The sequence below is a fragment of the Liolophura sinensis genome, chromosome 7, assembly GCF_032854445.1.
Source record: "Liolophura sinensis isolate JHLJ2023 chromosome 7, CUHK_Ljap_v2, whole genome shotgun sequence".
NCBI lineage: Eukaryota > Metazoa > Mollusca > Polyplacophora > Chitonida > Chitonidae > Liolophura > Liolophura sinensis.
The window spans coordinates 58554596-58698774 of NC_088301.1; the positions used below are offsets into that span (position 1 = coordinate 58554596).

Here is a 144179-nt window from a genome sequence, read left to right on the forward strand (position 1 = left end):
TCCGGTCGGTCAGACTTCATGACATCATATTTCTTCATTCGTATAAGCCCAAGAAATGTAAGAAGAGTTTTGCGGGATGTCATAGCTAAATTGCAGATTGACGCTTGTGTATAGTTACTTGAAGCCATATACACGAAGGACTCCTATGTCCGTCTATCTTATCTTAAAACTGTCTTTATCCTGACTGTTAATTCTTCTCTTTTCTGCAACAGGGGCGGTTTCCGTGGCTGGAGTGGTCATAGGCTGCATTATAGGGGTAGGGATTGTGATCGCGCTGATTGTGGCGTGCTGTGTTAAGGGTTGCTGCAGTACACAAAGCCCGGGCGTTGTGTTCACCCAACAACCGCAAGGCATGACGGTGTCCCATGTGTCAGGTATGTTACTTCTCTAAAGATTACTTTTATACAAAATAACAGATATGATCTTTTCTTTTCCCATTTGTTAAATTGCCCTGAACTGAAAGTGCTATATAAAAGCCTATACTCTAAACAAAAACAAAAAAAACAAAACAAAAACAATTGCTTCACAGAACAGGGTGTGGGTAGGCCTTTGTGTACCTTTTTTATGTATACGAGAAAATGTGTGCAAGGTTACATATTGATGTGCCTGTCAATATTTCAGTTTTACAATTAGTATGTATACGGGGTATGCCTTGAGAATACCATACAAAGGGCACATATGTTATCCACCTTTTTGACACTTGTCATTCTTGTCTGATTGTAATCTGCTTTAAAATTTGAATCAGTTTTGTTCATTATGGCAGAAGTTGGTCAGTTACGCATTATTTACTACATAGCTACCTTATAACATCACACCGGTATTATGTTACAGTTTTGTAACCACAGGAGGAATTGGAGTAAAAGTCACTTTGTGAACTCTGACCTAAACGTTAAGTAATGGAGCATGATTTACATGGAAAGAAGGGATATATGTCTATTAATTACACAATTCCTGCCATTCATCCATAGCTTCCCATATGAATCAAGGCTATGTCCATGGCTACGGACAGGGTCCTCCGCCGTACAGCACCGCGTCCGCCTATCCCGGTACATATCCTGCAGCAGGGCAGAAAGTTATGTATCAGCCTCCCTACACGGCTAATCCGCCGCCCATGCAGCAACACCCGCAAAATGCGCCCATGCACTCTCCGGTCAGCCAGGCCCCTCAAATTGCTTCAGACATGTCCTACCTGGCACCCGTTGGGAGTTCTGTGCCTTCTACCCCCAATGTCGAGATTGGAGACGATGACAGGACCTACGAAAGACTGCAAGTACAGAAGTGAATGAACTCTCTGTCTCTCCTCTCTCTCTTTCCACAGAAATGACCATACCTAATTTACATATATGTCTACCGTTAACGTCTCAAATTTTTGTTTGTATTGTCGAAAGTCTATCTCATTAACAAAATAATAGTATTATTATTCATAGATATTTACGTGCCACTAAAGCATCGCGAATAGACATATCGTGGAGTCGTTGATGGTTTCGAAGAATTTACTAAACGGAAAATTTAAGCTATATAATATTAATTAGTACTGATCAAAACTTGCTTGCTCATCAAAATATTTTTACTGAGCCAACTTATTATTCATTTAAAATGTTAAACCTTCAAACAACTTTCCTCCAGACATCAACTTAGGAACGAAACATTGGTGTCAGACCACTATTCTTGTCTGTTAGCAAACAGATATGTTTCCTTCCATAGGCACGCAGAACTAATCGCGGTTCTAAAAAACAATTTAAAACTCAAAGTTAAAATAAGATAAAAGATACTGAAGGATGAACTTTCCACACTATATTCTTTTTTATGATATACTGGTGAAATCTAGCTTTCCTTTACAATTTTGCAAAATGTGTAAATATTTTTCTTGATACTTATATATATATATTCTACATAGTTTTTGAATTTTTGGAGGAAAATAGACTTTTATAAGGAATATGTAACACATGGGTTTAGTGACAATATCTCTCACGTTCATTCGTGATGATATATATGCAATTTTGTTGTCCAGAAAAATATGTGTGGATTATAATGTACTGGATGAATGACTGAATAATAAAACATGAGTGAAATCCCCAGTTGTGTTAAGAGTTGTCTTCAGTCGTAATTTCCATGTCTCTTACTACAGAGCTGACATTTCCAGTAGCCTACCCATCCACATGCAAACATTTCCCAGTGGCCTATCCATCCACATGCAAACACTTCCCAGTAGCCTACCCATCCACATGCAAACATTTCCTAGTAGCATAACCATACACATGCAAACATTTCAAAGTAGCATAACCATACACATGCAAACATTTCCCAGTAGCCTACCCATCCACACGCAAACATTTCCCAGTAGCCTACCGATCCACATGCAAACATTTCCCAGTAGCCTATCCATCCACATGCAAACATTTCCCAGTAGCTTACCCATACACATGCAAACATTTCCCGTAGCCTACACATCCACATGCAAACATTTTCCAGTATCCTTCCCACCCACCTGCAAACATTTCCAATAGCCTACCCATCCACACGCAAACATTTCCCAGCAGCTTACCCATCCACATGTACCAGTAGCCTACCGATCCACATGCAAACATTTCCCAGTAGCCTACCCATCCACACGCAAACATTTCCCAGTAGCCTACCCGTCCACATGCAAACATTTCCCAGTAGCCTTCCCATCCACATGCAAACATTTCCCAGTAGCTTACCCATACACATGCAAACATTTCCAAGTAGCCTACCCATCCACATACAAACATTTTCCAGTAGCCTTTACACCCACCTGCAAACATTTCCAATAGCCTACCGATCCACATGTACAATATTCCCAGAAGCTTACCCATCCACATGCAAACATTCCCCAGTAGCATATCCATCCACATACAAACATTTCCCAGTAGCCCTCCCATCCAACATTTCTGAACAGTACCCTACCCACTCGCAAGCAAACATTTCCCAGTAGCCTTCCGATCCACATGCAAACATTTCTTAATAGCTACCCATCTACATGCAAACATTTCCCAGTAGTCTTCCCATACCCATGCAAAAATTTCTCAACAGTACCCTACCCACTCACATGCAAACATTTCCCAGTAGCCTTCCCACCTACATGCAAACTTTTCCCAGTAACTACCCATCCACATGCAAAAATTTCTCAGTAGCCTACCGATCCACATGCAAACATTTCTCAACAGTACCCTACCAACTCAGGAGCAAACATTTCTCCAGTAGCCTTTCGATCCACATGTAAACATTTCCTAACAGTAACCTACCCCACTGAGAAGCAAATATTTTTCCTCGTAGCCTACCAATCCACACGCAAACATTTCCTAGTAGCCTTTCGATCCACATGTAAACATTTCCCAGTAACCTACCCATCCACGTGCAAACATTCCCAATAGCTTTCCCATCCACATGCAAACATTTCCCCATGGCCTACCCATCCACATGCAAACATTTCCCAGTAGCGTACCTCACTCACATGCAAACATTCCCAAGTTACCTACTCATCGACATGCAAACATTTCCCAGTGGCCTGCCCAACCCACCCACATCCAAACATTTCCCAGTAGCCTAACATCCACCTGCAAGCATTTCCCAGAAGCGTACCTATCCACATGCAAACATTTCCCAGAAGCCTGTCCGCCCATATCCAAACATTTCCCAGTAGCCTGCCCATTCAAATGCAAACATTTCCCAGTAGCCTACATATCCACATGCAAACATTTCCCAACACCTACCCATCCACATGCAAACATTTCCCAACATCTACCCATCCACATGCAAACATTTCCTACTTAGTTACACATCCGCATGCAGACATTTCCCAGTAACCTAACTCACTCACAAGCAAACATTTCCCAGTAAACCTATAGAGGGAACAAGTCAGTGTTCGTAAAGGATGAGGGGGAAGGATGGGTGTTTTGGAAACAAACGTAAGAGAAGGGACTAAAGTGTGTCAAGAAGGGCAAAACGTGGCCTATGCAGCACCCTTATTTGTCTTTTGTACATCCGTTCTTTAAGCTATCATTTCAACCATTTCAGTGTGCGTCACAATCCAAGAAGCTACTTCTTCGATTTTAATTCCACGCGGAATAAGTTTCTTAGGTGTACACTCTTACATGCAGATATGGACAAAAGAGATCGAAATTAGACTTGTTTTCGTGACTGGAATACAACGCCTTTCTAATATCACTGAAAACTGATAACTGCGAGGTTTGCATGAAGCAGTGTAAATATATATTAATATAGGCCTATGTACACGTTTTTCATTGTCGAACTGCACCATATGTTTCTGAAGGTAACGGAACCGGTTTAACCGGTTTTACGGGACTTGGTATGAATCAAGGCTATAGGCCCTCCGCCGTACAGCACCGCGTCCGCCTATCCCGGTACATATCCTGCAGCAGGGCAGAAAGTTATGTATCAGCCTCCCTACACGGCTAATCCGCCGCCCATGCAGCAACACCCGCAAAATGCGCCCATGCACTCTCCTGTCAGCCAGGCCCCTCAAACTGCTTCAGACATGTCCTACCTGGCACCCGTTGGGAGTTCTGTGCCTTCTACCCCCAATGTCGAGATTGGAGATGATGACAGGGCCTACGAAAGACTGCAAGCACAGAAATGAATGAACTCTCTGTCTCTCCTTCTCTCTCTCTTTCCACAGAAATGACCATACCTAATTTACATATATGTCTACCGTTAACGTCTCAAATTTTTGTTTGTATTGTCGAAAGTCTATCTCATTAACAAAATAATAGTATTATTATTCATAGATATTTACGTGCCACTAAAGCATCGCGAATAGACATATCGTGGAGTCGTTGATGGTTTCGAAGAATTTACTAAACGGAAAATTTAAGCTATATAATATTAATTAGTACTGATCAAAACTTGCTTGCTCATCAAAATATTTTTACTGAGCCAACTTATTATTCATTTAAAATGTTAAACCTTCAAACAACTTTCCTCCAGACATCAACTTAGGAACGAAACATTGGCGTCAAACCACTATTCTTGTCTGTTAGCAAACAGATATGTTTCCTTCCATAGGCACGCAGAACTAATCGCGGTTCTAAAAAACAATTTAAAACTCAAAGTTAAAATAAGATAAAAGATACTGAAGGATGAACTTTCCACACTATATTCTTTTTTATGATATACTGGTGAAATCTAGCTTTCCTTTGCAATTTTGCAAAATGTGTAAATATTTTTCTTGATACTTACATATATATTCTACATAGTTTTGTAAATTTTTGGAGGAAAAAAGACTTTTATAAGGAATATGTAACCCATATTATGACAGGAAGTAAGTGTAACAGGACGCCTAATGGCCCAACCAAAACGTCTGACATCCATCTACCATGATTATCATTCGGTGGATAGCTGAATGTAACATACATGCATTCTCTAATCTGACGCCAACACAGCAGTCTGTCCATTTATAACAAGAATTCTGCTCCTATTGGTTTCAAACTGTAGAATGTGGAACTACACTGTGCAGTTATGATTTAGAAAGCTAAGCTATTCTGCACGGCCAGTAGAACGACGTAAATCCATCCACGTACGCACGAATGAGTCCTTACATAGGTTCATGTGACATTATTTACTAAAGCCTTGATACACATACTAAGCCTCCAGACGTCATTCACCCCTCGTACACTGAAAGTACAAAGAGGACGACAGTGCACAATTCTCATAAGCCTCTGGCGACCGATTATCACCACAAAATCATGCTCACAATCACAATGAACTCCCAATTCGTCTGGGTTTAAGAATGTCAAACCTGCACCGGCAAACCATTTTTCTTGTCATGTACAGTTACACGAAGACAGGAGTAGTTGACACAAGTAAGGTATATACACATATACAATACATGAGTGTAGATTAATGATAATAATTCCACGTCGGCTTAAAGAACGAATAGTTTGTTCCTCGATGAGGACGGTTCTATATATAAGAAAGCACCCAACAAATTCATAGTTGGGGATATATAGTGTTATGCAATAGGTCGAGAGCATGTATGTTGCACTATAGCTAATATAGCTATAGCTAATATGAATAGTTCACTCTGCCCATAATCCCCTACATAGATGGAAGAAACCAGAGCGTCCAGAGTAAATTAAACGATCGACCTTTAGCAAGTAACCGAAGAATTTTCTCTCATGTGACGCTCAGAAGGTTCTACATGTCATCTTGAAGGATCGTGAATGTATGTATGCATGAATATATGTATGTATGTATGTATGTATGTATGTATGTATGTATGTATGTATGTATGTATGTATGTATGTATGTATGTATGTATGTATGTATGTATGTATGTATGTATGTATGTATGTATGTATGTATGTATGTATGTATGTATGTATGTATGTATGTATGTATGTATGTATGTATGTATGTATGTATGTATGTATGTATGTATGTATGTATGTATGTATGTATGTATGTATGTATGTATGTATGTATGTATGTATTTATATGTTTATCTAAATATGTATGAGAGTATGTGAGGTGTGTACGGGTGCGTGTATGTATGTATGTACGTATGTATGTATATATGTATGTATGTATGTATGTATGGGGTTTAACGTCCAACCATTATTCAGACATATGACGACAAGCAGTCATCAGGTGTGTGTACCTATAATGTGTTTCTTGTGGCAGGGTGAGTCCATGCCGCTAATGATATCGGCATGATACTGAAGAGTCATGCCGAAGACACCAGATATATTATCACATTATACTGACACCGGCACAACCAGTCCTGTTTCTTTGCTCTAACCTCTCAGTGCTGATCTCCCTGCGAGGCAGTAGCAAGTATCATTTTTAAAGTCTTTGGCATGACCCCGATCCGGTTTTGGGAACGTGAATGACTATATAATGCTCAGCGGGCTCAAAATGCATGTCATTTGGTGGAACGTGGGTGACTAACCTGTGACGCTCAGCAAGCTAAAAAATGCGTGTCATATTGACGGAAGGTGAGTGACTAACATGTGACGCTCAGCAAGTTCAGAAAGCGTGCCATATTGACGGAAGGTGAGTGACTAACCTGTGACGCTCGGCAAGCTCTAAATGCTTGTCATATTGGCGGGAGATGAGTAAGGTGGCGCTCAGCAAGATCTGAATGCTTGTCATATTGACGGAAGGTGAGTGACTAACCTGTGATGCTCGGCAAGCTCTAAATGCTTGTCATAATGGCGGGAGGTGAGTGACTAACCTGTGATCCTCGGCAAGCTCTAAATGTTTGTCATAATGGCGGGAGGTGAGTGACTAACGTGGCGCTCGGCAAGCTTTAATTGCTTGTCATATTGGCAGAAGGTGAGTGACTAGCATGTGAAGCTCAGAAAGCTCTAAATGCTTGTCATATTGACGGAAGGTGAGTGACTAACCTGTGATGCTCGGCAAGCTCTAAATGCTTGTCATATTGACGGAAGGTGAGTGACTAACGTGACGCTCGGGAAGCTCTAAATGCTTGTCATACTGGCGGAAGGTGAGTGACTCACATATGACCCTCGGCAAGCTCTAAACGCTTGTCATATTGGCAGAAGGTGAGTGACTAGCGTGTGAAGCTCAGAAAGCTCTAAATGCTTGTCATATTGACGGAAGGTGAGTGACTAACGTGACGCTCGGGAAGCTCTAAATGCTTGTCATACTGGCGGAAGGTGAGTGACTCACATATGACCCTCGGCAAGCTCTAAACGCTTGTCATATTGGCAGAAGGTGAGTGACTAGCGTGTGAAGCTCAGAAAGCTCTAAATGCTTGTCATAGTGGTGGAGAGTGAATGACCGTTAACGAAGTTCGCGTAAATAGCTTTACAACCACTGTCGACGAATTATTATTACCATGATGCTGAGAACATTGGAGGCAGAGGAGAATCTCAGATACCCTATCCAAAAGCAGATAATGAAAGAACATTTCGTGTGGCTTAGAGATTGAAAGGCAAGGATGTTAATCTGACCTCGACTCGTTCACTCCCTCTGTCCGGTTGGAAGATGTTCAGGATGAATCCTAATACCATCCATTGGATTTGGACCAGCAGTTTTAAAGATGTTAACAAAATCTGAATTTTGATCTATTATTTTCTTACATATTAAAGCGACTAAACACTTCATTCGAAGATGCAGAAAATCTATAAAAAAAAAAAAGTAAACGTTATAGTCTGAAGAATCAGCAATATTCGAAAGTTTTACTTGACTTGATACTTTGTAACATTGTTTGGCTAAGCGTGTGGAAGACGTTAATAAAAAAAAATACCCCCGCCTCCAGTTTCCAAACACGTACATTATATAGGGACAGAAGTGTGATGGAGGAACTGACTTGTTATGGTGTCGTTTGTTTGGATTAGTGTATAGTGAATGTTCACGATTATTTCGGACCTTTTCCCACCTGAGTTAGGTTTAATCCGTTAGTCAGCTAATTTACCTGACCACATCTTTGTACAGATAACATCAATTCTGTATCAATACTTTTGATTGTATTCACATAAAGCTTTTATTTGTTTCAGCTTTTTACATTATTGTCAGATCCATATTTATGTACGTAACCAACCCAAAAGTTGTCTGTGTTCACAATGTTCGTATCCACAAATTACGACAAAGACTATGTCGAAGAAATTTTGGTTCAAAAGACGTAATACAGCCCCACCAATACAGATATATCGCAATATTAGGTATAGTGAACAAAATTTCCCAGGCTTGTCCAGAGCTCGTTTTCTCAATGCGCCCTTTTGTTAATATTCCACCCATCTCTAAACTTATGAAACAGTATCTAGGAGAAACCGAGAGGATGATAGATTTTTGAACTTTTCTCTAGTGTAGGCCTCAAGGCATATATAACTCAGCCGAAGGTGGAAAGTCACTTAGGCTGCACAAGGGTAGTCGTGTTTAAACAGAAACCATAGTGCACAATAAATCCAGGTGTTGCTCCAGAAGAAAAACTATTTTACATTCAGCATAGTTGACTTCTTCTATTCAGCGATTTGATGATCACTTTTGAAAATAGGCATAAACCAGTCGTGCACTGATAACTTATTGAAACCTGCCTTTCTATCAGTCGAATTATCCACCGTTGACTAAGTGCAGCGGCCTGCGTCAGTCAGAAGTATCTAAATGTAGTTTAACAGCAGATTGAGTTGCGATGTCCAGGGTCCAAGTTTCCTTCCACCAAAATTAAGAGTGCATTATGCCTTTAAGCATTTTTGCGACAGGTTTGCCACATTTTGTGGAGCGCGCTCAAAGTTCAGTATGTCATACATCAAATTTGATATGAGATTACCTTGCATTCCGATCAGCAATCGATATATAGGCCTACAGTAAGAAAAGCTAACCGCAAAAGTTTTGCAATTATTTTAATCTGCATGACAATCTGTATACATTAAACTTTGTTAAAATGTAAGAAACAGATTTGCAAATTTTATTAATAATACGTGATGTCCCAGTGGTTGCTTTCCCTGGCATACGTATTCCTGGATCCGTCTCTCCACTGCATGGCTCCGTCTGAGCGGTTGGATATTTGATTGAAATTTCTTCGGACGAAGTTCAACACACAATCATTGACCCCATAATAGCGGATGTCGACTTTATACCCCTTGGAATGGCTGTATTCGCCTGATGAGTGTCCCTGTAGTAAGAAAAGCAACCGTGAGAATATTACCTAGTGTTCATAACCAGGTAAGTAGATTTAACAGCTAATAACACGTTAGGTATATTTAAGTTGACGACACAGTAATTAAATTGGCATTCTTATAAGCTGCTGTTTTTGTTTTGTTTTGTTTTTTCTAAAGGGGGGGGGGGGGTGCGTGTTGGAGGTTATCAACATTCTATTTGAATTTACGAGTAGGCAAGCCTATGTGGAAAGAAGCCATGAAACTCAGACATTTCAGCCTGGAAATAGGTGACTTAAAAAAACGTTGGTTACATAGAAAATGATAAATTTATTTGGTCGTACATATTTATTTACTAGTATCAATAACAAAAGATATCGATATTTGTATCTGGAGCATGTGAAAGGGCAATGTAGCTAGTCTGCCGTAAAAACCTTCGTGCAAATAGTGTGCGGCGGAATGTTACCTCGGCAGTGAATATTCACACTGACCGCGATGGTGCGTCAAATGGCTGCAAAATTGTCCAAGGTCATCGCTGGAAAGGGTCTTCTGAGATACCATACATGCCAGCTTTATCATGTTTAAACCAGTTCTGGTCGAAATAATGGCGCCATTTTAGTGGCAGTACACCGGTTGTATTTCAGATCATGCTACTTAAAGCGAAAGGTAGAGAGCGACGCATGCGCTGTAAGGAGTATGATTCATACTATGACTAGAAAATGGTTTACCGTTTCGGTTCCTCCTGTGACCACGATGTTACACTTAGACGCATGCTTGAAGGCAACCAGGCCTACCAGAGTCGCTCGTCTCATGCCCGTGAAGGATGTACAGCTTCTTACGTTCCGGTCATTGCACCCACCGGTCGACGACCATGTCATCCCGTTGGCTCTGAGAATCTGAAGAGCTTCGGCATTTGTCAACCGTTCTGCGTTTTCTAAAAAAGGGTTAAACAAAAAGGTACATGTGAAACCCTTACAGTATCACAGAGCGTTGTATGTATTTGGTCTGGTGTCATACTATACAAATATAGCTCAAAAATTTCTTGAATCATCCAGCTTAGACGAAAAATCGATTGTTTGTCTTCGTTTTGCTTTTCTCTTCTTAAAACAACTCAACTATCTAATCACTTTAACAGTCTGCCAAAACAAAATTCTAGTTTTAACCCATCCCCTAAGACAACCGGGTAATGCAGGATGAGGGCGTCTGATCTTCCGCATTATAATTCTAAAAATATAGCATATGTTATCGATTTCAACTTCAGCACCGGTGTTAATATCTATTATGGGAATTACATGGTTGCCCGATGTGTGACATGCCTATGACTATTCTACGCTTACGTCATAGCATACATACTGGTTTTAATAATACAGAGAAATTCGCGACAAGGTCATTAATTGCAAACCAGTGAGACATTATGTTAATTGACAAAATGATTTCATGTACAACCGTTATAGTAACTGATTTTAATTCTTTTTAACCTAAAATCCACACTTTAATTTTCAACCAGGAAGGATGACATCTACGATGATATGACGGTCAGTTCTGTTGGTAGAGAAAACCGGACGCCGGGCCAGACTTTACCACCATGGCTTTTGGCATGTAACTGACAATTTTTTCCTATAGCTATGACGCACTAAGGCGGTAAAGAGGGCATTTGGTTCTTGTAGTTGATGCATCAAATCGTTTAAAAATAACACTTTCTTGCACTTGTTATTAAAATATATAACATGAGTGTAAGCTATATGCATATATTTGTAATCAAGTGCCATATAGAATCATTATAAATACTACACTGAAAAAATCATTGAGTTTTGGCCCTGATTTACGGATTTTAGAAGAATATTGTGTTTCCAGAACATATAATTTGCATTGGGATTGTGTCTTCTAACCTTCATGCAAAAGACCTTTTTGGGTCATTACTAAAACAACAACTTCATCTTTGATTTAGACGTGCTTCTGTTCACCTTGATATGGATGAAATAGATATCATCGTTTTACGTCACACAGAAGTAGTATATAGTGGACAGCAACAGCACGGATTTGTTAACATAATTTAAGGATAGCTCGAGGTTCGTGTCCGATTTTGGTATTTGTGTGTAAATTAAATTTTGTCTTGAATGCATAATTTTAATAACATACAGTATAAATTTAAAACTGTGAAGCTCTTTGTGAAGAATTCCAAAATTATACATTTAATGCTACAATGTATAAATGTATATGGCATCAACAGTACTTACGGAAGGCATGACCTCCATTATCGCCCTGCATAAGAATAGCTGGGTTAGTGCATAGCACTGAAGTGGTCATCTTGTCTATGATGATGACCCGGCGATTTCGCCTTTTACGATTTGCCAATCACTGGCAGTTGTCAGAGACATGCGTTGCGCTGTGTCCCACAAAAGTGGTTTTAGTGACTTGCCAAAAGCCTGCCTTATACTCTATGTGTTGCTCTTTTCGAACGCGAATCGAGCGCAATGGGGGCATATATCTATTCGTTTAGCTCCCTTGACCGCCTAAATAAACTAGTTATGTAGTGTTGTCGATCACACATTGCCACCCAGTACACTGGAAAACAGCGAGAAAAGAAATATATAGAAAATTCGGAAATGGAGCTAGCTATAACGGAATTCATGTGCATGCGTGTATGCATAGTGTCTTACTCGTTTTACTTGACGCTTTATGACAGTACGTACAACTGTAGCACACTCACCTTCTCGGCCAGCTGGTAGACAACAGCGCCTAGCGCTAGGGCCATTACACAGCCCTTCAGGACCCCTCCGGGACATTGCGCTTGGGCTCAGATCATATTGGCACTTCCCGCCGGCGCCCAAACACCGCCAATCTCCTACAAGTTGAAAAAAAAATTGAAAATCATAGATATATTATACGATTGAATTACAACGCTGAATGAGATGTCACAAGTCTACCTATATCTGCCCTTGATGATTTTTTCCTCAATTAAGATGACACATTCTTGAATGTTAGAGACAATGGCGTCCTGTATGATGCTGAAATCATCTCAACAATATGAAAAACTTGCCCAGAACATCTGCAACCAAACAAGCACCAATGAACAATACAGTCTGAAGTGTGGATCTCATCTTGTAAGACCAACTTCACCAGAGAGCAGGAAATTATCAAACATCTACAATGGCTTCTTATATATAGGCCTGTGTACCATAATCCTTCTAATTTTTGGGGGACAGGTATTAGTAGTGTTGAAAGTAGAATATTACATTTCTTTACCACCCTTTTGGAAAGGTCAAGATATGAGTATGTTGTGTAACCAGGTGAGAAAAAAGAAACTCAATACTCCTGCTAGAATTACATATATATTGGCTAAAATAAGCATACCTGGTGTCCCCAATTTTTAGAAGAAATAGCGTAGTCTAGCATAATATACATGACATTTAACCAGGCGCTACAGCCCAGTTTTCACCAGGGCCAGCCACCTTACAGGATGGTAAACATCAACCAATTTGAATTTCCCTTTCCGCGAAACAGGAAATTAATTCCCCAAGACAATCTCGTTCGGTGTTATTTTTGTTTGCTCTCTAGGTGCATCACAAGACTGAAATCCGGGTTGACAAATTACCCTTTTGTTTGATCAGGGTTGTAACCACTCTGTTCTAGACAAACAGAGAGTCACGCTTAAGGAAACACCTCCAATATCAGAACTGACAAAGTCTAGTGCCATGCATATTCGTAATTTAAAGCCAAACCACTTCTCTTCGTGTAACACTCGCTCAGGTGATTCTAATCGAAGCGTTCTCACTCAAAGACGACACTCTATAGGCCAAATATATGTATGCATCAGTGAAGTAACCCATATAAAGTTTTAAAAACCATAATTTTTCACTTTTGTAATGTAACATTATCGATATATCGCAGTTAAAGGTAAACAAAATCGTGCACATTGAGAAAGTCGAAATTGCAGAAATGTTATGAATTTTAACTAATCATGCGCAAGTAATTTCTATAGCGCTGTTTTGCATTTCTGCCATTTGTACAAATATATAGGTCAACCTATACCTGTTATGAAAATAAATTTGATTCCCTTTTAGGTGTTTTTAATGAATATATGAGGTATAGCCGAAGTTATAATTTGGGGATAAAGTATAGACCTATACCTGAAAATATACGGTCAAGTGTTTTACCTTTCAAAAACTGTTTCATTCTAGGAGCAATCATATCTTTTCTAATGTGTATAGATTCATACAAGAAGCAATGACAGTATACATAGAGTAATGGAGAACTTGTATATTTAGAATTAGGAGAGGAATAACACATAAGGTGTACTTAATATGAGTGTGTATTGTTAGATGGAACTATATATCCATATAAACAGCTGCATAAGCCTCTGGTGCCAGCCAGAGGGGCAAGGAGTGAACAAATGAACTTGAACAATTAACTAATTACATAGGTTATTCATTATACACTTACATACAGGAAACAATTTCATTGGTAACTTTTTTGTAATGACAGGCTTTTCAGGCTATAGGCCAATGTTTGCCACGTGTGATTTTATACTAATAACAAGGTAACTAGCCCCCCCCCACCCCCCACAAGCCAAGTGTCGGAAGTATCGAATCTTATCTGTAACACCAGGAACTTCCCCGTGGCGAATAGGTTTTAGTGTTACATCATCAATGTCTATTACGCAACAAATTTAAAAAAGCAGGAAAGGAAGAAAAAAAAACGCAATAGGCCTGAATGGGGTATCATGTAGGTCTATATAGGCCTACCGCGTATATCATCATGATTAAATTTATTTTATTTTATTCATAATGAAAAAAAATCATAATGAAAAAAAAAAAAGAAAAAATAGTGTAAAAACGGGGATGTGCTTAACCCTATCATTTGCACTGGATAGTAACTGTTACCGAGTTGAAATACATAAAAAACATGATACCGCATCGCTTAGTGAGACATCTGTGTACGAGTCAAAACAGCAAACGAATCATCAAGTCACGTGACATTCAAAATGGCGACGTCCTATCACACCTGATGGAGGATATTCTACATACATTGCTTTTGAAATTTATACAAGTGGTTGTGTGAAGAGCCCTTGTCAGAATGAAAGGGGGAGAGCTTATTGCAGGTGCGGCTAGGTCTGCATCGTATCAAATGATGCTACAGGTAAATATATATACCGTGCAGCTAAACCTGCCCACTAACCTAGGCTGGCAAAGTCCCACATGTAGCTGAGGCCTACATATGCCGGTACCACACAGTTACAGTATATGTACAGCAGATGGGTGGGGGGGGGGGGGGGGGGGCCCCCATTATCCGTCTATTTACAGCAGATTGATGATTAAGGACCTTGCTTTGCTCTTGTTTCGCAGTTCGTCCCGGTGTGATTTTAGTTAAACTGATCTTTATACATGTAGAAATGTACAGAAAGTGAACAGGCTGTAAAATGGATAGCTGGGCTGTGTGCTCAGCTGGGTCCATATACATGTATATTCTACTACTGTAAAGTAGTCTGTGCTAACACGTGATTTATTGATGGGTATAGGTTAATTGAAACATGGTACATACATTACAGATGACGTGGCACGGAAGCAGATCAGGCATCAAGAAATTTTCATGCATCAAAAAAATTTTAACTTCAGTAAAACATACAGGCATATATTATGCTTATATTTGTAGGTCTCATTGAGGATTTTAACTTTTGTCCTGAATGCATTCATCATCCGTCATCTCTCCAAGGACATGCTGGGTGTAGCTAATGTCAGGTACGTCTACTATTGCGTGAGGACTAGGAATATCTGTACCTGGAACTTGTTGTTTAAAAATGATTTCTAGCTATCATAATTTCAAGAGCATTACCAGGGGAGTGGGAGGATCACCATTTTCACCTTTTTTGAGCAAACAAAAGTAAAAAACAAAACAGAAAAAAAGACAGAGAAAAAGAGAAAAATAAAAAACGTGAGGTATCTTTGTTTCGAAAGAAAAAAATGTGGTATTTGAGATTCCAATCCTAGCTTTTCACTTCATGTGTCTGGTAAGCTCTGACAGCAGCCTGCAGATGGTCATGGGTTTCCCATTGGCTCTACAAAACTCCCTCCCACTATAATGCTGGGCGTCATTTTATAAGTGAAATATTCTTGAGTGTGGCATAAAACTCTAATGAAATAAATAAATAAATAAAATTAGGGGATGACTACAAAGTGACAGTTGCTGTAGTGCAGTAACAAAAAATGCTAAGCAAAACAAATCGATCTTGATGATTAAATAAAGTAATAATAAGAAAAGATAAATGTGCATTTTATTCCAGCTCTCTCATAGTTTGTCAACAGAAATTGCCTAAAATGCATCTCTGAACATCTGAGCAAACTGATCAAGTTTCTGGGCAACCTCTGAACCCTCACCTGGACGGCTGTTAAGAAAGTACATGTAGTTCAGCTGCTACAGCCCACATACATTATAAATCTGCACACTAAAAATCATCTTTAAAAAAACATCAAAAAGGACTAATACGTAATCTATATTCTTATTCTGTTAATTTTTCTCACCAGAAATGGTGGAAGATGCAGCTCTGCATCTATCAGAAATACCTTCACTTCTGGGGACTATAAGCAGCCCTTGAACCATCACTAATTACACTGGGATAGTAGTTCATCCTCCCTACCACAAAACATACGACTTTCAGCCACCTCAGAACATTTAACGTTTACAGCTCAGATATTGGCCGGGTTTCATGACAAACATGATGAAAAGCTGTGTGGACATATCTCCAGCTCTCTGTAGTCTGATCTTGTAGCTTCTGGGGCCTAGGCCGCCCCTGGGCCTTGGCATGTTGGACATGGATATTCAACCTCAGGAAAATTAGAAGCAATGGCTGTGAAAAGCAATACTTGTTTCCTTGAGTATTTAATATAAAGAATTTCAATTAGTGTAACCATTATCTGAATTTAAATCAGAATGTATCTTATAGATATCCATGTATTTGTAGGAATATAAAAGGTCACAGTATTTATATATGTAAACCGTATCGTTACACACATTAACTGTACAGAGGCTTCATTGCCATGCAAGTATTCTGAGGATTTTCTAATTTAATTAAGCTTGATTTCCCATTTCAGATTGGCATTGTTATACAGCACAATTTTGTTTTTATCAAGAGAAGGTTTTCGGCGTGCATGTCTGAACAAGGGCCCAGGAACAAGCTGGACCCAAGTTGTGAACCTAGTCTGGTGTGTGTAAGTATTGAAACTTGTTTGTGCGTAGGCATATCGTCATTTCCCATGAAATCATGAGAAAAAAATACCTTATTGTAGAGTAACTTTGTTTTGTAATGATCCATCCAAAAGTTCTTAATGGAACTATAGACTGTGCATATTACATATAATATGGTTTGTTTCACATGTCTTATATTTCTGTTGTCAGAATCCCTGTGACCTTTGTGTGGTCTGTATTATTTGCCTTTGTGTGGTTGTACCTTCTTGATCAGCCTGACCACGAAGCATTTCCTCAATACACAACCACAGTCATCTGCCTCTGTGTGATTATAATTATTGAGCTGTCCACAGAACCACTTGTTGTCATAAGCCAGTCATTTTTGTTTGTTCGATTAAAGGTAAGTAAAGGTATCAGTACATTTTTCTTCATTAAAGTGTAGTGTCCCTCTATCTTTTTCTATTGTTTTCTACCAGTGATGTCTTTCACAAAGCTCTGTATGAACATTTGCCTGTATACATGTATTTGTGAAAACGTTTTTCTGTGTGGAAAAAAAGGGTCTCTGACAGATAATTAACATTTTTACTTAGGTTATATTGGATGGACTGTACAACCTTGTGAGATGTGTGTGTATTATATGCATGGTCCTCGTCTTCCCAGATCACGGTTTACACATCTTTGCATGTGCACAGGTAAGATAATTTGGAATAATATCACATGTCACTACTGTTGAGACACAAGCACAGGTGAGTTAGTAAGTAACATTGGTCAATCCTGTATTCTCTACCCATAAAAATGACCACTGTGGTATAAGTGAAAAATACTCAAATAAGATGCCTTAAGAACAATCAGATAAATAAATACGTAAACAAATCACAATTCTGATAATCAACTCTAGGCACACCATGGACTTTCCCTGAATTAAATAACTTAATGTCATTCAGTGAAGAGTTAATGTTAACTTTACACAAATATCATCAGTATATCCATAGTTCAAAGTAAACCAAGGTGAGTAAAACAACAAATATTTGTTTGACATTGAAGGATGAATTACACTTGCATAAAACTACTGTGTTTAAAACTCCATTGTTTCTTGTTACAGATCACCTGTGTGGTTGTATATGTGGTCGCATTTTATGGATATTTCTATCATTATTTAAAGTACGCAAATAAGAAGACCAGTGCATTCCCATTTGCATCGTTTAGAAGCCTTTTCCCTCAACTAAAAGAAGGACAGGTACATTTGCTATTACTTAATTAAGCCTTGGTAAAAATAATTGAACTTTGCACCTGTTCATGTAAGTGTGACAACTGGTGGCACAGATGACCATAATCTGACTTAAGTTGTATTCATGACAAAACAAAACCTACATTTATCTATTTATCTATAAGTGATTTATCTGTATCAGGTAACCTACATAAGTATAATTTATGCAATGAAGTATGAGTGATTTGTTTCATCTGCCATCTTCATTATTTAAATAAAAATGATCCAAATACAAGTAAAAAATGTAATGTACTTGGCACCTGATGCTACAAAAAGCTAGTCAAAGAGACTTTGAAAACATCCATTGTCAATTTATAATATTGTTCAATTTTCTTTCCAGCCTGTTTTTGATTCATCTCTTGTCAAGCTTGTTTGGAGCTTTTCTAAACAGTCATTTTTAAAGCAGATTTTAACAGAAGGTAATATTATTTTCCAGAGGGTTAAGCTTAGTCAATACATCTCTGACAACGGAAGGCAGTTCTAATGCAAGTTTTCAGACAGATGCTCACCTTGTACTTTGGCTTTCTTTTCCTTCCTGTCAGATCAAGAACTAAACTATAATATACAGAAAACATTTTGTCACATAAGCTATGGTCATGCATCAAACCCTTTTACACCATTAAAAATAATGTATTGAGTTGTTTTGCCCTTGATGTAAAACTGAAGAAGCATGCCATGACTGCAGTATATTTTTTTATATGTTTTTATGTTTGCAGGTGAAAGATACGTCATGACAGTTTTTGATATACTTAGTTTTGCTGATCAAGGTGGGTGTCATTTTTTATGAGTATGCAGAAATATATAGGGCCTATGTTTTAATGTACATTTGTAGTAAAACATACAAGTAAAGCCATAAACAGTCAACAGAACTCGTTTGGCTGTTTGTGCATTCTACCATGTGTTGAAGAGTACTAGTCTTCCACCAATATTGTGTGCATATGATGTGTACCAGTATGATGTGTACCTCAAATGTGGTAAAGTTTGTCTGTAACTTCCTTAAGGTTGGTGGTTTACCCTACTGTAATATGAACAGTAAAATAAATAAATGTATATTCATCAAGCTGCAGTGTCACAGACATTTAACATTTTTAGGAACGTGAAGTAGCATGTGAAAATTAGTGTTATTTGACCAGGCCCTTCTACTGAAGAGTATACGGGGTGGATGCACAGTAGGTCATGATATTTAGATAAATAGATTCATGTGTACTGGCATGAAATTTTCAACAGTCTTTTTGGTAATAATAAGTTCATTATGTTAAACCATCTTTGGTATAAGAATACATATGTACAGAGTACTGTGTCATTGCCAGATTAATCTTATGGAATTTGTTTGTCTTCATATATTTATCAAGCTGTCCAGATAAAAGTGCATGTCATACCAGGTACTGTATAGGTATATATGTACATCCATCTTAACCTGAGGAGGATTTTTTAGTCAGCCATGATTGATCCAGTCTCATATTCTATCTTGTCTGTTCACACTTAAGAAGGGCTCATCATTGTAGAAAAATTCCCACACTGTATAACGATGACTGGTTATTGGGTTGTCCAACAAATGGCAGGTTGTTCACAGGCTAGCATTTGTCTTTTGCAGGTGTCTATGATGTTGTGAACAATCTAGGGTCCATAACAGCTCGATTTCTATTCCTTCCCATTGAGGACAGTGGCTATCTGTTCTTCTCTAAAGCATTGCAAAGAAGCCAAACTGCTCTTCAACAAAAAAAGGTTTTATATCCCATTCATATTTTACATTTTGTGGAAGAAGATTTGGAATTTTGTTTTTAGTTTGTTTCACTACCAGTATTACATGTATAGTCTACTTTGTTGACAATAGCTTCATTAGTTTGATGGAGCAAATGATGACCATGTGTTTAAGGTGCTTGTGTTTCACTTGCTATAACACATGAAATGTGCTCAGTCTCACTTTCAAACAGAGAATTGTAAAGGCTTCCATTGTTGTTGGTGCCATGGTGGCAGCACACGTCAGACTGTCTCCTAGCATGAAGTGCACTCAGCTTGGCTTGCTTTTCACCAGTTTGAATTATTTAAGAAAGTTCACCAATAACTTGTCAAAGGTTGGTGGTTTATTCTGGGCATTCCATTTTCCTCCACCTGTATAGTGCTTGTCATCCTATAAATGAAAAATTCTGAACCATATCAGAAAGCACCAGGATTATAAAACAAATATATAAATTTGCTATGTTTATTTAAACACAACTTCAAATTTTTAATACAGATTACAGTTGTTTTATTAAACTGTCAAAATTTTAATTTCCATTGATGTGAAAAATATACTGTGATTTTGTTGGTCTGCAGCAGTTTTGATTTTACGAGCCCACATTAGGCTATCATTTCACAGTTTAACCTTTGTGTAATAACTTTCTCATCCCAGGAATCCTTGGAGCTGGCCAGCAGAATGTTGGCCTTCCTCTTGAGAATGACTCTGCTTATTGGTATCACTGTTCTGGTGTTTGGATATTCCTATTCCTACCTGGCTTTGGATATCTATGGTGGAAATATGCTTAGTTCTGGACAAGGTGAGAAGTCATCTGCATTGTGGACTGACATCAAGTATTTCACAACCTTCCAATTTGAATTGAAGTGTGGATCTGTTTTTACTCATCCTTTCTTTTTAACATTTGTTGTACTTTTTTGGTATCATTTCTACCCTCTATATCCTGTTGTCTGTTGAAGGGCCCACATTACTTCGCTGGCATGCCATGTATGTTGCAATCATTGCCATCAATGGAGTTACAGAGTGCTTTGTGTTTGCAGTGATGAGCAAACAGGAAGTTGACAGGTATACACACTGTTGTCTAAAATCTCATATATCAAAGAAAAAATGACACTATAGGCTAAAAATAGCACATATTTTTTCTATCTTGTGGTTGCTATATAATTTTGCGATATTTCCTCACCATACCTGTAAAGCCTGAAAACGGCAAGGCTGGCATAAATAGCTGAGTCCATCACGTCCTCCATGTTTAACACCCTGTAATGTATGCATTACAGGGTGAACCTGTGTCCAACATTTCATTTCGCAATCATCTAGCGGAAACCGATCTGTACTGTTTGCTACCTTCTGGGAAGAAGAGTTCTACTGGAAAGGTATGAACTGGTGTAGAGTTATTTTAGGTGCTACCATGAAATTTAAATAAACAAGGTTTAGAACTCCATTTGGCAACAAAGCGCCTAATCTGATTCATAGAGTGTAGAACTTAGCCGTCTGTTTTCTTTTCACTTCAGGTATAACAGCAAGATGGTTGTGTTCTCTGCCTTGTTTCTCATCACATCCTGGTACTTTACCAAAATATTTGGTGCAGTTGGATTCACCCTTGCAAACTCTTTAAATATGGCTGCCAGAATTATTCACAGGTTGGTTCAATAGATTTTATTGGTATCAAACCCGGGATTTAATCCCTTTCATATTCCATCATGCTGTTTGAACATGCACAACAGAAAGGTTGCCCTAAGTGAATAAGTTGACAGAGTAATTTTCACCTGTCAATCAATCAATCTTCAGAACAATAAACACAACAATGGAATGAAAGCAGCAGTTCTGTAAGAGTTCCATACCAGTATGCCAGAATACTTCGTGATACAACAAGACGTCCACTCTGAATTTTCAGTTGTAATATAACCATCTTTTGTTCAAATGTGTTGTCCAAAACTTCTGAAGAAAATGATTGCAACATTTTGGCTTGATTAGCAAAACAATTTTTTGTACCTCCTGTTGAGGCAAGCCTTCCATTTGCACATTTACACATGTTCAAGGTTATTTAGCACCTTCTGATAGTATTGATGGAAGGGATGTGCCAGGCAATCATTATGCATAGCACAGCCTAACTGTTTAGAAGTCAGTTGTCATCAAAAGTTAGAACAATTGAACCTACATATAGTGATTGTGCTTTTATTTCCATAATTAAAAAAAAAAATCAAGATTAAAAGGCATTCAGAATTGCCATTTTTGAGTGAAAAGGTTGAGGAATTGTATTTGAACAGATTATTTATTGTCCATACACAATGAAGTCACTGAATTCCACTGCCCCTATTTTCTGTTTTACAGCATATACTTTATCAACAATTATTACAAAGGTACAAGCTTTCGGCCTCTTCAGAGTCTGGTACCTTCTGTTGGAATAACAGCTGTTCTGTTGCTATCCCTGGTTATGACCTCAGTCTCAGAGGTGAGTTCAGAGCTGCATCTTTTCTATCCATGTGGAGTATAATCCTTTCACTCTAAGAATTCAAACTGAACGCAATATTGTCTATTTTGGTTTCTAAGCTATAGATGTATAAAGTAATTCCAGGATCATAAAACAGGTAAAGAGTGAAACATACAGGCCTGTTAATATCTACGCATTGCTAAACTTGTTCCAATGTGCATGTAGGCCTTTAAGGGTCTGGGCAGTATTTCAGAATACATTGGGCTTAAACATATTTTATCCCAAGGGATAAGAAGTACTTGCACTAGCTGTTGCTGATATTTAAATGATCTTTCACTTTCCGCTTTGCAGGTTATGTTTTGTTGTGATAAAGGTTTCTCTGGGAAGTTGTTTCATATTGGAGTTGGAGGGATGTGTCTCCTAGCTGAACTTGCAGTTATATACTTCACTGAAAATGAAATGATTGGCTTTATCAGAGAACAGTTCACGCAGAAACATGCTGTCACAAAGAAAAAGGACTGAAATCTCTCAAATAAAATATATTTTTTTGTTGGATGACGTTGATGCATTTGTTATCTGTATTCTAAGGCCCCTTTGTGTAAATTGACCATCATCAGCAGTAACCATAGCAACATATCACCAAACCTACAGGGCCAAATATTTACATCATTTTCAATTTTTCTTTAAAGACGAAAGGATGGGATGTGTGTATGACGAGTGGAACCACATTTTGGTCCTCTATGTATACAATGACCTAATGATTAGAGGAGTGAGCTAGTGCTTGGGGTTTAACGTCTTGCTCAACAATTTGTCAGTCATGACGACGAAGGAATCCTCAGAGGGTATGTAATGTGCCTCCTTGTTGCAGGACGGATTTCCACCGCTCTTTTATCTAGTGCTGCTTCACTGAGACGACTTAGCGAAGGCAAGTAATCCGCCCCGCCCTAGACATTATACTGATATGGGTCAACCAGTCTTTGCACTATCCTCTTCATGCTGAACGCCAAGCAAGAAAGTTACAACTTCCTCTTTTAAAGTCTTAGGTGTGACTCGACCCAGGATTGATAGTGGATGTACCGCTTCTGGAGCAGATGCTTTACCAACTATGCTATCCAGACCGGTCCTAATGATTAGAGTGTCTGCCATAAAGTTGGGGGACTGCTTCGGTGGCCTAATGGTTAGAGCATCTGCCTCGAAGTCGGGAAACCCCGGGATCTAACACCTAAACCTGGTAATACCAAAGACTTTAAAAATGGTGCTACCACCTTGCTTGGTGCTCAGCAGTGAGAGGTTGGAGCCCAGTGTCAGTATAATGTAACTGTGTGGGATGTCATGTCTGGTGTCTTTGGCATGACATCTTCAGTGATGGCAACACTTTGGCAGCATGGACTCAAGACACAAAATATGTACGCGCACCAATTGAGTCCTCGTTGTCATATGACTGGAAAATTGCTTAGTAGGATGTTAAACTAGTCATTTGGTTAGCTGGGGTGTCAGTATGTTTTAACTGGGTGAACAACGGTCTCAGTGATCATCTAGCTTGGACACCAAAACCAATGGTTTATTTATTTATTTGATTGGTGTTTTACGCCGTACTCAAGACTATTTCACTTGTACGACGGCGGCCAGCATTATGGTGGGAGGAAACCAGGCAGAGCCCGGGGGAAACAGACTACCATCCGCAGGTTGCTGGCAGACCTTCCCACGTACGACCGGAGAGTGAGCCAGCAGTAGCTGGGCTTGCCAAAACCAGTCAGAAAAAAAGTCAGGTGGTAACTGACTTACACAATGGATTCATTGTTTAGCAAAAGCCTCTAAGGCTTCTAACATTCCAACAGTTACTGCTATGGTTCAAACTATGTTGATTTATTTCAAAGTGTTTGAGATTTTACTCAAGAATTTGTAACTGATATGACAGTGGTCAGGTTTATGTGTGAAGGAAAGCTGGGTGCCAGAGTAAATCGTCCCCTCCCCCAGCACATGTACCTGACACAACCCTCCTCTAACAGTGCAGTTCAAGCAAGCTGGGATTTTTTTTTTTCTTCATATTAATGTAGCAAGATAAATTTGATCAATAGTATTTAAGAGAAAATAATGCAAAACAAAACTGGCTTTGACATATTTTTTACTGTTCATTTCACCACAGAATATATTATGGCACTACATGACTAATGGTTTCATAAATTATTAAATCAATCAGCAGTTTTTTTTTTAATACATTAAGTTATATTCCTTTTTTTCAAGATAATGATTTTTGTCCCTGTAATAACTTTAAATGGCGGCACTGAAGTCCATGCCAGTTGAAGTTTGTTATAACCTTCAACCTTGGCAACAACCTCATGGGTAGCAGAATAAGGCAAGACAGACTTGCTCTTCTCAGAATTTGCACCAATGAGGAGCCAGGAAAACTGTTTCATGGCTTCTCCACCAGGGGGCAGATCTTCTGTCTTGTTGTACCTGCAAAACACAATGCATGTAGTTTGTTACATATTAGAACCACAAAAATTCCCTGATGAAAACTTAGGCTACACTATCCTGTTTGTAAAATTACAACGTGTGCTTTGGTTTACCTTCCTTTCAACATTAATACTTAAGTTGCATAAAATATTTACATGTACAATTTGACTGCTGTTTAAAGCCATGCCCAAGAGTTTTTCGCTTATACAATAAGTGTTCATGAGTCTTCATGAGAGGAGGAAACCAGAGTGTAAGGTGTAAACCACTGACCTTCGGCAGGTGCCTAACTAACCTCTTGACACTTGTACAATGGCAGTCAGACTTCATGAGTGGAGGAAACCAGAGTGTAAGGTGTAAACCACTGACCTTCGGCAGGTGCCTAACTAACCTCTTGACTCAAAGCAGCAGTTGCAACAACAAGAGCTGTGATGAAGTTGTCCTGTAGAGCTTTTCACACATATACAATGTCAACCTTTTTTGTGAGTGAAGGAAATCAGCATGCCTGAGTAAACCATCAATCCTTGGCAAGTTAATGATGGTATGAAGTGGTCAATAGCCAAAAAAGCATCCTTAAAATACTGAGTGTCACTATGACTAGCCCCACGAAGAGTTATTGTGGGGGAATATACAAATTCCTTGTCCAAGGCTGTGCACGAACAGGCTCTATCCCAGCATACTGCATCAAGTTAGTGACACACTGCACTAGAACAGTTCTTAGACTGCCAAATATGTATTGTACCTTCTCAGTGAATAATAAAATCTGTACACAATGTATGTGTGCATGCTTTTAATGTTTCTTGCTACACATTAGTTGACCTGTTTAACCAGGATTATTCAGGACTTACTGCCATAAAGATTCTAGCTGAGTAAATCGAGAGACGCCTGTCTGAGCCGTATATACATCAATGTGAACGGATATGTCTGAAAAGAAGACATGGAGGCACCATTTAACAATTATGTGTTCCTTTTTTCACCAAACAAACTCTAGAGTAAGGGAGGCCTCGGAGGGAAATGACAAAAAAATCCCGCACCCCCACTCCCACCATCAACCTCTTGTTTGCACAAAACATGTTTATTGTTTTCTGCCCAGTTAGAGGTTAACTTGAGTGAAGAAGAAAAAAACTTTTTTTCTTTTTTTACCATCCTGAAGTTTCCAAAAATTGTTAGTGTACCGATCAAGAGAGTGCCTGTTCCCCTGCTACTGATATTTTGGATCTGCTCAATTCAGAACTATGAGCTCGCAACATTTTCTGTTCACCTGTACACGTAAACCCCCCAATTTGGGTCATCTTAAACCACTTCATCAGCAATGACTAATCATTGGTACATTATATGGACATTTTATGTTAATCTCTTGGACAACAGAACAATAAGTTTAAGTTCCAATTTAAATCATCTGTAGATCAACATGAAAAAATGTATTCATAGAGATTTGTACCTACTTTCAGAGTTACTATGAGCGTTACTTTGAGCAAGCTCGTGTAGGCGATGCATGGCTACTCCTCCAGGATAGTTATGAGATGACACATACAGGAAGCACACACTAATAAATACATTAACAAACAGGTGGCATGCCACGAGATGAGCAGTCACCCACTGAAGAGGTGTCTTTGAGCGGTTCAGCCAACTGGAAAAAAAAAAAAAACAGAAGGGTTTATTTGCAAGTTTCTCACATTCCAACGCCACCTCACTTCCATGAAGATGTAAACAATACAACTTTTACACCTTTTCTTTTTCTTTGTGAACTTATTTCACCAAAGTGTCTCCTTATAATTTTTAATAAATAACTTATGTATTTTCATGTATTTGGTTGGTTTTTAAATCCATACCAAAGAATTCTTCACTTATACAGAAGTATGCAATTTTATGTGTGCAGGAAACCGGGGGTGCGCAGAATACACCTCAAGTCCTGACCAGGTACATGTACATCATGAATTTCCTGACTAAAAGCTACAGCCATGGATACCAGCCAGTGGACAGGGGCCAACTGGCTGCACTTATTTTCAAACAGTATATGTAGTAACTAAACTGTAGTTATATGTCCAGGTAATGAAAATTGCTAAAGCAATTACTGTAATTTCAAATTTTTACATGTTTGCAGGGTTTTTATTTAAGTATATTCTGAAGGCACTCTGATAAAATTATACTGTTTGTGAAACCCTGAAATGAGCTAGTCCAACCAATGTAATTCTTGTCTCAAAATTTAAATCAAAAATGTGCATAAATTGCACAAAGGTTTTTTACATACAAAAATGTTGAGAAATTAGGGTAAGGGCATATTTAAGCTAAGGATATGGAGGAATAATTGAATACATAAAAATACAGTGTTACAAATGCCATGGACTGCTACAAGGAGATGCAAATCATCTGAGTGTGATGTTAGATTGTTCCAACAGTCAACATACTCACGTCAAAATTAAAATATTCTGATTATTGGCACAAAAAAAAAAATCCAGAAATATTCTGGATGAGAATCTGTCATGGTACTTACATACGGGACATAGCACAAGATGCTGCAATGTTGAGCACTGGAAAGGTGTAAATGATGAACCTCAGCTCTTTATGTGGAAGAAAGGAATAGAGGAAAACAAACCCTAAGGCAGGGAATAGCAATGTCAACAGCCTTCTGTCGAAGTAAAACCCAACCGGAATGAGCAAGGTGCTACAGGACAGTGCACGGGGAATTGCCGAGTAAAAGTACCAGAGGAACGGAGATGTCTGTTTGCTCAAAGTCAAGGAAAATTCTGCGTCTGTTATCCCAGCAGTCCAATGTATTATCCTGAATATCATTTCATTTCTATGAAGGTAGTCTTGCCAATCGTTCCACTGATCTATATTGTGATTTGCTGGAATTTACGTTTATCATCAGACTAAATGATTTCTTCAATGGATTTCAACCTTGTACTGAAGGATATCTCACTAACTGGAAAAAGGTAAATGTCATGGTGGAGGAAGACAAAGTGCCAGGTATAAACAAAACAGTCTTTGGCAAGCACCTTAATTACATATATTTCCACATACACACCAGGATGTACATGCTATAATGGTGGCAGGAAAGTTTTCCTTCTACTGACCTTCATGGAAGAACACCTGAAAAGCTCTACAAGCACTTGTTCATTCATCGTGATTGAAGTGGACTGAAGGTGTGGTAATTTAAAAAACATTTGTCTTTTTAATGGCACCCCAATATTTTACTTATGCAATGGTGGCCAGCATTATGGTGGGAGGAAACCAGGCATAGCCTGGCAGAGACCCAGGAGCATCTGCGGGTTACTGGTCGACCTTCGACCTTCCAGCATACAATGGAAGCTGAAGGGTTAGGACTGACCCAGCATGTAAAGTACGCAATAATTCAATGACAAACACATCATACACTGTTATAGGACTCACCCTCCCAGAAATCATCTGGTAGTGGACATATACCTATGTCATTAATGGTATTAACTGCTATGTTTAAGTAGAAAATAATGTAAATACAGCACTAACACTGTGATGGAGTTAGTTTACTTGGGCCTGGTCGCTCAGAGAGAAGATTAGAAATCATGTCCTGGCCAACACTCTTAGTTCTACCCATCTGACAGAATAGTGATGCCAGGTCAAGTCCACTCAATCATCACAGCTCCACCCATTTCTCTACCTGACGATTCATTTCAATTTGTCTATTTTTTATGAAAAGAAAAGAAAATCTCTGCCAGATAACAGGAAAACCTCCTTCTCTGGTTGCAGCCCCCCGCCAGCAGTGGCTGGACTTACATGATCGGACAGGTTAAGTGTCATTTATTTAGCCATTTTTCTGATTTTTTTAGAACACCAGACTCAAGAGTTTTCCAGTGATGTAATGGTGCAAAATTTTACAGGTGAATGAAACAAAAGTGCCTGGGAGAAACCACCTACCCTAATCCTTCAACCGTTTCCACCTCCTCTGCAACCACTATTTTGAAACATTCTGAGAGAGCTTTGGCATTAACCGAAATAATGTTCACAGTTTTATGAAGCTTGAAAAAAAAAGTGCTTTAGAGGTCGAAAAGGTTGAAAATTTACAGTACCTTTTGGCAAGTCACTGACTAACTTTCCCACAGGTCATGTAGATATGCACACCATACTGGCAGCAGACAACTTGAGTTCAACAATTCTTAGATTGTGCAAAAGGCCACAGAAACTGTAAAAGTGGTGGAATTCACAAAGTCCTTGTCCAAGATTTGTCTCATTAATTATCTAATAAATTAATAAATCAATTATAAAGCATAACAAATTACCAAGGATACGCCATAGTCTGCACTTTTGTTGAGAACTACATTGAACCACAGCACCTCCCCTTCAGGCCACAACCAGCGCTTCCAGAAAATTGAATCCACCAAAAATGTTGTGACTAAGAACAAACATAAAAGACAAATCCTGATATTTTACTCCCCCTAAAAATACTACATTAACTGACATTCATAGATACATTGACGATCAAGCCTTACGGGTGATATCCGTCATAACAAGGTAATGTCAGTACATTTTTGTGAGCATTACACTGCATAACCTTTCACAATAAAGTCTACATCCGCACACGTCTATTCAATGAAAATAAATAGATGGGGCTTATACAGTTGTGTGTCTACCTGGCTGGTGCCCAAACATGCCACACAGGTTTTCTACAGACATACACTGCTTTAGCTTCATTTCTTACTGCACATGTAAAAGAAGTTCTGTAACAAGAACACAATGAGGTTTGTGATGTACACACAGGAAAAGCCTCACTGTATATACTTACTCAGTAATTCTAACCTACTGATGCAAACAGCTGGATCTGACAATTTACCCGTACGGATAAGTACTGATACTTTGTGTAACTCTCGACCATTTTTGTATTACGTAAAAAGAAGTTTATCAAAGGCTATACAGGGCTGCCTTTTGCACACAAAGGTCAAGGACTTGTAGAAACTTGTAAAATCTTCGTCTTGTAGATTTGAAAGTCAGCAAAAGTCTATTCTAAGTGTCCTAAAGATCAATCAAACTGTTATCGTCACATTTTCAATGGATTCCATAACTCTGAGGTTTACCTAGAACAACAGCACCAGCTGGAAATACGTTTCTCAGTAGTGTGAATATTGAAACCCGGTGGTACATCAGCTCCATGAACAGTATCAGGCCTAGAAACAGGGCTAGCTCTGCACGGAAAACGATGATGGCAATGCCTGACGTCCAAATAAATCGACCATATCTCTGCCTTAACCAGTAGCTCAGTGCCAGAAACACTGTAACATGAGGAAAAGCTGTTAAGCTACTAAATGCTTAACGAAGATAAAAATTTCCTTCAAAAAATCTTTATCATTCCAAAACTATCACTCACTGCTGCTTACATGCTGTTACTGTATTTCGCATAAAGTTTTGCATTTTTCAAGAGACAAAATTTGCTTGATTCATCTACGTATGGGGACCATTATGAATTCTGATTAATTATTTATCAGAAAAAATCAAGTGTTGGCATCAGAAGTATCACATTAGGGCCTTTATGTGCTTCTGGAATAGCATTTTACCACACCAAACTTTACTTGAAATACAGAATACAAAATCATACATGTACATGTACTGGGAAATGGTTTAATTAAAAATATATCACACAACAAAAGAAAGACAATTTAAGCACTTTTCAAAAACACTACATGTGACACTTTGAAGTTTGAACAGGGTGTTTAAAGGTTCGTGGTGCACAGCAAACATCTAAGTTTTATATGTGTAAATATAATACAAACACTCTGCAAGTGATCATGTGCCAAATACACTGCTGTTTCTCAACAGTACTGTGATACCATGACCCAAATGAGGACTAATCTACTTCATTGATGTAATTAAAGAAAACTATTAAAAACTTATTTTTCAAACTGCACTTTACATATCGATGTCTTTCCTCCACAGACATTTTATTTTCGTAGAAGTACATCTAACAACTTATATAGATCAAAATCAATTTTCAGAAATTTTTTTTTTAATCTTTGGCTTACCTAGCCCCAAAGCCATAACATTAGGTAGTGGTCGCGTCATGTAGAAGAGTAAGTGGAACTGAGTTACAGTCAAAAGCAGCATCCATCGTTTCACACTCCTTCCAAAATTAGACTGAATTGCTGTGCAGAATGCTCGAAACCCCATCAGGACATAAAAGCCAAGGCAAGCACGTACTGAAACATACACAAAATATGACCACTACTTCAGCAAAAGTCTGTAAATACCGTGTATATAGATATGCCAGTATCTAACAATACCAGTATTGTCAATGCATGTATATGTCAATGATGACATGGTGGGTACATGTGTTCAACAACTATGTACAGGTAGGTAGTAGTATGGTTAGTATTGTCTTGAAAAAGACTAAAAAAGGCGTCTTTAGACTAAAGCAAAGATGCCACTTAAAGTGAACATAAAGTCTGCTACTATATGCACACAGAAAAAATGATATAGGACAAGTTATGACAGAAAAATATGTAAAAAATTCGATAAAGTTTTGATAGCCAAGATGTAGTTCAGCATTGGGGATACAGCACTGACGGACAATTCACTCCGAGTAACCAGGTTGTAAAAGCACTTATGAACCTGTCAAATCACTGGCGTCACATGATTATTGACTGTCACGTCAAAAAACCTAGTAGCTCTCAGTGTGATTTCTTACACTGGATAGACAGATATCGATACAATAAATAGGATTTTGCGATTAGTTTATGTCTTAACCTGATGCATTTTGAACCACATATTTATGAGTAAGGAACTGAGAATGGCTGCCCGTGTTACAATGCGTACACATTGCGCAGGATACTGCAGTAACTTGTCAGGGTGAGCTGGCAAGAAAACTGCCTCCAGAGACTCACTGCTTGAAGAAAAATATTGTGGCTTTGCATTATTTTTCCTTAGCTAAATCAGACTTATTACAAAAATATCTTCCTAAAATCTGAATGAAAGGGTGTGTTATCAATCAGAAGGTCCTGCTGTGTTCGGTACATTCCCTGAAGTCAGTAGAGTCAGCTCCTGAGTAGAGCCACCTGTTCCTTACACCCATGCAGGACGACGACGAACAGGACCGCTAAAATACAACGCTTGTGTCCACGAACATCAACCTGACCCAGTGCCAAACTAAAGAAACATTGGCCCTTTGAACACGGAACAGAGCTGATACTCTTTGGTTGGGTATCAGGCATTTTTGTTTGTATTTTCTCATTGTCACATTGTTTAAAACGGATGGTCGGTAGCTCCTACGTTTTGTGACGTCACTCTAGATAGCTATAACATGGCAAAATGGTGCACCAAATGAGTGGCTAGGTACTGATGATTGTTTGCTATTCATTTTGTGGATGTAGAATGGTGTAGAATTTTAAAAATATTTTTAGAACATTTCCGGAATACTACTTTATTAATTAATTCAGCTTTAGTGGCTGACTTTATGTTCACTTTAATGATTAAAGTTCTGTGATTATGTAGCAAGACTACAGTGAGACTACAGCAAGGAGAAAAAGGCACAGTTTCAAGGCTTTTTAACAAACATAAATTTAATATTATGTAACACTGAACTGGAAGATGCCAACTTATTGACCATTTGATCGAGGTAGTAGTTCATTTCTTATAAAAATCTAAAAAAAATATACAACATTAGGGAGACCTACCAACGATTTGGCTGAAAAATTTGCTTGCACCAAAGAGCCTAGCAGTCCAGACCAGAGGAGCACTGACTGTCGATATGACAAAAGGCCCCAGAAAACTTCTTGGCACAACACCAGGGAACTCCAAGTGGTCATACTGTCAATATGCAAAAGACGCAACATATACATACTTGCACATTTAGCTTAAGAATGAAATAAGACAGAAAGAAAAAAGGATAATGCCTGTATCAGTCTGCATCTCTTCTGAAAGCTTTCAGAAATACCATTTTCAATCGACACAAATTCTGACTGTTTTATCTTCTTCAGTAAACCGTGATCATCCAAACTTGAAAGGATCTGGTCCTTTATCCAGATGCATCAAAAAAAGAAAGTCATTTACATTTATGAAAAAAACAATACTTTAACACTGAATGCCTACCTTTGACTACATAATAGGTTTTATGTATGTTTCAAAATAATCATCTTTCTCAAGATATTTAAGAAAATATTTGCTCTGACGGATTCTTTTTTGCAACATCAGATAATACAGGAGAGTTTTTAGCAAGACTTGCCACCTGAGGAATCCTATCATATGCACACGCCTTTGCACTTCTAAAACAAAATCTAGGTGAGCTAATAACATATCCTCATACACAAGTGTAGAGATGTATGAATCTTATTTACAGGGTTCGTACAGGTATATGAAAAAGAAATTCCTGGAGTTTTCAAGGCTAGTTTCAACATACCATGGTGCAAATTATAGACTATATTTTAAGTCTGAATTATAGATGCTTTAATTTACATGCATTTATACTGAATAGTATGCTTGCTTTTGCAAGAAATATCTGCCCTTCACTTCTGTAATGTGACACCTTCTTTGACCCAGCCTTGGCTCAGTAAAAAAAAAACGAACGCCATATATCATTATGCAGGGCTTCCTCTGGGTCAGTATTATTAGTATTTTTTTCAGCCAGTCACTTTAGCCACTGATCAGATTTTGTAGTAAATGCTATTTTTCTTTAGCCATACTTCCTTAGCGGCCATGACTCTTGTAGGTCTCCTTCTGTAATTCGCTTTTATCTGCCTTGGTGTAGCTGCTAGAATCAGTTTTGTCTCTTCCAGGTATATCTGGAGTTTATCAAACGTTACGTTTAGAACAATTGCCCTCAAATTAATGGAGCAATGCTTGGCAGCGTGTATATGTTTTTTGAAAAAAAAAAAATCAATCCTTTTTTCAACCTATCTGTAGCATCCCAGAAAATTGTAATTTCCTCTATCAGAAAAACATCTAATTTACTTCGGATCCAAAAAAAAAAATTTATTAAGAGGAAAAGTTTAAATTTTTCATGGGTGGTGACTTCAATTACCTGTGTAACTCTACCTTGATTTATTTCCCTTGATTATTATTTTTTTTTTTTTTACAATTGGCGATGAAAGGCACCCCCCAAAATGCCATGATTCTCATTCGTTATTTAACAAAAATGATTTCAAGTGTTATTTAATGTAAGTCAACTTGCAACAATGCTGAACCTGCTTTGTAGATTTCTGTCAAGTAATCGCCATACAACTGTGTTATTGTTGTTTTGCCGAGATGAGGCCATTTTAAATGAAAGTAAGTGGATTATTGTCATACCAAAAATTGCAAAAATATGCTGAAAACCCTTGAAAAATTCTCATTTTAGATTTGTATAACGTTTGTATTTTTTCTTAAGTAAATAAATTTATCACCAAAATCATTCATATTTCTTCAATTTTTAATCGCCATTTTAAAAGGTTGTTCTAAATTTGCAACAATGGCTAGTGCTAGCATAAGCCCTGATTATGGGAGAATTATTAGCGAGCTCCCGATTATCAGACTCGGTGGTCAGCAGACAATAAGTTTGGGACAAACTAAGACTTTCAAGGAGTTTCCTGGAGTATTTTTATAAGGACTTTCAAGTACTTGAAAATGAAATTGTATTTTTCAAGCACTTTCAAGAAGTTTCAAGGACTGTGCGCACCCTTATTTAGTTTACACAAAGTCGAGAGACCCCGAGATCAAGCCGGAATCATAAGACTTTTACTACAAGGGATAATAGAATGTTTTCAAAAACTTTTTTCTCTGCCAGTGACAATGCCTTGATAACAACTAAGTCCACCACATGTGACTAGGAAACGCTATATATGTATGTTTGACATACTGCTTCGGTTGTCTAATGGTTAGAGTGTCCGCCTCAAAGTCGGGACATCCCAGGATCAAACCTGGGTAGGGTCATCCCAAAGATTTTAAAAATGACAATGAGTCAGGATTGTTTGCCTGGTGTCAGTGTAATGTGACTGGGTGGGATGTCATGTCTGGTGTCTTCGGTATGATACTTCAGTGGCAGCAACACTTTGTCGACATAAACTCCATCAGGCACTATTTATCAGAGAATTTTAAATGGATTATTTCAAGAATATCATTTTTATCAAGCTTTTCCTACTTGGAAGCTGTTTCAATGCAAACTGGTCTACATGAAGAATTAGCCTGTTCTGCTGTAACATATCTGCCGCAAGGCAAAGTGTACCATGATAAGCCAAATACTTAGGGGATAATAAGTCTGAATGTTGTAACCAATTATACAGATAAGTGTATGTTTTAAGTATCTTCAGCAGACAACACGACCTAAAAGTGTTAAACAGAAATGAAAGCTTTATATATTGCAGTAGCATGTGCGACAAGCATAATTCTCAAGGTGTACACTGATCATTTACATGGTTTGTGTATCATATGTAATCACTCTCATAGGCAATTATGTTACACATAATAGAGTATCACTGTCAGCGTGTCTTACCTGACTGAGACTAAAGCCATGATAAAGGATGTCATGCATAGCCTGTAAGTTAAAGCTCTCCTCTACCTTTGTGTATGGACACACCAACAGGTGCAGCAGCATCACAACTAATACTGCAAAGTCCAGACCAGTGACCATCACCATGGTTCTCTATAAAAAAAAATGTATATGCTACACAAATGTAAAATGGATACTTAAAAGATAAATAACAATACAACCTGCTTATTTCACATACAGTTGATTATTTAAGAGAAATCCTGCTGATTTTAAAATTGTCCGATATGTTTTTACATATTTTCTAAAGAGCATTTGTCTACTGATGCTTGAAAACTCACGATGTCAAATATTATAAAGTGTCAGCAGCACTCATATTTTTCAGGTCAGATGACATTGACACCCAAAAAGGCTCTCTGTATATTCATACATGACTCCTTTGAATCAACTACAATGAGCTTGCTGCCAGACCATTAAAGACCAGACCAGACCATCAATTACTAGCCTTACACAAAACCGGCATTGTTCTTTGGACACTCATCAAAGTAAACAAACTGGAGGAGTGGGGTCCTGTTGCTCTCTACCAAAGTAAGTAAATCTTACAACTCATAAAGTGCTCGATGCCCTACATGAACAATAATATTAGTACCTTCAATAACAACGAATGTGATCATGAAAAATCATTGCTGGCATTGTAAATCAAGCAGATGGAGGGAGCCGCTCTTTTAAGAGCTGCAGGATTTGCTTTTCTTTTGTAAATGGCTGAAGATCCCTTTTGGAACAGTTCTATCCAAACACTGGGTTATCACAAGGTTTCTGTTTTGCTAGCTGAAATCCTGTTTCATTTGAGCAGCTCAGTCAATAAGGATACATTACGAGACAAGAAGCAACTTTTTCTGCGAGGTCTTAAAATAAAATGGACACCTTGATCAACACCTGTCACAGGTAGCTGCACAGTGTATTTGAGTATTTACTGCTCAGAACTCACTGAAAACCTTATTTCCTTTTACTGCACTTTGCATGCTCAAATGAACTGCGCAGCCTAATTAGAACAGAAGATTTTTTCTTAGTCAACCGCTTTTGCAATGGTGGTGCCCAGGAGTTCCTGGGATTAAAAAAAGCTTGTAATCTACATAAGAAGATAAGGCAAAAATGCAAAAGGCCCCCCACTTTGTCTCGTCCAAATCTGAGTGAATCAGCAAGAATCCTTCAATGCTGCCTCGGTAGTTATAAAAAGCATAAAATACCATTTAACCACAGACACACCTATGCAAGTCATAATGAACGGTATATACATCCGCAGTTTTGCAGAAAATTCTGTCTAAGGCTACAACATCAGCAGAATCCCTGCCTTATCGAGGCTCCACGGTGTGCGAAAACAACAACAACCCTGAACAACGCAAGTCTTGGCTTGGAAAAAAGTTAAATGTTGTAAATTTCCAAATACCATGAGTTACATGAGGCATGCTAACACAAACAAAAGACAGGTTTCGTGTGCAATTCATGAGTTAGGATCAATAAAAGGTGGAAATGCTTTCAGTTCCACTACATGTTCTCACCCCTGGCTAGCCGGTTTTAAAGTGTGGGTATTGACATGGGCGCCGCCATATATTAGCCTCGTTTTCACCCAATAACTTACGTCTGCATCAAAGATGGCGTCAGGCCTGTCAGAAGAGGAGTTTCATCGCATGCAGGTAATAGTATTTTGAATGTACATCCGATTTTGTGATGTTTAGAGATTGTCATGGCGATTATGACTGGAAGATATATCCGTGCCTACAACATACACAACTATGTTAGCAGACTTACGGATGTCTTCACTTAGTGCTGCAGATCAAAATGAAGCTGTCACTTGACAGTGCAATAGTGCAGTGGAACCGTCGCATATTACCTGGAATTATGTGTATCTAATCCGATACCTGGACCATTTCTTACACATCACAGCATTGTAAATGATTGTAATACCAATTGCATGTCTTACCAGTATGGAATTTATCTAACCACAGCGAATCTTTACGTTTACCGTTTCTGAAAATTAAAAAAAGTTTGGTCTACTTGCTAATACAGAAGTTGATCCTCACAACATGACTGTTTTATGGTTCTCACTTGACACAGAGTCCTATCTCCAGATGTGTCATTCATGGACAAAAACTACATACCTCTCAATAAGAACAACATATACTCAGAATATCGCCCAAACCATCATGAATTCGGTCCTGGGTAAAGCCAAATAGCCAATGCATCGATATCTATCTTAGCCTTTTTATTTGTTATGGTCATGGGTACCTGTTTCAAGCTGTAAAATCTTTGATTTTTACCTGATAGAAAACCAAAAATAATATAATATTGGAATACAGAAAGTTATCTAGCTGTCATAACAATTGTGAGCTATTAATGAGGTGTATTTCACACATTAGTTATTTAATTATAACCCACATTTACATTCAGTTATTTACGGTAATTGTAGACTGCACTAAAAATCAAAGTGTGATCATTGGGCAAAGTAATCCTAAGTAACAGATTTATGTATCTTAGGTGCACATTACAAAAATCTTAGGTGAATAAAATTTAACATTGTGGTCTATTTTCAGCAATTTCTGATACTTACATGTGAGAAGTTATTGAAATTAGACCTACTTTCGTCAAATTTTGGTTTCATTAAATGTTTAATTTAATTGCATTACCGTTATGAAAACCTTAACCAGTGTCCTCAGTGTGGAAGCATGAGAAAACCTTGACAGTGATAGCACACTTTTTGGGCTAGCATTCAAAGTCTAGCCTACCAACTCGCTTTGCCTTAACTTGGCAGAAGGTGAGGTCACACTGAAACGCTTACAGCATTCCATTAAAGTTGTACTCTGAGTGTTCCTAGGTGTGTTCTTGGTAAACCCAACATATTGGCTGAGCATTTTCCTCCACGGCCACATTTGGCCTTGTTTGGACGTCACTACGTCTACTCATGGAAAACGTCAAATCATGTACCCCTTGGAAAATGTTTCAAATATGGGGCACAACTACCTGTGGTGAGTTACTCTGTCCATCTTGATTTTCCATCGCGACAGGGCATATGACGGCCCGGTACAGAGCAGTTGACAATTGGTGGGGTATATATTTTGACTGTTTCTGAAAGTAGACCTACAGATGTCAAAAAGAGGCCAAAACATGGCCATGGCGGGAAACGTCTAGCCGAAGTTTTGATATTTATATTCAAGTTTCTTTCTTGCAATGTGGGACAGCCACCAAATGTGGGTATATTAAAAATACATGTACATGTAGGAACACCCAGACCATTACTGAAATGGAGCACTGCAAGCACTTCAATCCAATCTCACCTTCCGCCAGGTTAAAGCATAACAAGTTGGTAAGGCTAATTTGTAAATATTCCCATAAAAGTGACAGTGCTAACCAGGTTTTATATCTTTTAGTTGTGATTGATATACAAAGGTAAATTAGTGAATGATTTATGCATAACGTAAATTAATGTTTCATCATGGGTAAAAGTGATACTTCTTGTTAACACTCCATGCAGGTCCCATAAGTACAAGTGGTATTAAGATGACACATCTGCTGTAGTATATAGAAGGTTGGGTATATTTATCTTTGATCCAAACCATATTACGTAATATTCAGATGAAAGTATTAAATGAAAACTTCATTGAAACAAATAATATGCATATCTAATATAAAATTCTTGCTGAATTGTAAACATGTTACATATGTTGTGCATGGCTGAACTTTATGGCCAGGCTTGCTTGCAAGACTCAGCTATCAACAGTATCTTGTATGAAGTGCCTGCAGTCAAACACTGTGGTTGTAACACCTAAACAGATAAATGCATGAATGCATATTATGCGAATTCTTGTTGTGTCATGTGATTATGTGAGGCATCTGTAGTGACATGGCTTTGAGGTAATGACTGCTCCCTCATGGCAACATTACCTGCAACCAGTATCACATGTCAGCCATCCACATGTACCAATACAAAAGTTGTCTGCATCTTGAAGTTGAGTTAGCTCTATCTTGTGTTAAAAACAAAAACATACATGTAATAGAATCAAGTTATCATTTAGGTAGGATGTAAGATTTAGGACAACGCCATAAAATAAGAATGTTCTTGAAGTCTTTATTTGATCACTGTAACTAAGACTTCAGACTTCCCCCATGTTTGCGTGTGGTCACTCAAGGGTATTCTTAGAGAATTATTTTGTGTAGACTGACAAAAGTATACCTTTTGTGAAACCCTGAAATTGGCGAACCCAACCATTGCAGTTTTACTCTAAAATCAAATGAAAAAGGGCATAAATCACACTGAGTGATTTATACCGTTCATGCTCATTCATGTGTGAAAAGGTTGAGGAACTAGGGTACACGGATACAAAGCTCTTGATTACAAATGAAATGAACGGGTATCGAAAAGTTTCTCTCATGGCTGTCAGGGCCTTACCTGGGTTTGAGCATGGAGATAGAATATCTCACCTAATCATGTCAGCATACTTTAGTCAATATTAGGAGGTTCGAAAGACCCCAAAATAGTTCTGAATTGTCCATTAAAGTGTAACTTATTTAATAATCTCTCCTGCTGTATGTGGGAAGGTCTGACAGCCACCTGCAGATGGCCATGGGTTCCCTCCCGGGCATAACGCTGGCGGCCGTTGTGTAAGTGAAATATTCTTGAGAATGGCATAAAACGCCAATCAACTAAGTAAATAAAGATTTAAAAATCTCATTACATGTGACATAACTCACTTCAATGCTCAAGGTTATGAATATATTTATAGTTTATATTGTTCATGATAGATTCATTTTTATACTGTTTTGTACTGCCTTATTCAGCTCTTACTATAATATCAAAATTAACACGTCAGCTGAATGTGTCTTTGATTTGGGTGTGATTATCTTTAAATCAAACAACGTCTTTTTATTGTAGCTCCAGCTGCTTGAGTTGAGGACGGCAAATTATGAGCTAGAAGGGAAACAAAAGCAGAAAGAGAGAGGTAAGTCTTTATCATGAATTATTTATTTATTTGATTTGTGTTCAGTGTGCTTCTCACTTGTACAATGGTTGTTAGGATCATGGGTGGAAGAAATATTGGTGCCCGGAGAAAACAACTGTCATTAATACCAGGTACAAGTATCTTTGTCCAGCACCTGTATCTGTACCTGGTATGTGTTGAATAGCTGCCAGAAGAATAACACTTTGAATGAGGCATTGAGGACCCATTTATTTGCCATCCATAAAAAGTCCTTCATTTGGGGAAGCCAACCCAATCAGAAAAAAATATAGTATGTTTTATAGTAAGCATGTTCTTGTTTTTATTCTGCGGTCGCTGTGAGTTCAAGTCCAGCTCATGCTGGCTTCCTCTTCGGCCGTAAGTGGGAAGGTCTGCCAGCAACCTGCAGATGGTTGTGGGTTTCCCCCGCGCTCTGCCCGGTTTCCTCCCACCATAATGCTGGCCGCCTTCACATAAGTGAAATATCCTTGAGTAACACCAATCAAATAAATAAATACTTAAATCTTTTTTATTCTGAACTGATGCCAGTGGTTTACAAAAGCCCGCTCTTTGATTAACAAGAACATATGATTAAGTTCTGTAACAAAAATAATTGTGTTTTTATGTATGAGATTGGTCAGTTACGTATTCACAAATTATGATCTGATTTTAAAATTATTGTTTGTTTCTAAAATGGAATATGAGTGGAAAAAACCCTTATATAACTATGATTTTTAAGTTTAAATTTGTACATGTGAAAGTAAATTGAGATATTTTTCTTCAAGATTTGTTGTCATGGAAAGAAAAGTCAGAAGCACTAGAGAAAGATTTACAGAAGGCTCAGAAGGTAGGTACATGTTCACGCTGGGTTATCATGATTTTACTACAAGGAATTACAACTGAATGCTGTTCCCTTTAACATGTTTAAATAGATTCTTAATGAGAATCAGAAATCCGCAGATGCACATTGAAATTATTGAACATTACCCTGTAGGTGAGAACACGTGGTTTTTGAGCAAATATACTGTACATAATAGCACTGAGATGGTAGAGCAAGGAATCAAAACTGGATGGCCCGGTGTCAGTATAATGTGACCAGGTGGGGTGTCATGTTGGGTCCCTTCGACGGAAACACTTCAGGGGTGGAAACTCTTTGGCGGCATGGACTTTCCCTTGCCACTAGGTACAATATGTGTACACACACCTAGTGACTCCTCGTTGTCATATGACAATAATGCTTGTCATAATTAGTCATTAACCCCCAAGCATACATACATAGGGTTTGACCAGATAAGCTCACATTGAAATAAAATTCCAGTATATACATCTACATTGAATCTCTATGTGCAGGATCTAATTATTTTTTGTAATTCTGTTTTGTTATTTGTTATTTAATTTTTTTGCAGGCAATCAACAAGAGCAAGAAGATCAAGGTGAGATACATGTATCTTAAAATCTCATTTCCAATAAAGTGAATCATAGAACATGGTTGTCCAGTTAAACAAAGCCATGTATGCTGCATCTACAGTAAATTTGTATAAAACAAGGCTTGCATGTGTGCATGGACACAAAACGTATCATGGGTTGATGGTGCTGAGTATTCATGTATATGCAACACATATATTGTGGATGCTTTTTTTGTTGTTTTTTTCTAAAGCATCCTCAATTATTGACTTGGTTTCAATGTCATTATTGACCAACATTAGTATGTAAATTTAAAGATTTATAATTTATTTCTGCTGGCTGATTGCCTGTTTTTTTAGGAGGTGGAACTTCTACTGCAGGAGAATGACACATTGCAGTTAAAACTACAGAGTCAAGATGAAGATTTCAGGCTCCAGAATCAGGCGCTCATGGAGCAGCTTTCCCTGGTATGTTCTCATGTCATGCTTTGTTAAATGTTACATTAAGTGGCCCCTGTGGCATTCCTTTTCCACTTTGTAAATGTGACTTGTTCTTGCCTGACAACACATGCAGTGTAGTGCACAGAAATCTTGTCCCTCAAAAGTTCGCCTTATGGCAGAGGAGACATAAAGCCCCTCTGTTATCCGTAAATTGTAAACAGTGTAATTTACTTATAGGTACATAAGTGTATTGGCTAAGTCCCTGTGCTGAAGACTGACCCAAGACACATAATTGTTAAATGTATGTGTACTTTTATTTTCGGCAGCTTAGAAATGCAGATTACTTCTTAATGGCATTGTTGTGTGTTTGCAGCTAGTAACCAAGAATGAGGAGTTAGAAAAAGAAAACAGCTCCATAAAGGAGGGCACCCCTATCCAGTCTCCATTAAGAGGAGATGTCTCCATACTACAGGATGAAATCAGGCGGCTGAAAGCAGAGAATGCGGCACTGCAAAAGAATCTCACAAGTATGACTGAGGATTTTTTGTAAATGTGTGTTTCAGTTCAAAACAGAACATGCTTGCATGGGAACTGTGGGTATTCCAGTGTTAAATACCCAGTTAAATTTATTTGTTGATTTGATTGGTGTTTTATGCTATACTTAATCAATCAAGCAATCAAGCAGAGAGAAAACCAGCATACACATATCTATGCTGTCCTCTAGAAACTTTTTTTACCAAAATGGTTCATCAAATTGAATAGAAACTTGTTCTCATTCTTTACTTCTTCAGTCTTCATATGTTTGCAAGGTGTGTATTCAAGAATTTTTTGAAGGCATTATTCTTTACGGATTGATAAACTTTTGCTTTTTGTGAAATTGGCAAAAATCAGAAATATTCATAAATTACAAACTGAATTCCATTTCATCCATTTCCATAAAAAAATGTTGACCGTGTTGTTCTGTTGTGTTATTCTAGTGGTGCAAAGTGGCAGAGTACATGTGTTATAAAAGCATCATTTCCAGAATACATTTTAATTTGAACAGTTCTTTTCATTCTAAAATTTGTTGTTATTTGTACTCATAGGTCATCAAGAAAAGTATGAGAAAGAGTTATCCAACCTAAGAGAAAGAATACAGCATATTAAAGGAAATACCTGTGACCAAGATCATCAGTTTATCACTCATGACGATATGACAGAGGATGCGGACATCACTTCTAGGTGACCTGTTATTTAGTGTTATTGGCTTCTTCATGTGTGTGCGTGTGTATTGAATGCATGTTGCGGTCATGTATTTTTTTATTTCCAAGAAATTATTTTATATGCTCATTGGCAATCAGTTAGCTTAGAAAAGCAGATGGTTTTTCATTACACTTGTACTTGTAAATGTCTACTTATCTTCATTATGTATGGGAGGGACGTGATGTCGTTGTTTAGTACATGTATAACATCATGTCAACAAGTGTGAAATCACTCAGATGAAGTTAGACGAGAAAATTAAGTAGCAGACATACAAAGACTCATTCCTTTAAAATTACATTGAAGTTTATATGTTAAAATGTTGATGAATGTTCTGTTTTTTTTTATGTTCTTTTACAGTGCTGGATTTGATGAGACACAGCACCAAAATCAAGCAGATGGTAAATATTTTTCTGTTTTTGTTTTTATGATGGATGGACGCAAATCTTTGTACACAAGCAGAATTTTGAAAGATTTAGATTTCATTTCATGAATTAAATGAAGATAGACCAAGCATCAAGTATGCCACAAAAGAGACAAAAATATACCAGCTTGTTTGTTAACTTGGTTATGTTTTCCCTAAACCAGTAGCTTGATAATGAGTAACTATGAAATGATGATTGTAAAGGTTCAGTATTTAAACTAATTCTACAGAAATGAAAAATAAAACATTGAACATTGTTTATATCTTTCTTGTTTTTGGGACATTTACTATCTTGGCATTATGATACGCATTGACACGTATTTTTCGACTGTTGAAAGGTATGTCATTGAAACGGGGCATTTCCCTCATATGCCAAGAAGGCTGAATACCCCATGAGCATCTGCATTACATGATTTCATCTGCATTACATGTTTTGACCCACATTACATGTAGTTATTTTGTGGGTGTTCACAACATAAATCACTGGACAAGCTCATTAACTGTTGGGCTGACAGTTTGGAGCTGTTGAAGGCTTAACATCAATAAAAATTAAACAAGAAATTAGGCTTGATAGTGCCTTTAGTAGATAATGTGTGTATAGTTTTACCAGGTTGAATTTCACTATAAGCATAACATTGGTTGTGTGACACTTTTTCCATACTATCTTCCACTTTTAAGTTAAGTTTAAAAAAACAAGCAAATATTCTTTATTTCAATAGATTGTTGTGGAAGAAAAAAGAAGACGCCATAATTTCTCTGCTTGTATTTCAGAGTCAAATGGAAACAGTTCAAAGTCAATAAAGACTGTGGAAGACTACTTAAGGGAGATAAGTGGTGAGTCCTATCTCAGTATTATTTACAGCCAGAATGCTGAATATGATCGGGAATACTATTATCGTTTTATATATTTGTAATAAATATGGTTTCTGCCATTAAGTATACCGGTAGCTGTGGTGAAGTCGTATGGAAACACTTGGAGTTTTATAAAAGTGTTGAATATTATAGGTATTACAGTTGATCATAGATGAGTTTTTGACAAACTATTGTGACTTTCATGATGTGACTTTCATGACAGCCTTTCTAGCCATAATGATATGCCATCACACCTGTTATCTTACACTGTACTTGTATTTTATTTTCAGATCTCAGTTTAAGTTTGGACACTGAACTCGAAGAAAAGAAACTCCTAAAGAAACAACTATCTGAACTGGGGGTAATCTATTGTAAAGTATATTGTATAATAGATTTTTGAACCTAACCTACACATATCTTATTTAAGTTCTCACTCTTGCCTTTTTTATAGTGTTATTTGTCAAAAATAAGACAAAGTAACATAATGTCAGCAATGATGTATTAAATATTTATGTTGGATATTTGAAGAGATAATTCATAAAGTAACATGACATAATTGAAAGTAATAAACATTACCTAAAAGACATATCTTGCTTTGACAGAATAGGGAAAAAGGAGAAGCAGTCACATTGAAAGAGGAAGTGGATAAGGTAGGCTATCAGAATGAAGCTCATTTTCAGATGATGTTGAAGTGGACTTTAATTGTACACCAGTTTAGAAAATTTAACTAACTTTTTTATTTCCTTTTTTTAACTTAAGGGAGGTAACCTGTAGTAAGCATGACAACAATGTGTTTGATCCTTGGTTCTATATACCGGAAATACATGAATTGCTTCATTAACTATTCGTTGGAACATTTTATAAGCTCGTCTGTACAAAGTACAGATGTGGCTTATATTATACCCCAACTAACAACTACTAACATAAGTGAACCACTGTTCATAAGCAAGAACAGGGACCGCTGTCCTATACTAACGTGAACGCAAGTCATTTACTTACATGAACCGCCGAACAATGTTGTCCACAAACTCTTACTCTCACTAGGATATGAACCTGCCAGAGTTCACTGATAGGACATGCACTTATATTCATTTTTCATGTCATGGTCAGTGTATCCATTTTGTGAGTTCACATTGTTACCTTTTCGGTTTTGCCTGTCGGCTCATGCATGTCCATGCCAAATTATTCAGCTATAATAAATCTGTGCACTGTACTTCATTTTGTTTCGTTGCGTATAAATTAAAATAAATTACAAAATTACTGACTTCAATCACTTGTGTATTAGAATCTTTAAGGTAAATGTTAAAGGTGGAGTCGGAAAAACTACTGCGTGTATTGGTGTTCCTTTCTTGATGCCCTGCATGTGTGTTAATTACAGTAAATAGCGAAATTTGTGACCTTCCATGTCTCAGTGTTGTCTGTTTTTAATCTAGAACCCATGTAAAGGTAAATGTTTCAGTACTTTATGTATTAAGTATTCACTGGTCTCCTACAAGCAAGCCCTTTGGTAGCTTTTTGCCAGGTCTGAATTCTTGTTTAGCCTCTTTCAAGGAAAGTATTTTGTCATTTGTGCATTATGAATGTAGTAGGATTGATAATTTCTTCTTGTTTGATTGTAGTTGACAGAGAAACTTCGAAAGAAACAGGAGAGGTGAGTTGATTCCAGAGTTTCTAAAAGTTCTATGTAACTTTTACATGTATTACCTTATATGCGTCCGACACATTGTTTGACATGAGAATTCTAACATTGTTATTTGTGAATGAGTTCAGTTCTGGATCAGATGGTTTGATGCCTTTGCATATTTTGCTTTTTGCAGTTTGGTCCAGCTTCAAGAAGAGAAAGAACAGCAATATAATGATAACTGGTTAGTATCTCTTGTCAGTGGTTGATCAGGACATGTGAAATTTTTATGAAGTAAGTCAGTAGATGGTATAACTCAAAGTGTGTTAAACATGCTTGAAGAGGAAATAATATGCTTGAAGTGGAAATAATACTAAGTGCTTTGTGAAGTTACCTGAAGAGACCATAGGTTTACGCCTTGTCTGTCTATCCATCAGTCTGACGTTGGACAGATTTTCTTGATAGTTCATATTAAATTGAACTGGTACATGGCTACTGATCAAGGTCAAGTTTGGTGTGGTTTTGTTTAAATATAAAAGTATAGCTGTTTTATTATGTTGTGGATTTTGACAGCACTCAACTTGGTAGAGAACATGCATTTTAAAAGCAGTTCTTCCAGAATGCTTGTTTTATTAAACTGAATTCCCTTTAATTAAGCATTAAGCATTGTGCTGTGTTTGCAGCAAGAAATTGGAGGAGTTACAAGCTGCTCGTGACAGGGACCAGAAGCACTATACAGATCAGATCAGCAAACTAAAGCAGGAGTTGGACAAAATCTCAGAGGTACAGCTGAACTGAACTGTGTAAAATGTAGTGAATGAATTGGTGTACATTCACAGGCAAGTGAAACTGCAATATATAGAGCAGTAAAATTCCTTTACAGTGAAATATGAAGTCATTTTCTTCCTGTCGAAGTTACATGTAAGGGGACAGTATAGAAATATATAAACCTTATAGAACTGTATCAGGAGACTTGCTTATTTATTAAAATATGATTTCTACATTTTTTTCACCCAGAATATTTATGTAGTTGTGCACATGTGTACATGTCTGTGATAAAGCATTTTTGCTCCATATTTCAGTCATACAAAGAGTTGGAGAGTTCATCTTGTCAGAAAATACAGGAATTACAGGACACCCTTGAATCTGTTAAAGCTCAGGTAAGTTTCACTTTTGATTTGAGCTGATACCATTTCCACCTCTTTGTGCATGATATATTGCATGAAGTAGTTGCTTAGTGTTACGTGATATAGGAATGTCAAAGTTGAACTTCTTCTAGTATGATAATATCATCTCACTTTAATACCTGAGGGATTGAAAAGTCATGAAGCAAAATGTTTTTTTTTTTCAATGTCATGTCCTCAGGGTGTGAAAAAAAGGGCAATAACAAAAGTGATGTCCAACTGTATGAAATATCTCTTCTATCTAAAGTAAACAAGGAGAGCTCTAAAATATTTGCCTTTGTGCCAAACTTGCATAAATGGCTAAGGTCCTATGCTTCTTACTCAAGATACCCCACAAGGAGAAAAAGGGAAGATATTTGGCATGTCATAGTTCAGAAAGTTGTTGACAAGGGAGATTTTTAGGCAGAACATATCAGCAGAACAAACATGGATTGATTCCCATGGTCTCATAAACTCTCCATTTAAAACAGAATTTTTTTTGTTTTTTGTTTTTTTTTTCACCCCTGGACTAGCCAGTAGGCATTTATATGCATTTCTGGCCACGCTTTTTCAATGCCCTATTTTAAACAGAGGTGTCTGAAGGTTTAATGAAAAGTGAGAATTGTCTCCCCTTGAGTCTGACCTGTTGTAATCTGTTGAATCACTATTGACACGTGTGTACCAGTGAGTGTGAAAGGTTATTTCGAATGTGTCCTGGATACACATAGAGTATGCACTTCATAAAAGTATTTTTGTTCTAATACAATAAGTATAGGGAGGCTAGTTAAAGTTTATGATCAGTGTTTATAATCAGCTGTATTGCTAATTTATTGTAAGATAAAGGTGGATGAGCACATTATCTAACATGTTCATACTTGTGGGCTTCAGGGAGTGTTCAGTAATACTCACGCAGTTTTGTTCATTGTATCGTAATTGTTTTTTAAAAGGCAACAGCAGCGAGCGCAGAGACCAATCAGCAGTTAGTGGAGGAGAACAGGAGGCTATCTGAGGAGTTGACAGCTCGCAGTCAGGAGCTGGCAGTGATTTCGCATCAGAAAGAGGACTTGGTGACACAGTTGGCTGAGTGTCAGAATGCCAGCCAAACCTCTATGGAACAGCTCTACGCTGTGCAGAAAGACAGAGACTCACAAATCCAGGCTTTGCAGGAAGCAAATAAGGTCAGAAACATTTCCATGAGAATTCAGTCTTATTAACAACAGTATAGTTAGCATTTATTGTATGTTGAGCTTTTGTCACTGGTTATAAAACAGGCTTGCAAATAAATTTTTAAGTTGTGGTTTACAGATTTTAAAAAACCTGTTTCCCCCGAAAATCTAATTTTGTGGGTTATTAGTTTGCACCTGGGTAGGTGGGATTTGATGAATGATAATGTCCTTGTCAATCTCCTTATTTTAGGCATCATATGTATTTAATATAGATCCTTTTGAAAGCATATTCAATATAGTTTTCTTTATAGCATAGCATTGTCAGGTTTAGAGCACTATTCGTAGTTCAGCACTTGACAGGAGGATTGTTGGAGGCTAAATTGAATAGTATGGCCTGAATTGTGCAAAGTCCTGGTTATGTGTGTTGTTTTGACCAATAAAGAGGTTGGTGAGCACTTTCACTGACACTGTTATATTACCATGAGAGGTTTGGTTAGGTGCAATGGTCTGGCTGGGACAAATGTTGCTGCTCTTCTCTTACAATCTCCATGGAAGACATGTAATGATGTAATTTTTGTCGTGGTTTCAACATCAGTTAAGAATTGAATGAAAGAAAAAGGAAAAAGATAATACATAGATTTATAATATTTTTCACCCTCCCAAAATATATAAATGTTTGTAATTTCTGTTGATTTTTGTGTGGATTCTTGACACCAGGTGGCAGAGAAGAGGAAAACTTTGCTGGATGACCTTGCTATTCGCTACCAAAAAGATGCTGATGTGCACAGGGAAAAGATACAGCAGATGGAAGAGGAGTTTGAGGCTGAAATCACAACTCTTTCTCAGCAGCTGGAACAGGAAAAGGTAGCTTTTGTCAGAGTGATGTAAAATATACCTCTACATGTTGGGATTTGCAATCTAAACTTAGAGTAGACTAACATGTACAGCTGGAATAGTAAAAAAGGCATCTTTTTGCAGAGTGATGTAAAATCTACCTCTACATGTTGCGATTTATGATGAGCTGCAGGCAGTATTGTGAAACTGTTTTATTTTCAATAGCACATGTATGTGTTATGTTTTCAAATGACCAGTGAAGCAGTAAAATGCCTGTGTCCTTGATTGTGCTTTAATTTCTGTACAGGAAAGATCTGGGGAATTAGAAAGGTGTCAGAGGTTATTAGAAGAGGTGAAAGTTCAGCTGCAATCTGTTGAAGAGACAAAAGGGTGGTTGGAGAGAAGACTTGCTGAAACTGAGGTACACAGACATGTACATGTATTTGTGAAAACTTCTTGATGTATGTACTCTCACTTTTTGCTAAAATTGTGAAAAGAATCTTTTCCTTCTATAAATGTACATATTTTGTACTGCCTTCTATGTAAACACTTAAGGGGGCCTCTGTGGCCAAAGAAGTTAGCACACCAGCACGGCCCAATGAGCCTTTCAACAATGCAGTTGTTGTGAGTGCAAGTCCAGCTCATGCTGGCTTCCTCTCCAGCCGTATGTGGGAATGTCAGCCAACAACCTGCGGAAAAATAAATAAATAAATATGTAAACACTTAAAATACCATTTAAAGCAAGCAAACAAGCATTTATTCCCTATGTTGTTAAAAAAGAACCTATAATTTACTGTGTGTTGAAAATAGGGTCACATGTAATCTGTAATAAAGGAAGATCAGTTAAGTATTTGGTCTTTGTATATATAAGAGAGCTATATTTAGGTGGCCATGTTTTATTATGTCTTATTTTTGGCCAGTAATATTGGCTCAATTTTCAGTCTTCCAAATAATAGCTTGAGTTAGCTCACTCCTGTTCTGATTTACCTGGAGCATTAGAGGAGGCTCAACAGTGAGGTTACTGGTTGTTCAAGTCTAGCTCCTGCTGACTTCCTTTCCTCCATACTCTTGGCCGGGCTCTTCCCGATTTCCTCTGCCATAATGCTGGCTGCCATTGTGGAATATTCTTGAGCATGACAAAGTAAATCAAATAACTGGAGTATTACAGAGATGGTATGGAATAGTTTTTATCTCATTTGTGAAATTTGTTTGAATATGTTTGTTAGCATAGTCCTTATTACATTCACAAAGAGTTTTGATTCAGGCATAGGTGTTACTATTTTTTTTGTTTCTTTTAAGGAAAACCTAGAAAAGCTAAAGGTGGACCATGCGGAGACAGTGCATTCCCTTCAAGAGCAGCATCAATCTGAACTGCAGGAGATGAGAACGGCACATGAGGTTCTGATACAGGTAAGTGAAACAGGACTCTTGATCATAAGTGATTTTCATCACTAGGTAATTCGTTTTTGTGATGCTGAATTGAAACTTTTTATTCATCATTTTTGCTGAGGCTTTCTATTGATGTATTTTTGCTGAGTATTTTTGTAACTGCTTGTGATATTTTCACTTGACAGGAGCATGAAAGAGTGGAGGAAGAACTAAAATCTGAAGTAAAATCCAAACAAGAATCTGTGGAAAAATTAAAACAGGTTAGTTGTAACTTCCATTGCAGCCTTAGAGGCAAAAAAAGTACATACATTTAGATGCAGCCTGAATGTCTAAATAAAAACTGAGAATTTTTGAAATACTCCTGTCTCTACTGTTCTTAGAGACTTTTTGTCCCCAACGGCACTTGAAGGGTTGATGAGGTCATCATACCTGAGTTTCAGAGGAGATTAGTTTTCTTCTGCCAATAAGTCATAAGCAGGTAACTTGGTCTACTTTGAGTGGGAACGTTTGTCCGGTATTTCCCCAAGAACAGCACTTTAGTTTGGATGCTTAAGTCATATATGAATGAAATATTCTTAACAATAAACCAAATAAAATAACAAAAGGGATTTCTGAATCGTTTTGTGTTGCTGCCGTCTTTATGTGAGAAAGTTTGTGCAGTCTTTTTTGTGGTGGAGTAGTACCATCTATATGTAGATCAAATGTAATGTTTTTAGTTTCTCTTCATTTATTAGACTGCTAACATCTGATCTTGGGCCGATCTTAATGTTTTTTGTTCAATAAGGGTAGTAAAGGTCTTCGATAAGACTTTATTAATGGATTAGTACATATTATTATTCATAATTGATACATTGTATGTATTGTTAAGTTGGGAAAATGAAATAAAAAAACATGAAAATGTGACATGTAAATATGACACTCCAAATTATTAGTTGTTGATGACTTTATGCATATTTTCTGCCAACACTGAGTAAAATGTGTCAGTGTTGTTTGTAGTCACTCAGAGCATCTCCCTGAACCCTGACATATATATGGAACCCACTCAGATCTATGACTCTCTTAGATAACTAGTTTTAACTCCAGTGGCATCTTGTGTTGGTTCATATAGATACAAAACCAAAAGACAAAACAAAAAAGAGAATGGCTACTGCAGTATATTTAATTGTACACAGCCAGACTTCATCTCACAGTTGACCTCGTTTAGATGGGAATACCCATGTTGTAAAACCCTCTGGGGGACCTCAGCTGTGACTTCACAGCTCATTTGTATCCCCGGTGCATTTGTACTTTGGGGCCAGTTGGAGATCTGCCAGGGCAATAGGTCTATTGTTTTTAGTGGATTTAATTCATTGTATTGCATTTCTTAGGAGCCTTTTTGGTAATGTCGTGTTTAAACATGGCCTAGTCTTGGTGGACCCAGTACCTAAACTTGGACACTAAACCTTTCAGAATTGGACATTATAAGCAACATGCTCTTTCTTAACTAAACTGCCCATCTGTATATATGAGGATAGATTTTTTATTCTGTTCATGAATTGGTTGGGTACTACTAGCCTAGCCTGTTGTACAATGATTTGAAATGTAACCAGTAGCAGATTTTCATTACCAGTACTTCACGACATACAATTGCCATTACACCTACAAACACTGCATCAAAATGCTGTTTAGTGTTGTAGGCATGAGATGTACCTTTTTTACCACATGTCTTTGTAACTGCTGTTAGTTCACTCTCAAAAGTTCCATTTGATATGATCTCACAGGAATGAGCATTTTGCAAATATCAGATCCCTTTGTTTACACAACTTGATAGAGGTATATAAACAAATGTTAGACCACCCCATGATAATACACAATCTTGCCAAACTTTTTGTACCACTGAAGCAGTGGTGTAAATATTCTACTAATATGAATTCCTGTGCTTTGACCTTCATTCCATAGTATGTTGACATTTAGTGTGCATGGTAGAACGTAGTGGTAAGGTGTACCACAGGTGACACACAGGGACATGGAAGGTGTAGATTTCCTTGCTTTTCATTGTCATTCATGACCTTAAGCTATGAGCGGTGATTAAAGGTCCATTTAACCAGTATTACATGTACATGTGCATTTGTTGAATACCAGTTTTCTTCCGCCAATATAGCATGCAAGTTTGTATGTCACACATGGGAAAGTTACTCAACAACTTGCCCTGAGCAAACCACTATCATATAACTGAAAATAAGTGAAAATTTTCTTGAGTGCAGCATAACACACCAATCAAAGAAATAAATTAAATATTAAATGAAAAAATATAAATGACATATATACATTGCATGACAAATAGTTAGCTCTTTTCAATATTCAGTGCTTACCAATGACTGATTTGTACCAAGGGTGCTTGTACAGTTTCAACAGTAAATTCAACCTTTGTTTGCAAAAAGTAGAAATATACATGTTTTAATAATCTTAAGGCTTGGCTATAGCTGTCATGCACGCCTTGTGTATATAGCTGCATCATTAAGTACATGACATATTGTGTGGCTATCGTCAACCACACAGCATTAATAGAGCATACAGATGAATAGATGAAGGTGTCTAGGCATGACTGGAACTAAAATTCACAGCTACAGTATCATGTTTTGAAAAATACCTGATTATGATAAACATGTTGATCATACACATACAAATGTATTCTTTCATTCATAGTTTTGACTGTACTTTTTAACTGCAATTTCTAAGCCTTGTAAGTTGTGTTAGATAAATAATTTGTAATTAATATAAATATGTGACATCTGTCTTATGCTGATAAAAATAAAACCTCCATCAGTGAGTTTTTACATGTTTTTGTAGCCTTGTAATTGGATGAGTAGTGTATTGAATAATTCTGCTTCCCGTGACATCTCTTCTGAAAAGTTTTATTCCTCATGCATTATGTAACTGGTGCATATTCCCTTCATATTCAGTGCCATGGACTCCCCCCTGCCCCCTCCTCTCCCCCATCACTCTCCGGGTAGATTTTTCCTCGTGAACGTCAAAAATTCAGTCCGATCAATAGATCAGCATTATTTTCTATAGCATGTAGCAGAGGAATGGTTTCAGACAAAGAATTGCAGCGATTTAATTAATTTCTTCAATTGTTAGCTATGTAACCAAGTGACAACAAACAAGCTCCCATCGTTTAGGAAATATTTTTATATATATATATATATATATATATTTATGTAGGAGTTGTACACATAACGGATAGTGAAAACCAGAATAATGTGTAAGTGAACGACTACATTGGGTTGTTCATATCAAAATGTTCTAAGATTTTATTAGGACATTTAATATGGGAGTTGTTTCTGCTTTCAGATGAATACTAGCCAGTGAGCTGGGTTTATTCTGGTAGAAGACATATGGTTACGAGAAGCTGTTATACGGCTATGATTCTAGAAAGAAAAGGCAGGCAGGGTTGTGGGGGTAGGGGTGGAGGTCATCATCCATCACTAGGCAATTGTTCCTGAGAATTGATCATACCTCTAGTCATTAAGTACAGTATCTCTCTCAGTACAATCCTATTGGCATGCTTGTGAAATAGAAGATGCCTTATGCCGACTTCTCATCTATTATGTCAAAAAGCCAGGGTCCTTTTGGTGGTTTATTCATGAATTCTTCGACAGTGGATCGATCTCCATGGACAAAGTCTCTGAAAACAAAGTTTAATATTTCGAGTCATCTTCAAGGAAATGTTTTTTTTTTTTTTCATTTTGATGTGTTATAATACACTCTCTAAATAGTTCCAAAACATTAGCATAACTTGCATTTCCTTCTTTGCCAAGACTCATTGTAGACGGTGCCAAAAAGTCCATGAATAATGTAGATTTATACATCAGAAAACAACATTTGTAGCACCCACATCCCCTTTGAAGCATGTTTTGATGAAAGGTACCATGAAATTAGCATTCAGATTAATCAGCTCTGTGTTTGCTGTTATCATACTTAGTTTATTATTTATTTCATTGATATTTCATGCTATACTCAAAAACAGTTCATAAATAGGGCCAGCACTGTGGGAGGAGGAACCTGGACAGAGCCCAGGGGTGAACCCACAACAATCCACAGGGTGCTGACAGACCTCTCCATTTATATTTAAGAGAGCCACTGCATTGGTGGGAAGAACCTAATTGAGCTGCAATAGCACACTAGTCACTTGGCCACAAAGGCCCTCTGTTTTCGTATGGGTCAAGTATTAAAGTACTTTGGTTTTATGTATTTACAATGCAAACTTGTTGTCTATTTAATGAGGGGACCACATGACAAGTAATAATTAAGAAAATCTTTCTGGTTTAATATAATGAAATGCCGTTCTGGTGTTCTATTTATAGACAAATGCACACATGAATCATATTGCACAACATGTACCTTCATTATGTCCAAGCAAAGTTGTTGTCTTAAGTGTGTTGACCAGATTTGGTTTTATTATCATACAATGCAGTATCTTAAAAGCAGTGCAATGGTTGGTTGGTTGTTCTTCAGTATCTGGTAGGTGGCTTCCTGCAGAGTTTCAGTCCTAGGTCTAAATGTTTACACTTTGCAATGTGGAAGTCGAAACACTTTGCAACACTCTCTGCTATTCATAATTATGGTTATTATTGCTGCTTTTAGTGGGAGGCATTTGGTGTCATACATCGTTATAATTCTTCATAATGAGTGAATAAATAATAATTGATTCATTTCGGAATTGTCATAGATTTTTTAAAGGATCAATCCTAGCAACGGACTGTTTTGTTCAGCAGGATTTGTAAAAACATGAAAATGTTGTGACTTGGGCTTCATATGTAACTGTAAACTGAAAGATTGGCTGATGCTGTTGCAGTTGCAGAAACAGCTTTTAGATTTGTTGGATAATAGGATTAACACTGTTATGACAAAATGTAAGACAGCTATTTTTTACGTGGTAAATGGAGTCTGACAGGATGCAACTGGCGATCATTTAATTTGTGGAAAGCCCGGTTATTGTGAGCTATTTTCTCAATTGAGATTAAGCCCCATGTAGAAATTTGACTTGTTTTTGAGTTAACAGTCCATTAGTTTTCACATTAAATTCAGCATGTGTTCACCACAGTTTTTCCACATCATTAAATGATGAAAACTGAAGTTGAAGTATGTCAGTTGTCTGAATTAAACTTTATGTTGGTAGAAAAATTGTCCAATATTGGCAACTTTATTTCTATATGGTATATTGCATAATATCCTCCTCGCCATTTCTGAGAATTTAATATCGATTTGACAGCATGTTGTAGAGAAACATCTACACTTATAGTACATATTTAAATGTTTGTACTCTCACATGTTATGGAAACCATGACAATACATGTAACATCTTTCCTGTAGCTGTACATATCTTTACCCCTCAGTTTAAACTTTTTTTATGTCCCACTTTGATTGTATCTTCATTGCGATTTTGTCAAACCAGAAGCATTTACTTATCTTCGCATGTCACCAAAGTCATCACTGCTTTTGCACATGTATAAATAGCTATGATTTGGTGGGGTTTTTTTTTAGCATGTGCAGTCTTAATATTTGGTGGATACATAGATAGACAGGTGACCATGTGTAGCACCTTTCTGCTGTTGCCATGGTAACAAAAATTCTAACTTCCCTGAAGTTATTTCATGTATATAGACAGGTATATACATTTATTATACACATATAAATTTAGTGGTTGCTCTGTATTTCAACGTCTCTGTGAATTATTTAAATGGTCTGTACAAACAGATTTGCATATTATTGTAGATGTAAGAAGTCGTTCTCATGTTGTTCTGGTCTGCCAAACTCAGATTTCCACATTATGTGTAAAAAAGCTAAAGATGTTTTTTTTCACATATCATGTCTGTAATCGTGTGTATTTAATGGGATAGTTGACACTTTTGGCATTGAAATGGCAGGGATTAGCATGAAGCTGAAGATTTCATTCTGTTGTTGGCTTGCTCATGTCAAGGACTGCCTAACCTGGGCTCTTGGCCTTCCCAGTGTTCTGCAGTTCCTGTTTGTCAGGTGGCCTCTCTGAGCCCTTATGCCTTCAGGTCAGCCATGGCTGAACTTCCTAGCATGTGGATTAATGCCAGTTAAAATTTGCCAATCTTCTCACAAAGATTTATAGCTGTAATGAAAAAAGACGGAGCTAAAGCGGCTGGCTGAATGATGGCTCCTACAGGGCACCATGCAAACAGCCATCAGCACAGAAGTAATTTTCCCCTTTACTGTTAAACGTAGATTTAATTACTTCCCTGGAATGAGACCATTCAAAGAACTGTGAATGGCAGTCCAAATATTTACTTGCGAAACTCAGTCTACTTATTGGGCTGACGTAAATGATAATTTCATGCAGGAAAAGAATCACCATGGCTATGGGCCAAATAAATGTTATTGTTCTCTCAGTATCTGTGACATGTTGTTATTTGTTTATGTTTATCTTACATTATACATTTAGAGTCTATTAGTTATATATGAGTAGTTCTGTCGTAGTTTATATATATACTTATTTGCATAATAAATAAAAACTACGGCAATTCTGTGAATGTTCTCGTATTTCTCCCCATAAAGTAGGAGAGGCAAAGAAATGTTATACAATATTACTTTTAGTGCTGAATGTTGACATTTTCCCAGTAGGATGTCAGCCTATTTTCAGGCAAACATCAAAACATTTAAGTTTTATAATAGGACTCTTAAGATTCAGGCAAAATGAGGAAGTGTCATGGATGCAATTTTAGGTCATTTTTACATTTTTCCGCTCGTGGAATTTTATTCTGCTTATTTATCCTCAGTTTTAATTAAGATAAGAAACACATATATATACATGGATATCCATTTAGAGCTTTTTTTATCTAGATGTTTATCTTTAAGGATTTATTTCATTTATATAGTTTTTCTTGAATATTTCATCGTCATCTCACCCATTCAGTCCAACATATCTTTTTCATAAAAATGCAGTTACTGTCATGGCAGCTGTGCTGAGGGTGGTGCGGATGTGTGGTTTGAGTACATTTGTGTTGATTTACTGATGTGAAATTTCATTTTGAATGCATGAACTGTTTTATGTATGTGTACATATAAGTGGTGCATCCTTCATAACCTACTTGTTTTTTGATTGATGTACTTTTGTGTTTTGCCTCTAGGAAATAAAGGACAGTGTTGATGAAAAGAAAATTCATGAAAAGAAAGGTGTAACAATGGTGAGTAGAATTTATGGGGAAATATGAGGATTTTATAACCCTCTTTTTGTGCCTTTTGCATGGAATTCTTTTAAGCTGTCATTTGAGTTGGAAAGGTTTTCAAACTTCTTTATGTTTTAAGCCTTATATAACTTTACTGCACATACTGTTTTTTGTTTGTTATTCGAAAGTAGTCTCATCCAAGAAATAGCCTTAAGCAAGTCTTCATTCACAGAGGTCAGTAAATCAATCAAACTGTTCACCCTTGGATATAAAACATTGTACATTTTCAGTAAATCACTTGTTTTCCACGAACAGTGCCTATATGCTCTAAACATGGTCAGAATTAATTAGGTCCTTACATTTATTTCTTTTCATTCAGTTGAAAGATTTGAAAAGACAGTTACACGCAGAGAGAAAACGAGCAGAAAAGCTTCAGGAAAGGCTACAGGAAGTCTTGTCAGAATCCAGGAATAAAGGTAAAGTTAAGCACAAAATATTCCTGAGTCTACCGGCTTCAGCTGGGTATTGAATCAACTTAATATCTGAGGGCTACAAATGAGAATGGCCTCAGGGCGTGTGTGTGCTCAAGAAAAATGTAGAAAAAAATGTGGTTGAAGCTGACCCACTACAGATACAACTGTAGCTGTTAGATAGAGATTATACAAAAACATGCCCCAAAGAACGCACTGAATGTCTGGTTCAACTATTTTTAAGTGGATACACGTAGTTTACAGTTGAAATCTCTTAACATTTTATGATTCGGCTCTCCCTGTAGCTCAGGCCTGAGATCTGAGCCTTTGTTGTTTACAGGTAAATGTATTGTATTTTCCAGTGGTTTCTGATGGTGATGGATGAGCTCATAACCATGTATCAATACAGTTCATCTCCATGATGTTTATAGGCTTTGCTATTTCTGGCATCAATCTTATGGGTACATGTTAAATTATGAACAGCTTCTCCCATTCTCTTGCTGTGATCTCCCTGTAAAGTTGACATGTCGTAAACTGACTTCGACTGAATCATTTCTGGCGATAACTTGCCTAGTGCTATTAAGATATGGTAAACAGTGTACATTAATAGATAAATGTATATGAAAATGTATGTGTTTATTTTGTTGTGCCTTTCAACAAATTAAAACTCGAAATTTTTAAGACTTTCTATTTAATGGTGTTTTTTCAGGCACGAATTGAAATCTTTTATCTTTATGGTCACATTAGGTGCTGGTTCACACACTGCTAATGGTCAGGGGTTTACCCCACTGGTTTCCTCCAACCATATCTGGCAGACAATGTGTGTGAAAAACTAAGAATATTAATACACTTTTTAACTGTATTGAAAGCATGTTATATTTTGAATCACATTCACACAGATAAACAATTAAAAATTAACAAATTTATTTGAGTTGTGTTTAATGCCATATAATGAAGAAGTTTTTCGCTTTTACATGTGATAGCTTTTAGGTTTTGGTTTGTTGGTGGGGGGGGGGGGGGGGGGTGACTGGAGAATCAGAAAGAAACCACTCTCCTTAACCAAGAACTAGCTGTTAGGTACATGTACATGTAATATGCAAGGAAGAAAGAATTATTTGGATAGGACGTGTGACAGTTGCTCTAGGACAGTACAGCTTAGATGTGTATTTGTGAAGAGAAACTGGTATTTATCAGTTATGATTTCAGGTATGGAGGAATTGTTCAACCAGAGTGACTTGAGCCTGTCTGATCCTTTACAAGGTGATGGAAGGTAAGATTCAAGGAACTCTGATGAGGACTAGCTTCATAGGTACAGCATGACCCAGGGGGCGATAGGGGAGGGGTGCATTCCCCTGCTTTGGAAATATTTTCAATTTGATATGCATGTCTGAAAGCAAAATAAATCTGGAAAAAATCAATGGCTATGGTGTTATTTATGAGTTTGAGAATTGACAGCTTTTGTAGATGAAAGGAGGAAAAACTGGAAAAATATGAAAGATTGACTGCACTATCTTCTTGTTTATTGTAGTAAGGAAATGACAGGTGTTACGCATTCATAGTTGATGAGCTGTTATAGGAAAGATTTTTTGGAAAATTGATGGAATGTGAGATTTTTTTTCTCTCCCCATAGTTCAATATCATCATGGAGTGCTGGTGCAAGTGGGGCGGGAAAGGATACATCCTCAGGGCCACAAGTAAGTCAGCAAATGTCATAAGGTTTATATCAAGGGAATGGGTCTCTGTGGCCTAGTGGTTAGCGTGCTAGTGCAGCAAAATGACCCAGTAGCCTCTCACCAATGCCATCCCTGTGTTCAAGTCCAGTTCATGCTGGCTTCCCCCCGGGCCTGCCTGGTTTCCAAACCACCAGAATGCTGGCCGCATAAGAGAAATATTCTTGAGTACAGTGTAAAACTCTAATCAAATAAACAAATAAATAATTCAAGGGACAACACATTGTGGTCTTAGTGGTTTATCCACAGGCGTGTTTCAAGGGGGTGAACTAGAGATTTTTAACTAAATGTATTATTTCACTTCTACACATGTATGCTCCATTTCCACGGGGTCTTTGATAATTGCACTACCAAACCTATTTTATAGCTGTGGAAGCCAGTTCCTTTGAGTGTCTGTGGACTAAATCGTGGTACTTTGTCTTTCAGTCTGACCGTACACATTCCCCACAAACAGAGTTAGAAGAGGAGCACAATGATGTCTTGCAGCGTATTGCTCAGTTACAGCAGGAGAAATGGGACCTGGAAGAAAAGGTAATCACTTTAGTAGACTTCAGACCAAGCCCATTTTGCTGAAGTATTCGCACAGACATGGACTTCAGATTACAATGTTTCCAAAATGAAACACAGCTCCTCCCCCTATTCACAGGATGACAAATGTTATATAGAAAATACTGAACACTCCTTCTGGAAGCTTTGTTATGCTTACAATACATAGGGACTAACAAAACCTTTACTCTTCTTTATGCTCCACGTGTGCAGGGACCGTGTATGAAAAAGCCACAGATTGATAATACTGATTTGTTGGAATTTTATTTGCTTCAATGTTGTAGGTTTGTCACTTGGAAACTAGCAATGCAGCTATGTGTGATGATCTTCTACAGAAAACTGCAATCATTGAACATTATGTCATGGATGGAAGATCTGGTAAGTCGTTCACAGATCAATTATAGGTGAACTTACATGTTCATCATCGCTTCAAAGTGTCATAAGAAAAAGTCACCTGTGCTCTATGCCATGTTTTTTAAAGGTGCTATTTTATCTGTTACCCAAGTTTACATGAGGTAAGTTTTCAATTCAGTACATATAATTTTGGAAGGTTGGATGGCTGTGTACATGTGCATATAAAAATTTTTGTCTTTCTTCAGATCGACATCGACCAACTGGTCCTCCAGAACAAAAGTTGTCTCTCAAGAAAGTTTTGGATATTGTCAACAAAGGGGATGAAAATGCAAAGGAGATGAACAGAAAGTTGCAAAGAATGCTTGAAGAAACCTTGACCAAGAATATGCATCTGCAGAAAGTGAGTATAGTGTCTAAATAATACTTTGTTCTTCTAGAAAGCAGCTTAACTGAAACCTTTGTGTAATAAGGCTAACTGTCAAATTGGACAAGTCGCTCTTCCCTGAGGCCTTGTATAGCCAAACATTACAAGCATTAACAGTAAATACTGTTGTGTGTTAAAAGGTGAAGAAAATCAATAATACAGCATTACAAATATCAGCTTTACTCATTAATAATTCAAAGGTTGTATTTAGTGAAATAATGTTTCTCATTTTGCCTAAAGTATTTTATTAGTTGTTTGTGAAATAGTGTGTTTGAAGAAAACTGAAAATTTTGAATGCATTCAAGCTGTTGTAAGGATGTGTGTATGTACTTGTAGTTAAACACACTTCTTTAAATACAAAAATGAGAGCAGCAAAAGTAAGTACATGTACAGTGTATAGACATCAAGCATCAAGCAGAGAGATAATGTTGTAAACCTACAAATCTGAAGGCTCAAGCGTTCCTGACTTACTGTCATAGTTACTGTAAGTGTCAGCTTGTTAACTACCTCTTAACTTTTCCTGTTATAAATCTGTAACTTACAGTTTGACATTTGTGCAGCTGAATATTTGAAGAGTTTGTATTGGAGGATTGTCAGATGTTAAATTGTAAATGCATGCCTAGTGATTGGTGAATGATGAGGACATGCCATGTGTGTGTTTGATATGTGACTTGCAGACACTAGCTTTTTGCCATACAAATGGAAAATGTGTACTGTGATCATGCATGTAGGTGTCCAGTGGGAACCAGAACTTCTTGGAAGATGGTATTAGCCAATTGAGAGTCCAGATGCCAAGGGATGGGAATTGTGGGTTAAATATGGCTGTGAGCATTGTTACTTAGCGCTGATGTGCCTCCCAAGAAACTACCGAGGACACCTGAAGATAATTCAGTTGGCATGGAAGTGAATAAATTCCAATCCCCTATGATGTGGTTTAATATGCATATATACTAGCTAGTCAGATTTTCATTGGATAAAAAGTTGCCCAAAAAAACTGGAGTGCTCAAGTATGTGGAACAGAACTAATACAGCTGAAGAATATTTAAGAGTGATCAAAAAAAGCAGTAAACAATGATATTTGAATCCTTAGTAAAGTTTGAAATACAAAATGAAACGTATCAGTGGACCTACTGGAGGTTTGTTGCAGAGCTCTTGAAAAGGCCAAAAATCTTATACTACATGTAGTTTACATTTTGTCATGCTGTAAACATGTATTTGAAGGAATGGGCTTATGCTATTGACTTGGTTATACCCGAATTGTTGTAAAATTTGAGACAGATACTAGTAGTGTTGAAAGTAGAAAATTACATTTCTTTACCGGCCTTTTGGAAAAGTAAAGATATGAGTATGTTGTTCATAGATGGTCTAACCATGTGGGGAAAACAACCCCTCAATATTCCTGTTAGAATTACATGTATATTGGTTAAAATGAGCAGACTAGGTGTCCCAAATTTTAGAAGAAATATGGAGTCTTGTGTTCATGTCATGTTTCTCTACAACACCATAAAAATAGTGATTTTAGAAGCTGATGTAATTTAGCAATACAAAAGGTCAAGATTTTCTTCTTAAGTTACTGGTGACTTGTCTGTCTCCATCAGCAAAATTGATCTTTACTTCATAAAAAAGATGATGGGCCTGATTGAAAGTAGCCAATCAGTCAATTTATCAAAAAGAGTAAAACAGGTGTCAAGAGAAGGAGCCTCTTGAACTACAGGACTTTGTCAGTAAATGCCATCCAGATAGATTATGTGGACAAGATTTATGTTATACTTCAGCTCAGTGTAGGTGGAATTTTACTGTCAACTCTCAAGGATAGCGTGTGAAATATAAATATATTGGACATATGGACTCTTTAGATAGCAGGATAACATAAATTTTGATGCATAGAATGAGATTTTAAGGAGATAGTCAAAGTTATAAAGAGAAATCTTATCTGCATTTATTTTTTTATGATGCTATGTTTTTTTTTTACTTTAAGTATTTGCTGTTTTATGTGGGGTCTTTAAAATTGTAGATGACATGGATATTTTCAAGGATATTGGGGATGAAGGGCAGTCTGTTTTGGGTGTCTGAGCAAAGGGTGAAGATCTCCTCCAAATGGTGTTTCAGTCTATACCCTGATGTAGCAGATGCTTTCTCTCAGACTCACCAATGTACAAAACGTTGTAGTTTTACATGTTCTACCATGATGTATGGCGCACTTTTTTGAGAAGAAGTCTGAGGGACAAAAATCAATATGTTGCGAGCTGAGGCTGGAGGCTGGAATGTTTCAAATAGGAGGAGAAATGAGGGAAACTAATTGAACTGACCTTTAAATGGATGCTGGGTGATAAGACATTGAAAGAGGAACCGAAGCCATCATGCTTCAGTTATCCCCATGTGCACATGCTTCAGTCCCTAACCCAGGCATAGATTACATCTGTGTTAGAACTTGATGTTTTCAATACCTGTACTCAGAATACATATATGTATTTGTCGTTCTTGTTTTCAAACCAATTCTTGTATCACAATGCTCGTGCATATTTATACATGCGGCCTGTCTTGCATCATTACTGATCACAATGGAATTTCTGTTTCCGGTAGTGTGCATTGTACCTGTTGCTCTTGTGGAAACAGCATATATTTCAAACTCACAATAAGTGAAGTGTATGGATAGCTTTGCCATGCGTTTTTATCTGTGTCATATATTGGCAGCTTTCAATACCGATCACTTTCTGGTTTTGTGAGTCACATGAGCATGTACCTGAGGTTTGTTTGTCAAGCATAGTTAATCGCATCACTGAACGCCCAATATTGTCCCTAATGTAGGACTTTGTCCCTAACTGCGGAGAGCCACGCATTGGGAATTCTAATGTGTAATTTGTGTTACATATGTATTCATTATATCAGTGGAGTGGAACAAATATGGAGGTCTGTGTGAATATATTTGGTAGTTGCAGATAGATGCATTATGCCAGAGGGTTTTTTTTTTTGCCAGGTATATTTGTGGAGGAAAGCAGAATGTACATAGTAAACCACCAATAAGATACCCAACGTAAAACCACAGACACAGCAGCTAGATCTGAATGCAAACCCCTCAACACATTGGTCAAGGGTCTGACAATTGCAGCAAGCCACCAATGCTTTGACCACCTGAGTCAGTATTGGAGAATTTGCTATCCTTTGCATTCTATAGATTTACAAACTATTCGTCATCCTAGATCTGAGGATTTGACCGTCATGAAAATCCAAATGATGTGATTAAGTAGAACACCCACAGCATTCTGGGGGGATTGTAATGGGATAGATTCTAATGGTGATGTATTGAATTGTCATGGGTATGACTGAATATTTCTGATGAAGGAAACAAGTAGTAAGGTAAAAAATAAACTCCCCAAAATTTTTGATATGAGTGTATCGGTCAGTTCATTAGATTCTTTTCATCCGTCACAGTTGGTTTGAGGTTCTAAAAAAATTGATGTCCATGTATAGTTTTGGTTGAAAACTGTAGAGAGATCACCACTGTGTCAGATTTTACACCGGCATGCGTGCTTCTGGATCCTACAGAGCCATATATGTAGAAAGGATTCTGTCTGAGTTACAGTCTACTCTGTTTATCGCTGTGTCGTCAGTCCTTGTGTTAGTGTGAAGAATTAAGAGCTTGTGGGTTGACTTTCCATTGTCTGTGACGAGATGTAATCGTGCAGTTAGGAAGGTTCATACAGGTGTCTGGGCAGAAGGTGGCATATTATCAGCTTCAATCATTTGGCTGGGCTATTTTAGGAGGACTGAAAATGTTAAAATGGACACAAACTGGCAATTGATTTCCCTGAGGGGCTGTGCCCAGGAGAAGAGAAAAGCGGTCCTTTAGATCTCCTAGATCAAGGTTTCTTAGAATCCATTTGATCTTAAAAAGGGGCAGGTGACACAGCGCTGTTGATTAGAAACATTGTTCAGTTATATAATACTGGATAAGAACTTGAATCAAATGTCACATACATCCGTTGGATTTTTTTGAGGAGCATTTCAATGTATGCAGCATGAGAAACATCATTTACATGAGTTGTTCTGGAATGATTTGTAGTTCTAGATTCCCTCAGTACTTTGCTTTATGTAAAGCTGAGTTGAAAGCAGTAAATAATTGAATATCTTAGAGATTCTCACAGGGATAGCATGTAGAGAACTGAAGTATTGGAGTAATGGAATCTGCTTGCATCTGGATAGTGTGAAGTAGGTCACAGAAGGAATGTGAAGCACAATGTAATGTAGTCCTGGTTCTCAAAGGACTTGCTCGAGTAGTACTGCAATAGCAGCAGATAAAAGGGGCTTCTGTCCCGACAGTTCCAAGGAATTGTGCTAGATGGCTTGAGTCATCCCCACACTGGCACTGGTATGAAGGACTGATGGAAATCTGTACATGAGAGTGGCATCCATCGTCACTCATAATTGTCAACGGTGGAGCCTTCTACTCCATCCCATGCAGTTTGTAAAGATGTACATGTATGTACCATTTACTGTTTGCCATTTTCTGTCATGGTTTTGCAATGCCTTTCAATCTCAAATTGTTGTGTCTGCCAGATACATTACAGAAGTGTTATTTACAGATACATGTAGGTTCTAGAGCAAATGTACTGTAGTATAACTGTAGACCAGGAACCCTTTATATTATGCTTGTTCTGGGTGACTATCTTATTGATTGACATGATTGAATGTCATGCCTTAATTGCATTACATAGTATATATCTTCAGTATAAGTTTACAAATTAGATAGTTCAGCAAGCACTTTGGGAGTGTACATATATAGCAATAATGCGAGGACACAAATTTACATCTTGGCAAACTAAAGGTCAGATTTCAATCACCAGGTTAATTAAGTCATTAACACTTCCAACAACATTTGATGTTCCAATGGAAATGTAAGTCTCAAGATCATCAATCTGTAGTGTTATTTGGGCCCTGATTGTGCTGGATGGTGTGTGTTAGCCTGGCATTATCATCAGGTTCCCCAATTTTAACCCTGTTATTTTCAGGTAATGATTCTATTCAGTTCTCTTAATTGCCCGGCCTGTCAACAAGAAAGAGTGATTAACCTGTTGTCTGTGATTTGACAGGATTATCTGACATAGCTAGGAGCCCCTATTGATTGCAGGCCTGAACTGAGCTGTATACTCCCGATTTAGTTACCCTTGGGGCTTCTAGGAATATTTTCCCAATATTCATACAGCTGCTACCGAATTCCTTGGCATCAGACACATTCTCAATCTCACCCTTCCTACTTCTTTCTTTTTACTCACTCATTACTAGTCATTCTCTGTCTCTCCCCCCCCACCCCTCCCCCCCACCCAATCTCTCCAACCTCTCCACCCATGTCTAGTCCTCTTAGCCTAGCTTGAGCATGTTTAAATACGCAACTATGTATATTTGATGTAAAGACTGGGGGCCAAGTATTTTGCTACCGACAATGTCAAGAAGCTTTAGATCTATGCAAGACTTTAACAGCTAAGAGTAATGATAATATGTGTCTAGAGCTTTGACAAGGCTTATTTCTTAGTTTTTGGTGCAAGTGGGAGCTGGGAAATTTTACTAGTACTTCAAAAGGAGAATTACCAAAGCAGAAGCTTGAGCAATCCTTCGATAATTCATCGTTGGAAGCATGCATCCTCACACTGGTAACAGGAATTGTGCAAGATAAAATATTTGAAGGATCAATTAATACTTTGGTAATAGCATGTTTAATTGTGTGGCTAAATGACGTTTCCTAGTCGCACTATATGAGGTTTTTGTGATGAAAACTATCACTCAGTATGACCAAGTAAACTGTGTGTGTTATCCAGCCTATGGCCTATATAACAGCTATGGTTCAATGGTACACCAAACATAAAGAAGATATGAATAAAGGGGCCTGTAAGAGTGCACCTCGGTTTAGCAGTGGCGCTGAATGATGTCAGATTGGCCTCATATACATGTATAACCAGGCATATCTACCAACTGACGAATGTTTGCATGTATCACAGTACTGACCATATCTCCCAGTGAAATTTATATGTACATGTATGAATAAACCTGTCGGAATCAAGCTGTTAATCATATTGAGGTCAGGTAGTGGAAATACATGGCGGGATTTACACTCTTTACACCTCATTGGCATTATCTCAGTTGAGTTGATTTAGTAAAGTGCCCCACAGCCAAATGGCTTTTCTGAGATCAACTGGCAATGGGAGGGTTCCCTAGAGATCGGCCTAAAGTGGCCAGATCACCATCAGTTGGGATATCCCTAGCAGGCTGTTTTCATGTGATGAGACTAGGGGTCTTGAATTTACTTACTTCAAGATTGACTCTCTAATGGGACGTGTGACTTTTTTTTTAAAGTCTGTTGAATTACTGGCACATTACATTACTACATTACTTCAGCCTAGTTTATACATGTAGAACCTTATGTACGTGTTACATTATAATTTTACCTAGTAGCCCATAGAACTGCAAGGTGTGTTTATTTGTTCTGGTTAATGGCATCCATCATTTAACACACCTTATTGTACTGGTCACAGGAACTATAAACCTCAGGTTTAACTATTCACCATTAATCCCATCTATATGTGCCCAAAATGTGGCTGTGATAGGGTTTGTCATGCAGTTAAACACAAGTGTGTTAAATGAACTCTGATGATTAACTGCTTCACAGTACTTTATCTTACAGTGGGGGTAAATGGAGAATCTCTGTCGTAAAACCTAGTGTGCTGAGTGCTGATTTTCATGAATGAACTGCGGGTGGCCGTTTTAAGTGATTCTCAACATTGTTGATGAAAGTAGATACACACTGTACAAGTTTTATCACAGTTACTTTATTCCATGTTCTGAGTCACATTTATTGGATGGGTTTAACCTTTAATAAAGGTTAATGTTTTATAAAAGATACACAACAACACTGGACTTTGATATTTTGACCTTTGTAAGTGGTATTTCAACATAATGTTGATTTATTAATTTATGACATAAGTAATGAAACAATATACATTCCTCCATACGCAACATTGGACTTGGAGGCAAAAGCTCATGGTAATAGTTGTTCTTGTATGAAGGCCATCAGTCAAAGTTCAAGCAAGAGCCTGAATACTTAAATATTGTTTGTAGATGAAAGTAGATATTATTTTATTTTAAAAAAGTGACATTTCCCAAAGTTTAGAGTTTTATGACAGAAACTGATTAACAATTTGATATCATCTATGTCCTAGAGTTAAGCACTGTGTTTATGTCTATTTCTGCTAGAGACTCACTTCTGTCGGATTCCTTCAGGTGGAAAGGATTCAAATATACAGCATATCCTTAGGACATTCCTCCAATTCTCTAGGCATTCCCAGCCAATGAAAAGGCCTGAAAGCCTTAAATATACTATTGATGTTCTATAACCTGTAGTACTTTAATTCTATCAGAGATGCATGTACATGTATATTTCATTAGGCAGGTGTTTGACCTAGATGCCTCGAATTGTAGGTGTGTGCTAAGTAATTAAGTTAGATGATGTTTAGCTTCGATGATGTGATACCATGCCTTGAATGACACCTTGTACTGTATCACAGGATCCTTGTCAGACATGCTCTAACCCACATGTACATGTACTCTTATAAAGTGAAACTGATCTTGAATGTTAATAGATTGATGAATGGTTTTAGATTCTGGTAAGGCTTGGCTCTAAATCTTCTGTGCTAAAGGAAGTTTATAGCTTCCTGATGGAATGGTGAACTGAGTTTACAGCCTGATTATAGGAGATAGCAAAGTTTAACATGTACAGATAATAAACCATTGGCTCAAAAACTCATTAAAGTGTCTTCTTTGCAGCCACAAACTAACACCAGTGGTGGATGTCTTCACACCATGCAAACAACTGATTAATAAGACCTCTTAAAATGTTTGTGGCTTGTGAAAGTCTTTCTCTGCAGATGGTTATGTAGAAGTTAGATTGTTATTGCTCATGTGTCATTGCTTTTATGTCGAATTGTTTGTAAATGCAGAGGAAAACATCTAATTACAAATAGGACGCCAGTCTAGTCTCCAGCTGTTTAATGTAGCTAGGCTTGTGTCCTGAATCAGATGAATGAGTTGCTTCTGCTACATTTCAGGATTTGGAACTGTTATCAGAGGAAGTTGTGAGGCTGAGCAAGGTTCAGGCTGGTGCATCTTCCAATGGAGGTTCAGACAGAATGGACCCATGTGATCCGTGCAGTGGAAATACTGACGTCGCTAACCCAGCAGAGGCCATGCAGGGAGCAGAAGGCTTATAGACACATACACATTCCATTAGTACTGGCAGGCACATGAGTACAAGACGGAACAACAGGTTTCTTTTGGAACAAGACTCATGGAGAAAACTGCTTCCATCACTCTTTGGTATTAATTTGTAACTAATATATGTGTAGATATTATTTTAACGCGTATGTATTTTAGAAAAAAAAACAAGATACATTACTGTTATGGGCAAGTGCAAATGAAATGTTCATCGTGATGCTAATTATTAATACTCATATATATACCATAGCATGTATGACAGTGCTCAGGCAAGGTTTTGCTCCATGTTACAGCCACAGGCAGTAAATTCGAGCACATACTGAAATGTTTATGCAGTTAGGAATCGTTATGAATTTTTTTTTTTAATTTGAAAGTGTATCATTGTAAATAGTGGCATATGCCCAACCTATGTACAATAACCACATCTGTTCACAATATTTTGCCCCTTTAAATATACATGTACATACAGTCCTTGCATATCAGTTTATTATCGAAGACTTTCAGCATGTTGATTGTTAAATATGCACGCTTGTAGATAATGTAAAGTTAGCATCCCTTTTTGTACATAATCATTTAATATGTTTTTCTTTCTAATGAATGCATTTTGTAGTGTACATGGAGATATGACACATTTGTCATCGATGTTTTATTGATTTTGACAGTTCATTTTTGAATTTGTTGTGTATGTACTGTTTAAAAACCCTCTATTCTACATCTTCTTACTCTTTAAAGGGCACTGTAAAAACGACTTGTTTCTTAGAAGATTTTCTTGTGCGTAGGACATTTGCATATACACATACATAATGCAATCAGGGTTTGAGAAGAAGATTGTGACAGTGACAGATTTTTTTCTTTTATTCAGCAGTCAGCTCTTTGAAGGGTGATTCATCTTAGCTTTAGTTAACTGCACACTTTAATGTAAGACTTCTGCATGTTTTAACTTATGCATGTGCTAATTAAACTAATAATATGTAGGAATAAGGTTAAAGACAAGGTGAAGTGAATTTTTTTTTTTTTTTTTTTTTTTTTTTTTTGATTGGTGTTTTACGCCGTACTCAAGAATATTTCACTTATACGACGGCGGCCAGCATTATGGTGGGTGGAAACCGGGCAGAGCCCGGGGGGAAACCCACAACCATCCGCAGGTTGCTGGCAGACCTTCCCACGTACGGCCGGAGAAGTGAATTGAAAAGCTTCCTAATCTAAGTTTCATCTGTGAATCAGAGAATAGTAAACGGATAGGTGTTGCAGCCTCCTTGCATTAAACATGTCTTTGTCTTGATCTGCTGACATAACCAGTTGTGAATAGGATGATAAATAGCTGAGGAAACTGATTCATGTGAAAGGTAATATTGTGATGCTGAAGTTTTATGTATGCTTCCTAAATCAGTTTAAAGGAATAAATGATTTAAAATCGTTTTTAATGTGTACTTGACATTTTAAAAGAAAAAAGATTCTACTTTATGTGAGAAAACTAAAGAAAAATTAAATCATTTAGACTTGATTGTTACAGTACCAGTGGTCTCCTCTACTATTTCATCTGCTTCAGTGTCACACTCAGACATTCAGTTTTACCAAAATAACTGTCACATTCACACATTCAGTTTGACCTAAACAACTGTCACATTCAGGTTTACCTAGACAGCTGTCACACTCAGACATTCAGTTTTACCTAAACAACTGTCACATTCAGACATTCAGTTTTACCTAAACAGCTGTCACATTAAACATTCAGTTTTACCTAAAGAACTGTCACATTCAGTTTTACCTAAACAGCTGTCACATTCGAACATTCAGTTTTACCTAAACAACTGTCACATTCAGTTTTGCCTAAACATCTGTTGCACTCAGAAATTGTTTTACCTACATAAGTGTCACATTCAGACATTCAGTTTTACCTAAATAACTGTCATATTTATATATTCAGTTTTACCTAAACAGCTGTCACATTCAGATATTCAGTTTTACCTAAATAACTGTCATATTCAGATATTCAGTTTTACCTAATCAGCTGTCACATTCAGATATTCAGTTTTACCTAAACAGCTGTCACATTCAGATATTCAGTCTTACCTAAACAGCTGTCACATTCAGATATTCAGTTTTACCTAAACAGCTGTCACATTCAGATATTCAGTCTTACCTAAACAACTGTCACATTCAGACATTCTGATCTACCTAAAGATATTCTTTGTTGATTAAAAAAAGTCACAAAGTTCTTGCAAAAAAGTGTAAAATACAACGGTTATCAACATAAATCTTAAGTTCTGAAAAAAAAAAACCCAACAACACAGAAATGTGAGAAAAGATGGAGAACAGTTTGTATGAATAAAGGTGAAACCTGATCGATTTTACTTGTGCTTTCTTCCATTTTTCAGTTCATGTACTTCTCCAATGAAGTACATCACATTCCTGAAAGTTTTCCATGAGATGATGCTTATAATAATAAAGAAATCTTCCAGCACTGTGCTGAAAATTCTGTTACTTCGGGATCATATGTTTTGCAATATTTGGTCTCCTTTTGGTAAAGTTTTCCTTAGTGCATATACAAGAATGAGTTGCTATGGACTTTGAAGTGACAGTGCTAGAAGTGAAAGCGCTAGAAGTGAAAGCATTTTGTTAAGTTAAGAGTTGTACTCACAATTACTGGCCCATTCTTTGTCAAACTTTCAAGGAGGAGAACATTGTGAATTACCGAAATTGGGGATGTTCCACTGTTGATGTCCTGTGTGCACATTAAATTTAAGACTTACCCACTCACCCCTTCCTTTGGAACTGGTTCCGCTGACCTTGCTAATTGAATTATAATGACGAGGCCGGATTGCATCAGTTACGTGACATGACAATTTGTCAACTATCGCACTATCCTCTCTGCTCTGGTTTTACTCTTTCTGCTGTATCTTTTATACTGTATCCTACAGATGATCTCTTTGGTTGCCTTGCTAACAGGGATAAGTTTAAAATAAGGACAATATTTCATATTGTATGCGGGTTTAAAGATCGAAATTTTTGTAATTTATAGTGCAGTTTGGTCATATTAGGGTGTGGAACTCCGTGCATTTGGTGGCAAGACAGGAGCCAACATCAGTAAGGTAGTCATGATCATGTCATCGGAAAGCCTTCAGCTTTCTGCCTTTGTCCGGTTTCTAGCCGATTTAGAGCTGTTCGCTGTCAGACTGAAATACATCAGCCGCACCATGATAAACTAATCATCCAGATATCAGGGAGAAAATACCTTCACGCCACTGACAGTGACGTTTAAAACTGATCTGAGCGGAAAAGGACAAACAGGTAATCAATAAAAGTTTGAGTTGTAATTCTTTACATTTTCGCTGGTTCTCGTGGTGTTTATCTTGGTGCTTTTAATAGCTTTAGACTGCTTTTGTAGGACTTATGCACCCGGGTTTTGGAATGGTACGAACCTGAGGGACTAATCATACTGCCCCTCGACACCTGAGGCCAACCCTAAACATAGACGGGTGGTCAATCACAAGGTTTATTTCGGGGTGAACCGAATACGTTTTTATTCGAAACTGAGATAGTTCATCTGATTACTCGATAAATTCAGAATAAAACCACCTACGCTTTTACACGTGTTCACTCCCGCTAGGAGATTTTTGTCATGACAAATCTCAATTTACATCTCCGTTAAGACAACAATTATATGCAATGCGTTAAATACAATGTCTTTCATCATTAATAACTGAAATCAAGCCGCAGAAAACTTGATATCTGTCAGTATAACAATAATAAACAACAAAACATGAACCAGCGCCTGGGCAATTCCTGTTATTTATATCATTAATTTAGTATTGCCTTCTGAAAACCAAGTTTTACACAACGCCTTTCACGTTAACAAAAACAATAATTTCCGTTCCCACGTGTTGCAATAACGGCCCTTGAATATCGACTTGAGATGCGCAGCTATATAAGCTATGTATAGGAATAACTTCACATTGATCTTTGCACATTTTTGGAGAAGGCTAAATGACTCCGGACCATATCAATACATGGTGCTTTTAAGAGCTTTAGTCTGCTTAAATCGTATGATACAAGACAGTTATCTTACGACCATTTTACTCTCATTTCACACGCCACCAGACACATCGTAGACAGAAAATACAGATAGGTTGTAAGAATGGAATGAAGGCAACTTGTAATGTTTGACTAGCATGGCATCAAAGTCTTGTGACAGGAAGGGCGGACATTCAACCCTCTCGACATTTGCCCTTTTGGACATTTCCCCCTATGGACAATGCCCCTAGGGGCATTTGCTCCCATGGACATTTCCCCTATTTACTCCTATGAACAATTGCCTCTATGGACATTTGTCCATATGGACATTACCCGCTATGGACAGTTGTCCCCATGGACATTACCCGCTATGGACATTTGTCCCCATGGACATTACCCGCTATGGACAGTTGCCCCTAAAGACAATTTCCCATAAGACATTTCCCCCTATGGACATTTCCCCGTGTAGATATTTCTCCTAATGGGCGCTTGCTTCAATATAATTAAAGACGTACAGCATAGAGAGTAACAACACTGTGATAACTGGATGGTCACAGGTGACCGGTGAAATACGCCGTCGTTTCATTTTACCTCATCTCAGGGTTTTGTTCTAACTGTTCATGTAAATCTATAAATAGTAGTAATGTACACACCCCTAGCGCGATGGCTTATGCAGAAATAGGTGGGGGAAAAAAGATTTCAGTGATAGAATTGTCAATAGACAATTTCTTTTTGTTGGACATTTTATTTTTGTCATGACAAACCTGAATTTACAGCTTCTTCGTTAAGACAACAATTATATGCAATACTTTAAATACGATGTATTTCATCATTAATATCTTTAATTCCTGGCTAATATCCATGGGGGGAAATATCCCGGCGAGAAATGTTCATAGAGGCAAATGCCCATTAGGGAAATGCCCCGAAGCAAATGTTCATGGGGAGAATGTCCCAGGAGGCTACTGTCCATAGGGGAGTTGTCCATAGTGGCAGACCCCACATACGGCCGGAGAGGAAGCCAGCATGAGCAGGACTTGAACTCACAGCGATCGCATTGGTGAGAGACTCCTGGGTCATTACGCTGCGCTAGCGCGCTAACCAACGGAGCCCCCCCCCCCCTCCCAGTAAAGGTTAATGTCCCAGGGGGAATTGTCCATAGGGGCAAATGGGCATAGGGGGAATTTTCCACAGGGGCAAATGCCCATAGGGATTTATGTCCCAAGGGAAATTGTCCATAGAGGCAAATGACCATAGGGGCAAATGGCCATAGGGGGGATTTTCCATGAGTGCAAATGTCCATAGAGGCTAATGTCCATAGGGGGAAATGGCCTGGATCCTCGTGACATTTTATTTTATTTTTTTTATTTATACCACATATTCCTGGAACATTGTGGAGTACAGTCTCAACACGGAGATGCCAGGAGGTCGTGTATAGACCTATGAAGCATAAAGTAATGCCACACATTCCATGCAGTTTGAGGCAGCTCAGATGGTTATATCTGTGTATCTAATGTCACTTAGCACAGCGTTTAGGGACCGTTGTTAACATCTGTTTTTACGATGTTATTTCCACAAATGGAGGTAAAAAGCACGATTCTTCTCTTTTTACTTGGTGCTAGGCTTATGCTATTGGTGGCGCCTAAAATAACTTGAATTTTACTGTGTCATCCAAGTACTTTAACCAGTTATTCAAAGATGTGTATTTTCGAGAGGATAAGCCAGGATTAGATAATAATACGTCTCATTACAATACAAGGCAAATGACATTTTAGTGCGACGTAAAGGTGTATAAATCTCAGGCTGATGTCCTATCATGTAGCACTGAACCACTGGCTGGCTCGGTACGCATCAGCAGGCTTGCTGATTAATTTCGCTGACTACAATGTCAGGACTCACCAGATCACCTGATATCAGTATAAGTGATATCTCCATTACACCTCACACATGTCACCTGTTGAAGTAGCTGTACAATAATGTGTGCATTTGTCTGGTGTAGCGCTTGGTCGCAACTATGTCGGATATCGATGAAGCTATAAGGACTTTTAATACTGGCATCGTTTCAAAGGGTGAGAAGGACTTTTATTACCGTTGTTCGATTATACATTCATATTAGTAAAGGATTAAGCACCTTATGAAAATGAGGTAAGCCTAAAATAGCCCCAGAAATCGATCAGTTACTCCCTAACGACGTGAACGGTTAAACCTGCTTTGCAGATCGTCCCAGCCTGAGCAAGAACACGCGCCACATTTGGATCCCAGCTGATTACTGTTGACCCCAGTAACACAAGCTAGCTGTAAAATGTACATACATGCTTCAGACAACACCATCCGATAAGTTACTTTTGGTGAATTAAACTTTAGTATATGTAACGTACCTTAGCCAGAGCTTTTTGATATTTAAATACTATACCATTTACTACTTTACATGGGGTCTGAACAACGGGAATTGTGTTTAAGTGCCCATTATTGTTATGTGGCTGTGCAGATGGATTTACGAGATTTTGTCTTTGTCGCGACCACAAGGTTTGCACTATTGTTCTAGAAACCGATAATTTATCAAGAATAAAATCGTGAATAAGATTTCACGTGTGGTATGTGAAAACAGCGTATGAGGAGATACCTTATATTCTATTTTGGAAAAAAAACAGGACGCATAAAAGTAAAATGTTCCGCATTCGAATACTCAAATTACAGTGGTCTATGGACATCTTCTGGATATGACGAATTCCAGCCCACTACTCTATGCAGTGAGGTTGATTGAGTCAAACTGAAGAAGGCATAAATTGTAATGATGGGTTTTTTTCTAACTAATGCGGTCGCCATGAGTACAACTCCAGCTCATGATGGCTTCCTAACCGGCCACCCATGGTAAGGTCAGCCGGTAATCTACGGATGGTTTCCCCCGGATCTGCCCGTTTTTCCCATACCATAATGTTGGCCGCCATTTTAGAGTGGAAAAATTCTTGAGTATCGCCAAAAAATAAATAAATTAATTTACTTAATGTTGAAGCAAACAATTTTTTAATTGAATCGCGGAAATAATCTTAGCAACAGAGCACAGGAATTACAATAAAATACGCCTCTTTACGGCGTATTTCTTCTGGCGTCAATCTCATTACAAAACCTTTTGCGTTGTACGAAATCGATCCTCATGTAACTAGCTTGTAGTTCTAATACAACAGTATTTTTTTTAAAGTAGTTATACATCTGAAGAGCTATTTTTCAAACTAAAATTGTATCTTAAATATTTTACCAGGACTTGCACCGTATTTTTGTGGAGCAGAGTGAAATAGAACATTTAATTTGTTTGACAGGAGTTAGGCCTAAGCTAGTTTTTATTGGATGGAGTGGTTCGGGGGAAATAATAGTATGTTTATATGAAACACTTCTTTCAAAGTTATTTAAATGTGGTGGAGTAGGTTTAGGTTGTTCCATGTAATAAAATGTCCTTACAACAGTATTGTCCAATGAATAGTACATCATTGAGAGCATTGATCAATAGCATATATAATATTAGAGCGGGTACTCCTTGCGCTGATATATCTTTGACAATTAAATATTTAATTGGAGGGCGGGGGGGGGGGGGGGGTAATGAAGTTCTTAAGTTAAGCTCCGCTACCCTTAAGAAATAACTGACGTACTTTGCCACATATGATGCATATACTTTTTTCAACAGCAGATTAAGCTAAAAATGTGTGCGTCGAAATGTGTGAATCTATGCGTCGAAACAGACATTCGTATGAACGACGTTCCGGGTCAATAATCGCAAGGCGAATTCCCAAAGACGATGTATACACAAACCAACAAAGAAAGTATACAAAATAAGAAAATAGGACGGAATCAGACAAAGAGAAGCAGTCAGCAGTTTTCAATAATGTTGGAAAGACGCAATGTGTGTTCCAGACGACTGAGTGAAATCAGTATACAAATCGTGTACCACGCTAGGAATATCAGTTGTCAATAAGAAAAATATGTATCTCAGTTGCGCTTTAGATTGCAAACTGTTCATATATCTGACTAATGCTAATTCAACACTGTGAATATACATTCACCAGCCCCGGGTTAAAAGGAATTAGACACAATGATGAGGCAGAGCACCAGAGATTCTGCACGCTATGGCCATATTTACTTACAAGAGAATTATACTTATTGTAAAACTAAGAAACTTGGAGTGAAGGCGCCTGATGGAATAAATCTTCACACACTAGTTTTTGCAGTAATAACTTGTGACAAGCGATCAGACACGAACTACATTTACCACTCGTCGAAAGTTGACGTTTATCCCAAATGACCATAAATTTCGTCCATGCCTAACTTGCCCATTTTTCCTGATTCTGAGAGTTCTGTTGTTTTAAAAAGGTTGCTTAAGTGGCATTTAGAAGTCGGTGAGGAGGTACACTGGACAAGGCATTCGGTATCGGTGTTAAATAAACCAAGAAGTTGTACATCCATAAGAATGCCTTGTCCAGTGTTTTAAAAAGGTGTTTTGAGGTTTGTTTGGAACATGGAATATTCTACTGGAAAAATGTAAGTTTTCAACCCCCCAAAATAATATTATGCGACTTTTATTTGCCCTCTAAAAATGCGCTTTTGTCGGCGAAATTTGAGGTCATTTACGGTACTTGTTATCACCATAGGTCTGTCCAAAACTTCGATGCTATAACTTCACAAATGCCAATATTAAGAGCTCGATGTTCAAACTGAATTGTACAACCACTGTATAGAATCATCGGTCAAAATTGTTGTCGCTTTGATGCATGGATTTAATACTTTAATTTGGATAACAATTTTAGATTGAATCGAAATAGACCCCTGTCTAAATCTCCCTCGTAGGATGTGCAAGGCTGGAAGTGAGCAATGTAATACTTCGTTCGTCTGGTGATTCAAAGACAAAGATCTCTTGTTTCCATGTTATATAGAAGTCAATGAAATGGTGATTGTTGAGCTGACTCAACATGTGTAGTCAGTGGTTAATTCTGTCTTGAAAGTAAGGTACTAAGGTAAGTAAAATTTGTATTTTGTATGTCACATTGCTACATAGCCTATATGCCTTTGGTAAACACCGAGTCTGTTGCAGTGTGAATCGTGGCAAAAAACCTGCAATTTACTGAAACGACACTATAAACCTTTCAGTTGATACCGAGTTCCCTACGGTTCGAAGGAGACGTCTTCGCAACAGTCGTATTTAACAGTCCCAATAATGGCTTACCTGCCAACGCCTAGTTGTCTTCTAAAGGTCTGCCATTCGTATGAATTATGGAAGTGACGCAAGGCCGGAATAAAACCCTTAATGAGAATCGGTGAACTTAATAGCCCTCACTGTTTTATCGATCTTTAATGACCTCTTTTTAGGGCAAAAAAGTTATAAATAGAAATCGATTCCTTGAGTGTAGCAAACTGAAACCAAGCGTGAGTTTCTGTAAATCCGGAACGTAAGAACATCTTATATGCGTCTCCTACGACTGTCAGACTTAGCCTCTATAGTGAAGTCAAGATGTGAGATAGAATGTTTTTCAGGCTACTACGAATTCACATACCCATCTTATGTTAGATGGAAAAATATTAATTTAAAATGACAATTTGCGTGATTTTTAAAATGAGTTGCAGTTTGGACAAAAGCGTAGATTATAGTAAGTGATGTGTCCCAAATCAACCGCTCAGGCCATCAAATGGTAAAGCAATATCAAAAGTCAAATCCCAAAGGTACCCATCACTAATAAAATTAGCATTACATACAATCTCTTAAAATATACATAATGCCCCATGTACTTTCACCACAGAATGCCTATTTAAATTTTTAGGACTATCGGACAGTTCATTGACATTATATTAGATGTGATTCTCAGAATGAACTCGCACAAGTCTGTAACCCGTCTGGTGACATATCTAGTCCCTTATCAGTCAGAGACACGTTTTCTCATTACACCCCATTGTCAAAGGCGAAAGGAAGTAATTAGAAAAAACGGAGGCTTTAAAGAGCTGACGTGTTCCAACGCTGATTAACTGACTGCCAGACATTCGGAAAGAGAGGTTCAGCTTGCCCACGACTTGACCATTCCTCACTACGGTTCTCAGCTAGACGAACAGGCCAGGAAGCCAGAAGGGAATGAATTGAGAAAAATACAACTGTACGACCTCAAGTTTAACTTACAGCTCTCTTGTGTCAACAGATTTCGAACCACATCGAGAATTACGTTATTAACAATCAGTTACTGGGCCATGGAAGAAAAATATTTGATGACTGGCAAGAGTAAGACTTCCAAAACCAAAAGGAGATGAAAGCTGACCAAAGGCGTTCTTCCTAATCCTAGACTCTCTAGGTTTACCTTTTGGTATTAAATTCGTCCAACCATGACAGTATCTCAAAGTTCTTAGGCGTTTCTAGGGGTAACTACTATAGTCTCTTAATTTCTTTGATGTCCCAGAATTTTGGAATGATAAGCTTTCCGTCGAAGTTTTCTGTGTACAAGTAGTTTTATGTCCTAAATGAAGATGTCATTCTGACATGTTGAGGTAAATGCTATCCTAAATATAATGCTCACTTTTCACGCTCAATTTTTATAACAATAGCTTAAATAATAAATTTCCTAAATATAGTTTCAATAGATTAGACACTATCTGATAAACAAATGTCATTTTCTTTTAACAACAGGAGTACTTATCTTTCCGTCGGTTCTGATATAATGTACATACGTTTATTCTTGATAAAGCCGGCTGAAGGTAATGTAGGGTTAGGGGTTGATATTTTTATTAGCAGTACAAGTGGTTTTAAAGACGCTGATAGCCGAACCAAATTAAACACCAAGATTTCGCTTCTTGGTCATCTACTCAATCATGTCATCTACTTACTAATCCAAGTTATCACTCCAGCCTATTATTGACTTCGTCACACAAGCTCTTTGTTAGCTGTTTTCCATGAACAAGGATTTGGATCTGTGCTATCTAAACCATGATTGAAACGGATACATTTACGACATTATCAATAATGACAGGTTTATTTATTTGATGGTGTTTTATGCCGTAGTCAAAAATATCCCACTTATACGACGGCAGTCAGTATTATGGTGGCAAGGAACCGGGCAGAGCCCGGAGGAAACCCACGACCATCCGCAGGTTTCCACGTACCAGTAATGACAGGTACATCGCCCAGGTGAAGTCCACAACCAAATTGGTCCGAGGTATAATTTTACACCTGTCCAATGCCTCCTTGAAAACAGTATTAAGGTTTTTATGTAATTTTGTAAATAAAATACTGCGTCCTATAGTTTGCTTTCCTACAGCAGTGAAAATACAGACCAAATACAATGATGTCTATAGCACATCGGTTTGTCTCGTGTCTCGACTCAACATTTCATACCCTGATAGTATATAATTGTATGTGCTTCCCACCAAAAGTATATGCAGGCTGGAACTAGTCCTGAAGAACGAGGCCCTTGCAGGTTATGTGCAGGTTATCTCCCTTTGCAGATTTCCAAAGCGCGGTGGACAACAAGCAAGTATTTGCTCGTGGAAATGCCCCTAATTTTCACACATGTGAAAACCAGTTTAGTTCGAAAGATAAACACCATGTCTTAATAAACCAATGTTCTTGAAAACACAGCGCAGACGTAGACCAGTGCACGGTTCTATCCTCAGCAAGGCGATCTTCCTACTTCCAAACACCACGTCGGGTTGTGTGGGGGGTGGGGTGGGGGGGGGGGGGGGGGGGGTTGTGGCGAAACTTACTTGGCAAGGTCGGTACATTTCCATTCATTCTGCGGAAGGACGGAGAATCAATCCACTTGGGGGCAATTTACAGCGGAAAACAGCATCAATTAGCCAGCAAATTCTTGAACGAGGACGAAGTCTGTCTGAGTATTGGATGAACCAGGAATTTATCTCCGCTAGTCACTGAATACCGCTAGTCACACTGAATACCGAACTTTGCTTCATTCATCAAGCAGTCATCCAATGTAACAGCTATGTAACATTTATTTCAACAAGGAATAGCAAGACACACTACATCCCTGAATGCCAATCATTTCTTTTTTCACTGCTTAAGAATACAAATTTGATTAAAAACAGATTTGGTTTCCGCTCCGTGCCTCTTCCAAGACCCGTTATAATTCTTATACGTATTCCTCGCTGAAGGCATTTAGGTCTGTCCAATCAGTAGACCTCTGTCAGATTTCAGGCAGGGTTGTGGACCTTCCCAATCTCCTAAAACGTCAAATGTTCAAACTGTCAGCTGCTTCAGGGTGAATACAAAGAGCATCGGGCATAACGAGCCATCGTGGATATCCGAAATTCGGCTTGTCTGTCACGTCTCTGACAAGTTCTCACATTCGAGGTGAAAATACAAACTAAAAGAAAACTAATAAGACTACATAGTAAAAATAGCTAACCTATGGTTATAGTGGCCCTTTGGGACATTTTATCCTGGAGTTAAATTTCTTTCTGCCTTCAAAAAACAAAATCCGACTGCTGCTACATACGATTTACAAATTGGTTCGTCTCAGTATTGCGTTCGATGGTTTTTACAAGCTTTTCTATACCTGTGTTGTACACTGAGGTTTTTGTAACTACCTAGGTATTCATTACTCTGGGGTAACTGCAGCAAGTATAGCAAAATATACGTCACATATCTTTGTTGATACATTTCTGGAATTGGATTTGATGAAAGCCATCTGCAACATTCCATACTGCGCTACAAAAATGCACCGAGTTACGGCGCCAACAATGCAATTATAACTGGCGTACTTTCCAAACTCCATTTCAAAGACAGGAGATGACAGGACTCATAGGACAAATCTCAGTTGACAATCTTCCTTCTACATCTTGAATACAAAAATGTTATACGGGTATGCAAAATTGTCATACCGGAGTTGTGGCGTCCGTTGAAAAGTCGTATTACAAACGATAAATTTCAAGAATACGTACACAATTGTGCATTCGTGAGATCTCTGTTATTTTATCGGCAGGTGAAAGTCATGCTGTAACGGTTGTTTAAAAAAAGGCAGGTGAAAAATATACTGTAACTGATGAAGGCGTCACGGGGATATTCCAAATAATACCAAAGCAGGTGAAACAATACTGTAACCGATGAAGACGGCACAGGGATATTCCAAATAATACCAAACCAGTTGAAACTATACTGTTACCGATGAAGGCGGCACAGGGATATTCCAAATAATACAGAAAAAGGTGAAAGCTATACTGTGATCGATGAAGGTGGCACAGGGATATTCCAAATAATACCAAAGCAGGTGAAAGCTATACTGTGACCGATGAAGGCGGCACAGGGATATTCCAAATAATACCAAAGCAAAAGAAAGCTATACTGAGAGCGATGAAGGCAGCACAGGGATATTCCAATTAATACAGAAAAAAGTGAAAGCTATACTGTGATCGATGAAGGTGGCACAGGGATATTCCAAATAATACAAAGGCAGGTGAAAGCTATTCTGTAACCCATGAAAGCGGCACCACCGCGATTTTCCAACTAATAAAAAGCAGGTAACACTATACTGTTACCGATAATACCAAACCAGTTGAAACTATACTGTTACCGATTAAGGTGGCACAGGGATATTCCAAATAATACCAAAGCAGGAGAAAGCTATAATGTGACCGATGAAGGCGGCACAGGGATATTCCAAATAATACAAAAACAGGTGAAAAATATACTGTAGCCGATGAAGGTGGCACAGCAATTTTCCAATTAATACAAAAGCAGGTGGAATGTATACTGTTACCGATGAAGGCGGTACAAGGATATTCCAAGTAATACAGAAAAAAGTGAAAGCTATACTGTGACCAATGAAGGCGGCACGAGGATATTCTAAATAATACCAAAGCAAGAGAAAGCTATACTGTGACCGATGAAGGCGGCACAGGGATATTCCAAATAATACAAAGGCAGGTGAAAGCTATACTGTAACCGATGAGAGAGGCACCACTGCGATTTTCCAACTAATACAAAGCAGGTAACACTATACTGATACCGATAAAGGTGGCACAAGGCTATTCCAAATAACACAAAAGCCGGTGAAACTATACTGTAACCTATGAAGGCCGCACAAGGATATTCCAAATAATACAAAGGCAGGTGAAAGCTATACTGTGACCGATGAAAGCGGCACAGGGATATTCCAGATAATACAAAGGCAGGTGAAAGCTATACTGTAACCGATGAAGACGGCACAGGGCTATTCCAACTAATACAAAAGCAGGTGGAATGTATACTGTTACCGATGAAGGCGGTACAAGGATATTCCAATTAATACAGAAAAAAGTGAAAGCTATACTGTGACCGATGAAGGCGGCAGAGGGATATTCCAAATAATACAGAAAAAGGTGAAAGATATACTGAATCCGATGAAGGCGGCACAGGGATATTCTAACTAATACAAAAGCAGATGAAACTTTACTGCTGCCAATGAAGGCGGCACAGGAATATTCCAAATAATACCAAAGCAGGAGAAAGCTATACTTTAACCGGTGAAGGCGGCACAGGGATATTCCAAATATTACAAAAGCAGGTGGAATGTATACTGTAACCGATGAATGCAGCACAGGGATATTCCAGATAATACAAAAGCAGGTGAAACTATACTGTAACCGATGAAGGCGGCACAGGGATATTCCAAATAAAACAAAAGCAGGTGACACTATACTGTAACCGATGAAGGCGGCACAGGGCTATTCCAAATAATACAGAAACAGGTGACACTATACTGTAACCGATGAAGGCGGCACAGGGCTATTCCAAATAATACAGAAACAGGTGAAAAATATACTGTAACCGATGAAGGTTGCACAGGGATATTCCAAAGAATACAAAAGCAGGTGAAACTATACTGTAACCGATGAAGGCGGCACAGGGATGATCTAAGTAATACAAAGGCTGGTGGAATTATACTGTAACCGATGAAGACGGCACAGGGATATTCCAAATAATACAGAAAGAGGTTAAAGCTATATTCTAACCGATGAAGGCGGCACAGGGATATTCCAAAAAATACAAAAACAGGTGACTGTAACTGATGAAGGCGTCACAGGGATATTGCAAATAATACAAAAGCAGGTGAGAGCTATACTGTAACCGATAAAAGCGGCACAGGGATATTCCAACTAATACAAAAGCAGGAGAAACTTTACTGTTACCGATGAAGGCGGCACATGGATATTCTAAATAATACAGAAACAGGTGAAAAATATACTGTAACCAATGAAGGCGGCAGAGCAATTTTCCAACTAATACAAAAGCAGGTGAAACTATACTGTAACCGATGAATGCAGCACAGGGATATTCAAAATAATACCAAAGCAGGAGAAAGCTATACTGTAACCGATGAAGGCGGCACAGGGATAATCCAAATAATACAAAAGCAGGTGAAACTATACTGTAACCGATGAATGCAGCACAGGGATATTCCAGATAATACAAAGGCAGGTGAAACTATATTGTAACCGATGAAGGCGGCACTGGGATATTCCAAATAAAACAAAAGGAGGTGAAAGCTATATGGTAACCGATGAAGGCGGCACAGGGATGATCCAAATAAAACAAAAGCAGGTGAAACTATACTGTAACTGATGAATGCAGCACAGGGATATTCCAGGTAATACAAAAGCAGTTGAAACTATACTGTAACCGATAAAAGCGGCACAGGGATATTCCAAATAAAACAAAAGCAGGTGAAACTATACTGTAACCGATGAAGGCGGCACAGGTATATTCCAAATAATACAGAAACAGGTGAAAAATATACTGTAACCGATGAGAGAGGCACCACTGCGATTTTCCAACTAATACAAAGCAGGTAACACTATACTGTAACCGATAAAGGTGGCACAAGGCTATTCCAAATAACACAAAAGCCGGTGAAACTATACTGTAACCTATGAAGGCCGCACAAGGATATTCCAAATAATACAAAGGCAGGTGAAAGCTATACTGTGACCGATGAAAGCGGCACAGGGATATTCCAGATAATACAAAGGCAGGTGAAAGCTATACTGTAACCGATAAAAGCGGCACAGGACTATTCCAACTAATACAAAAGCAGGTGAAAAATATACTGTAACCGATGAAGGCGGCACAGCAATTTTCCAACTAATACAAAAGCAGGTGGAATGTATACTGTTACCGATGAAGGCGGTACAAGGATATTCCAATTAATACAGAAAAAAGTGAAAGCTGTACTGTGACCGATGAAGGCGGCAGAGGGATATTCCAAATAATACAGAAAAAGGTGAAAGATAGACTGTATCCGATGAAGGCGGCACAGGGGTATTCTAACTAATACAAGAGCAGATGAAACTTTACTGTTGCCAATGAAGGCGGCACAGGAATATTCTAAATAATACCAAAGCAGGAGAAAGCTATACTTTAACCGGTGAAGGCGGCACAGGGATATTCCAAATATTACAAAAGCAGGTGGAATGTATACTGTAACCGATGAATGCAGCACAGGGATATTCCAGATAATACAAAAGCAGGTGAAACTATACTGTAACCGATGAAGGCGGCACAGGGATATTCCAAATAAAACAAAAGCAGGTGACACTATACTGTAACCGATGAAGGCAGCACAGGGTTATTCCAAAAAATACAGAAACAGGTGAAAAATATACTGTAACCGATGAAGGTTGCACAGGGATATTCCAAAGAATACAAAAGCAGGTGAAACTATACTGTAACCGATGAAGGCGGCACAGGGATGATCTAAGTAATACAAAGGCTGGTGAAATTATACTGTAACCGATGAAGACGGCACAGGGATATTCCAAATAATACAGAAAGAGGTTAAAGCTATATTCTAACCGATGAAGGCGGCACTGGGATATTCCAAATAAAACAAAAGGAGGTGAAAGCTATATGGTAACCGATGAAGGCGGCACAGGGATGATCCAAATAAAACAAAAGCAGGTGAAACTATACTGTAACTGATGAATGCAGCACAGGGATATTCCAGATAATACAAAAGCAGTTGAAACTATACTGTAACCGATAAAAGCGGCACAGGGATATTCCAAATAAAACAAAAGCAGGTGAAACTATACTGTAACCGATGAAGGCGGCACAGGTATATTCCAAATAATACAGAAACAGGTGAAAAATATACTGTAACCGATGAGAGAGGCACCACTGCGATTTTCCAACTAATACAAAGCAGGTAACACTATACTGATACCGATAAAGGTGGCACAAGGCTATTCCAAATAACACAAAAGCCGGTGAAACTATACTGTAACCTATGAAGGCCGCACAAGGATATTCCAAATAATACAAAGGCAGGCGAAAGCTATACTGTGACCGATGAAAGCGGCACAGGGATATTCCAGATAATACAAAGGCAGGTGAAAGCTATACTGTAACCGATAAAAGCGGCACAGGACTATTCCAACTAATACAAAAGCAGGTGAAAAATATACTGTAACCGATGAAGGCGGCACAGCAATTTTCCAACTAATACAAAAGCAGGTGGAATGTATACTGTTACCGATGAAGGCGGTACAAGGATATTCCAATTAATACAGAAAAAAGTGAAAGCTGTACTGTGACCGATGAAGGCGGCAGAGGGATATTCCAAATAATACAGAAAAAGGTGAAAGATATACTGTATCCGATGAAGGCGGCACAGGGATATTCTAACTAATACAAAAGCAGATGAAACTTTACTGTTGCCAATGAAGGCGGCACAGGAATATTCTAAATAATACCAAAGCAGGAGAAAGCTATACTTTAACCGGTGAAGGCGGCACAGGGATATTCCAAATATTACAAAAGCAGGTGGAATGCATACTGTAACCGATGAATGCAGCACAGGGATATTCCAGATAATACAAAAGCAGGTGAAACTATACTGTAACCGATGAAGGCGGCACAGGGATATTCCAAATAAAACAAAAGCAGGTGACACTATACTGTAACCGATGAAGGCGGCACAGGGCTATTCCAAATAATACAGAAACAGGTGAAAAATATACTGTAACCGATGAAGGTTGCACAGGGATATTCCAAAGAATACAAAAGCAGGTGAAACTATACTGTAACCGATGAAGGCGGCACAGGGATGATCTAAGTAATACAAAGGCTGGTGAAATTATACTGTAACCGATGAAGACGGCACAGGGATATTCCAAATAATACAGAAAGAGGTTAAAGCTATATTCTAACCGATGAAGGCGGCACAGGGATATTCCAAAAAATACAAAAACAGGTGACTGTAACTGATGAAGGCGTCACAGGGATATTGCAAATAATACAAAAGCAGGTGAGAGCTATACTGTAACCGATAAAAGCGGCACAGGGATATTCCAACTAATACAAAAGCAGGTGAAACTTTACTGTTACCGATGAAGGCGGCACATGGATATTCTAAATAATACAGAAACAGGTGAAAAATATACTGTAACCAATGAAGGCGGCAGAGCAATTTTCCAACTAATACAAAAGCAGGTGAAACGATACTGTAACCGATGAATGCAGCACAGGGATATTCAAAATAATACCAAAGCAGGAGAAAGCTATACTGTAACCGATGAAGGCGGCACAGGGATGATCCAAATAACACAAAAGCAGGTGGAACTATACTGTAACCGATGAATGCAGCACAGGGATATTCCAGATAATACAAAGGCAGGTGAAACTATATTGTAACCAATGAAGGCGGCACTGGGATATTCCAAATAAAACAAAAGGAGGTGAAAGCTATACTGTAACCGATGAATGCGGCACAGGGATGATCCAAATAATACAAAAGCAGGTGGAATGTATACTGTAACCTATGAAGGCGGCACAGGGATATTCCAAATAAAACAAAAGAAGGTGAAACCATACTGTAACCGATGAATGCAGCACAGGGATATTCCAGATAATACAAAGGCAGGTGAAACTATATTGTAACCGATGAAGGCGGCACTGGGATATTCCAAATAAAACAAAAGGAGGTGAAAGCTATATGGTAACCGATGAAGGCGACACAGGGATGATCCAAATAAAAGAAAAGCAGGTGAAACTATACTGTAACCGATGAATGCAGCACAGGGATATTCCAGATAATACAAAAGCAGTTGAAACTATACTGTAACCGATAAAAGCGGCACAGGGATATTCCAAATAAAACAAAAGCAGGTGAAACTGTACTGTAACCGATGAAGGCGGCACAGGGCTATTCCAAATAATACAGAAACAGGTGAAAAATATACTGTAACCGATGAAGGTTGCACAGGGATATTCCAAAGAATACAAAAGCAGGTGAAACTATACTGTAAACGATGAAGGCGGCACAGGGCTATTCCAAATAATACAAAAGCAGGTGAAACTGTACTGATGAAGGCGGCACAACAATATTCCAAAAAGTACAAAAGCAGGTGATAGCTATAGGCCTACTGTAACCGATAATGACGTCACAGGGATATTCCAAATAATACAAAAGAAGATGAACGCTATACTGTAACTGTTGACCGCGACATAGTGATACATCACAAATGCATAGAGCTGTCATTTGGCTATAAATAAACTGTTTTATTTTTGTTTTTGAAATTTGTTCATTGAAGCATCTCATAGCTAAAATTAACTAAAGTGGCTAGCAACTGTACATCCGTTCCTTTGTTTCCAGAACGCATTAACAAATGGGTAGACGTACCAGTGACAGATGTTTAGAAGCATCTAGAACGCATACAATAGTAATGTTTGATCATTTCCATGTAGGAAGAATGCTCGGTGTTGTATATTTAAATATTGCATATGTGCGACAAGATTATATAAGCTGTGGTTTATAATTGGGAATAATGTCTTCGTATAGAAATTCTTCAGCGTTCAAAGATTTATTCGGTCATTCTCCATAATCCAAATGCTTCCCCATCATGCGATCCCTCACCTTCTGTACTGCTCTCCAAAAGACTTCCTGTCACTCCCCAATGAGTCTCTATCACTTTTCCAAGTCACTTCAAAGCCTTGCCATCTCTATAAACACGCTGCCGTGACGTGTCTGTACTTCAAATCACATCCTACTGAGCGGTCTTATTCTCTTACGGGGTAAATAAAGATCTGGAAAGAATACAGTGGCAGAAAGAAACAAAATGTCTCGCTCTACTCCAGTCTTTCTCGGTCATAGCAGATCGCCATATTCGTTGAGATGTTTTACGCATAAGTCGTAGGTTATATCTAATCAGTGCATCGTGTTCTTCATCATGGCGCTGACGCCCGTTGTTGTATTTCAACAAGAATAACACGGCGACACTGGCAGATTTATCAGGTTTGGTTGCTTAAAGGCCGAGGCGAGGGTTTGCACAGTGCGATATATCCGTTGTCCAGCCTCCGGTGTACATGCCAAATCGATCTGGCTTGACATTTGATGTCTGAGCCTAACAAAGCCACAGCCTTATTTTCCAGACGTTGGGGCTGGCAGGAGCGACGGTCACCCCGTCACCAGCGGATCTACATTCTAGACACTACAGCACACTATATCGGTGTTGGTCTGACCATATTGGTCATTATATGTTGCCATCTTTCATAGCCTACATGAGATGTCAGAAAGGGTAAGATGTAAGGATAACCATATATATGACTATAGAAACATGTACTGCAGCTCTCAACCCGTTTATCTTCCCTTGTGGCAGTTCTGTTGGCCACTGACACAGTATAAGCAACAAACTCATATAAGTATTCATCCGTTAAAGAATTGATTCATTACGGAATGCGGACAGCTAAAGACATATCAAATTCTAGAATTTCTAGAACTCATGAAAAATGCACAAAACGATAATTTGTACATAAACAATACGTTGCCATATACATGTACATAATATGTCGGTGACAACCTCTATATCCCATAATCATCTTAATAATATAAAACACATAAGAAAGTAGGTAATGGCAAGTGGTATCCTTGACACATGTGTAATGTAGCCGATAAAGGACCATAGGCTAGCTCCCCCCCCCTGCATTATATAGGTGCAGTAACACATGCTAGTTCATGTATAAAGCTTTCACATAAAATCTGAAAATTAATAATCAAGTTACAAATATCGTAAAATGAAAAAACATTCTTGGCCAATAAGCTACCTATACCATCGAAGATAACCCATTATAACGCCTGGCCTTTATATGTGCCTCTGTCATTACACATTTTACTGCTATTCACTCAGTCCGCATTGTAATAGATCGCAAGAAAGGTTTGATGTGAACGTAGAAAGTTGGCTGACCGACTCAGGAAAAACGATTTCAAACGGCGAGTGTAACATCTGACTGGGCTGTGTTATCCTGTCTTCAATAATGATCAATACTGTGGTATATCAAGAATCTGTTCAATTACAACAGTCTGTCATTTCCTTCTCACAATTCTAAAGCCACCACGCACACCAGAAAATGTATGGTAGCAGGAACGTGCCATGTGGAAAAATCAATTTTTCCCGAAACACGCCTGGTGTTCGGCCTTTCCTCATTAGGTACCAGTACCGACCTCATGTCACTGTAGTCCAAATTAAGCAATTATAGTCGCCCAATACACGTGCAGAGCTGTTGAACTGTTGTGATATAGTGCATCAGATGAGCTGTGTTGTTGAGGGGAATGAATGATAACACTGAAGACTTGAGATGTGTTGTGAGAGACAATCATAATGTGAAAAAGATAACCTGTGCTATTATAAGGTGCGGTTATATGTGGATATGTGGAAAAGGTGTACTGTTGGGGGAGGTGTGTTATGACATGGACAATGATAGTGTCACGTGAACAAGGTGTTCTATTGTGCGAAAAAATGGTAATGTGACGTGAATAAGGCATGCTGTTGTGCGAGACGATGGTAATGTGTCCTGGATATGCTGTGCTGTTGTGAGAGATAACGATAATGCGACGTGGATAAGGTGTATTATTGTGGGAGACAATAGTAACGTGACGTGGATAAGGTGTGTTGTTGTGGGAGATAATGATGATGTGACAACAATGGTCTGTGCTGTCTTATGGTCCACTTAAATGTGGATATGTGGAAAAGGTGTACTGTTGCGGGAGGTGTGTTATGACGTGGACAATGGTAATATGACGTGAACAAGGTGTTCTATAGTGGGAGGCAATGCTAATGTGACGTGGATAATGTGCGGTGTTGTGGGAAATAACAATAATGTGACGAGGATAAGGTGTTGTGTTGTGGGAGGTAATGCTAATGTGACGTGAATAAGACGTGCTGTGGCAGGCAATGGCAATGTGACGTGGATAAGGTGTGCTGTTGGACAGACAATGATACTGTGACACGGATAAGGCGTGCTGTTGTGGGAGACGGTGGTAATGTGACGTGGATAAGGTGTGCTGTTGGGGAGACAATGGCAATGTGACGTGGATAAGGTGTGCTGTTGTGGGAGGCAATGCTAATGTGACACGGATAAGGTGTGCTGTTGGGGAGACCATGGCAATGTGACGTGGATAAGGTGTGCTGTTGTGGGAGGCAATGCTAATGTGACACGGATAAGGTGTGCTGTTGGGGAGACAATGGCCATGTGACGTGGATAAGGTTGTTGTTGTGGGAGATAATGGCGATGCTTGTGGAGTTGATGATTGTCATTGATGATTGTGGCGATGATTCTGGGAACTTAATTATGGAGGTGATGGTTGTGTTTAGGATGAATGTGGCGGCGATGATTTTCGCGGTGATTATTATGGCAGTGATGATTGTGGTGGTGATGATTGTGGTGGTGATGATTGTGGTGGTGATGATTGTGGTGGTGATGTGGTTGTAGTGATTATCGTGGCAGTGATAATTATGGTGGTGAAGTGATAATTATTGAAGTGATGATGAAGGTGGCGGTGATAATTGCGGCGGCGATAATTGTGGCGTTGATGGTTGTGGCGGCGATGATTGAGGTGGTGATGATTGTAGTGAAAATTTTCACTCAAATGACGGTAATGGGGATATGTGTACAACTGAGCCAAGGACGGCCATTGATTGCGATTATTGCTGGGTCAGAAAATGGCATCGAAATCATAGCATGAAAAACAACAATGTAAGCTTGTAATTCCCGACGACTAGTGAGCATCGTGTCACAAAAACCAAATTGTCAACAGCAATGGTTAATACACTCAATACGATATGTTATAACAACTATTTGTTAACGGTAAGTGGTGGGCTTGGCATAATAATACATGCCATTCATTGACCGCATATTCAGTAGCGCTTATTATCTTACTCTCTCCCAAAGAGGTGGGAAATAGATATCTGAAGTAAAGTTCACATCTGCAAAGCTTGGTGTACTTATATCTGTTTCATAACATCTGCCACGCAACTGCTTCGGTTATCTTCTGTATAGCAATGCCTTTCTGTTCATGCATCAAACGATGCTTTAAATAAGAGCTATTTTCAGGTCATGATGGCATCACTTAGAAACCATCAAGGTACGAAACGCCTCGTCTGAATGAAACGTTTACTGCTCCGCCTGGGTTTTATTGAACCCAAACTACAGCCGTTGGATGTGTCGTGTTGGGAGGAGATGATATTGTATAATATTCCTGGGTAAAACGGAGAGGAATTATTCTGTCAGCTGTGTGTGAACAGCGAGCTAGGATGTAGACTCTCTCAAGGGTCGCCAACTGATTAACACTATCCGCGCCCATTGTTAACAGGCCGCCATGGAGACATTGCCTTCTGGGCTTTCAAACATTACTGAAAATTACATCTTGTATTCAAACGGAGCTATTTTTATTCAGGCAAATACCTAGTCGGTATCATAATGCCATCCAAGGGAAATGAATCTTTGATGATATCAGTATGTGTTCTGCCGCTCGGTTTTAGATATCGGTTTTTCTTTATTGAGTGGGTAGAGGATCTCATGACCAAACTCTCGAGTCCATTTGGCTTTCTGTGGCAACGGTGGAGTTTTCAAGAGGGAATGTCCCAGGTTATTGCCAGCAGGGCGAGACAGGCACTTGTTTGGAGAGTACCTTCTTCGGCAGAGGTCATTAGTGACCGAAAAACAAATGTCAAGCTTACGAAGGACTCGAGGACTTTGGAAATATGACGAAAATGCTCTCTCTATGGTGATTTGCTTTTTTTTTTCAGAATTTCTTCAGTCTAGTAAAATGCGTTCGAGCATTTTATTCCATGGTGATCTTTTCCGACTAAATTGGCCCAGTGACGTCACAAAAGATTTTTGCTACTAAAGACAAATCAGACTGCTACATTTCATTATTCTAAGTGCATATACATACAGATATATGAATGCATTCGCTAATGACTGTCCTTGATTTGGACTGATTTCGCTGATTTGGCCTTGAAACGAATTATTTCAGGCGAAAAGTATTGATGCGGCGTCAGTGATACCCTTTGGGCCACATTGGGCCACAAAAGACCACTGTAGAATTTGATCTATTAACACCATTTTACTCGGTTAGAAAACAACAAAATAAATCCAACTGTTTTCCCGGATATTTTTAAAGGTCATCCATCTGATATATACATCATTTCAGCGTTGTCTTTGTCTTTAAGCGCGCCTGGCACCTTGTATAAAAAAGTGCTGATAGTATCTTTTCCTAATGAAACTTAAAAACTGTATTTTACATGCATGTAGCCTAAGTGCATTAGATAGCTTTGCAAACATATAATGTACATAAACAGAACACGATACACAGAATGGGTCCAAACTTTAATGTCCATTATTATTATGAGACCACTGTGGAATGTACGCCAGAGGAATTGGATAGAATACGAACACGGCGGGTTTTGTATTTGTGTGAGGGAGGGGTGGGGTGCGGTGGGTGGTGGTGGTGCTGACTGTGTTGGGGTATAAGGCATTCTAAAAAGCCATTTGTCGCCTGAGGAAATGTTCCTGCCGAAGCGCAATAAGCAATGAGGCGATGCACCCGTCCTGTCACGGCATCTATCTAGGTCACGCTCAAATAACACACAACTATAGGCCACCTTATTGTGAACTAACTGCAATGCCGAGGAACACCAAATTTCAGGGATGAACCCGTTCGTGAATACGTTGAAACCTTAAGCCTACTCTACACCAAACTCTCTCGGAAGTCTGTCCGGATGGTGAACTTTTAACTAAACACCCTTAACGCTAGTCTTTTCTAAGCAAACAAAGCTAATCATTTTTAAAGCAACACTGGCACCAAAAGCAACCACTTTTGTGTAAATGCCTTAACGACAACAACACGTCAGTCTGCAATGTAGATGGAAAAACGACTGGAAGTTGGAATCTTTTTTGTGTTACTTTTCAATCAGATGTGCTGGTTAGGGACATCTAACTTGTAAAAACCGGGTACCAGATACAATGTAAATATTGGGAAGGAAAATCGAATTCCCCAGTTACCACGAGAAGAACTCTCAAAATGCTATAAACCGCCAGGATGACTTGTAGTTGCGCACAAAACAACTGGGCTAGGTTTTCTTTTGCAAATACACCCATAAAATGTAATCTTACTACTCGTCAATAAGCGACACTAACGCTGACCTGATATGGTTATCGGTTACAGGATTTTTTATAACAACTGACTGATAAAGTGAGATGGAAGACCCACCATTTTAGCTTCCTTAGAAAATAGAATAAATCGCTTTTCGGAGCTCTGGCAAGTCTTGCTTTGTGCTCTGTCAGCGTTTTAACAGATGTATGCAAGTGTCATACATATGATTCTTACGCAAGACGCTAACTGATAACATATGATTGGCTCTTAAACCCTCACGGACTTCATTACGGGAATATAGCGGAAGGAAAGTCACGCCTACTTATAACATGCTACAGGAAGGCGCTTAGGCTCTTCCATTTTCTTATGCCAGATGTAACAGAGGTAAAGATATGTTGGAAGATTTCTTTCTAGAAAAGGGCACGTTTGACATCCCTATTAGATTGTTATATGCTCAGGTCAACGTAAAGATAACGGCATAGGATCTGAATGGGTTACCTAAGAGATCCATGTCATGCATGAAGAACCTAACGATCCTCTCCGGATACACTATGACAATAGGAACAATTATTATTTATTATTATTAATTCACATCGTCTCACTGTCTGTAATATCTGTAATGAAATTCGAATGTGGTTATGTTTTGGCTATATATTTGTTCTTCAAGGGAGGTTGAGCTTTTTTGTCCGATAATTGTTGCCTCTTTCCATACATATTTCAATAAATAATTCCACCACGTTTTTCTTCACTTGCATTTATGTAAGAAAAGATGCCGGGCTATGCTGATACCCTGGGAATGGCAAATTGGACGAAGCTACTTGAAACATAATCAAGGCTGGATACCGTTGGCAACCCATTGAGTCATGAGAACCTGGACGTTTTGTGTGCTCGGTAAGACGTGCATTACACTAATGACTCCGCTCTTATTTGTCCTGGAAATCTATAGCTGTGCCGGTTATATGCACATCATCTTCTGTCATTTTCTCTAATTTACCAGCTACAAAAAGTCCTTCTAGGCCCGAAGGCAACAAGACCCCTCTTAATCCTACCTTTATTTAGCTCAAACCGTCAGTCCACATGGCTTTGAAGTAGTCTCTTCGATACTTAACAAATATTGATTTCTTGTCAGCGAGTCAGTTTACCCCCAATGGATAATCATAAAGCTGACGTAATTACTGTACCTCTCGTTGCAACAGTGGAAGCCTACCCCCCTCAACATATAAGTATGGAGAAGATATGTGATAGTTTGGGAGGCGCATAATATCAGTCTTGGAATATACGTAGCACCTAAATCTTCTCCGCTCCCCCTGGTTACATACATATTCGCATGTTGAATGACAGGACTTTCCAGACAGCAGTATCTGCAGAATACGTTTTGCTCTGTTTAGTGGGTGCAGAACTAATGTCAAACTAAGAACTAAGTCTTCACAAATACTTAGGTAGCGCACAATAATGACCTTATCGCTTCCCGATCGCTTAGCGAGACTCCATAGCTCGGAGCCGGATATTATTGTACGCCTATACAGCTGATGTACTAAAAATAGCGACAAAGAGCTTTTATTATTCCCTCTGAATGCGTAAAAATCGTGGTATGGAGTAAAATCGCAACATTGTTTGTTGTTGCCATTGTTTGGTCGATAATGGCTTTCTCGCTGTTTTTGATGTTGATTGATTGTGCATATTATCTTTCACTTTAGAATTAAACATATCTGAATCTTGACACAAAAGAGATACATTAAGGAACCAAGGATACATATGAAGTTCATAGCCTGTTTCCCCACAACGCCTAAATCGTGTCTACGGCTATCTGGAAGACCAGACCTTTGGAGACCGATAGATTCCGTTTTTGACCGCGACCTTCGCGACACTTCGGGCACAGTTTTAACAAAGCCGTGATTCTGCGGCCCCCGAAGAAGACGCGAAGATCGAAGAATGGCGCGGACAGCGCGGAGGACGGGAATCCTCGTCTCCCGTGGGGTCTTCAAGGCCCCGGTCTAGATGGACGCTACCAGCCATCCTACTTTGCAGCCTTTGGACCATCGCCTGTAAGGCTTGGAAAGTACATCTGTTGTTTCGGAACAAACCACGTCACCTACCAAATAGCGATTGCCAGGCTACATTGAAGCAGTATTTCCTGCTACTTCCTGACCGACTCATAGATGAGTGTGTAGTCTATATAGGACTATCATGAGTACCGTACTTAACGTCATGTGATAAACGGTCAAGTATTCTGGAAATCTCTGTATTAAAATCATGAGGTTTCATGCACCCTATATTTAAGACCCTGCCAGTCTAAAGTAGAACAAACGGTATAACCTTATGCTAGGCTGCGTCTTCATCCATCCAAAACACTCCATATTATTATAAGGCTTTGCAAGGCCACACATCAGTAGAGGCTTTTGTCACATTATTATTTTCCATCTAAAATAAGGTAAAAATATTCAAACATACAGCTTTTCTTATCCCTGTATACTTAAATGCCAAAAATGTACAGGTTTGTTGGTTTTGGTAAGCATTCAGATGTTTGATTATTAAAGAGATATGGAATCATCACTGATTGACGATTGAGGCAGGCAAGACCATGATATGATTCTAGTCAAAGATGATTTACAGATACGGAACATTTTTTCAAGCTTGAACATTCCTGTTTGTATACACAGTGTTTAAGGTAAATGTAGGACGCATAAAACATATCAATAATTCAATGTCCACACGACGGACGCCAGTCAGCAACAAGCACACACAATAAAGCACCATGACGAAATATAAATTACAAAGTTTCACACAACGGAGTGTAATTTACAAAATTCAAACAATAAACCACCATGACGAAGTGTAATTACAAAATTTCACACAACGGTGTGTGATTTACAAAATGGCAAACGATAAACCACCTTGACGAAGTGTAAATTACACAATTCAAACAATAAACCACCATGACGAAGTGTAATTACAAAATTTCACACAACGGTGTGTGATTTACAAAATGGCAAACAATAAACCACCTTGACGAAGTGTAAATTACAAAATTTCACACAACGGTGTGTGATTTACAAAATGGCAAACAATAAACCACCATGACGAACTGTAAATTACAAAATTTCACACAACGGTGTGTGATTTACAAAATGGCAAACAATAAACCACCTTGACGAAGTGTAAATTACAAAATTCAAACAATAAACCACCATGACGAAGTGTAATTACAAAATTTCACACAACAGTGTGTAATTTACAAAATGGCAAACAATAAACCACCTTGACGAAGTGTAAATTACAAAATTCAAACAATAAACCACCATGACGAAGTGTAATTACAAAATTTCACACAACGGTGTGTGATTTACAAAATGGCAAACAATAAACCACCTTGACGAAGTGTAAATTACAAAATTCAAACAATAAACCACCATGGCGGAGTATAAATTATAAAATTTCAAACAATAAACCACCATGACGAACTGTAAATTACAAAATTTCACACAACGGTGTGTGATTTACAAAATGGCAAACAATAAACCACCATGACGAACTGTAAATTACAAAATTTCACACAACGGTGTGTGATTTACAAAATGGCAAACGATAAACCACCTTGACGAAGTGTAAATTACAAAATTCAAACAATAAACCACCATGACGAAGTGTAATTACAAAATTTCACACAACGGTGGGTCATTTACAAAAAGGCAAACAATAAACCACCATGGCGGAGTATAAATTATAAAATTTCAAACAATAAACCACCTTGACGAACTGTAAATTACAAAATTTCACACAACGGTGTGTAATTTACAAAATGGCAAACAATAAACCACCTTGACGAACTTTAAATTACAAAATTTCACACAACCGTGTGTGATTTACAAAATGGCAAACAATAAACCACCTTGACGAAGTGTAAATTACAAATTTGTCTTACAAATACAGTTTAAGGCTGGAAGACATATGCACCAGTTCGTGACCTGTAAACTAAAATATCTATTTTTAGAAAGCAAAATAGGATTATGTGACTTAGGTTATGGGTGATGGAATCCATATCTGTGTATCGAACTTTCTGTATATTTAATGCAAACAAACTTAACCAATACTGTATCGCTGTTAATGGTCATCAGGTGCGATATTGGATTCCAGGATAAATTAAGATGAATAATTTATGCCCTCAATGCACATAGCAGCATTTCAGAGTTCTTGGAAAAATGCTTTTTCTTCTGAGAGACAAACTAACTTGGTGCCTGCAAAGCCTTTTCCTCGTGCAGCCAACACGTGTCTAGGTGTCGGTCGGTACAGTTTAATAGTCGAGCAGACATTCCCGTGCCATCTGCCATAGTGTGGATGTACACACATGAAAGGTCGCCACAGGAGAATGGTTGAAAACAAAACAGCAATTCTCACCTACTTCCCAGCCCCACACAGCGGGCTGGCAGGCAACTGGTAAGAGATCTGCAGCAAAAAGCGCTTTGCACAATAATAGAAATACCCCGATTTAAGGGGTTCAGCGCAATCTGAATATGTGCAAGTCTGCGTTCACCGACACGTGTTCTAAGGTCTATCCCGCTAAGCGCAAATAAGCTGACGATAGGTTCAGGATAGATGTTCCCTAAACCCTTTTTAAAAATGAATATTTCCATTTATGCTCTCAATTTGTGCGCGGTACAAGTGTTCCTCAGCACAGAAGAAAGTTTCTGTACAATGGTTGGTAAGCAGAAGAGACCACTTCTTGATCACAAGAATTTGTACATAGACCGTCCGCTGATGTTGATCGACGTAGCACATCTTCCTTGTTTTTTGAAATGGAGATCCTGATAGGTACCTAATTTCTGCAAACTGATAATTTATTTGACATATGTTAAAACATTATTAGATACGCCCCAATATCTCCAGATATCTTGCAATTCAAATATCAAATCAATTTCAGATATCTTAGATTGAAGGACTTGATGCTTGATATATGTGTGGATCATGCAGTTCAGAGATATGCATACGTCAAAAATTATTTTTTGTTACATGAGAAAAACAATTACACTTAACAAATGCGTTAACATAAATAGCGACAACATGTCAGAAATTACAAGAGGTATATATCTGCATGCTCATGTTTATACGTATCTGATATGTTATTTGCGATATTTGATATCTACTTCCATACACCTTGAAATTTTTATTTATTTATTTATTTGATTGGTGTTTTACGCCGTACTCAAGAATATTTCACTTATACGACGGCGGCTTGAAATTTTTAAAAATTACAAATAAAAGTATAAGACCAAAAACGGTTTGTCACTGTCTGTAGCACTCACACATTACAGTCGTAAGAAAAACTTCCCCAAAACGAGGATAAACAATAATACGTGGAACCGCATACGTAAATGAACCCATACATGAGGGAACAGCGTACATGACGGAACCGCATACATGATGTGACAGAGAACCTCATACATGGCGGAACGGCACACATGACAGAGAACCGCATACATTACGGGGAACCACATGCATGACCAGGAACCACATATATGACTGGAAACCTCATACCGCATACATAAACGAACCCGCACATGACGGATCCACGTACATGAGGGAAGCGCATACATGACGGACAACCCTATACATGACGGAAGCCGCGTACATAAACGAATCCGTACATGACGGATCAGCATACATGGCGGAACGGCACACATGACAGAGAACCGCATACATGAAGAGGAAACGTATATTTGACGAGGAACCTTGTACATGACGGGAAACCCCATACATAACGCTTACATGGTGTAATCGCACAATAACGGAACCACATAATGACTGAACCGCATACTGACGGAACTGCATTCATGCCAGAAGCGTCTATATGACCGAACTGTTTACATGACCGGACGGAACCGCATACATGACCGAGACAGAACCGCATACCTAACCTGACCGAACCGCATGCGGTTCTGACATGAATGCAAATCTCACACACGACGGGACCGAACCGAATGCTTGACCGAACCGCATACATGACCAAACCGATCCGAATGCATGACTGAACCGTAAACATGACAACCTCTTGACGTAACGTCGCAGCGAACCACATAACGGAACCACATAATGACAGAACCAAATACTGATGGAACTGCATGCATGCCAGAAGCGCATACATCACCGAACAGTTTACATGACTGCACCGAGCCGTATACATGACCAGACCGAACCGCGTGCATGACCAGACCGATCCGCATGTGTGACTGAACCGCAAACATGACAACCTCTTGAAGTAACGTCGCAGTAAAATTGGAAAAACTAAGGCCTCGTGTACACGACCTCAATGGCATTTTTCTTACTATATAGGCATTTAATCTTATCTAACTCTGTATAATGTAGAATGTATTAAAGACGTGTGTAGAAGTCACATTCGTGAAGGTCACCGGAATTCCTACCATACGATAAATATTCCTACCATATGATAAATATTCCTACTATGCGATACATATTTCTACCACGCGATACATATTCCTACCATACGATACATATTCCTGCCACGCGATGCATATCCCTACCATACGATACATATTTCTACAATACGGTGAATATTACTACCACGCGATACATATTCCTACAATACGATACATATTCCTACAATACGATACATATCCCTACAATACGATAAATATTCCTACTATGCGATACATATTTCTACCACGCGATGCATATTCCTTTCATGCGACACATATTCCTATCATACGATTCATATTCCTACCATACGATCCATATTCCTACCATATATATATATATATATAATATATATATATATATATATATATATATATATATATATATATATATATTCCTACCATACGATACATATACGCACTGCACTTGCGTGTCAATAATTCATTGCACTGCGGTTTTAACATTTGGATTTATTATCTTGCACACTCTGATTTATGTCTTCTGCACAAAACATTTGCCTTCCAATCCATAAAGCACAATAAGACGGTTCTGTATGTTCAGTCGTGTAAGGCTATAGCCTGGAGCTCAAAGGCACCTCTACCCGGGCTCTTCTGTGGAGGATACAGCCCTGGAATATATATGAAATATTCACTGCTCTGCACACACGCCATGTTCCAAGTAGCGCACTTGACACAGTAGGTGTTGGTATGCGGACATGGCGCGTGTAATTGTTTCAGGAAGGGCACATCCTGTCTCTGCGCAGTTCTTCACGCACCACAGACCCACAGCTTTTGACACGTGCCTACAGGTGCGTATACATATATCCACACCTACATCTGCCATTGTTCCGAAAAACAGAGCAAACTTCACGATCACCGGCATCCTTATCTTCAGTGTCCGGTTTTTCAAAAGAGCAATTGTATTTAAAACCAGATTTGACTATTAAGCACATCTTTTGAACTTAACTCATTACAATTCCATAATTGTTTTGTTTGCACGTGAACAGAGGTCGCTACTGACACACTTTGACCTGCGTTACTCACTACGTTTCGCTTAGGCCTTGAATATGATTTAACAGCTGTAATCACTAAAGCACCTGTTAACAACTGAATCCAGCTTCTGAGCAAACACGCCATACAGCTCCTCAAGCCTTGCACGTAACCCTTACGTGTATGGGCTTCAAATAATATATTGGAACATGATTTCTATTTCCATTATTATTTCGTCTTTTGATTTCTATTTCCATTATTATTTCGTCTTTTGCGGAACTCGCTCATAAAACGGGAAGGGTGACAAATATACAAATATTACACTTTAACACTGACTGAGTCCTACATCAACAGAAAGACCACAAAGTAAATTTTGTGACTGTCCTATTACGTCCGCTGACTATTTTAATACGGGTATCATTCTTGTATAGTAATTGTAAATAAGACGTCTCCACGCAAATGCAATTTGCTTCAGTAAACAAATGAGAGCATGTCATTTCAAGTCGGTATTGGAAAATACCCATGCAAAAATCTGTTAAGTCAACCACAAAGGAACTACGTGTTCGGTTATGCAAGAAATGCCTTCCTATAGCCTAGTTCAGATGAAAGGAAAAGTTTACTTCGCGCGTTTTAAAGTGAGACGGTCACCCAAAGATTGGGTATTTTTGCCTTATTATAGAATGACATGAGTATCGGGTATTTTTCTCAAGGAATAAACTTCACAAGCTTTTCGTTAATTCCACCCTCAGCACTGTATGTTAAGTGAATGTTTAAAAATTGTCTTAAAAATAACACACACAAAAAAGAAAACTGAAAATTCTGACAGAATATTTAAACGAGGCGCTTGTTCATTCATGGGAAATGGAGCATAAGCACAACGCTCAGCAAACATAGCTGATTACACGCGTAAAAGAGGGACTTACGACTCGCTCGTGACAGGATCAGCCAAAAAGCTGCTTAAAAAAAGAGCTCGAATGTTTGACAAGCAAGTCTAGAGCTGTAACTGGTGGTCAGTTTGAACGGTGGAGTATACTGAAGAAAGAAGCACGAAGGTGTCCCAAAACTACTGCTTGATACGTAAGTGCAAATGTTGTTGTTGTTGTGGGCCGGGGGTGTTCAACTTCGAAGAAACACACGTTTCTGACTCTTAGTTTAAGGAAGAAGACTATTCGTGACGTTTTCTCACTGCTGTTTAAGCTGCTGTACTCTATATGTATCTGTGTGTATCAATATTTGAAATTATCCGAGTTCGTCGGTATTATAGGGAACTTTCCCAACGCAGCGCATATGTTCGGGCCCTTCCGGTTGAATATTAATGTGGCAAAATGTCCCGTCCTCTTTGTGCTGAATTCGAATAACGTCAGGACTTCTCCAGGCTCGTATGCCTACAAGCTACCTATTCTATGAATATTTTTTTATTTCAACGGAGTGATTTACTTTATGAACGAACTTTAAAACTTCGTTAAGACGTCGCACTCAGAATTTGTTTATAAATCCAAATTTTGGGCAACCATATCACTTTAATGGGGTTTATGTTTTTTCGGTATGTTCCTATTTTGTTGAACCACGACTCTGGCTCAGGCTGGCACTCACTAGTTATGACAGTCGTAGTAGACAATGTGTCACCCTTAAAGACAAAGTGTGCACAGGCTGTAAACAACATAGCCGTAACACAGATTGACGTAATGTAATGAACCCTTCTTGGGTTTCTGTTGTATCTTCTCTCTTACTTATCCCCAGTAATGATGATGTAATAGAGACATGTCTTAGGTCTGTCTTGTCGGTTAACATCAAAGGATCCACGAACGTGTTATTCACCTTCGCCCCCTACAATCTGCCGTAAACTACGAGTTTTTTGCATGACCCTTAACGATTTTCTGTCAATACTTAATCTTGTGGACATTCTTCTTCCCGCACCAAAGACGATCACACAAACTCTAAAGTATGGCAAGGCGTTTCAGCCTAAGCCGTCTGTTTTCCACTTTGGAAGTCTTTTCGTTATGAAAAAACGCAACTTTGTCAAATATGTCTGCTGCAAAATGATGTCTAGAGAGGCCGAAATGATATTGGCTTAATGAATTTAATACATTTTGGTTTCGTCTTGTGCTTAATTGACCATAATCCCTTCGAGAGTGTTTTTTTCCCCAGGAAATGCTCTCCTAGTTACGTGGTCTTGCCAACAGCTGTCTATCCTAACGAGTATGACAGAGCCGCCAGAAGACGATATACCGATCTGAAGCTGACAATGAACCACATATATATCAATAAATTTTCCACATCCACTGATTGGTCAGTATTGACTTAGGGTCATATCAAGTCGGACACATCATTAACATGACGATGTCAGTATAAGTACGCGCAAGGGATGTGTTATTTTGTTTACGAAAGTAAAGCACAAAGTCTAGGGCCGTTGCAATATGACTAAAAAAAATGACATAAAACCCCAAACATACATATATACATACATAAATAACGCCAAGGCAGCCCATTACAGCTATTCTTGGTTGCTTATGTTACAGAATTAGGTGGGGAAAACAATCTATGTTTACACAACAGCCCGCGTCCCAACGCATCCGAAACCAATCATTGTTCCCAGCAGAATTTAACGATTTATTCACACGACCTAACAAAAACGCTGTCACGCTTCGTGGAGTATGGGTGACAGTGCTCGATCCACGACACTCGGATGGGCATTTGCACAGTTCATAACATCCTCATGTGACGTCACCCTAGGGACGTGTCATACAACAGTATGGTATGCCGATCTGTATGTTACATGTGACAAAGTTCGTCAGAAGCTTGCTAGAAGTAGCTTGTTTATCCCCCATAAAACCGACTATCATCGTATGAGTGAACAATAAATAAATAAATAAATAAATAAATAAATATGTAATGTGTATATACTACAAAAATTGGATTCATGAACTCTTTGAGCAGAGCGTCCACGAGAAACTCAGACTCCAACTTTTTCATATTTATTATGAGGCTTATTGTCAACATGTGGATATTGTCTTGCAATGACGGCGTTAAACTATTTATCAATCTATGTACAGAGTTCAAGTGACCGCTTGCATGAACTTAAGCCTACAATAACAGTTCTGTTCGAATCCGGGTTACAAGAAAACTATTGACCACCAGTTTCACTTGTGACTGTCAGCGAGCGCCAATAACCTTTACGCGCTGAATGAGCAATAAGCTTTTGTATGAAGATAAATGAGTACAATGAGATACTGGTTGTGGTCTGACGTCTGGTCTTTGCCGGACTATTGCTGCTTTGTACGCACGATACATGACTTAGGTTCCTTCGCCCAGCTGACCAGACGTGCAGCCAGGTCTCCACCGAAACCCGCTGCGTGGCATAGTAAGCGCCGACACCAGCTGGGTGGCATGGCAAGCGCCGATGCCCGCTGTGTGGCATGGCAAGCCCCGACGCAACAACGATAAGTTTCCTCCCAGTTATTCCATTTTGATTTAATGGTGACTGTGTCGCGGACGTGTTTTTAGGAAACAGGCGGAGGTGCCTTTGTTAGATCAAAACCAGAGATGCATTATGCATTACAATTGTTCAGCTCATTCCAGCTTTTTTCTCGTGACTCCTTCCGATCGATCAGTAGTCCTGGACAGAAGTGGTGACGTCACTGGCACATCTTTCAAATAATAGATTAGGGTTCTAGCAGATACTGCTATATTAGGGTTCTAGTGAAACTGGAAAAAAGGCATTTCCTTGGCCTGCAACCTTTGTGACTCGTGAGTTCCCCCGCTCTCCACAGTGGCCTAGTGTTTTACTGAACAAGACGCTGACACAGATCCTGAAGTTCTCATCCAACCAAACAAACTGACCTCTTCCGTCTGTTGCTCTCTGGAACGTTGCCTAAGCTGTATTTGCTGCGTGAAAAATGTCAACTAATCTGCATAATATTCCCACGCAAGAAGACTGAAAGCGATCTCTAAGATTTATCTGCATGTAAAATGACGCCTACACGAATTGGCCCAAAAGCAAAATGTCGAAGAACCTACAATCCAAGCATATACACAGGCACTTTGTACTTTAACAGGTACTTCAGAATGACCGATTGGTTGACCGAGTAATTGCTGACAGACATGACTTCCCAGTGAGCAACAGTTATGTCTGGTTTTGAGCGCTTTTGAGGGAAGGAAAAAAAGCTAGTAGAAGATAACCGACCCATGCCAAGCCATTGGCGGAACTCGCAGAAAAGGCTCAGTAGTCAAACAAATCGTCAATATTTGCACGAATTCCAGGCACATTAACGTCGCTAATTCGTGAGTGTTGGATAGGTTCCCGTCGTAACGCAGACCATTTCGACCAGATTTAACGTCCTGGTTACACACCACTGTGCTAAATAAAGTGACACTCCTCTCGCATGTTCCGTTACGAAACGCATTTTTTCCCCCAACGTTTGCCTTCGTTATTGTGCCAATGCCAATCTTTATCTCCCTTGCTTCGAGTCTTTCTACATTTAATGCACTGTATTGCTAGGCCTATGTTTTGCCCCAGGAGCATGAATTTAAATATGCAGGATCGGAAGCCTTCAATACACCATCTATACACTTAATTTGAATATTAATAGAACGCAATCACATGCATAGGGCGATTCATATATTATGAATGCCCCTTGCGTTACATCTGGTCACATGGTATTCCAGAAGGGTTGAGAAAACGAAACATTTTCACTATATCTGGTACCTCCATATCTCGCTACGCTGAGCTCCATACAAATAATAACGTATGGTTATTTAAAACGAAACGCACCAGTTCAGTTAATCACAGAACAATTATGATTTAGACTTCTTATACCCTACACGCAAAATATACGCTACACGTAAAATATGTTTCGTAATAATTTTTCATCATAACAACTTGAGAGGAAATAAAATGAAATCACTACGCCTGACACAAGCGAACACATACCATAACCACTAGGCGTAAAACAAACGAACACAACCCATGTATGCACGTCCTCATCATTACAAAAATAACAAACAAAAAAAAGCCGTCCCGCCCCCACTCAACCAAAAAAATTAATAAATTAAAATTAACAATAATGGATAGCTAGCTATAACTAACCATGGTAGCGTGCCAAATTTAACACTGGTTAATCGTGTAAGTCACAGTTACCTCCACTGAAGTTCATACACAACATTCATTTCAACCGTTGTCCAACTGATCCAAAAAGAACTTCACAGCGAATCAACAAGTGAAGTACAAAGGAATTTACCAACTATTACTTGAGATGCACAGAGGTGATAGAGGCCACCCATCATGTAGATATACAGAGCGAAACAGAATTTATACATCATGAAGAAGTACTGAGAGAAATTAGAAGTTACGAACGATGAAGAAGTATACAAGGAGAAGACAGAAGTTAGCCGCCATAAAGAAGTACTGAGAAAAAACAGAAGTTTCTTACAATGAAGAAGAACAGAGAGAAGACAAAAGTTAGCAACCTTGAAGAAGTATAGATAGAAGACAGAAGTTACCCACCATGAAGAAGTACAGGGAGAAGCTAGAAGGTACCCTCCATGAAGAAGTATACGGCGGAGATAGAAGTTACCCACTATGAAGAAGTACAGAGAGAAGAAAAGTTACCCACCATGAAGAAGAACAGAGAGAAGCTAGAAGGTACCCACCAAGAAGAAGTACAAAGGTAAGACAGAAGTTACCCACCATGAAGCAGAATAGAGAGAGGCTAGAAGTTACCCACCATGAATAAGTAGGGAGAAGATAGAAGTTATCCACAATGAAGAAGTACAGAGAAAATCCAGACGGTACCCACAATCAAGAGGATGAATAGATAGGCCGAAGATAGAAGTTATCCACCCTGAAAAAGTACAGAGAAGCTAGAAGTTGCCAGAAATTACCAACCATGAAGTACGAATCAGTGTGCATCAACCCTCTATGCATCTGCAAGTAACAGGCCATGAAAGAAGAAGCAGTGTGCATCTACAAGTCACGCGCCATGGAATAAACACAGTGTGCATCTACAAGTCACAAGCCTTTGACAAAACCCAGTGTGCATCTACAAGTCACAAGCCTTTGACAAAACCCAGTGTGCATCTACAAGTCACAAGCCTTTGACAAAACCTAGTGTGCATCTACAAGTCACACGCCATGAAAACAACCCAGTGTGCATCTACAAGTCACACGCCATGGAAAATACACAGTGTGCATATACAAGTCACAAGCCTTTGACAAAACCTAGTGTGCATCTACAAGTCACACGCCATGGAAAATACACAGTGTGTATCTACAAGTCACACACCATGAAAACAACCCAGTGTGCATCTACAAGTCACACGCCATGAAAACAACCCAGTGTGCATCTACAAGTCACACGCCATGAAAACAACCCAGTCTGCATATACAAGTCACAAGCCTTTGACAAAACCTAGTGTGCATCTACAAGTCAAACGCCATGGAAAAAATCCAGTCTGCATCTACAAGTCACACGCCATGGAAACAACCCAGTCTGCATCTACAAGTCACAAGCCTTTGACAAAACCTAGTGTGCATCTACAAGTCACAAGCCATGAAAACAACCCAGTGTGCATCTACAAGTCACACGCAATGGAAAATACGCAGTGTGCATCTACAAGTCACACGCCATGGAAACAACCCAGTCTGCATCTACAAGTCACACGCCATGGAAAATACACAGTGTGCATATACAAGTCACACGCCATGGAAAAAACCAGTCTGCATCTACAAGTCACACGCCATGGAAAAAACCCAGTCTGCATCTACAAGTCACACGACATGGAAAATACACAGTGTGCATATACAAGTCACAAGCCTTTGACACAGCCTAGTGTGCATCTACAAGTCACACGCCATGAAAACAACCCAGTGTGCATCTACAAGTCACACGCCATGGAAAATACACAGTGTGCATCTACAAGTCACACGCCATGGCATCAACCCAGTGTGCATCTACAAGTCACACGCCATGGAAAGTACACAGTGTGCATCTACAAGTCACGCGCCATGGAATCAACCCAGTGTGCATCCACAAGTCACACGACATGGGAAATATACAGTGTGCAGCTACTAGTCACACGTCATGAAAACAACCCAGTGTGCATCTACAAGTCACACGCCATGGCATCAACCCAGTGTGCATCTACAAGTCACGCGCCATGGAAAATACACAGTGTGCATCTAAAAGTCACACGCCTTTGACAAAACCCAATGTGCATCTACAAGTCACAAGCCATGAAAACAACCCAGTGTGCATCTACAAGTCACACGCAATGGAAAATACGCAGTGTGCATCTACAAGTCACACGCCATGGAAACAACCCAGTCTGCATCTACAAGTCACACGCCATGGAAAATACACAGTGTGCATATACAAGTCACACGCCATGGAAAAAACCAGTCTGCATCTACAAGTCACACGCCATGGAAAAAACCCAGTCTGCATCTACAAGTCACACGACATGGAAAATACACAGTGTGCATATACAAGTCACAAGCCTTTGACACAGCCTAGTGTGCATCTACAAGTCACACGCCATGAAAACAACCCAGTGTGCATCTACAAGTCACACGCCATGGAAAATACACAGTGTGCATCTACAAGTCACACGCCATGGCATCAACCCAGTGTGCATCTACAAGTCACACGCCATGGAAAGTACACAGTGTGCATCTACAAGTCACGCGCCATGGACTCAACCCAGTGTGCATCCACAAGTCACACGACATGGGAAATATACACTGTGCAGCTACAAGTCACACGTCATGAAAACAACCCAGTGTGCATCTACAAGTCACACGCCATGGCATCAACCCAGTGTGCATCTACAAGTCACGCGCCATGGAAAATACACAGTGTGCATCTAAAAGTCACACGCCTTTGACAAAACCCAATGTGCATTTACAAGTCACACGCCATGGAATTATACAGTGTGCATCTACACGTCACACGCCATGGAAACAACCCAGTGTGCATCCACAAGTCACACGACATGGGAAATATACAGTGTGCATCTACACGTCACACGCCATGGAAACAACCCAGTGTGCATCTACAAGTCACACGCTATGAAAACAACCCAGTGTGCATGTACAAGTCACACGGCATGGAATAGGCCTATACACATTCCTATACCATTCGTTGTCCGTAAAGGGCGTTCCAAGTGGATAATCGCAAGATCCATTTCCACAAAAACGTTTAACATTAACTCCCGAAGACAAAGGTATGTAAGAAATTATACAAATAAAGCCGGTAACACACAAGAGAGAAGCGGTCATCAGTTTTCAATGATGCCGGGCAGACAATGAATATTCCAGGCATGAATTCCATATCAAAGTTCAAATTCGTAGTCCGTGAATGAGATCCATGTCAAATACCAGCTAAACAAGTATCTCAGTCGCGCTTTAATTGCAACTGTTCATAAAGGCATCATGCTGATGTAATTAAGCGGTATTAGATACAGTTTGAAAATGACGAGCGTTACAGACCCTAATCGATCAGATTATGATTTAAAAGTAACGGACGAGTACGTCTTTCCCGTTTATATGTAAAGGTCACATGCTACAAGAGGCGCCATCTATGATGTTACACATGACATACAAGATAGACGGTTATACTGGGCAACCAGCGCCATCTATGTTGTTAAATACCATGTACGTGATAGATATGTACATAAGGATAACAGCGCCGTCTATGTGGTTGATCACAATGCAGATCTCCAGAGATTCTGAACGCTGTGTCCATACCTGTCAACAAAAGTGTTGTACTCATTGTAAAATTTGAGAAACTTTGAATGAAGGCGTTTGATGGAGTATCCTTGACAAACTAGTTTTTGAACTAGCAACTTGTGACGCAGATTAAAGTCATCACAATTAACGCAAGATCTGACAAATGCTACAAGGCGAGATATGTATACGCCATATGCAGGACCCTTTGGTATATTGCTATCTAAATAAGGATAATTTACAATATCAAAATTGAAATTATTCCTTTTGTCGTAAAGGCGGCGTGAACGGAGACCTTGTCTGTCTTTGTACAGATATAGATCCAAATAAGATGTAGGCCTACCATCAGGACTATCTGTTGTCTGCTTTAAATCCAATGAAGGCGGATAGATTTCCTTCACCTCTTCAGCAATATGGGGATTATTTAACGCCAGTAGATCATCAATATACCGTTTGGTAAATGAAAAGGATCGAGCTTTAAAGATATTACTTTTAAGTAACTTCTGCATATAGTCGTATTGATAAGAAAAGACGTATAGGTCTGCCAAAAGAGGCGCACAATTGGTACCCATTGGAATACCTATGCACTGTTGGTAAATGGTATCTCCGAATTTCACATAGATGTTATTAATGAGAAATTCAAGTAATTCAATAAATAGTGTAACATCCCATGGGTGGTAACCTTTATAAAGAGTAGAACTAAAGAAAGCCTTATTGCTTCTGACGTTAATGTAACGGTGACCTGTTTTAGTAAATATCGAGACAATTAATGACGATATTCTTTCAATAAGATCTTTGTGAGGAATCGTAGTATAGAGAGTAGAGAAATCCCATGTAGATACGTCTTTGTACGGTATATGCATATGAGCATCGAGTTCTTCTGTAAGACGTTTGGAGTTGTTAAGAATCCACATGCAGTTGACACCTGAATTTTTTGTTATGGCACAACAATACTTATTCCAAAATGACTTTACTTCTTGTAACGCTCTCGTATCAAGTCACACGCCTTTAACAACCCAGTGTGCATCTGCAAGTCACGCGCCATGGAATATACACAGTGTGCATCTACAAGTCACACGCCATGGAATCAACCCAGTCTGCATCCACAATTCACACGCCATGGCATCAACCCAGTGTGCATTTACAAGTCACGCGCCATGGAAAATACACAGTGTCCATCTAAAAGTCACACGTCATGAAAACAACCCAGTTTGCATCTACAAGTCACACGCCATGGAAAATACACAGTGTGCATCTACAAGTCACGCGCCATGGAAAATGCACAGTGTGCATCTAAGAGTCACACGCCATGAAAACAACCCAGTCTGCATCTACAAGTCACACGCCTTTGACAAAACCCAGTGTGCATTTACAAGTCACACGCCATGGAAAAAAACCAGTCTGCATCCACAAGTCACACGACATGGGAAATATACAGTGTGCATATACAAGTCAAACGCCATGGAAAAACCTTGTGTACATCTACAATTCACACGCCATGAAAACAACCCAATGTGCATCTACAAGTCACACGCCATAGAAAATACACAGTGTGCATCTACAAGTCACGCGCCATGGAAAATACCCAGTCTGCATCTACAAGTCATACGACATGGGAAATACACAGTGTGCATCTACAAGTCACGCGCCATGGAAAAAACCCAGTGTGCATCTACAAATCACACGACATGGGAAATACACAGTGTGCATCTACAAGTCACAAGCCTTTGCCAAAACCTAGTGTGCATCTAAAAGTCACACGCCATGAAAACAACCCAGTGTGCATCTACAAGTCACACGCTATGGAAAATACACAGTGTGCATATACAAGTCACACGCCATGAAAACAATCCAGTGTGCATCTACAATTCACACGTCTTTGACAAAACCCAGTGTGCATCTACAAGTCACGCGCCATGGAAATATACAGTGTGCATCTACAAGTCCCGCGCAATGGAAAATACACAGTGTGCATCTACAAGTCACATGCCATGAAAACAACCCAGTGTGCATCTACAAGTCACGCGCCATGGAATCAACCCAGTGTGCATCTACAAATCACACGACATGCAAATATACAGTGTGCATGTACAAGTCACACGCCATGAAAACAACCCAGTGTGCATCTACAAGTCACACGCCATGGAAGAAACCCAGTGTGCATCTACAAGTCACACGTCATGGAAAAAAACCAGTGTGCATCTACAAGTCACACACCATGAAAACAACCCAGTGTGCATCTACAAGTCACACGCCATGAAAACAACCCAGTTTGCATCTACAAGTCACACGCCATGGAAAATTCACAAGGCGTATATTTACAAGCCAAACGCAACAAAACAACATCTACAAGACACATCCAATTAAAAACATTCTATGCATCTGCAAGTAACAGGCCATGAAAGAAGAAGCAGTGTGCATCCACAGGTCACAAGCAAGAAAAAAAATCATTGTGTATCTACAAGTCACACGCCATGAAAACAACCCAGTGTGCATATACAAGTCACGCGCCATGGAATATACACAGTGTGCATCTACAGGTCACACACCTTTGACAAAACCCAGTCTGTATCTACAAGTCACACGCCAAGGAAAAATCCCAGTGTGCATCTACAAGTCACACACCATGAAAACAACCCAGTGTGCATCTACAAGTCACACGCCATGGAAACAACCCAGTGTGCATATACAAGTCCCACACCATGAAAGCAATCCAGTGTGCATCTACAAGTCACACGCCATGGAAAAAACCCAGTGTGCATCTACAAGTCACAAGCCTTTGACAAAACCTAGTGTGCATCTACAGGTCACACGCCATGAAAACAACCAAGTGTGCATCTACAAGTCAAACGCCATGGAAAAAACCTTCTGTGCATCTACAAGTCACACGCCATGGAAACAACCCAGCGTGCATCTACAAGTCACACGCCATGAAAACAACCCAGTGTGCATCTACAAGTCACAAGACTTTGACAAAACCTTGTGTGCATCTACAAGTCACACGCCATGAAAGCAACCCAGTGTGCATCTACAAGTCACACGACATGGGAAATACATAGTGTGAGTGTGTATCTATAAGTCACACGACATGGGAAATACACAGTTTGCATCTACAAGTCACAAGACTTTGACAAAACCTACTGTGCATCTACAAGTAACACGCCATGAAAACAACCCAGAGTGCATCTACAAGTCATACGCCATGGAAAATACGCAGTGTGCATCTACAAGTCACACGCCATGAAAACAACCTAGTGTGCATCTACAAGTCACACGCCATGGAAAATGCACAGTATGCATCTACAAGTCACGCGCCATGGAAAATACACAGTGTGCATTTACAAGTCACGCGCCATGGAAAATACACAGTGTGCATCTACAAGTCACACGCCATGAAAACAACCCAGTCTGCATCTACAAGTCACACGTTTTTGACCAAACCCAGTGTGCATCTACAAGTCACGCGCCATGGAAATATACAGTGTGTATCTACAAGTCACACGCCATGGAAACAACCCAGTGTGCATCTATAAGTGACACGCCATGGAAGAAACCCAGTGTGCATCTACAAGTCACACGCCATGGAAAAAACCCAGTGTGCATCTACAAGTCACACGCCATGGAAACAACCCAGCGTGCATCTGCAAGTCACACGCCATGAAAACAACCCAGTTTGCATCTACAAGTCACACGCAATAAAAAAGGTGTGCAGCCACAAATCGCACTTCATGAAAAAATAATCAAGTGGGCATCTACAATCTATGCGTCAAAACAGAAACGTCGAAACACCTTCCCGGTCAACAAAGGCCAATTCCCAAAAACGATGTATAACACAAACCACTAAAGAACTAAGAAAGTATATTAAGACGAAAATAGGAAGGAATCATTCACAGAAATGCAGTCAACGATTTTCAGCGATGTTTGAAAGACGCAAGGTATGTTCTAGGTGACTGAGTGAAATCAGTATTCAAATCTTCTACCATGCTACAATATCTGTTGTCGATAACAAAATATGTATCTCAGTTGTCCTTTGATTCCAACTGTTCCTATATCCAACGTGGCAATCTAATTCAAGACGATGAATATACAGCCCCTAGTCCCGGGTTACGTGGAATTAGACACCATCATGAAGCTGAGCCCCAGAGATTCTGGAAACACAGGTCACACGTAGTGAAAAACAAAAGCATTCTGCAAGTCACACGTCATGAAAGAAAACACATCCAGTGCAAATCTAAAGGTCACATGCCATGGAAAAAAGCATCGATCCTATGTCCATCTACAAGTCACACGCAATGGAAACAACCCAGTCTGCATCTACAAGTCACACGCCATGGAAACAACCCAGTCTGCATCTACAAGTCACACGCCATGGAAACAACCCAGTCTGCATCTACAAGTCACACGCCATGGAAACAACCCAGTCTGCATCTACAAGTCACGCGTCATGGAAAAAATCCGGTGTGCATCTACAAGTCGCATGCTTTGGAAAATACCCAGTGTGCATCTACAAGTCACACGCCATGGAAAAAACCCACTGTGCATCTACAGGTCACACGCCATGGAAACAACCCAGTGTGCATCTACAAGTCACACGACATGGGAAAAACACAGTGTGCATCTACAAGTCACACGACATGTGAAAAACACAGTGTGCATCTACAAGTCACACGCCATGGAAAAAACCCAGTGTGCATCTACAAGTCACAAGCCTTTGACAAAACCTAGTGTGCATCTACAAGTCACACGCCATGAAAACAACCCAGTATGCATCTACAAGTCACACGTCATGGAAAAAAATCCAGTGTGCGTCTACAAGTCACACGACATGGAAAATACACAGTGGGCATCTACAATTCAGGTGACATGGAAAAAAACCAGTGTAGATCTACTGTTGTTTTATGCCGTGCTCAAGAATATTTCACTTATACGACGGCGGCCGTTAATAAGGTGGGAGGGAAATGCCAGTTCTCGCATTCCCACTATGTAACTATCCCAATGCCAAAATAAGGGCCTGAGAGTTAGAAAGAAAGTTACAAAAAGTTACAAACCACACACAATGAAATTTAGAACCCACTGTGCATCTACAAGTGAACATTCACGAAACCCAAGCCCATCTACAAAGTCAAACGCGGTAATTATAAATAGTATATCAGCAGACGTCACAGTAGCCTATAGACTCCTGTGTTGTTATAGATTCAATCCCTTAGACATCACCTAAAGCCTGACACATGCGACATAGTTTTCCTTCCTTTAACTACTATTTATTGTTTTCTTTTGCGTCTTAATTAAAACTCTCCCGAAAGTAAATATTTCAGATTCACAGTATTGCCAGAAGGCCGTTAATTTATTTTACCTTGAAAATTGGTGTCAAGCTATACCTGCTTTATACTGCGTATTTGTACACCTTATCTTTTGTGCGGTTCATCACCACTAATTTACATGGAGAACTAATGTCAGCTATATGTACACCTTATGTTTTGTGAGGCTTGATCCATCACCACTAATTTACCTGGAGAACTGATATCAGCTGTATGTACACCTTATGTTTTGTGCGGGCTGGTCGATCACCACTAATTTACATGGAAAATTGATGTCAGCTATATGTACACCTTATGTTTTGTGCGGCTTGATCCATCACCACTAATTTACCTGGAGAAATGATGTCAGGCTATAACTGAATTATACTGTGTATATGTACACCTCATGTTTTGTGCAAGCTGGTCCGTCACCACTAATGTGTTGTTTATTATTTATCAATTGTATATAGTTACCAGATTATATTTCCATCTAAGATAAGCCTAGATTGCATAATTTTATAGTAAAAAAAATTAAGCCAGCAGAGGCCGTAATGGTTTTAGTTATACCAAAGAACCATTTAGACATACCACCGGCAATGAGACTACATCCCCCTGCTTTTGTAAAGTGTAATCTACAAGCCTATATGGTAAATCGCTGTCTTTGCCACAGTGGTCTAAAATAGCCAGAGTTTTTAAGAGACTGCAAAGATAGGAATGTTAACATACAGAGAAACGAACTATTCCGTATATAGCTCTGGGAAAACGTTACCTTCGCATCATGACAACTCAATCAACGGCGCTCAACGTCATGTCCAACAGGACAGATTTCACGATTTTAAGCAGCAGTCAAATTGCTCTGTTACTGTTATACAAACTACATTGTTGACTTCACAGAATAGCTGTGGTGCATTTCACGGATTACATTATGTAAAACTGATTTTCCTTTCTGTTGCGTTAACAGAACTATTATTTATAAAGATAATATATTGATTTGTCTGCGGAATGTAATGTTAGTGTGTATAGTCTATTTTACCCCAAACAGTACGGAGTTATTGTGGCTTCCTCCGGTGGCCTCGCCATCCAGTAATGTGACATGGAGTCATATCAGACTATACGACCGTATTTATGGCTGCAATCTTTTTGCATGGCCAGCTGCAGAACATGCATGAGTAGAAGTCGACTCCAAAAAAGAACTTATTTTAGTCGACATTTAGAATAATTGATGAAATAAGAATACGCTCTTACATTGTAACGACCCTCCTATACGGCCGTACGCGAGAAGGTCTGCCAACAACCTGCAGATGGTCGTGGGTTTCCCCAGGGCCCTTCCCGGTTTTCTCCCACCATAATGCTGGCCGCCGTCGTATAAGTGAAATATTCTTCAGTACGGCGTAAAACACCAATCAAATGAATAAATAAATAAATGTTACGACCATAGTCGTGGTCATATACACCGTGCCCTTTATTTTGGGGAGGCCATGGTCCCAGCTTCGGTACCGTATCGCAAATATTCTTACTGGAGACAAAATATTTAGCTTCTCCAAGATGTAAAAATACGGTTAGACCGTTATCTCTCGGAAACGCATAGTTCTGTTCACGATTCTCTGACTTTAACATAATGTTTCCAGAAGTATATGCAGTATCCCAATTAAATTCCCTTTAGAGAAGCTTCATTGACATTCTCATTATAGTGAAAATGAAAATGTCTCCTTGAAAGAGTTACACGGATGCGGATGTTGACTTGTAGGACTTGTTTACCATAACTTCTAGGTCCAGCGGTCATGAAAACAAAGTCAATCATAAACATATGTACCTATGTTTAATTATTTAAGTGCAGTATACAGCCGCTTCACCAGTTTGCACCCTCACGGCGAGTGTAAAACATCCACACCTTCGGTGCTCACTCATGCATACCCAACAGCTGACCACTGTTTCCAAGTACACTGTGTTACTACCGACAGGCGCTCAGTGCTCGCGGACAAATTGTAACCCCTCCCCCCCCCCCCCCCCCCCCCCCCACCAGCCTCTCTATCTGCGTCCCACATCCCCACCCAAATGCGTGCAGGTAATACGTGAGATCAGGCTCCAGATCAATGGATGGAGGTTGTTGTTTTGCTCGGCCTCTATATCCAGCACACATATATAGGCACAATCAACCTATCTGTCTCAAGAGAAGATTTGGGTGGTTGACCGAGACATCAATTACATACCCTACAGTTTACATTGGGATCTTCGCTTCCTAGCCTGGTAATGTTCTTTCAAACACAACTCCATCTTCAGCTTGATAAACCATTGTTGAATTTTACGACCTAAACAGAAAAGCGAGAGAATTTTGTTCCCAGGCATTGATGGCGGGAGATTGAGTCGCGAGCCGATCACCTCATTCTAGATGGCGGTTGATCCCTGCCTTCAGTTTGCCCCATTCACTCGCAATGGAGGTCGGATAGCGGTAATTATTTTATACCTTCACTTATCGATTTTTTCTCGGATGTAGTCCCTTTGTCAAGTCCATGTAACACAGACGGTAGGCAGGGCTTTCAATGATAAAATTAACGTATAGAATTGCTATACATGACCACTGACAAGCTGGCATCCACTCCATTTTCTAGACCGACTCGAATATCACAGATCGAAATCGAGTCTGCATCTACGCCATGACGTACTCAGCAAATTGCAGTAAAATAGGCTGCTTATATTGGGATTCGATTGTTTATGCTAGAGGCCTTGTAAAGTAAGAGAAACAGGCAAATGTACGTTGACTGAAGCGCTGTTTGTGTTAGACTACGCTCAATGCTTTCATAGCGAACAACATGTGTTATATAGACCTATATCGACGAAGTACTGAGGCTGGATGGATAATTATGTAAATGGCAGGCCAGCAGCTAGCGGAGTAGGTTACATGCGTGCGAGAGTCGGAGATCGTAGGTGTCGCTGAGCTTGGCCACGCTTCAGGCAGGCAATAGCATATACCAATCTGGCTCAGAACAAATGCCGAGGAGTACCACATATACATGTGTACGTACAACAGCCATACGGACATTTTAGGGATGCAAGGGCCGCACTGGACTTGAATACCGCATTGGTGATCAATACGTGTCTGCCCGGAGCCCAGTTCGGCAGTCGGCTGATGGATGGCGGTGCTGCAATGGAGGAGCGTGGCTCGGAGAACATTTGCAGCTGCCACCGGTTTGCCGTTTGAAGCAAAACCCAAGAGAAAGGTGTCGGCAAACGTGGTTTTCTTGTGTTCCTGCCGAATGATCTGCTCTATCTGGAAACAATTTTGTCGGCTGTCTGGTCATATTTAATGCTGAAGTGTGTGTGGAATATTACGCCTGGTTTCTCGGCATCAGTGGAGTAACGTTTCACCAGGCCGTGCACCAGCAGATCTCACGATACCTTACACCGTTGATAATACGGTAAAAGCGGTCAAGTTGGCTGGGTACAAGCAAGCCTTAGGAAAACCACGATGATCAGGTAAATGTTATACAACACAGAGGTGTATCTCTTGGTATCCGTTATACTAGTCTAGTTAACACTCTCTTGTTCTCACGAAGAACTGGCCGTAACATGTTACGTATTTAGGAGCCGAGTTTTCAAGTTGAGTGTATCCCATTTGTTTACCTCGAAGGGTTATTCGTCAAAAGACAGTCGCAGCTCACTTGCTTGTGCTAGTCCTGTTTTAAACGGGAACATTTGACCTTGTGTCTATGCGTTGACCTTTTTTTGTCCCACAATGACATAGTATTAAACGGGTGAAATCAAGGTGAAACTATCCCGGAGTGAGAGTGTTTAGATGACCTATCGGCCGATCGTTTTTCCTGGTAACTGTGCTGTCGGGCTGTCTCCACTACCAGGCTTGTCTGGTGTAGTGGTCACGGCATAATCAACCCAAGTCAAAGCTGAAGGAACCAGTGGTCAACACCATGGCTTCTGTGGCTGCTTGGCTGCCGTTTGCCAGGGCTTCTGCCATCGGTTGGGTGCCTGTTGCCCACACCCCATTCCCCCAGCCCCGTGTCGGCCAGGATCAGAGGAGAGGCGACGACCGGTTTCTCATAAACGTTAGTGGGAGGCGCTTCGAAACATGGAGAACGACTTTGGAAAAGTTTCCCGAAACCCTTCTGGGTTCCAACGAAAGAGAATTTTTCTATGACGAGGAAACTGAGGAATACTTTTTTGACAGAGATCCTGATCTTTTCCGACACGTTTTGAATTACTACAGAACAGGAAAGTTGCACTACCCAAAACATGAATGCCTTAGCGCGTATGACGAGGAATTGGCCTTTTTCGGTATTATGCCAGACCTCATTGGGGACTGTTGTTACGAAGACTACCGGGACAGGAAAAGAGAAAACAGCGAGAGATTACTGGACGATAAAGGGTCAGAAAATGGCGATCACCTGGCGGCCACTAATCTACGACAAAAAATGTGGAGGGCTTTTGAGAACCCCCATACAAGCACGGCCGCTCTGGTGTTCTATTACGTGACTGGGTTTTTTATCGCCGTATCGGTGATAGCCAATGTTGTTGAGACAGTTCCATGTGGTCTTCTTCCAGGTACGAACACAAATCCACCGTGCGGGGAACGCTACGAACTGGCTTTCTTTTGCTTGGATACTGCCTGTGTTATGATTTTTACCGCTGAATACCTGTTGCGTCTATTTGCTGCGCCAGACCGATGTAAATTTGTTCGCAGTGTCATGAGTATCATTGATGTGGTCGCCATCTTACCCTACTACATTGGTTTGATCATCACAGATAATAAAGACGTGAGTGGGGCATTTGTAACACTACGAGTATTCAGAGTCTTTAGGATCTTCAAATTTTCCAGGCATTCACAAGGATTAAGAATTCTGGGTTACACTCTCAAGAGCTGCGCCAGCGAACTTGGCTTTCTTCTGTTCTCGCTTACAATGGCTATCATTATTTTTGCTACAGTTATGTTTTATGCAGAGAAAAATGTGCCCAAGACCAGGTTTACCAGTATTCCTGATGCTTTCTGGTACACCATCGTAACCATGACAACGCTCGGGTAAGTAAATTTGCCTTAGTGTATACGGTACGTTTTGTTGCATTAATGTGAACTCTGGCTGAACATGATGATATCTATCCATTTGTATAGGTTATATTGTTTTTCAGATGGAGTCAAAACACGAGTTTTTGAGGTGACGTCCGTCAGTCGTGTCTGAACGTCGTATTGATGGTGCCAAATATTATAGCATTGTTTCAGGTTTTTAGCTCCCCAGCGACTTGCAGGTCTCGCTCCTCTCTCCCAACCGTACATTTGTCATCATTAGCTTTATTAACACACATAGCACGATGCTGTTATTTTCTCACAGTACTCGCCACCGTACACAGGATATATATATATATATATATATATATATATATATATATATATATATATATATATATATGCTGTCTCACCGCAGTATATGAAGATGTGTACCCAGTGATACATGTATACGTTTGCACATTTGCTGGGCGGATTTGCTGCACATGATTGCTAGTTGATGATCTCCACAGAGACAAAGCATGACCGGGTACGCAGTACTTATGAGTTTTATGACAGTTGTATATGATCGATAGGTTAGAAGTGATCAAGGTTCCTGGACAAAAGCGTTGTGCGGTAGTGTTATATCTATCCTACAGGACACCCGCCGAATCGTCAGACAAGAATTACATGGTAAACCACACAGTGCAGACTTATATGCAACCTACAGCCCCGATTAGGCCTACGTTGAATTCATCCGCAACCCAAGCCAACTCGAACATCGTCTGATCGATAAATGTCGATTTGCTTAATTTATTCATACTATCCGCTGGGAAAGAAAAGTAATATATTGTCTCAAAAGCATTGACAGCTCCGCGAATTTTTATTATATGGAATTAAAGGTAGCATCAAATCCAAAACGAATTATGAAAAAATAAATAAATAAATAAAATAACATAAAAGAATTAAATATGTATGAGTTTGCTTTGGAAATTTGATCGAAGTAATGTGGAGACGTAGTCTCGTAAAAAAGTATACCAGCAGAAATAGTCTAGCCGATGAGAACAGCGCAAGGAACAGAGTATAACACTAACCATAGGATCCATAAATAACAGCGACTGAGATAAGCCATCTGGCCACACTACAACTGCAACTTCAGGTGCATCTATATCTGCGACCTAGTTTCGTATCAGTGGTCAAATTTGATCCAGCAGAGTAAAAATTGGATACTCCCTTGGACTGCATCAAAGCAGTGAGTGTGTCTAACACACAATAACCACTTCTTTGAGGCATTCTTTACACCACATCCTACAAATTGAGACACTCTTTTTGTATCTCTGGTTTGTACTTTTGCTCCAGTCATGTTTCATGCAAGGCCTATCCCTACTCAGCAAAACAGCGTACGAGAATACCGTTCTAAACATGTATGTATCTATAACAACTTCAAACTATAGACGCATGTGCGAATAACAACTAACAACTTCCAAGTACACATCTATTCAGCTTAACCCGGGGCTAGGGTCTGTCTATTCCCCGTGTTGAATTAGATCGCCACGTTGGATATATGAACAGTTGCAATCAAAGCGCAACTGAGATACACATTTTGTTATCGACAACTTATATTCTAGCATGGTACACAATTTGAATACTGATTTCACTCAGTCGCCTGGAACATACCTTGCGCCTTCCCAACATAACTGAAAAGTGTTGATGGTGGTTTGTGTTATACGTCGTGTTTGGGAATTGGCCTTGCGATTATTGACATGGAGCGTCCTTATTATACAATTTCCACCTACACATGTATGCAGATATAACAACTTCCAACTACACATTTATGTATGTAGCTATAACAACTTCCAACTACACATGTATGCAGCTATAACAACTTCCAACTACACATTTATGTATGTAGCTATAACAACTTCCAACTACACATGTATGTAGCTATAACAACTTCCAACTACATATGTATGTAGCTATAGCAACTTCCAATTACACATTTATGTATGTAGCTATAACAACTTCCAACTACACATTTATGTATGTAGCTATAACAACTTCCAACTACACATGTATGTAGCTATAACAACTTCCAACTACACATGTATGTAACTATAACAACTTCCAACTACACATTTATGTATGTGGCTAGAACAACTTCCAACTACACATTTATGTATGTGGCTAGAACAACTTCCAACTACACATGTATGTATGTAGCTAGAACAACTTCCAACTACACATGTATGTAGCTATAGCAACTTCCAACTACACATGTATGTATGTAGCTATGACAACTACATGTGTAGTTACACATGTATGTAGCTATAACAACTTCCAACTAGACATGGTTCAAGGATGAATACGTTGGGTTGACATATATACGAAAGCCTCTCAAAACTTAAAACGCAGATAGCACTGCACAATCCATTTGTTCTTTCCAACAAGAATATAACATTTACCTAATAATTCTATCCTACCACTATTGTACTACTGTGGGTACTGCTAATACTTCTACTACCTCTAATGACAACACGTTAGAATATATTCTGGTGTCCAAGAAATTTTGTCTGTACGTGTGGATGACAGTTGGCGAGCGGTGGTCTCTTGTAGTCATGATGGTCATACAAAGGTTTTCGGTAGAGATCAGTCAATGCTGTTTGTGATGTGGCATAGTCTGTGGATTAGGAGAGCTTTGGAGCAGCGCCTGCGTACATCATCAGTGAACCTTTGGCCACCATCATAAACCTACAGAAGGCGACGGCTAAATCAGGAAGAAGATCAGACGAAATTTAATACAGAATAGCCGACCTCATTTTGCGGCATGGCAACAGAATGTTTTCCACTTAACAATCGATACTAATAGCAGGCCTTCCCTGATCCTCACCCTACTCGGCTTTCACTGAGCTATGGTACAGCAGAAATCCAACTAGGATAATTTCCATCCACAATTAAGCTCTGTGATATCCTGTTATGTCTTATTTAGTCGTACCGGTACATAGATTGTGCAGCCCGTAGATTTTCATATGCGACAATTGGGCGCTTTCATTAAATATTTGTTCACCAGACATATATGTCTCCTATGCCAACATACTACTGAGAAGGCCTATCTACTACATTATAAACAAATGAGGTTGGCACAATGTGCATGTGCATGTAGAAACCACTGGTACCTCAAAGCATGTAGACCCTAATTCTGTGCAAAGGTCGTAGACCATATTTTCACAGAATACTTATAGTGGCAAAGAACCTTGCGGGGCTGCGAACCTTAGAGATCATAGAGTTGATGTTTCCGGCTAATGGTTGTGTTATCTTGAAATGACTAAAGCCCTCTTTACTATATTGGATAGGGCACACTGCCAGGGATTTGGACGCCATGATTACAACAGACATAGACGCCTGTACGTTTTAATAGTGGATGGGTTTGGGGGAAATGTTCTGCAGAGATTTACAAAATGCTTGTCCAAAGCGTGAAAGTCTTTCTTTTATCTGACAATTACTGTTGCCTGTTAGCCGGCTGCAGACAAGTAGCGTGCCCACTCAGTTCTCGGTGTGCGGCTTGTCTGCCACACGCAAGCTGAATCGTTATACTTATTGCTGTGTTATGATGAGGACGTTGTTTGAAGAAAATCTGGCCGTCTTTGGCTTTGCTAGGCCCACAGCAGGTGTAGACTATTGATGTAAATATATCTGGCGTTATCTCCGTTCCTTTAGACAGTTACAGAACTGAAGCATTATGTCTTACCAATCAATCTCAAGCATACCGAAAGTGAGACTATGTTCTTTTCTTATCCATCCACTCGTTTTCCTCAACAATAATCCTTCGTCGAGCCCTTAATTCTTCCCGACTGGAAAGCATTGAGATCTACCAAATGCCTTCAAAGTGTTTTCACTCATGGCCACGACTCAAATAAGATATTGGTTTTTCATAGCCACGCGGGAAAGTTAAGCGGGTCTATGTGTTCGGCTCTTGCTGGTTGTGGTCTTAATTGTCATTAGCTTAGACATGATGAGCTGTTATACCACTGCCATGTATCCTGCCTTTCTGGACATGGATGGGCATCATTCCATTGGATAGTTTTATCAGTAACAAATATATAGCAACTAGTTTGAACCCCGTACAAATTCTGTTTACGCTGAACATGATCACGGATCAATCTGTCTTTTTGAAATACTCCTGAAAGTACCAATGTTCAGTGGTAGAGTTGTCTACCTGGCTTGCCTTCAAGAATTGTATATATGGAATCTTATTCTGGCACGGTGTCAGCTATCAAGAAGGCATGTCATTTGAAAATGAACCTGGAGTTGTGAGTGGGTGCCAGAAAAAATGCCGTGTATAGATTTATTGTGTTTCACTCTGGCTGAGCAGGTTAAGGAGTCTTACACAAGCAACAGAGCCATTCATACATCTTGTCGTTGTGGTCAAGACGTGATTTACCTATAAAGTGACACATATCAAGTTTACATTGGATGCCTTTAACTAACGTAAGCACAGATATATATATATATATATATATATATATATATATATATATATATATATATATATATATATATATATATATATATATCTTTTGCTTATTTGACAAAAAGGTTGTGTTACGTTAGTTTAAAAGTATTCAATGTAAAAGTATTCAACTTGATATGTGTCACTTTATAGATAAATCACATGTCTTGACCACAACGACACGATGTATGAATGGCTCTGTCGCTTGTGTAAGACTCCTTAACTTGCTCAGCCAGAGTGAATAAATAAATACACAGCATTTTATCTGGCACCCACTCACAACTAAACGTTCATTTTCAAATGACATGTCTTCTTGATAGCTGACGCCGTGCCAGAATAAGATACCATATATACAATTCTTGAAGGCAAGCCAGGTGTGGATCTAGATACAGTATATAGACAACACTACCACTGAACATGGGTACTTTCAGGCTTCATCGTAGTGTATTGTCACCAAATGCACGTAGGCCAGCTAATAGCCAGGTGTCGGGTACTTCCTGTTTGCTTACCTCAATTAGATCTCACACTGTGCACGAATCTCCTGCACAGTCAGCCATTGTAGTAATGGACAAATCCCCCAAGCATAGGGTTTACAGACAGGCATAAAAATTGTTGCTTGGAACTCTTGGGACTATCATTGAACCTTCATTGATGGTATACTGGTATTCGTAGTTCCCCTTATACCTCTGTCAGAATCTCCCCGCCCCCCTCCTGGAGCAAAAGGATATGTTGCAAACAGTGATAGTATTGCTAATTCTTTATTCTTCGCAGTCTTTAGGATCAGCTCACAAGGTGTAGGAATTGTTTACCTCACCTGCTGCAGGGTGTTGCAGAGTGCATCCACAGTTGTTTATTTCACCTTAAAGTAGGGCAAAGATCACAGCTTGCTCTTGGCACCCCTAGTGATCTGGTAATATGCCAGACAGCTACACACATTTAGATCCATGGACATCTTGAAACTATTGCTAGAGCGAGTTTAGCTAGGTTAGCCTATGTTGCAGTACTGACTGGGAGGTCAGTACAATCAGATTCTGTGATACTATATACAAGCGAACGTGCACAAAACAGACTTTGTAGTCGGCCATCATCCAAACTGATAGAGGGAGATGGCGCCCATGAGAGATTAGCGGTCTTTCCGAAAAGCCAAGATTAGAAATCATCATAAACACGTGTCCATTCCTTCTATGTAAAGATGACACATCAAACCAAAACCCAGGCAAAGAAACATCCAAAGAAACATCACATGCATCGTTAGTAAAACCATTTCAGTCTTCTGATACCAGGGCATATATATGCAGGAGCAAATGTATGTATTCTTATTACTAGTTGTGACAGTACCCAGTAATGTGAGAACTTGTACGACCCGGTGATGTGAGAACTTGTTCGACCCAGAGATGTTAGAACTTGTACGACCCAGTGATGTGAGGCATGTGGTACATGCCTAATACATGTACCACAGTGATGTAAGAACTTGTTCGACCCTGTGATGTGAGAACATGTTCGACCCAGTGATGTGAGAACTTGTACAAACCAGTGATGTGAGGGAACATGTACTATCCAGTGATGTGAGAACTTGTACGAACTAGTGATATAAGAACTTGTACGATCCAGTGATGTGAGAACTTGTACGACCCAGTGATGTAAGAACTTGTACGACCCAGTGATGTGAGAACGTGTTCGACCTGGTGATGTGAGAACATGTTCGATCTAGTGATGTGAGAACTTGTAGAAACCAGTGATGTGAGAACATGCACTATCCAGTGATGTGAGAACTTGTACGACCCAGTGGAGTGAGAGCTTGTACGATCCAGTGATGTGACGACTTGTACGACCCAGTAATGTGAGAACTTGTACGACCCAGTGATGTGAGAACTTGTACGACCTAGTGATGTGAGAACTTGTACGACCCAGTGATGTGAGGACTTGTACGACCCCAGTAATGTGAGAACTTGTACGACCCAGTGATGTGAGAACTTGTACGACCCAGTGATGTGAGAACTTGTACGACCTAGTGATGGGAGAACTTGTACGACCCAGTAATGTACGTGCGTCATTTAACATAATAGTTCAAGTTTCATATATGGACATTGCAATTCCCATGGACTTCTATAGTTGCCTAACTATATTTGAAGGCTGGTAATTCACGTGGTGCCAAGTCGATCTTTTATTTGAACTCTGTATTCAATGAAATCCTCGCACATAAACAAAACTAATCAGCATGATGGTATTTTCCCCGTAGGCTGCAAGTTTATAATGAGAAGGTACGACTTGAGGTTATTGGCCGTGTCTCAACGCCCCTAGTTACACGCTGGGAATCACCCGCCGCATTGGGCCAGGCTGTTACATCCCTAAATAAACAACAGACAGAATATACAAAGTACCACGATGCTACCTGCCTGCATGTCAGATCAGCACTTTCTCTCGTTGTATTTAGCTCAGTGTAAACGCGCCTCGCTTGGCCCCTCGTATAATCAATACTTCGTTATCGTGAAATATGCAGCAAAGAGAGTGGTTCTATTGTCGAGTCCAATCAATAGCGACAAGTGTAAAGGCTAGGAAATAAGCTATAGGGTTGTATTCATGAAATACTCTGGAGTGTTCAACAACAAAATAAAACAAATTTCAACAACACGGCATCGGAAATATATCTCTGAAAGCATGCCCCTTGTATGGATGGGCAGGCACTCCATAAGACTAGGACTGCTAGAGAGGAACTTGACGACATAACGAGGCTGTCAAACACTAGATAAATCAACTAATCGGCTTGCCAAGGGCCTTTCTGTACATTTCATAGCAAGTAAGCTCAAAGAAAGCTTAGCATCGAATTGTGTTTATTACTTTGTTGTGTGAAGCTGTTGATCTAGTAAGCTTGTATCTCTGGCAAACAAACTAACTAAGCATAGCCATTTCATCTCGAACAGCCCGCTGACAATGGAGGTAATCTTTACCCTGCGCAAGGCAAAGGGAGCTGCTGTCAAGGATAGTTACGCTCACCCCACGTTCAGATTTGCAAAAATGTAACCTTGTATAGAACCCATCAAGTTACTCCCACAGGACAAACCTCTGCAAACCACCCACTCAGCATCAGCAAACAAAAGTGGTGTGGGCAAAAAGCGCAATAAGGTTGCTTTAGATCAGGATACGTGCTCCTTACTTGAACAATTTTTTTTCTTTTTTTTATGTTTGCAGCTTTGACTCAGAAAATGGGACCACGGTTGCCTTCTTCCCTCACCCTACCAATACCTCTGCCTCCCTTGACCCAACGCCTACTGCATGATAACACCTGCTATGAGGTGACTACATTCACGAAAGACAGGCCGATTATTGATCCCATATCGATCACTATTTAACGGGAGATATTCCTTCAGTTCTGATGCAATTACCAGGCATTTTGGTGTTAGATTTGTTCTGGGATAAAATACGCATCCCTTCCTGTATGGGGCGCTAGTCTAAGATATACCTCGTTGCCCATGACCGAGGGACTGTGAGGCTCACAACGTGACGGGAGGTGATGATTGATAGTGATTTAACAGCCGTCCCTTTATCTGACTTAAGCCAAACTTGCAGGAGATTCCAATATTAACTAACTGGATTGACTTCCAGTTGAATTGTTTGTTTTTTTTTTCTCATCCACAGCCAAGCACGACTACACCATCCTTCTTTGTCGATTATTTAAGGGGTTTTTTTAGAGGGGGGAGGCAAAATTAATTCCCCGTGATTGGCGAATGACAGTTTGAGACCTTACGCCAAGGTATCAGGAGGATGAATTGATCTCGTATACTAAGCACCCTATTCGCAAACCCCCAATATCACTCCGTCCACACAAACCTCGGTTCTGTGGTAGGGGTGGCTTGTACTCAACAGGCAGTTATACTTCTACCAGATATCAAAGGTTCTAGGTGACTTCGAAAGAATCCTTATTGAATCCTAAGTGAATAAATTATGAAATTAGTAGGGCGAATAAAAGGAAGACATACTGTGAAATATTCTGTGACTAGACGCTTCAAATTAAGCCAAGATACCGTTTAAGATATATAGGCCGCAGGCCTAGGCCAAATGATTTGCATAATGAACCCAAATCGATTACGAGAATTTATCAAATCTCCTAATCTCGCAGAAAGGACTTAAAATCTTTACCGAAAATGTCCATTTATAACAGCAGATCAGTGTTGGTAGACGAGAATGCAGCGAAGGTCGAGAGGTAAATTTGGCATTTTGTGCCACATTAACACACAAAATATTAAGATTTGTACGAACTGTTATGCACAAGTGTCCACAATTTACATTTTCATATCCCATTTCATTAAAGCGGAAGTATCATTCTGTACACACATCTTACGCGGATAAGTAGGATAATTGTCTTTCATTACGCAATCAACATGTTTATTTAACTTTTGCAGAACTCTGACAGTCTTTCATGCAAAATTGAAACCTCTGCTTCAAAACCTTCATTAGTTTCCATTTTGCTGCAGATATTAGATAAACATTTTACTTCATCAAGGAAGGTACATTTTTCATTGAAATTTTTTTAATTTAATGCTGTACGAATTTCATCACGAAGCAGTACTGCCCTTAGGCTAAATCATGTTGCATGAGTAAACGAATTATTTTTCTAAAACCACGTTTTTGTTAAAAATTTTTAAAAATACTTTTTTAAAAAACGATCAGAGAATGCCAATGCCAACGGAAATGTTTATTGTATAAAATCATGCCTTTCCATCCGTCTACATGTGCTCCCTCAGCTTTGAGCTAAATAAAGATCATTTTACTGATCGTGGGTCGTGTTTTCAGGTCCAAACACATTCACCAGAGATCTTGTTGCAAAGGCAACGGCGCCACAAATAAGGAGGAAATGTTTACAGATCTAAGAAACTATCCACCCCTCTTCCTTTCTTTCACATGTAACACTTAGCAATCAGATGGGATGCAGCACTTTCTCAAGTGAGGTATAGACAACAAGGATTCTCACAATACATACGAAAGGTTAAACAGACCAAGGTAAATTGTTACAGACTTCTGTCTTCTGTGAACATCTTCTGACCTTCCCACCTCGTGCTGGCCATCCTTACCCACAGCCATGTAAAAGGGTTGTTTGTCTTTTAACACTTGGGCTATGGTAAATAGTAGAAAGACTATCCCGGTTCTCTTACCCATCGAGCTCCTGCCAGATGCACTCTTTAGAGGATACGGTTATTCCTCTTAACGGCACGAACTGTTGGTTATCATCACTGCAGTGTTGTCTCAAGGCGTACGTAGCTTTTGGTAATGACACGCGAGTGGAGCACTGGAAAAAATATAACGTCTATATTGTGTATGATACCCGATTCTTTGCATGAAAACTAAACACTGTGCCCCTGTGCTTTAGTTCTAGCCAGAGATGGGGCATTATTACCAACCACAAATTGTTAGCTTTGTTAAAATCAATTTATAACATTTATTTTGCAAGCATTAGGCGTATATGTGAAGGTGATAACTGTGGACATTGAATCCCATGGTCACGCCCTTCCTTGATGAAACAGGCCATGTTCATGGCGAGTTAATTATGCCTATTACCATCGAGAGGGTTAGGTAACATCTGGTGGCTGTTCTCCCAGATCATCGAGGGGCTTGCTTAACCTCTGTCTCCACAAAATGTTCTGTGTAAAGCACGTATTTTTAGAAGTCGGCATGCTGTAGTGGCAGTTTGCTAATTACCAAGGAGTAGCGAAAGGTTAGGGCGTCTGGATTCCAAACGATGGACAAGGCTACAGGACAAGTAGGGCATGTCCTGGAACAGACTACGTCGTCCCCTGTGGGAAAGTTCGGTTCATAGACCACGGCCTAAGAATTTGGCTAATATTGCTACAGACACCGCCTTTGTATGATTTATAGCTCAACTGTGAAATGACGTCATTCATTCGCACCATGCGATGTGTGATATTATTTCCAGCCTACCTCTCGAGCGATCCAGAAGGACAAATGACCGTTTTGCAATGGTGTCCTCCAGCATACACCTATATAATCGGCGTGCTTAAATCAATGTTTTGTTACAATGCTGCGTTATGTGTGTACGCATGAATGCTTGAGAATGAGTAAACATGTGCGACAGTTACACATAAAACAAACATCACTTCACTATAGGTGTCTATGGATTATATTTAGTATACTCTCCATTGCATGTAGCCAAGAACAAGTCTCCATGGTAACTCCTATACAAACAGCATAGGAGCCATTGTGTCGTCAACAGGTCTTCAACGCTCCTCCTAGAGACAGAGCTAAGCTGGTCCCAGGCACATCATCGGCAATCACAATGCCTACCTGATAATAGGCGTCTAGAATTCCACTCAGCTGAAATACCTTTGGCGTCATAGTAGGCTACATAAATAGATTGTCCTTTAGCCGACAGTTGCTTGGAAACCCAGCACAGCCGTATTTATTTAGAAGGTGTAAATTATTATGATTACAGATGAACCATGTTCGTCAACTCACTCCTTCCCAGAGTTTATTTGGTCTTCTCATTAACTAGCCCTAAGATTCCTGGCAGAACAAATCAGTTTAGAGTTTTACAGAGTCCAGGCTAGAAAAATTCATAGAAATCTGGACTATCTGAAACATTACACGTTTAACAAAATTAGCGCGCGCGTTTGCTTGTTTGGCACCTAAGCAGTTATCTTGCAACTCTCAATTAGTGGTGTGAGGGGCATGCATCTAGCACAAAAAGACGGGAAAACATGGTGATGATAAACACCAGTGTGTATATGCCTGAGGGTATCTCCTATATACTGCAGGCTGCGGCTGTTCACATTTACGTTTCCACAAAGCCATCTGTCACCTGCTCACACTCTGTCAAATGTTTCTTGGGCGGCAGATGCTTTGTACCGGACTATAGACCTGGACGGAATTTCCTATTGCCTCAATTTACGCCGAAGCGTAAAAATTCTCAATTCTTGCAAAGAAAAACATAAAACCGAAAAATAAGAGAAAAAATCTTTTCTAACAGAACAGTTTCGAAATTTTGGGATTAATCAAATTCTAATACAGCAAAAAAGATAATATTCCTCAACATACTGGTTTCTGGTTCCTTTGGGTTCAGGTTGCATTTCTGAAGGGATGATTCCTTTAATAGCCAAACGAATGACAGTTTCTGGCTTTATTGGGATTTCCTAACTTTCAATTTTTTATCTCACTGTTTCTTGCTCCACCGTACTTGTGGCTCAGTTTCACATGTGCAGTCTTTTCAAGGAGTCTGAAATGAGGAGTAAACCTACATATAACGGTACAATACAGAGATACATGTACGAAATGCACCAGATAGACGAGTACAGGAAATGTCAGGCAACTGTGACCATGAGACATTTGATGAATGGTCTGACATTTGTGGGCGTTGAAATTGCATGTCCCGTTGAACCTTGCACATGCAATTTGGGTAGGCTGTAGACAACGGATAAAAATCTTGCGATGATTAGTGATGCAGATGATCAGCAGATCAAACACGAGAGAACCAGGGAGAGCACATTCTGAATATTTGGTAAGAAAAGGAACTGTGAATGATAAAACAGGATATAAATAATTCAGCAGCAGCCTAAGTATTGACGTAGGTAGAAGGCCGATGTGGACTGTGTAATGAGGCGACATATGAACACCAGGCAAATCCATAATGAGATTTCAAGCCTAGGCTCAACGCTGCCACACCGACTCCATGAATATTTCACACCCTACATGTAATATCTACAGAAGAGAGATCAAATCTCCAACGTCAGAGCCCCGTCAGTTCAGCTGGTATGGCCACTGTGTATTTGCCTGGAAAAGACAGCAAGATCTACATTTCCATACTGGTCTCTTACGATTGCAGCATTGCTCTCAATTTTCGATAAGCAATGAGAATAAAAGTGGCAAACATACAATTTTATACACCGCGTAAAACGCACTATCCAAATTTAACTACATGTTTATGGTACCAGGGAGTCAATGCTTTTAAAATAAAGATCGAATATGCTCAAACACAAGGCCTAAAAGAGAACTGTTTTGTGTATCTGGGTCACAAGGCCTACGGTACTGATGTCACCCACTGCAACCATTTTCAGTTGTTTTGTAAGACCTATCTGACCTTGTTTGCTATTCATTATACTATCGGTGTCCTGTCCTTATGCATGGTTTTACTGGAGGCATAAACACCACCTGAGATTAACAGACGAGATTTTTGAAGGATTGCTTTTTGTCAATGTTTAACTTGATGCAATTCATCATATTATGTGATAACTAGGTTAGTTTTGCTCTTCCATCAATTTCCCTGCCATGTGTAAAAACAGAAGGCGTATTTAGGTAACTAATTTATAACCTCAGCCCTCGGTATTGATGTAAACGGAGCTTAGAATGTGATCAGACCTATGACAATCACATCCGAGGTATATGCAGCAGCTTCACACTGTCATGTTAATTTCGACGAGCATGCGTGTATAAAATGTTTGCCTCATATTGAGGTAAAACTTGTGCATGAAGCCGGTGACCATTTAACGCCAAAGGAGAATTTTTGAATATGAGGTGATGTCAGGTATACCGTATTAGTATTCAGATAATATATATTCATCAGCTTTCACATGCCTTCAGCACATCATCTTGTGGGATGTCTAACAAAAAGCTTAAATGGTGCCACCTTGCATGTTTTGGTATACATTGGGTCTCTTAAAGAATTTACTCTTAATCTTGGACTAGTGCCACAATGTGTTAACAACATGAACTCTAGGAGTCCTTTAATGTTCGGTCCACTCGCTACGATTTGTCTGTAGAGCCAGTTTAACATTGTCGTAATATGTGATTTGTTATTCGATTTTAGAGGAAAGATGCAAATAGTATGGAACAGAGAGGGTTATATTTTCAGCCGAAGAATAAATACTGCAAAATCACAGCGTGTAAAAGCAGTTTCATATCAGTATAACGACGGTGTTAACACATATAGAAGACAGCTTCATTGTTTCTTATCGCTCTCACGCATGTTGGATCAATCGAATATTTATATAGCGAATAAGTCTACCACGAACAACCAAAACAGAGAGATCGACCGGTATGCCTTTCCAAGACTTGGTATTTCTTGACCTGTATGCCTTTCCAATACTTGGTGTTTCTTGACCTGTATGCCTTTCCAAGACTTGGTATTTCTTGACCTGTATGCCTTTCCAATACTTGGTGTTTCTTGACCTGTATGTCTTTCCAAGACTTGGTGTTTCTTGACCAGTATGCCTTTCCAAGAATGGGTGTTTCTTGACCTGTATGCCATTCCAAGACTTGGTTTCTTGACCTGTATGCCTTTCCAAGACAAGAAAAGGTGTTTCTTGGTCGAGTGAAATTTTAATTTTTCAAAGTAGCATAACAGATTTTAAACTGCTGGCGGGAAATGTGTTTTGCATTATTTGGCAAAATCATATGGATTATGGATGTGACACAAATGCTGACATATCTCAATATCAAATGATTTATACAAACACATCATCGCATATGCCTATGCCCAGGGGCCTGGGATTTACGTGTAAGCTGGCTATGACTTTGTTAATGTCGTATTAACACGCTGGGAGCCTGGTGCAAAATACAAAACGCTGCTGAGTATTACATTTGTAAACTCCAAAGAGAATTTTATATCCTTGAGCAATAACTGTGAGTAATTTTTCTAAAGCTGTGAATGTTTTGGTCAATATTAATTACATGCTTTGGACTATGGGTGGGAACTTTTCATTATTAGCAGTCTTTTGGGCTGACATTCTTGGCACTTCTTTCCAAACCAGTGTTGGCATAAGATAAAATCAATGGTAAATGTGGTAATACAGAGCAGCTTGTTTGATCGCATATAGACGGCGTAGAGCGTCAGAGTTTGGACAGACTGGTAAAAGAGCAGCTGTCTGTCCGGAAAGGTGTTGTCCCTCGCTAAACAAGACTTACCCACACAGATTACTCCATTGATCCTTTGCCCTTCATGTCACTTCGCAAGCCCTTCGTCAACAAACAGTTTTCTGATGCTTTCTCGAACAGTTTTTTTTTTCGTTCCTACGTGGTCAACCATCAAAGCAGTTCTCACAGGCCGTCCTCTATAAACCAGCTCCGGCCTCACCCCAGGAGAATTCAACTTACACTTATCTCTGACCTTTGATTTCACTTCTACACTGTACTTCAATTTGCTTTAAGTAATATTTCTTTCTATCAACAATTTTAACCACACCTTCATGTATGAGGAACACCCCATTCATAAACGGATATATGTAGAAAGGATTAAAAATGTAACCCCACTGTGGTAAGAGCTAAAGTTACAGGTAGCCCCATACAGGACAGTCCTTCTCGTGTAATCTTACGTTTCAAAGGTGTTTCCTGTGAGACTTTGCATTTTATCCAAGTTAATGTTTCGCCTTTTATTTGTTATTTCCGTTCCGGTCACGGTGCTGGGCTGAGGGAGGTGGTTGTGCGATTATGTAGATACCAGTTTCTAAATTTATACTGTTGGAACAAAAATGGTTCAACTCACTATCGTGCCTCTCTTTTCTTATATTAACATTTACTGATGCTTTTTCAAGCGTTTAATTACTTATTTTTTTTTATTTGTGTTTTACGTCGTACCCAAGAATATTTCACTAATACGACGGCGGCGAGTATTATGGTGGGAGGAAACCCGGCACAGCCCGGGGGGAAACCCACGACCATCCGCAGGTTGCTGACAGACCTTTCCACTTACGGCCAGAGAGGAAGCCAGCATGAGCTGGACTTGAAGCGTTTAATTATACTGTGGCATATAATTATTGACTTGGAACGTCCATTATAGTTGATGACTGGTAATCGAATGTCTGACTGTCGACGCTAGATGTAATATGAGATTGTTCAGCGGTTTAGGTAGTTGAGTAGTTAATCCATGTATCCCTTGGTGAACTATCGTTACATCTATAACTGAGCAGGCCATGGAAGCAGAAGTTTGTAGTTTAATTGTAACAAAACTACATGTAGCTAATTCTCGAGTTAAGTAAACTGTAGTGGATGAAAAGGCTTTCACTGGGAGTGGGATGGATTGGGGTTCAAATGTAAACAAACATGTAAGGTAAAACTTGATTATGATGCAGTTTAAATATCAAATATGTACAAGTACGGATTCTAGGTTGGAGGCAGCCCAGTTGCCTTGAAAATATAACTGGTGCCTACCAAGATTAAGCTTAACCTAATAATAATTCTCCCAGACCTCTCTAGTAGAATGATAAAGTTGTGCCTGCTGGTTTTATACTTTAGAACACTGTAATTTACTATCTAAAACAGGTAATTTGGGTAACTGATAAGTAGCATCTTTCCAAACCTTTGCATTGTTGACTCATCTTTCATAGTTATTACAAAGACGGCATCGCCCAAAACACTCGTTTTAACACATGTAAAAAAACTACATCTATCAATCAATACTAAAACACAATATCAGCAACAACTGACATATTTGGAAAATATAAACTCCTTGGAAAATACAAGCAACTCGTCTTTTATACATTTCTAAACCTTTCATCTAGTTTGTCATATATGTCTCAATGAAGAGAAAGTAAAAAGTAAAACTTGATCGTTCAATACAATCAGAGTAGAACCTGCCTGGATAGATCTCTTTCGCAGATGCAAAACGGGCCGGGAAACACGTAAGTGCATAATCATCATCTCCTGCAATAATAATCAAATTTCCAGGACCAAAAAAAAAAATAAAAAAAATATCCCCCACCAAAGCCAACGTAAAACTGAGCTCACACTGCGAGAACGTCTGGCTCAGCATGGAATAACTTCTATAAATATAGACATGTATGCTCAGTTAAACAGCAGGGCGAGTCTATTTCTAGGTCCGCGGTACTCTAAACCAGGTGGAGCCACTGCATTCCAACTGCTTGTCTTTACTTAAATATACCTACTACTACGGTGGTGTGCAGTGCAAAAAAGCTCCGACTGGGCCAGCAGCAAAAAAGATGGCTACAGCACCAAAGATCATGTAAAGGGCAGCAGTAAACGTTAATGTTCTTGGGTACTAAAGATCAAGTAGAGGGCACGAGGGAAAGGGGACCGGTGGCTAACACGGATGGCTCCTGTTACCGCATTCCTGCTGCCAATAGAACTCGTATGTACCTCCATCATGGAGGCTAAAAACACTGTGTGGAACTGTGTGGGACTATCCTCTGTAACGTTTTGAAAACCTTACCTTAGAAAAGCAGAGTATTTATGTAAGAAAATGATATGAAACAAATTGATATTAATGACTTCCCTATAGGCAAATCCACATAAACTTAGCAACATTATCAGTATTTGTGGTTATTAGAGCAAAGGTAATTGCCACAAATACTCGGATATTTGAATGTGACATTTCAAAGAGAGGTCATAAAATCGACCAGTGAACACGTTTGAGGAGCCAAAATGGCCTTTTATTTAATTTCCAGAAAAATTTCCAGATATTTAATATAACATACATAAGTGAAAAGCCACTAACATCGAGTGTTCTTGTGCTCACGTTCAGGCCTTGGCTAGTCAGCTTTTTAACACCATGGTTTAAGTACAGGGATGTACACATGCATAAACACGTTTTCTCTGCACTCGGCCATCAACCAAACACACACATGTTTGTTCCATCTGCTCCTGTCAAACCGCTCACCACTTATCTCAAATGATTAAAACTGTCAACCCGTCGAAAGAAGATCAAAGCTTACTTCATTACAGAAAAGTCTCGTCTGTAAAATCAGCCATTAGAAACAAATATCTTTGTCCACGGATTGGCTTGCGAAAGCAGTCAGCCCAGAAACCTTGTCAGCCCGTAAACTTTCCAGTTTGTGTAAGCTGGAGTATTGAGTTGTAAAGATACAAGATTGGTCCTTCAAGCTGCCTGGCTTCCTCGACCTTTTCCACACCTGGATACCGGGGAAATGTTTACACACCAACGTTAATGCAGATCTTAGCTTTCATAGGAAAGAGGCAGGTGATATCACCTTACATAAACGTAACTGATAATGGGGTCTTTTAATTTTCTACTTACTGAGCCCTTACTGTATGCTCCAGCCTATCAGACGGCAATTACAAGCTGTACTGCACGTACCCAGTATGCAACTAATTGTTCATTATTTCTTCAGACTACAAGTAACTTCAACTTTGTTATGCTTCTACACATTATATCATTCACACCAATAAATTACATGCTAAAATTTTGCTGAAGGCATTCACATTTGTAATTATAACAAAATATTCCATCAGACTACATAAAAAGCTTTGAATTGAAGGATATCAAACCACCTAAAACACCTCTGAAACTAACCAGAATTGCATTAACTAGTAAACCTAGGTAATATTTATAAGAGACTAGCTCAGTACTAACGGAAGAGATTATACAAAGGAAGTATGTATTGATGATACATGTACAAGTTACATGTTTATGTGCTATACTTACATACTGTAGTGTATTTTGTTTCTTTGAAACAGCTTTTCTGAAATATATTGCGTAGGTTGCAATGGTTTCACAATTACAGAATAATTTTATTGCACATATATATATCATATTTATACTATTCTGGACCTAAAATTTCATTCATAATCCCAAGAGTTCCAACTCATCATAAAATAGTGGGTTGAGGTTTGTTTGGAAGGTTCCGATGATATACTTCTGGACAATTGGAAGTACACAGGCAATATTTTACGACCTCTAAAAATGCATTTTGGGCGCAAATTTTAGGGCAGTATTCCTGTACTGCAGTTTTCATTATTTCAGTTTCAGATGTCAGAAGTTATCCTCATGCATGCATCTAATCCCCCAATAATATATTTATTTACTGACTACCTTCAATTTTACTTTCTATTGAATCACTCATCTTTGTGCTGTATCTGATCAATATATCAGTAACAACGCATGCTCAGATCTGAATTATGACTTTTGGCTGATTTGGACTTCCATAATGGTTAAGTGATGCTTCTGGTGGAAAAGGCCATGTTCAGCTGTGCCGGAATGGCTGTGCTCCAGCGTGAAAATTAGGTTGGTGTAGCACAGATAGTGTGTAGATGACATGCCTCCGCCGGAATCAGGGGCAGATCAGCGACATATATTTGTATACTTCGACTCTAACCAGTACAATGACGCTACGCCAGACTTCTACCCCATTGATTGGCTTGTCAGAGAACAGTTTGTGCAAGTGATCCTACAATAATACAATTATGTGGCATGTTAATAGGGGAGGAATCTATTGATTTTCCATCAAGCCTAGCCTATATCCAGGTCAGGGGCTTACTCCCATATTTTCCGTCAGCCAGAGCTTGGAACTGCTCCGTGGAGCACAGGTCACTCAACCTACACACTTCTGGTACAGTGGTACAGTCTGTACACAGACACCACCATCATACTGCTGTATCTTTTGTCTCCACATACTTCCCCTGACCTACACACTTCTAGTACAGTGTTACAGTCTGTACACAGACACCACCATCATACTGCTGTATCTTTTGTCTCCACATACTTCCCCTGACCTACACACTTCTAGTACAGTGTTACAGTCTGAACACAGAGACCACCATCATACTGCTGTATCTTTTGTCTCCACACACTTCCCCTGACCTACACACTTCTAGTACAGTGGTACAGTCTGTACACAGAGGACCACCATCATACTGCTGTATCTTTTGTCTCCACACACTTCCCCTGACCTACACACTTCTAGTACAGTGGTACAGTCTGTACACAGACACCACCATCATACTGCTGTATCTTTTGTCTCCACACACTTCCCCTGACCTACACACTTCTAGTACAGTGTTACAGTCTGTACACAGGAGACCACCATCATACTGCTGTATCTTTTGTCTCCACACACTTCCCCTGACCTACACACTTCTGGTACAGTGGTACAGTCTGTACACAGACACCACCATCATACTGCTGTATCTTTTGTCTCCACATACTTCCCCTGACCTACACACTTCTAGTACAGTGTTACAAGTCTGTACACAGACACCACCATCATACTGCTGTATCTTTTGTCTCCACATACTTCCCCTGACCTACACACTTCTGGGGACAGGGTTACAGTCGGTGCACAAACAATACGTGTATACATGTACGTAGACAACAAAAGTCAAGAAAATGACCTTCAGGCAGGCTGACCTTGAGAAATTATTACTGGTACTGAATATATATGATCATTATCCCATCAGAACACAATTGCTTTGCATATGTGTATATGCCAATAAAAAGGCGTTATACCCTATCCCTTCCACACGCATACATACATATGTAGATGACAACTAGAATTTTAAAATAGACAGCTGCATTGTATATAATATTTCACGCAATATGTATACAGGTGTGCTTCATATTTTGGGTTTTATCTGATTTTAACCTAAAGAATAGATCAAATCCTTCCAAAATGATTAATGAAACATATAAAATTCCAAAAAATACTGAGAAGATATGGTTGGCTTTGTCACAAGTTCCTTATTTTCCTGTAAAGCTCAGTAACCATAATGATACAGACTATATAGGATTACTACCTGCACATATTAGGCAGCTGAAAAGAACGAACAACTGGTAAGACTTCATTACAAGACGTCCAATTAGGTCGCCTGTCGTTATGAGACTCTTGATAACCATGATCATGTGCACACTCGCCCTGTTCAGTTGCCAGTTCTGAATATAACAGAGTACAATAATCAATGTTTCAATATCTGCAGACCTAGTGCATGTAGACAGGTTTGTGTTTAGCCAGCATGGTTATTGTACACCTGGATTTTTTGATTTATGGCAGGTGACATATTCATGTATAAAGCACATGAAAATCAGACCAGCAAACCTGCAAAGGGTACATGGGCAGGCAGCAAAAATATATCATGTAGACAAAAAGACAAGGGATTGAGAATGTAGTGATGTAATCTTCTTTTTCATAATCACATTATACAAATCACTTGCATAGAATAATCAGACGTGTCCAAATCAAGGTCTCGCTAATAATTTCAGCATCAAGTCCCACTCGTAGTATCCTACTCACAGATCATGAAGGGGTAATAATTGCAGAACACAATTCAAAAGAAACCAAAGAACGTTTGGGTCCTGGAAAAAAAATTTAAGAAATATCGTTATCTAAATAGTAAATAAAGCTGGTAAAATGTAACAAAGAAGCCATCAGTCATCAGTTTTCAAGGATGCGCAGGGAAGACTGTCAATATGATATCAAATTTTAATATATTTTTTATAATATTCAAATTTTACACCTGTAGTCTGTGAGTAAGCTGCTGCTTTCAGTTCAGAGGTTTCTTTGGTGCCTGACAAATGGTGGTGATTTCCTTAAGACTTTGTCTACATGATTCTCCTACCCATATACCTGACTGTCCCATACACAAACACTCTGGTTTACCTCATTATTTTAAAGCACCTGATTCATACACAAACACAACAGAGATGTGGAGAAGTAACCGCGAACAACATGTTTTAAGAGTTGTGCGTGTCACAAACTGATGGTACAATTAACGACAAACATTATGTCTGTTTTCAATACACAGAATAAATTTGATATAATAAGAAGGTGTAACATGGAAGTGTGTAAGGGTTCCACTATCGGAGAGTAAAGATGGGAAACAAATGGCTTGTTTAACTCTCAGATCAGCGATAGGTCTTACACAAGATGAAACAAGGAAACACGAGGGCGCTTGACTAAGTTCAGTACATATATTTGAACAAAATAGACAAATAATACATCTGATAATAATTTACAAAGCATGAATTCCTCAATCTATGGATGACAGTCCTGATAAGTGGTTTATTTGCCAACTGCCAGTGAATGTGTAACTTCTCAGGGTGAATGGGTTGACAGTATCGTCCGTGATACCGAGCTGTAGATTTCCTCGGAAATATACACAATCACCTTCCGGGTAAACTGGGATGAAATGTACCTAATGGACCCAAAGAGGACAATGAGCAATATAAGTTTCAAAATAACGTCTCCAAAAAATAACAGGATGTGGCGAAACAAAGCTCCCAAAGTGCTAGGGAGAAATGTAAAAAAGAAAAAAAAGAAAATTCTGTATAGTGTGATCGTAAACATTTTTACAAAACCAATACATATTCCCAGAATGTACCCTCTATTTACAATAAAACTAAACTCATAAACACCTAAGCCTCGAGAAATTACAGTGCAAGCTATAACGTAAACAAATGGGAAAATGTAGGTCAGGACAAAGAAATAAAAAAATATAATTACAATGTTTAAAGACGGGGTTAGTAGCAAGTGTTACACTTTTTTCTTTACAGGTACTGCAAAAAACTTACACAACCCATATGCACGTACCAGAATATATGCAAAAGTAACTTCATGAATTCACTGTAACTAAATATAACTGACATTGTAAGTGTATTTATGAAGCCGATACGGCCATTACTTGTTTGTCAATTGCCTGGATACAGTTGAAGAAATCAGAAAGACTGCATACAGTTTAGTGTTATGAAGATGCAGCACTTTGGAGGAGTAGAATATAAGGCTTATAAAGCTGTATCCATTCAGCAGAGGATCTATCCGCTGGCTGCCGCGAGGAACATGCCTTTGGCAGCCATCCCATCAGAATCTCCGGCCCATGGTTTACACAGCAAGACAGGAAATCTATTTCTCTGGTTTACATTAGATTTGGACTGAAAATTAATAGTAAAGAGTGAGCACTCAAGAACGTGTTCTGCCAGTCCAATATCCCCTCCTCCCAGCAAGCTTGTCCTTAGCGAAGCCACACTAAAAGATTACCCTCTTTCTTGTCAGGAAGCATTTTGTTTCACAAAGATTAGCAGAATTCCAGATCTGTAATATGGCCCCAAAGAAACACGTTTAGGTTGCTATCTTGATTAAGAAGATAGATATAGTCAATCGTCTCCAGTAAAAAAAAATCCATGATGTGTCGAAGTCAAGTTCATGCCATATCCAACAGGGGAAGTACTTGTAGTTTAGGCAAAGACACATGTTATAGTTATCAGAAAATCTATGCAGATGAAGCTAGGTCAGCATGTCTTTTACATAGGTTTTAATGCAAATTCATATTGTGGAAGTCGTACTACAGTGCTCTGTGGTGTTCTGGAGTCCAATGTTTTAAATCATATCACAATTTCATGAAATTAAGTTAAATGATAAAAGATAACACACTCGCCAACCACAAATAGGCAACTCATGATATACAATTAAAACCAATTTTTTCGGAGGTTTCCTTCAAATCATAACAGATCAGATGACCATATTCCAAACCAATTCCTGCATTGAATGTCCAGGTCTGAGCATTCTCTTAGAACATTCC

General features: G+C 39.1%; 5 protein-coding genes and 1 long non-coding RNA gene across 8 annotated transcripts in view; 4 read left to right on the plus strand and 2 right to left on the minus strand.

Moving 5' to 3' along the window:
• Positions 1 to 225: 225 nt before the first annotated feature.
• LOC135471631 (uncharacterized) lies at positions 226 to 1515 on the plus strand. The gene is made up of 2 exons (XR_010444453.1): positions 226 to 374; positions 969 to 1515. It is a non-coding gene; the product is annotated as an uncharacterized LOC135471631 (long non-coding RNA).
• A 7013-nt stretch (positions 1516 to 8528) lies between these two features.
• LOC135471786 (uncharacterized) lies at positions 8529 to 12757 on the minus strand. Its single transcript, XM_064751123.1, has 4 exons — positions 12643 to 12757; positions 12313 to 12447; positions 10331 to 10536; positions 8529 to 9619 (listed from the first exon to the last, which is right to left on the minus strand). The coding sequence occupies exons 1-4, from the start codon at positions 12701 to 12703 to the stop codon at positions 9416 to 9418; spliced, it is 606 nt and encodes a 201-aa protein (XP_064607193.1). The 5' UTR covers positions 12704 to 12757; the 3' UTR covers positions 8529 to 9415.
• Positions 12758 to 14604: 1847 nt separating this feature from the next.
• Positions 14605 to 22768, plus strand: LOC135470581 (protein RFT1 homolog). Of its 2 annotated transcripts, none has more exons than XM_064749606.1 (14): positions 14605 to 14703; positions 15255 to 15340; positions 16691 to 16807; positions 16995 to 17184; positions 17375 to 17476; positions 17887 to 18021; positions 18392 to 18470; positions 18768 to 18818; positions 19646 to 19776; positions 20444 to 20588; positions 20746 to 20851; positions 21298 to 21426; positions 22118 to 22238; positions 22569 to 22768. In XM_064749606.1, exons 2-14 carry the CDS (start codon positions 15318 to 15320, stop codon positions 22737 to 22739), a joined length of 1500 nt encoding a protein of 499 aa, XP_064605676.1. In that variant the 5' UTR covers positions 14605 to 14703; positions 15255 to 15317; the 3' UTR covers positions 22740 to 22768. The 2 variants fall into 2 exon arrangements, with proteins under 2 accessions (XP_064605676.1, XP_064605675.1); XM_064749605.1 differs by having other exon boundaries at positions 14612 to 14741.
• A 1542-nt stretch (positions 22769 to 24310) lies between these two features.
• Positions 24311 to 36705, minus strand: LOC135471386 (dol-P-Man:Man(7)GlcNAc(2)-PP-Dol alpha-1,6-mannosyltransferase-like). 2 transcript variants are annotated; one of them, XM_064750599.1, is made up of 10 exons: positions 36654 to 36705; positions 35101 to 35250; positions 32312 to 32444; positions 30665 to 30838; positions 29723 to 29917; positions 28940 to 29043; positions 27166 to 27392; positions 26117 to 26301; positions 25520 to 25595; positions 24311 to 24674 (listed from the first exon to the last, which is right to left on the minus strand). In XM_064750599.1, the coding sequence occupies exons 2-10, from the start codon at positions 35242 to 35244 to the stop codon at positions 24437 to 24439; spliced, it is 1476 nt and encodes a 491-aa protein (XP_064606669.1). In that variant the 5' UTR covers positions 35245 to 35250; positions 36654 to 36705; the 3' UTR covers positions 24311 to 24436. The 2 variants fall into 2 exon arrangements, with proteins under 2 accessions (XP_064606669.1, XP_064606670.1); XM_064750600.1 differs by lacking the exon at positions 36654 to 36705 and having other exon boundaries at positions 35167 to 35245.
• Positions 36706 to 36746: 41 nt separating this feature from the next.
• Positions 36747 to 70581, plus strand: LOC135470213 (GRIP1-associated protein 1-like). Its single transcript, XM_064749025.1, has 28 exons — positions 36747 to 36788; positions 40022 to 40088; positions 40871 to 40932; positions 41492 to 41518; positions 41849 to 41956; positions 42303 to 42456; positions 43015 to 43150; positions 43529 to 43569; positions 44364 to 44426; positions 44735 to 44805; positions 45047 to 45094; positions 46064 to 46095; positions 46262 to 46309; positions 46749 to 46848; positions 47148 to 47225; positions 48176 to 48406; positions 49112 to 49258; positions 49536 to 49649; positions 50528 to 50638; positions 50803 to 50877; positions 57757 to 57813; positions 58175 to 58271; positions 59472 to 59535; positions 59896 to 59959; positions 60422 to 60526; positions 60826 to 60919; positions 61141 to 61295; positions 69416 to 70581. The coding sequence occupies exons 1-28, from the start codon at positions 36747 to 36749 to the stop codon at positions 69575 to 69577; spliced, it is 2553 nt and encodes an 850-aa protein (XP_064605095.1). The 3' UTR covers positions 69578 to 70581.
• Positions 70582 to 119414: 48833 nt separating this feature from the next.
• LOC135469642 (potassium voltage-gated channel protein Shal-like) overlaps positions 119415 to 144179 on the plus strand; it is a 66573-nt gene continuing 41808 nt past the window's right edge. The window contains 1 exon segment of the mRNA XM_064748174.1: positions 119415 to 121447. Coding sequence (XP_064604244.1) covers positions 120342 to 121447 — 1106 coding nt within the window. The 5' untranslated portion in view covers positions 119415 to 120341.

Bases quoted from the DNA above. Each gene is read 5' to 3' on its own strand.
- LOC135471786 (XM_064751123.1), bottom strand. From the start codon at position 12,703: ATGAGATCCACACTTCAGACTGTATTGTTCATTGGTGCTTGTTTGGTT. The intron at 12,448-12,642 runs GCAAGTTTTTCA...TTCAACTTGTAG, and splicing joins TTTGGTTGCAGATGTTCTGG to GAGATTGGCGGTGTTTGGGC. The intron at 9,620-10,330 runs GTAAACCATTTT...TTCTTACTACAG, and splicing joins TCACAGGAGGAACCGAAACG to GGACACTCATCAGGCGAATA.
- LOC135470581 (XM_064749605.1), top strand. From the start codon at position 14,679: ATGAAAGGGGGAGAGCTTATTGCAGGTGCGGCTAGGTCTGCATCGTAT. The intron at 19,777-20,443 runs GTTTTATATCCC...TTCTCATCCCAG, and splicing joins CTGCTCTTCAACAAAAAAAG to GAATCCTTGGAGCTGGCCAG. The intron at 22,239-22,568 runs GTGAGTTCAGAG...TCCGCTTTGCAG, and splicing joins TTATGACCTCAGTCTCAGAG to GTTATGTTTTGTTGTGATAA.
- LOC135471386 (XM_064750599.1), bottom strand. From the start codon at position 35,244: ATGGTGATGGTCACTGGTCTGGACTTTGCAGTATTAGTTGTGATGCTG. The intron at 30,839-32,311 runs GTAGGTCTCCCT...TGTATGTTTCAG, and splicing joins ATTTTTCAGCCAAATCGTTG to TACGTGCTTGCCTTGGCTTT. The intron at 27,393-28,939 runs GTATCCTTGGTA...TTGAGCAAACAG, and splicing joins ACAAAAGTGCAGACTATGGC to ACATCTCCGTTCCTCTGGTA.
- LOC135470213 (XM_064749025.1), top strand. From the start codon at position 36,747: ATGGCGTCAGGCCTGTCAGAAGAGGAGTTTCATCGCATGCAG. The intron at 40,089-40,870 runs GTAAGTCTTTAT...TTTTTCTTCAAG, and splicing joins ACAAAAGCAGAAAGAGAGAG to ATTTGTTGTCATGGAAAGAA. The intron at 58,272-59,471 runs GTAAAGTTAAGC...TTATGATTTCAG, and splicing joins GTCAGAATCCAGGAATAAAG to GTATGGAGGAATTGTTCAAC.